Below are 144179 nucleotides of genomic sequence, written 5' to 3' on the forward strand. Positions count from 1 at the left end.
AGAGCTGGCGTGTGCACACTGGGATGACACAAACAAGCACCTGTGCACTCACGCTCTGTAACTCTGATCTCATCTCCTCCATGCGCTGTTTGTCACTCTCTCTGTCTTTGAGAAGTAAAAGGGGATTTTCTTAGAAGGTCCATGTGTCTGTGCTAGTCTTATCGGTGTCATTACCCTTTCCAAACAAGGAATCTAAACCGTCAGCGTGACAGAGAACAAGAGTAGAGGATCCCTTTCCGATTCCCTACTCTTCAACTTGCTGCTAGTGGCCGTTTCAATCCTTCAATTTTAGTTAGATTCTAGAAGCACTCGTGGAGTGTCCGTGATGTATGGGGCCTTGGCCCTGAGAACACAGTTCACTCCACCCGGGCGCTCCCTACGTACCGGGACAGACAAGAGTTTACACTCACATGAAAATGAATCCTGATACCAGGTGGTTTATGATTAAGACCGAAATCTCAGAAACAGATGAGTATTCTGGAATATCAGTGAAAGACAGAAATGGCTTCTGAAAATGTCAGTGGGGAAAGTGGGATTTGATGAGGTATAAACTCAATTTTCTCTTGGCAATGGCAAGACGGTTATCCATTGATTCAACATCTGTTAGTGATTGGTCATGACTTGATGTGAACATGGAAGAACACCATCCCTAAACTGAAGGAAATTTAGAAACTAGCTACACAGAAAAATGAACAAAAATAAATAAATAATAACTACACTAAGGGCTAAAATGTAATTTGCTATGAGGTAGAGATATGTTAGAATACAAAGATTCCAAAGGATACATATCAAACTATTAACTGGAGAAGTTTTACTCTTTATACTACAAACCACAAAATATTTATTTTTCCAATGGGCATACATTCATGTATTAAGTGGGTTATTTTCATAAGACAATATAGGAAATGTTTTTTTTTTTTTTTAATTCTGACTGAGGATTCAGGGAAATTTCTTTAGGCAGAGTTTTGTCCCATGGATGGTTAGAGTTTTAATAACCACATCAGCCAGCACCTTCTATGTTTTATGCTAATCTCTATGAAAAATTATTTATGAATATATAAGCTGCAAGCCAACTTCATTAAGCAATTTTGTCATTATTTCTAGAGCTCGAGAATCTGAGATTTAAGGAGTTCACATGTTGAAGAGCTGAAGTTTAAATTCAGTTTGTGGAGCTCCAGAATCTATGCACGTAACTCCATGTTGAAGAACTTCACATGGAAATGGAGGGCAATATTCTCCAACTGCAGAGAGTAGAATTAACTGAAGGAAGCGGAAGAGCAAGATATTGTGGGGAGTACTGAGCATCCTCGCATAGGAACTGTTTTCCACACTGGAAACTTTTCTGTATATGGTGTTATGGTTTGGATGTGAGGTGTCTCCCAAAAGCTCATGTGTGAAACAATGCAAGAAGGTTTAGAGGTGAGATAATCAGGTTATGAGAGCATTAACCCAATCAGTGAATTAATCCCCTGATGGGATTGACTGAGTGGTAACTGTAGGTAGGTAGGTGTGACTGGAGGAGGTGTGTCACTGGGGCATGGCTTGACCATCATGTGAGCCACTTCCCTCCACCACACTCTTATGCCACGTTGTTCTACCTCACCTTAAGCCCCAAGGAACAGAGCCAGCTCTCTATGGACTGAGACTTCAGAAACCATGAGCCCCCAAATAAACTTTTCCTCCTCCACAATGGTTCAGGTCAGATCTTTTAGTCACAGCAATGAAAAAACTGACGAAAACATATGGAGTATAGTTATTCCAGGAAAAGCTATGAATATTTTAAGGCTCTTGAAAAATTACAATTGTTTTTAACTGTCACCCTGCTTCTAATATTTTACTGTTCTAAAAATATCTTACACACTAATGCCAAATAAATATTCCTACATCAGTTACTCTCCCAGTTAAATAGACCAATTAATCCCTGTAACAGAATCATTTCCAAACTCTTTAGTATGTGGATCCTATTACTGTATTATATAAGCCCAATTGATTTAGTAAGTTCCCAACATCCCTTCCACTACAAATAATAAATTCATGGTTTATTTTTTAAGTCACATTTGTTGAGGGTTGTACTTATTTTCTTGTTGAAGAAGAATAGGAGACCAATATCAGAACTCTATCTTTTACAGAAAAATAAGCAAGCAGTTACCGATTGAGTTTTTCTATGATAAGTGCAAAATTGTGTTTTCAAACCAGAATTGATTAATTTTATTGCCAAAGAGAGAGGTGAGATAAAAATTGCAGACACATTATTCAAAAGTTGCAGTTATCATAAGAAAATGAAGTTCGAAGTCATAATCCTTCCAAAAATTTTGTACAACTACCTACAAAGTTGATGGCAGTTTTTATTTTCAGTGACAAGTTTTCTTAAGTTCCTGTATTAAGTGATATTGCTAGAAAGTTTACAGCCCAGCAATCAGAAAGTTTACAATGTGGACAAGCAATTCTTTCATAAGCTATTTGGTGAAACAAATTATGGATGAACCTAAAATAGTGATACTTGACTGATGTGCAGTACATTTGTAAGCAACAAGTGCTTGATTAATCTTTTATATTTTATCATTAGAAATTATATCATTGAGAAAACATTTGTCTGCTTGGATTTTCCCCATTACCAGTTGTTTGAGGGGAGTTATATGGCATAAATTGTCAAAGGTACACTCGGTCTAACAGTGATTAAACATCCACTGACTGGCAAGAATGGTTTTGCTTCACAAATAAAAGATGTTGCACCTGAACATAAGTCCACACACTCATTTGTTGGAGAGCATTAGTGGTCAGCAATATGTTGACAGAATTTGATGAAAACTGTTAAGTGACTCAAGTTATGATTCAAAACATGAAATGGGCAGGAAGTTCAAGTTTCTTTTTTCCAAGAAGTGTTCTGAAGTGCTCTAGTCCATGAAAGACAGAATGCTTGTAATAATATTTTCAATGAAAAATGAAATGAAAATATTTGTGCTTGACACTGATGTGGAATGATATGTATCAGTGACATGTAGCATCTTAACAGATTAAACACATTTTCACAGTTATTTTTTATTTCTTCTCCCATTTTCACAGTTTTTAATGCTATACATAAAATATCAGAATTTCTGTGACTCAAATGGCTCAATCTGAGTTTGATTCTTTCTAGCATTCAATGATTCTCTTTACCCAGAAAAGAAAAAAAAAATCTATGAGCATTGAGTATATTGAGTATATTTTTCATTGAGTATATTTTTCAAAAATGATATCTAAATTCCACCATGGAACATGGAAAAAATACAGAAACCAATACTACTGAGGAGTGAATTTGGAATCCCTTACTGCCATTTCCCATGCTGAGTCATTCAACATTCAAAGGTCCTACTTTTGAATGTAATGTTCTTATTGGCAACAACATATGATGGAAAATTCAAAGTAGTCTTCAGTGAGAAATTGTTCCATAATTTCTCATCTAAATATCAAGAGTTATCTTTTTGCCATTTCTAAGGAAATGTAATTTTTGCATTAGAATTTTTTAATAAGTAGAAAGGAAAAGGAAAAGATAAGCCACCTGGATGTGGAATCTGTCCTAAAGCTCAAGCAATATGATGTTGACATAAAGCTATTCTTGTCCTCATTAATTTTAAAATGTTCTATTTTTAAAACAAAATGATGAGTTTTAAAATTTGTTCAACATCAGTAATCTATTCCTTAAGTCGTTTTCAGATGAGAAACTTTGAAAGACTGTGCCTTATGGAATCCTTCCTTATGAAGTTGTATTTCTGGGCTTCAAATTATACAATACCTATACTTTCCATCCAGAACTTCAAGATTGCTTTGTAAGTGACTTGCTCAGCATTACCCAGGCTCGAGTGGGAACTCTGCCTTTCCCCGAGTGAATGCTGCCAAGCAATGGTAATAACACTAGAACATTAAAATCAATAATCCTGAAACATTGGGGATTTCCTTTACTTAAAAACCATGTCTTTTCTGGTTATTATATTGTTTCCCTTGGAAACTAGAATCCACTAACAGTTTCTTATCTACAGAAAAACAAAAAAAATAAAGGGACAGGGTACAGTGAGAAAGAGCAGAGGGCCCAATCCCCTGGCAAGGCAGGCCTGTTCTGAGGAACTAGAAATGTGTGCTGACCCAAGGTCACTACCAAAGCAACTGCTCTATCTATGGACACACAGACTCTCAGGCTCCATCTTTGGCTTCCCAAGGACCAATGTTAGTCTTTGGTGGTAGCAAGGTTAGCAGACCAATTAGTAACCCTAAGAAATGAGACTTCATTATATACCAAAACAAGATAAAGAGTCTATATCCTGGCTTATTGGGCATATTGTGGGGGTGTGTGAGGAAATTTCTAGAAGATGCAAAATAACCAGTGCACACTGGTTGCATTTTCCTTCTGAGCCTTCCCACTTCTTTCCCAAGTGAGTAAAATCCTGAGGTAGAAGAACATTAGAGCTACAAGGGACTTGGAGGATCGTCTTCATTCTGTAGATGAGAATACTAAGGCCAAAATAGGGTATGTCACTAGCTTAGAGTCAAACTAGAGCTTCTTTATGGGCTCCAGGAAGGACACAAGCAGACCACTTGTGTTAGACAGATTTTTCACTGGTGTGACTAAAAGACCTGACCAGAACCATTTTAGAGGAGGAAAAGTTTATTAGGGGCTCATGGTTTCAGAGGTCTCAGTCCATAGAAGGCTAGCTCCATTTCTTTGAGCTTCAGATGAGGCAGAACATCACAGTGGAAGAGCATGGGGGAGGGAAGCAGCTCACACAGTGATTAGGCAAAGAGAAAGAGACACCATTATGGATACAAAATATATACCCCAAGACATACCCCAAAAGACCCACCTCCTCCAGCCACAGCCTACCTGCCTGTAGTTACCACTCAGTTAATCCCATCAGGGGATCAATTCACTGATTGGGTTAAGGCTCTCACAACCCAATCATTTCTCTTCTAAACCTTCTTGCATTATCTCATACTTGAGCTTTTGGGAGACACCTCATATCCAAACCATAACACCACTACATTGAGTTCAGTCTTTGCTTCTTTATTAGTTTCCTTATAAGGGTGAGGCCGCTCCCTACCCACCCACTCCTACTCCCAAAACCTCATAACAAACTTCATTAGGGAATTGTCTTACATTAGAGAGATGCAGAATGCATTAGCAAGGAGTTCTTCAGTCTCTCTCCAGAGAGCTTAAAGAAAGAGGAGCTCTCAATTAAGGGAATATTTTAAGTGCAGTCTTTATTGGAGGCAATGGCTTAGAGTAGCCATCTTATCTGTTCCTTTCAAATGCCAAGATTCTTCTCTTCTGCTTTCTTGGAGAAAAATAAGGCACTGAGAGGACTCCTTGCAAGTCGACATCAAAATGAGAATTACATTTTAGATAAGATGCAGAACTAATCTTTGATTTAATCCTTCTAAGCCATGTGCTCAGTTTTTTTAAGTTGGTCTGAGTCCAATGCAGACAGAGGTTAAACAAATTAGAGCACACACTGATGGTGGGAGAGGGTTTTCAGAGTTATTTGAAGATTATGTCTACCTTGCCAGCTCAGGCTTGCAGCAAGTAAGTAAACTTAGATTAACCCTAGATTAATCCAAAGACAAAAGAACCTCCAGCCAAGGGAGTGAGATAGGGCCAAGGGGGAAGGGAAAGAAAAATATGCTATGTCCTAATCACTAGGAAAGAGCAGGCTGTCCAAGCCAAGTCTGTTCAGATCTATAATGAGATCAATTGCATCTGGAGCTCTTTGGGCCCTGGCAGCAGGACAGGGACAGCAGGGCAGCACTGAGGAACGATGACCTCATTGAAGAGCCCAGCCAAGGCTACCAACCTCCCTCTCTGGCCCTCCCTGATTTCCAGAGCCACCACTGGAAATGGCCCAGTGAAGCATAGCTAGTCCACAAGATAAACATTTCTATATATTGCAGCCATAGTCTCTTTTCCAATCAGCCATGAAGTATCCTTGTTCAAATTCCCCTTAAACTTTAATAGAAATTAGCAAGGTGCTTTCAAAAGGTTGGTCTTTTTTTTTTTTTTTTTTTTTTTTTTTGACTCATGACTCTATCTCTATGGATCATAGTTAGGGGAAACTTTCAGTCATCTCTTTTCTTCCCCTTCAACACGGAATCATCTGATAAAGTGGGAATTTGGCTTTTTATTCAACCCTTCCATGGCCACAGAAGACTTAAAAGTTATGGCTAAAGTCTAGGTTACTATGCTCCTCCACAAAAGAAAAGTTAGGGTGCCTATCTTTGCCCCCCACCATTTAACTCTTTTCTTCTACAAGTAGCATAGGAAAACAGATGTCTTTATGAGTCATTTTAATTAATATTCACACCAAAGCAGAATTAGTATGAAATGGGAGTCACAGAGTACACAGATAAGGTCTGAGTCAGATAGGGACTAAGAAAACAGAGCATCCCTATTAGAAGGAAAAAATAATAATAATATTGGGGAAAGAAAGGCTTATGCTGACTTATTTAAAAAAACAAAAATGACATAGACGTCCTGTTGGACTTCTGATATCTCTTACAAAATATTTTGATGGATTAAGTGCAAAAGAGTAAATCAAACATATGGATTAAATTTTCATTAAAATACAGATGGGTTTCTTTTGTTGTTGTTATTATTATTATTAAGTAAAATGTTTGGCAAAGTGGATTTGGTTTTGGCCAATTGCAGGACATTTGACAAATAGTTTTAAGATATTCAGTGAACTGAACACAAAGTCAGGTTTACCCATCCCTAGAGTTTGGAAAAATGAAATTTGGCTCGTCGAGGTCTGATTTAGTGTCAAATATATTTGTGCAGAAGTAAGCTTCTGAAACACCAAAATTGCCTACGTGCCTTGGGAGTGCCGTTGAAATGCTCAGTGGTTATTGAGTAACTCAGCCTTCCCAGCTCCATGAAAGGCAGCAACCCGCTGACCTGAGGAAAGGTGAGCAGCGCCTCTCCTCCCCAACCACGATATTAAGTCCTGAACCAATGCCAGGTCGTTCTGTGTTTGCAGATATGCTGTCCAGCCCAGAACATTAACACAAGGCAGCAAATGAATAGGAAAGGCTTGTTGGAAAGAAAGGTGATCAGCAGTTGGATGGTCAACAAGGGGCTTTTATTATCTGCATGGGCCAGAAGAATTTTAAACAACAAAGGACTGTACGAGTATCAATGAAAAGTGAGGTCAAAATGTTTGGAAATGGTTTCCAGGCATCAAGAACTTAATTTTACTTATTTGAAAAAGAAGACATCTCAAAGGAATACATGGACATTTTTGGCATTCTAATGCCAATCCATTTGAATATCTTTCCATCGACCCATGGGTAATTGGAATTTTTTTTAAAAATCCCTCTATCAGCAACCCATCTGAACATGACTATACACGAAATTTCAAGTTTAGCAATCTTTTGTTCCTGTACATGGCCATTATGAAACTCCATTCTACCCATAGTAAAATGTCAGCTTTCTCTCACTGTTCCAGGGAATGGGGTGATCTGAAGAGTCAACTTGCCTGGATAACTAAATGTTAAGTCATGTTACCAGCATCAAGCCACTAGAGGTTTTTATTTAAACCACTCCAAGTAGAAATATTTTTAAATTTATGATAAACTCCTCTGTATTCTTAAATAAAGGACCATGTTGGATTGCAAGAATACTCTGAAGATGGTTGAAGTGAATAGAATTATTTGCCTCTAGATTACATGATTTCAGCTTGCAATACTTTTTCAACACTTATATTTTCTCTATATAATGGATAAGTCAGAAAAGCAGAACAACTCCAGGCATTTAAAGCAGGAAGGGATTTCATATAGTGGTTTATTTAGCAACTTACCCAATCAGTGCAAAGGTTGGGTGGTACTAAGGTCTGAGTACCGCTGCAAGCACAGGATACTTTAGGAAATCCAGGTTTCATAAGAGGCCACTACCCATGACCTAAACTGAGTGTTACTATTCCACTGATTCCTGGACACCCACTTCCAGTACTCACATCTTTAATTGATATCCTTGCCTTACTTCCATCTATTATCCATCTCATTCGTTTTCCTCCTTTTCCACTATAGCTGTTTTAGTTCATCTTATCACTAATTGTCTGCCCCACTGCAATAATATGATCTGCAGCCTGCATTCACCACACTGCCCTCCCACCTTACCACACCTGTAATCCCAGGTCATATCAACCCTCTACACCGATCTCAGAAAAATCTACAGAATGTGCAAATCTAGTTACATAACTATCCGCTTAATATCTTTTCAAACATCAAACCCTAATTTCAAAACAAAGTTGAAATGCCTCCCTTTAGCACACAAAGCCCTTCACAATCTAGACCAAGTTTTCCTCTCTGACTGAGCTACGTGGGATGCACCTCTGTGCATGAACTTCATGACACCTATTAAAATACTCAAGACCTTTTTTTTTTTTTTTTTAACCTTCTTAGACCAAGGCAGTAGTAAAAGTAATATAACGGTGTTCTTTAAAGTAAGGGATTAGGATTAGTAGATTGATGGTCTAAGGAAAAGAGGAACTGTCTAGAGAGAATAAAAAAGAAAACTACAACAGGTAAGAAAGAAAAAAGTAAAATCTGCAGTTCGTTACATGTGGCTTAAATGATACCGAATGTGTGGGTCAGAACCCAAGCTAAATGTCGGGGAAGGAAGGATCCACTGGGGAGAGTACCTTAACACTATGCTGAGCAGACAAATCTTCTCTATGTAAGGACCAGAAGCCAGCAACCAAAATCTTTGCTGGAAAAGGAACCAAGTTAGTGGGGAGGCGTTACTAACTATGAGAAACTTCACTATACACATGCTTTTACAATCTCCAAATGTTTTCTCCTGGGGTGCGGTTGTTGCAATTATTGTGATGATTATCTAACATTTACATAGCAATTTATATAGTTTTTCAAACTGTATACCTCATTAGAGGGTTAAATTCCAGGCCCTCCAAATCAAAGCACAGTTTTCAGAGTTCCCAGGATACTTTCTTGGCTAAGTAAAATGGTTATCATATACCATGTTTTTATGGAGACTTTGAACTCTACTACTTCTTGGCAAAAATAATACATTTAATAATTTTATTACTTAAAATTAACATGGTGCCATAGAAGAGTCTCAAAAATACTTAAATGAGTGAACAAATATAATCTTTGTGGTGGGAACTTAGATACTCTAAGAAAATCAGCTAGTGGCATATGGAAGGTGAGAGAGAGCAGGGAGTATTAGAAGATGTGAAGGCAGAACTTGACTATTATCTTGCCTATTTGTTCTCTTTCTGTATTAGCATATGGTTTGGATGAGGTATCCCAAAATCTCTTGTGTTCATGCAGGAATATTAAGAGGTGATATGATTAGATTATGAGAACTGTAAACGAATCAGTCCGCCTAGTTTGAATGGACTAACTGGGTGGTAACTGTAGGTAGGTGGGGTGTGGCTGGAGGAGGTGGGTCCCTGGGGACATACCTTGGAAGGGTTCATCTTCCCTGTGGTCTCTTCCCCCCTCTTTCTCTGATTTCTGACTGCCATGAGGTGAACAGCTTTCCTCTGCTGTGCTCTTCTGCATGGTGTTTTTCGTCACCTCATACCCAGAGCAATGGAGCCAGCCAACTATGGATTGAAACCTCTGAAACTGCAAGTACAGAATGAAATTTTTCTTCTCTACGTTGTTCTTGTTGGGTATTTTGGTCACTGTGATGAATAGCTGACTAACACAGACATTGATACCAGAAGTAGGGTCATTTCTGTAACTAAACTGACCATGTGCTTCAGGAGCATTTGGATATGGTTTATGAGAGGATTTTGGAAAAATTTGGAGATGCAGGCTGGAGAAACCTTAGAATGTGTAAGCAGAGACTAAGGGGCAGTTCTGGCGGGAGTTCAAAAGACCAGAATGCCAATAGGAATGCACATCACTAGGACTGTGCTTATGAGGTTTCAGAGGGAAATGAAGACTCTACTGGAAATTTGACTAGAGGCCATTTGTGTTACATTCTGACAAAGAAATCATCTACATTTTACCTATATCCTGAGACTCTGAGTGAGGATAAACTTAAAGGCAATGGACTAATTAATCACATGGAGAAAATATCAAGGAAGCACAGAATCTGAGCAATTACATGGATACTGCTGGCAGCTTTAACCAGGTTTACTGTGAGAATTGGGAGCAGATAGCAGAGCAGAAAGATTTTAAAAACTTGCAGTTTGGCTAGAAAACCACTTGTAAATTTGCAGCCAAGGAAGTTTGTTGTTGAAGAGATTACCACCACTAAAGAGAAATTAAGTACTTTGTACAAAGACAGTAGAAAAGATGCCCCAAGGGAATCACAGTAATCAGCAAGCCCACACCCATTAAAGGATCAAGGGTATAAAAATGAAAAAACGACCACATCAATGTTTATAGCAGCTCAACTCACAAAAGCTAAATTATGGAACCAACCTAGGTGCCTTTCAACAGATGAGTGGATAAAGAAAATGTGATGTATATATATCACATTTATATATATATATATATATATATGTGTGTGTGTGTGTGTGTGTGTGTGTGTGTGTGTGTATGATGGAATATTACTCAGTTTTAAAGAAGAATAAAATTATGGCATTTGCTGATAAATAGATGGAGTTGGAGAATATCGTGCCAAGTGAAATAAGCCAAATCCATAAAACCAAAGGCCCAATGTTTTCTCTGATATGAGAATACTAATTCACAATGAGGGGGGTGCTAGGGAAGAATAGAGTTACTTTAGATTAGGTAGAGGGGAGTTAAAGGAGGGGGAAGGGTATGGGAGTAGGAAGGATAGTAGAGTAAATTAGGCATTATTACCTCATGTACATATATGACTGCATGACCAATGTGATCCTACAACATGTACAATCAGAAAAATGAGAAATTATACTCCATTTATGTATGCTTTATCAAAATGCATAAATGCATTCTACTGTCATGTATAACTAATTAGAACAAATTTAAAAATTTTTAAAAAGACCATTAAAAATTTGAAAAAAAAAAAAAAAAGAAGAAAATTTGGGGCATTCTGCCTGCACAGGGTGCCTAGAAAGTTGTTTCACCATTTTGAGACCACTGTAGCCATGGTTCAAAGAGGGCCATCTACTGCTTGAGTTGATGACAAACCTTGGCGTCATCCACATGGTGCTGGTTCTGCAGGAATACAGGAAGTTGGAGTTAGGGGGTTATGGAGGCTTCCACTGAGATTTCAAAAGAAGGCCTGGAAAGCCAGGCAAGCATAGCAGAGTTAGAATTCCTGTGGAAAATCCATGAAAGGGTAATATGTGAAGCTGTGAACATGAAGCCAAGGCTAAAATGGAGACCCCAGGAATTAAGCAATGCCAAAAACCTGGACTACCTGCTGAAGAAGCTGCTGGCTGTGGAGAGAACCAGGCTAAAAGAGAGGTTATGTGGGCTGCAACTGGCAAGGTCAAAGGGGTGGAGTTTCCAAAGACCTTTGGAGATCACATCTTACCACCACGTGCTCCAAATGCCAGAAGTAGAACTACAGCAAATGTTTGCCCTGCTGGATTTAGGTCTTGCTTTGGTCCCAAACCTTCTTTCTATGCCTCTATTCCTCCCTTTTGGAATGATAATTTTACTTTGTGCCATTATCTACTGAACGTATGTAACTTGCTTTTGATTTTTACAGAGGCTCATATTGAAGAGTTTGTCTTGAGTTCCATATGAGACTTGGATTTGGGAGCAGTGCTGGAACTGTTAAGACTATAGGGACTCCTGGAAATGAACTAAAAGCATTTTGCATTGGGAGATGGACATAAGCTTTTGGGTACCAATGTCAGAATGTTGTAGTTTGAATATGAGATGTCTCCCAAATTCTCCTGTGTTAATGCAACAATATTCAGAGGTGAAATGATTATATTATGAGAACTACAACCTAATCAGCTCATCCTAGTTTAAATGGATGAATGGGTGGTAACTGTAGGCAGGTGGGGCATGGCTGGAGGAGGTGGATCACTGAGGGTGTACCCTGGAAGGGTTTATCTTCCTGCAGTCAACTCCCCTTTCTGATTGCCATGAGGTAAGCAGCTTTCCTTTGCTGTGTTCTTTTGCCATGGTGTTCTGCCTCATCTTGGATTCAATGGAATGGAGCCAGATAACCATGGACTGAAACCTCTGAAAAGCAAAAATGAATTTTTCTCCTCTAAGTTATTGTCATAAACAAACTGTAATTAACATGGACTGAACAAGTTTGTGGCTTTCCACAATGTCAGAACTTATTGAATAACAATAAATTCATAGGCTACACCTCTTTCATGAGTGGCAGTTCAATGAATACTTGTGGGTCACCTGATAGTCATAAGGCAGGCAATCACAAGTTCTTTCATTCCAATCTTAATTTCTAATATTTATAAAACTCAAGTCAAATATCACACTTTACAAATACATACATACACATATATGTTATATATATAATTATACTATGTATATATGTAGGAAAACCAAGAAAGTGTTAAGGCATTCAGGGAGGTTCAGAAAGCTGAACTGAGAACAAGGCAGACAGCAGATAGGAATACAAGGAGTCACTGTAGGTACTCAGATAAGATTAAAACCAAGCAGATGAACTTGTTCAGGACACAAAGATGTCCAAGTGCAGAAACTTATTCTAATCCAAGGTTCAAAGGTACAGCAGTTTCAGAATGTCAATTTGGAGTTCAGCTTTGAGTGGGCCTGGGCAAAACTCATGATAAGTGACCAAGTAACAGGTCAGGGTGCCACCATGTCCAATCTCAGGGTGCTCCTGCTTTTATGGACCTCCAGTGAGGGGGTTGCTTCATTCAGTGGTCTGGTATGTTTGATAAGCTCAGGATCCTGGTTTTTCCAATATGAGTTTTATAAACCCATGCAGCCATGAGCTTCTGATGAATTTCATAAGTCCATAGGTGGTCATTTTTATTATCACAATTTATTTATCAGTTTGTGTCTTATGGTTGTGCTAGATGGATGTTTACTTGTACGAACAATGTATAGAGCCACTCCACCTCAGCACTTAAACTCAAAATGGAGCAACTTATGGCAAGTAACTGCTTTACCAAATGGAATAACAAAGGTTTAGCAATCATTTGAGAACTATTGGTCTACATATCATGGAGTAACTTGGAGTGGAACACAGCCTGCTCCCCAAAATTGTTTTCAGGTATTTTGGTCACAGTGATGAAAAGCTGACTAACATACTCAGACCAGCCTGAATTTGCTCCTGAATTCAGGGGAGAAGGTGGGAAAGAAATGGGAATAGAGGCAGGAAAAGGCCTTTTTATAATTAATGGATTAATTTACCTTTACCTCCTGAACATTTTGCTTGGGGATTTAAAGGTTCACAGTTTAATAATATGATACTACACTAGTGACTGTTCTATGTCAAATATATTAAGAATCACTTTTTTTTCTTTCTTTTTTTTTTTTTTTTTTTACAAATCTTTCTCCTTTTCACTCAAACATCAGGCTTTGTCAATATTAACCTGGAGAAACTGACCTAGAAAAAAATTGTTTTAGTCCCCCAACTGAAACTTGAAAAGATAAAACATTCTAAACATAATACTTTTCAATCACTTTGCAAATTATTATCTCTTCCTTTTTTTCTTGAAGTTATCTTCTGAAATAATTAGACCTTTGTACTCTGAAACTTTTGGCAGGACAGACCGTAGGACAAATGCTTTTAGGGGATAAAGTAAAAGCCAGAAGTGCTTTCATTTGGGACATCTGGTCACCTAGTCTTATGACCTCTTCATAAGAACCATGTACTCCTCAGTTTCTTAATATTCTTTTCAAGAACCATAAAGACCCCTTCCTTTATATCTCACCCTTATAGACAAGGAAGGAACATGGCTTGAGGCTTCCCCATGACAAACTATGACTCTTACAGGGGTCTTAGCAATCTTTCATGCTAATCCAAACTCTCTAATTAGGAAAAGGATAAAAAATAAGATTTGTGACATGTGCCATAGCTGCTTTTCATAGTCTGCCCCCTCCCCACCATAAAGTTGGTGACTGAAAACAATGCACAATTACTCTCTTGTATCTCTAGAGGTTAGGAGTCTGAAATCAGTATCACTGGGTCAAAATCAAGGTATGGGGCCATCTTTCCTCTGGAGGCTCTAGAAGGGAATTTGTTTCCTTGACTTTTTCACCTACTAGACTTATATTTCTTGCATTCCTTGACTTATGGCCCCTGTTTCCATCTTCAAAGCCAGTCATGTGGCATCTTTGTCCAGCAGTCACATTACTTCTTATTCTGTGTCAAACTCCTTCTGTCTCCCTCTTATGAGAACACCTATGATTGTTTGGGGTCTATGCAGATGATCATAATATTGCTATCTCAAGGGAGAATATTGCTATCTTAATTTAATCATGGCCACAAAGATTTCTTTTACCATAGAAGGTAATATCCAGTTTCCAAGGATTAAGAGCTGGATATCTTCTGCAGGCCCATTATTAGCCTTGCTTTTAATTTACAGCTACATCACCACCCTGGGCATTGTTTTCTCTATTCTGCAGATAAAGTTCCTGGGCAAAGACAGATTAAGAAATATATCATTGTTTCAAATAATTAGTGGTGGAGCCAAAGTTCAAACTCAGTTCTGGGTTTATGGACAAAATAAAGAAAAATGAGCTATACAAAAATAATTGATGACATCTTTTCTGCATCTTTTTTCTCATTTCCTTTCCAGCTTCTGCATGACAGGAATCAACTGGTTGTTATTCTGTATATCTGCCTGGTATCAGCAGGAAAATACTTTCCATTTTCAACATGGGGATTGGAAAGAAATGGCCACTAACCATTGGCTGTAACTGAACTCCAAATATTGTATACAAACCTTTTTTTATGACTTTTTCACTTTCTATTTGTGTTACGGGAGCAAATTTATAGTCCTTTCTATAACCAGGCAACGTTCTATGTATTTTACATGTATCCACTCTTCTAACCCTCACTTTATCTCTACGCTATAGGTATATTTTCCATTTTTTCTTTTCACAGATGATAAAACTGAAGCAAGTAGTGTTAAATAATTTTTGTCAATGTTTCTCAGACCAGAATTCAAGCCCAGGTATGTTTAACCACTAAGAATGACATTATGATACTTATATACTACATACCTTTACTTATATTGTCATATATATACATAAATTAAATATTTTACCAGATAAATATATCTTTTATTAAATATACATATATATTTGTCTCTTTCTAGTTTGTAAATTCTATAATAATTTCTGATTCCTCCATTTTTTGCACATCACTGAGTATAGTTTATTATATTTAAGGACTTTAGGTACTGAATAAATGAAAAATACTGATTGTGATTATATTTTTCTTTTTCTCATATATTTACTCTTAAATATATTCTTTAAGAACCTTGTTACTAGAAGCATAATCCTTGAACAAGTAGCACAGGCATATGTGGGTTCCTACGAGAAATGCAGAATCTGAGGCCCCAGGAGACCTGCTGAATCAGAATCTGCTTTTAATAAGTTTCCCATGTGATTCACATGCACATTAAAGTTTGAAAAGCACTCATTAAAGAACATGTTTAGATGTAACAAATTTAATCCACTACATCCACATGGGTCTCACCTATTGAGATAATGAAATTTGTTGCTCTGGCCTCTTCACATCCATTGCAGCTCTGAGGATCTATGATATGGTCGGTTCCACAAAAACTCTTCCTTCTATAAGCACTTGTTTCTATGTGAGAAGAGCAGTGAAATCAAAGGAAGCCTTAGAGGCTACCTACTACCATTTTTTTTTAAAAATTTTATTTCAAAACCCTCAACATCAAACACATAAGAATCCCCTGTCCCAAAACACAGAGAGACCCAGCCTCAGAATGCTGCTCTTTGGGTGAACCAAGAGACAGCAGCCTGGGTGGACAAGGACTTCCAGTCTCTCCCAGGCACAGGGATGAGAGCTGCTCATTACAGTGACATAAAATAAAGTCCCTTAAGTGGCTCATGTGTGTCAACCATCAGGAGGGTTCTCCATAACATATTTCATCACCATTCTCTCATCTCCAGACCCTGTGGTAACTAACTGTGGAAACTCAAAAATAAAGCAGGTCTGGGTAAGAGCTTGTCCAAGGCGATGCCTTCTAAAGAAGACCATGGGTAGTTTGTGATCCCAGGATTTCTTTTTAAAGTAGGAGTTGATAAGACCCTAAGAGTAGTGAAAAGAAAGGAGTCTCTCAGCATGAAGAGACATCAGGTCACTGCAGAACTCCCCTCCTGATGTAGGACATCAGTCTGAGTGGAATAGAAAATTTGAACTATAGAGAAACAAACAACTTTCAGCGACTCTGACCTACCACTCCTTTAAAACTCACCAGACCCAGAACAGGGGCTGACTGTACTAGACTTTCTTTTTAAATTAAGATTTTAACCTCCATCTGTATAAAAGAATTATTGGTGGGGAATTGCTATCATTAACAAGGTACCTTTAATCTATAAATGAAAGATACCAATATCCCACAATGAAGTGGGTGGGCATTTTTGAGCATTTTAAAAATACTTGATTCCTATTGCATTTAACGGAAGAGTTTTGCTTTTGGCAAAGATGGAGTGACAGGACCCACATTCCTCCTCAAACGACCAAACACTAGACAAAATGCATGAAGCAATGGCATTCACACAGAGGGCATGAGACTACAAAGGACAATGATCTCTGAGAGACAACACAAGTGTGCCCTACCATCACCAGCTTACTTCCTGGAAGGAGTTGCCACAGGGTGAGAGTTACCCAGGTACAGCCTGGCAGTCTCCCCAAGTTGAGATGACAGGTCTAGGAGCATTGGGTAGCTAGTCCTCAGAGCAGTGTGCCAAAGCAGAGAGGACTACACAGAGAAAGAACTTTACAGTTCATCAGAAGTCCCTGGCACAGTATCCAGCTGGCTACTGATCAAGCCAGGCACATGATAAAATTACCAGGCTAGGGAAGGAACCACCCCCAAAAATAGAGGGAACAAAACTTAGAGTGTATACAGAATAAGGAATGGATCCTATTCATACTGACTACAAATGAAAAACCTCATAATTTGCAGGATTGGAGGTAGACTACCACATCAGTTTTCCATTTCTGTGTAACAATTTATGACAAATTTAGCAGCTTAAAATAGCATTCATTTATTATTTCACAGTTCTGTATATCAGTAATTCAGGCAAGTTTGCTCAGGGTCTTATAAGATCAAAATGAAGGTATCGACTGGGGTGAGTTCTTATCTGAAGGGTCTAGGAAAGAACCAATTTCCAAGTTCAATCTGATTATTGGTAGAATTTGGTTCCTTATGATAAGACTGAAGTCATCATTTTTTTACTTCAGGGATTGCTGTCAGATCCTGATGGCCACTCTTACAGCCTCTCTATGGAGCCCTTTCCATCTGCAAGCTAACAATGACACATCAAGTTCCCTTGTACTGAGAATATTTGACCTAGTCCTCTGCAAATCATCTAGAAAAAAAAGTAACTGCTTTTTAAATTTTCCTGTAGTTCATATAGTCCCACCAGGAGAATTTCCCTATCTTAAAGTGAATTGTTTCATAACATTAGTTGCATGTGAAAAATATGTTTTTTCCAAGTCTCAGAATAGAATCACAGAGATAAAATCAGGGGACCAAAACCAAAACAAAACAAAAGCAAACAAACAACAACAAAAACAACCCCCAGGACGATCTTAGAATTCTGACAACTAGAATTCAATTTCTAGTTCTGTCAACTAGAAGAACTCCACTAGACCAGATTAACAAAGCTTAAAAGCAAGACCATTTCCATTTTAAAACATCTAACTGTTTCCAAGTAACTACATCCCAAAACAAAACACTAGAATACCTATAGGAAAACAAAAATAGCAACCAAAAAGGCAAAATAAACAATGTCTGGTATGCTAATTCACAATGGGGGGGGAGCTAGGAAAGAATAGAGTTACTTTAGGTAGAGGGGATTGAAGGGAGGGGAGGAGCTCTGAGGATAGGAAGAATAGTAGAATGAATCAGACATTATTACCATATGTACATATATAATTACATGACCAGTGAGATTCTACATCATGTATAATCAGAAGAATGAGGAATTATACTCCATTATATATGATGTTTCAAAGTGCATTCTACTGTCATGTATAACTAATTAAAACAAATTAAAATTTTAAAAAAAATTGTGATGCACAAAAGCAGCAAATCAGCAGGAGCATGCATTGCAAAATTAGAAGATAAATTGATCAATAAAGACTGGGGATATAGCTCAGTTGGTAGAGTGCTTGCCTTGTATGCACAAGGAACTGGGTTCAAACCCCAGCACCACAAAAAAATTTAAAAATAAAAAATAAATTAAAAAGCTAAGAACTGACAACAATGATAGAATTAGTAGACAAAAAACTTAACAGTTATTTTATTTATATTACAGATGGCCAAAAAAAAAACAAAAAACAGAGGAAAGATTGACCATGTCAAATAGAAATATGAAAAATACTTTAAAAGACACACAAAAGTTTTTAGGAATGAAAAAAAATATACTAGATGGGATTGTTGTCATACTAGACAATGTAGAAGAAAAGATTAGTGAAGTGGAAGAGGCAGCAATAGAAACTACTCAAAATGAAGCACACAGAGTAAAAGGAATTAAAATAAATCAGTAATCAGAATTCCTGTGAGATGTTGGCAAATCCAAGTATCTACTGAAGATAAAATTGGAATTTTCAAAAAGGGACAAAAACAATATAAGGAATAATGACTGAAAATTTTCCAAATTTTATGAAAACCTAAGAAATCCCATCAACCCCAGGAACAAGAAATGAAGAAAATTACAAGGTACATCATTATCAAATTTTTCAAAACCAGTGTTAAAATTGTAAAAAGTAGCCAAAGGAAGAATGTATGAAGTACAAAGGCATGAAGATAAGGATAAGGCACTTATCTAAGCAGAAACAGTGCTGAGAAGTCAGTGAAGCAGCATCTTTAAGGTACTGTCAACACAAAATTCTATGTTACAACACCAAAACAGTGTTTTTAAAATGAAGCAGAAATAGTTCTTCAGATACACAGTAGCTGAAAGAATCCATTACTATCAGACCTGTATTATAAGAAATGTTGAGGAATTTTTTTCAGCCACAGGAAGTTGATACAAGATGGAACTATGCATACACAAAGGAATGAAAAACATCAGAAACGGTAACTACACGGGTAAATATTTATGGTTTGTTTTCTACATTTGAAATTCCTTTTTAAAAATAATTGGCCATTTAAAACAGGGATTAGGGAACTTTTTTTTTTCTAGAGGGAAATATTTCAGATAGTAAATATTTGAGGCACTGCAGTCCACACAACTTTTGTGGCAATTATTCAACCCTAAAGTTATATCATAAAGTCATTCATCAAAAGGTATGAAGTGAATTAGTATGGTTGTGTTACAGTAAGACTTTATTTACCCAAATGGTTGGCAGCCTAGTTTGGTCATTGGTCCTTGGTTTTCTAATTTCTGATTTAAAGCAAAAATAATGACAAATATAGTATGGGAATTATAATGTATGTAAAAGGAAAAGGCAAAAATTGCACAAAAACCAGAAGGTGAAAACTAGAGAGAGACTCTCAAATTTCTTATGCTATGTATGAAGCAGGACAATGTTGCTCAAAGGTAAACGGTGCATGTTATATTAACTATGATTTAACTGTCCTGTGTTAACTATTTAAGCACACTACAAATTCCAAAGCAACTGCAAACAGCAGAGAATGACAGACAATACAAAATAAATAAAGCAAAGTAGAATCATAAAAAATTCAAAAGAAGGCAATAAAAAGGGAAAGGCAACAAAGAACCAGTTGGACAGACACAAAATAAATAGTAAAGAAACACAATCCATAGATTAAAAGTCAATGGCAATAATGGAAGAGGGAACAACACTCAAGGTTAGAGGCAAATTTTGGTGGAGTTAAAAAAAGTAAAAAGTGATCAAGTAGAAATGCTAGAAATAAAAACACAATCAGAATGCCTCCCATATACGCATGAGTAGACTTGACAAAACAGACAAAAAGCAGAAAGAAAACTTGAAGATAAGTCAATGGAGATAATTCCAACAAAAAAAAAGAAGGAAAGAAAGAAAGAAAAAAGTGATGAAGAAATACAGAATATTCTTAGAGTCTAATAAAATTAATGACAGACTCCAAATTACAGATCCAAAAAGCTTAGCAAACATTAAGCAGGATATTAAAGTATTGAAAAGCAACAACAAATGAAAAGATCTCAAAGGCAGTTGAGGGGGTAAAAAAGCCTCATTAAGCATAGAGAAACAGAGATAAGAATTAGAGTAGACTTTTCATCAGAAACCATGCATGCCCAAAAGACAACACAGTAATATCTTGAGAGTGTTGAGAGAAAAAAACAATGTCAATGCATAATTCCAAACCTAGGGAAAAGTGAAGAGAAGAAGGAGGAAATAAAGGTGTTTCTAATACAAAACCCAGTCAATTCTTTGCTATTCAATCTTACTAAAGGAAATGTTCAAGGGAGTTTTTCATATAGATGTATAATAACAGAAATTTGGAACTGAACAAAGATATAAAAAACACTGGAATTGGAATAATGGAAGCAATGATAAAGTTTATTTTTTCTTATTTTTAAATTGCTTTAAAAGACAACTACAAAGAGCAAAAAAAAAGTAGCAATATTTTGTGTGTTTTAAAGTATATGCATAAAAGTGAAATGTATGACAATAATGATATGAAGATGGGGCAGAGGAATTTGGAATATACTTCTATAAGATCCTTATACTTTGGGTAAAATTTATTATAGTATTTGAACTCTAATTATATATATTTTAAATCCTTGAGCAACAACTAAAAAGGATGGGGTCAGGGCACTAGGAAAGAATAGTTACTTTAGATAGGGGGAGTAAAGGGAGGGGAAGGGGCATGGTGTAGGAATGATAGTGGAGTGAAACAGACGTTATTACCTCATGTACATCTATGACTGCATGACTGATGTGATCCTACCACATGTACAATCAGAAAAATGAGAAATTATACTACATTTTTGCATGATTTATACATAAATGCATTCTATTGTCATGCCTAACTAATTAGAACAAATTAAAAATAAATAAATAAAAATCATATTAGAGATGATATTTAGTCATAAAAACAATCAACCAAAATAATGAATGACGCAAATAGAAAATATATAGTAACATACTAGATTTAAAATTATTGTCTCAATAACTACATTAAGTATAAACCATCTAAACACTAATTAAAAGTCAAGAGATTTTCCAACTAGATAAAAATCAAGGCAAGACCCAACTCTTTGCTATAATAGATTAACAAATAGGTTAAAAGTAAAAGAAAGTAAATAGATAAGACATGCTAACTTAAATAGAAGAAAGCTGAAGAAGCTAGACTGATGTCAGAAAAAGTAGGCTTACCAGTGAGGAATACTAAAGGGGGTAGAATACCTAATAAAACATGAATCAATTCTCCACAAAGACGTAACAATTCTAAATGCATAGCTACCTATGCATTTAAATTACCTAAAGAATAAACAGACAAGTCCACAATTGTATCTGAGGTCCTCAACATCCCTCTTTTAGTAAATGATAGAAAAGGTAGACTGAAAATACGAAAGCCTATAGAAGAAATGAGCAAAACAATCAACCAAATTGACTGACCTGACATTTATAAGTCACTTCACAACAAACATAGAACACCATTCTTCTTAAGTGCCCATGAAGCATTCATCAAGATAGACCATATTCTGTACTATAAAACAAACTTTAAAACATTTAAAAGAATAGAAATTATTTAACGTATGTTCTCTGAATATAGTTAAGCTAGATATCAAAATGTTCAGAATGATATTCAGAGAATTCTCAAATATTTGAAACAACTCTAAATAACTTATTAAGTCAAAGAAGTGTTAAGAGAAAGTGTAAGATATTCTGAACTCAATGTAAAGAAAAATATAATGTATGGAAATTTAAAAAGTAAACAAACACAGATGATATGACCCAGCCATTCCACTCAGGTATTTACCCACAAAGAAAAAAAAATAATAACCTGGGCACTGTGGCACATGCCCGTAATTCCAGTGACTTGGGAGGCTGAGGCAGGAGGATCACAGTTTCAGCAACTTAGTGAGGCCCTGTCTCAAAATTAAATAAAAAAAAAATTTAAAAAGCTGGAAATGTAGCTCAAAGCAAAATGTTCCTGGATTCAATCCCCAGTACCTGCCCTCTAACAAAGAAAAAAAAAGAAAGAAAAAGGGTAAAAGAAAAGTATGCCATACAATGACTTATACAAGAGTGTCCCTGGGATCCTTGTTTATTATCGCCCCAAACTGAAAACAATCCAAATGTTTATGAACAGGTGAATAAACAAATGTTGGTATGTCCGTGCAGTGGAGCACTACCTACAAAAACACAAGGTAAACAAATTCCATCTTCCTACAGTGCAACACTAGTGCAATAGAAAGGAATATACAAAATAATATGGGTAAATTTGAAAATGATTATGCTGAGGGAAATAAACTAGGCAAAGGGGAATGCATATCATTCCATTTATATAAAATTCTAGAAAATGAAAACTAATCTGTATTGACAGGTCTGTGATTGCCTAGGGATGGAGGGCAAGGTGGGGAGGTGAGACAGAGAGGAATTACAAAAGCCTCCAGACTTTTTAGGGTGATGGCTATGTTCCCTATCTTGATTATGGTGAGAGTCTCATGGGTGTATGAAGGTGTCAGAATCTATCAAAATTGCACACTTTTAAATATGTGCAGTTATTGTATGTCAGCCTCAATAAATTCTAAAAGGCAAAAATGAACCAGGAAAATCCATGTGCATGTATACAATTTGAGTTGGCTTCAAGTAGCTACCTTGCTGAACTTGGGATCTGAGCATAAGGGGCTTCCCACCTGTAACCCACTTCTAACACACAAGTGAATATGGGTGGTTTTTTGTTTGTTTTTTAATCAGAGCTGAACTTCTTATAAAGTTTTAACTGAAGGTCTAGAACTTCAACTGATATTATAAACTTTAAAAAAAAAAAAGACACCTCCCAACAGGAACAAACTTCAAGATAAATATAATCTGAAAGAGAAACTATCATCCTTAACCTACATATTTGGCATCTTTTAGCCTATTTACTTACTTCTCTCTCTGGACCATAATCACCAGCAACAATGTCAAGTTCTCCCTTTTCCATTATGACATAGGGTCTTTTGAAAAAGTTATCTGGATCCACTATTAAAACTCAGTGTTACCTCAAGATTAAGTAGTTTTCTCTTTACACTCACAACATAAAGCTCAGATTGGGCCTTTTTATCACAGCTTATCCTATATCTAGGGGGACATCATTCCACACTTGGCAGCAAAAACAACTAGCAACCCATTTTAACACTGCAGCAGGCCTTGCCTGCTGGTGGGCTCACCCCTGATCCTCAGATGCATGCAGCCCATGCAGTGCCATGACTCATTCAAATAAAGCAATGAGCCAGACCTGGGGAACTCAGAGGAAAACGTATAATTCTGCAGCCTATCTGCATCTGTTCAATTAGGTTAGCATTCACGACCAATATATTAAATTGAACATCCTAATGATATTTGCCATTCCTGGCTTTGAGTTGATTTCCTTAAAGAATTAGCATTTTGTTTTTCTAATTTCAGAGAATATTAAGACCTGTTCTCTACTTAACTACATCCAGCATTTTGAATGCTTCCTCCTAATAAAGCAGCCTCTGATGTCCCTCCACCCATTTGATAATTCGTTTTTTTTTTTTTTAAATAAATGCTTTCATTTCCATGATGGGACTGAGGCCTCATGAGCATTATTAGAGCATCGCGACCCCACCTTTCACACAGGAAGAAGTTCAGTGCCCTCGTGAGCTCCAGCTCTTGGAGGTTTGTGGCTAACAATCACACAATAATCTGTGGCAAGAGATCATTGCCGCCTAGAACCCCTAGGCTCAAAGACATATTTTCTGTCTCCTGTTTCTTGTTACTGCTGGAGCTTCATGCTGTGGTCAGTTGTGGTTATTATTCTTTTAAAGCAACAGGAAGTTTCCATTGTCTGTCTGGTGTGGAGCTTCTTTAGCTTGTTCTTTCTGTTGCCTTGTTACTAAAGGCAGCAAGGAAAACACTGCTTTTATTTATCCCCTTCTCAATGTCAACTTTCCCTGGACCCCAGCTGCTCCGGTAAGTGGGATTTTCCAGTACACACGTCCCCCAATCTTCTCAACCTTGATTTGGCAGCTAATTAACTGTCATTCTTCATACTCCACATAGGTTATTTACTTGTCTGAAACATTTTTGAAAAGTAAAATAACAAAGCCAAAATCTACATTTTTTAAGTTATAATTTTTTCTTCCTTTTCCCTTTACCAGAAAGGCAGTATTGAAGTGATTTGATGACAAACTGGATTTCCACTCTTCTTGGAGGAAGAATCCCTTTTGCTGGTTTAGCCATAGAAACTCAAGTGTCTCTTCACAGTTCTCCCTTAGGTTCTCCTATATGGTTTTTTTAGTGGTATTAATAGAATCAACTGCAGATTCCTTGCTTGACATCTTAGTAGGTAATAGTGCAATTCCAATTTGAAGTTTTTTTGATGGTATTTTTGGCCAATAACTTAAGGACCATCAGAATAGGACCTCCATGACTGTCTTGTAGAAACTCAGTGATTACATGTAGGGCAGAGTCAATCACTGACCCACAAAGGCTTCAGATACACACCGAATCAATAACCTCTCTGTTCATCTGTGCCTCTGAAACACAGAAGAAATGTGACTAGCCATCTCTGAGAACAGGCCAAACACATTGGCTAAGCGAGGGCTGTTCTGGGTGACGTTCTCAGAGATGAGGACAACATATCCCAAACTTCCCTTCCCTTCCAAAGCACAATCATGTCAGGTGACTTACATTAATTTATCTAAACTTTTACTGACCCTACTTATAATTTCAGCCTGCAAGAACTCCTGTGGTATGGATCTAAGAACTATTGTGTAAGAGGATTGATTGTGTTGCCTGTAGGAAAACAGAAATGGAGTGAGATGACTCACTCGGGCAGAATCATCATGCTACAAGCCAGAGCCTAAGGCTCCCAAGCCCACCCATGTATCTCCCCGTGCTCCTCCCTCCCACTGTTACAGAGCATCTGGTCATGCCCAGCCTCAGTGGGATGAAGAAAACATGTAGCTCTCACCCTGCCAGCTGTGCTTTCTATCTTAATTTAAAATTCACACTGAAGCTAGAGCTAATATGCTGGGCTATCCTTAGCCATTCTTTTGGTAGAAGAGCTATTTTTCTTGAAAATGTTTTTTTTACTTTGTGCTACATAGTGTTCAGGGTGAATAAAACAGGTGTGCTTCTTAAGCCTTGGGTAACCCCACGCATAAAAGCAGCAAAAGCAAGCAAATAGAGGTTTACAATAGACACAAGAGGTAGAGTAATTTGCAGAGACGTTAGTAAATTAAGAAGAAAGGATTGAATATTTACAATACATACCAAAGCCACCTTGTCTTGTTAAGTACCATAGTTCTACGGGTGAGTGGGTGGATGGATGGATGCATGGATAGATGGATGAAAGGGTGGGTGGATGGATGAATGATAGAGGAAGGGAGAGGGAGGGGGAAGGAGAGGAAAGAGAGATGGAAAGAAATTCCACATAGTCTCAGGAACTGGGAAGAAATTTTTTAAAAGTCTATGATTTACTTCTGAATATAATAACATGAAGGAAGGTATGAAGAGTGTGCAGTATCTTTGCTACAAAAGGAAAATTTATATTGAACACCACATTTTAAAGAGGGTTCAATATGTAGAAGTAGGAAAAATCAAATAAAAGTAGCTTCAGTAGAAATAGAGATGGAGAGGACTGGGTTTGGGATGGTATCTGTGTGGATGAGGATAAGACAGAGAAGAAGGATCCCAGGGAACAGAGATTCCTGCTATGGATCTTGGGAACAGGGGTATAATCTGGGCACTGGGACTTCTCAAAGCCCTCCAGGTAATTCCAATGTGCAGACAAATTTGGGAGTCACTGATCTTCACCACACTTAAATGGCCACCAGAACAAGCTTTCAACTATTTTCATTTTATTGTTTTCTCTACTTAAAGATCTCACACTGTTCTTTGTCAATTATTGGGTAGGTATCATCTCGTCTTTCATTTATTCTTTTTTAAAAATGGGCTATAATCTTCATAAATAATTTCTGCTTTGAAACCTAGGCTTTGACCTGCACATTGAAAATAATAATAACTACTGGTAGTTTTTCTTTAAAAATCAAATAATGCAATATTTTTAAAACATTTAGCACAGGACTTGGCACATAGCAAACAGAAATAACAGAATTATTGTTAATCACTCGTATCACTCTCAGCCTCTGAAAGATGACCTTGCTACAATCTCAACCACCCACCCCAACATCCATCTCTCTGTTCCAGATGCTCTTTCCTCTGAGGACAGATCCTGCTCCTCTCGTTCTAAGCCCTGCCTATCTGAAGTTGCACCTCCTCAAAATTTTTTCCCATAATCCCTCATATATCTCATCCTAAACAAGCACTCCTTCTTTTAGCATTCCTAGTGACATATTTGTCCTCAGTTTTTGTCAGTTTTGAATTGTTTCCTCATTTCATGGTGTATGTTAAGCAGTGTCCCCATGGTGATGAGGTAAATTCCTTGAGATCGGGTTTTTGGGGATGTCATCCAGGTGTGGGCATGTGGAGCCCCTTTATGATGTTGAAATGAACAGCCTTTCAGGTGGAAGGGACACTCAACAGACCACTCCACCAGGACAGAGGATCCACCCAAATCTCTGCAGAACCTAGACTAGCACCTAATACATAATAGGTCCTTATATTACTTTGCTAGGGCTTCTATATCAAAGTACTGCATACTGGGTAACTCAAACAACGGGAATTTACTTCCACACAGTTCTGGAGGCTGCAAGTTTGAGATCCCAGGTATCAGCAGAGTTGGTTTCTCCTATCTCCTGAGCTGTTAAATGGTCTTCCCTCCTTGTAATGGTGTCTTAAACTCCTCTTTTTTATTTCTTTGTTTTTAAACTCCTTTTTTTAAAAAACTCAAATCACATTGGATTAGGGTCCACCCTAGTGTCAAATTTTAACCTAATTGCCTTTTTAAACACCTATCTTTGAAGACAGTTACTTTTTTTTTTCTTTTAAAGCATAATTCTAAAATTCTGAGCAATGTGCTAGCCATATGTTTAGGCCTCTCTTTCAATAACAGAAACTGACTTTCCTTCATATTTACCAAATTCACTATAAAAAAATGTAAATTTGAAGTTACTATTTACTATCTACACAATTAAAGAGGTCTCAAACTCACAAGATGGGAGAGTCTATTTTCTTTTTTTGTTTTTTTCTTTTTTTTTATTGTAAACAAATGGGATACATGTTGTTTCTGTTTGTACATGGCGTAAAGGCATACCATTTGTGTAATCATAAATTTACATAGGGTAATGTTGTTTGATTCATTCTGTTATGTTTTTCCCTTCCCCCCATCCCTCCCACCCCTCTTTTCCCTCTATATAGTTCTTCCTTCCTCCATTCTTACCACCCTCCTAATCCCAAACCTTAAACCTAACCCTAACCCTAACACTAACCCGTCCCACCCCCCATTATATGTCCTCATACACTTATCAGCGAGATCACTCATTCTTCAGTTTTTCGAGATTGGCTTATCTCACTTAACATGATATTCTCCAATTTCATCCATTTACCTGCAAATGCCATAATTTTATCATTCTTTATGGCAGAGTAATATTCCATTGTATATATATGCCACAGTTTGTTTATCCATTCATCAGTTGAAGGACATCTAGGTTGGTTCCACAATCTGGCTATGGTGAATTGAGCAGCAATGAACATTGATGTGGCTGTATCTCTGTAGTATGCTGATTTTAAGTCCTTTGGGTATAGGCCAAAGAGTGGGATAGCTGGGTCAAATGGTGGTTCCATTCCAAGCTTTCTGAGGAATATCCACACTGCTTTCCAGAGTGGCTGCACTAATTTGCAACCCCACCAGCAATGTATGAGTGTACCTTTCTCCCCACATCCTCGCCAACACCTATTGTTGCTTGTGTTCTTGATAATCGCCATTCTAATTGGCGTGAGATGGAATCTTAGGGTAGTTTTGATTTGCATTTCTCTTATTACTAGAGATGTTGAACATTTTTTCATATATCTGTTGATTGCTTGTACATCTTCGTCTGTGAAGTGTCTGTTCATTTCCTTAGCCCATTTGTTGATTGGATTATTTGTATTCTTGGTGTAGAGTTTTTTGAGTTCTTTATAGATTCTGGAAATTAGCACTCTATCTGAAATATAGTTGGCAAAGATATTCTCCCACTCTGTAGGCTCTCTCTTCACATCACTGATAGTTTCCTTTGCTGAGAGAAAGCTTTTTAGTTTGAATCTATCCCAGGTGTTGATTCTTGCTTTTATTTCTTGTGCTATGGGAGTCCTGTTAAGGAAGTCTGGTCCTAAGCCAACAAGTTGAAGATTTGGACCTACTTTTTCTTCTATAAGATGCAGGGTCTCTGGTCTGATTCTGAGGTCCTTGATCCATTTTGAGTTGAGTTTTGTGTAGGGTGAGAGATAGGGGTTTAATTTCATTCTGTTGCATATTTTTTTCCAGTTTTCCCAGCACCATTTTTTGAAGAGGCTATCTTTTCTCTGTTGCATATTTTTGGAACCTTTGTCTAGTATGAGAAAATTGTATTTATTTGGGTTTGTGTCCATGTCCTCTATTCTGTACCATTGATCTACCTGTCTATTTTGGTACCAATACCATGCCGTTTTTGTTACTATTGCTTTGTAGTAGAGTTGAAGATCTGGTACTGTGATACCCCCTGCTTCACTCTTTCTACTGAGGATTGCTTTAGCTATTCTGGGTTTTTTATTCTTCCAGATGAATTTCATACTTGCTTGCTCTATTTCTGTATGGTATATCATTGGGATTTTAATTGGAATTGCATTGAATCTGTATAGTACTTTAGGTGGTATGGCCATTTTGACAATATTAATTCTGCCTATCCAAGAACATGGGAGATCTTTCCATCTTCTAAGGTTTTCTTTAGTTTCTTTCTTTAGTGTTCTGTAGTTCTCATTGTAGAGGTCTTTCACCTCTTTTGTGAGATTGATTCCCAAGTATTATATTTTTTTTGATGCTATTGTGAATGGGGTAGTTTTCCTAATTTCTCTTTCTGAAGATTCATCACTTATGTATAAAAATGCATTGGATTTATGTGCATTGATCTTGTAACCTGCTACTTTACTGAATTCACTTATTAGTTCTAAAAGTTTTCTGGTGGAATTTCCAGGTTCCTCTAAATATATAATCATGTCATCAGTGAACAGGGATAGTTTGAGTTCTTCTTTTCCAATTCATATGCCTTTAATTTCTTTGGTTTGTCTAATTGCTCTGGCTAGAGTTTCAAGGACGATGTTGAATAGAAGTGGTGAAACAGGGCATCCCTGCCTTGTTCCAGTTTTTAGGGGAATGTTTTTAGTTTTTCACCATTTAGAATGATATTGGCCATGGGCTTAGCGTAGATGGCCTTTACAATGTTAAGGAATGTTCCCACTATCCCTATTTTTTCTAGTGTTTTGAGCATGAAAGGGTGCTGTATTTTATCGAATGCTTTTTCTGCATCTATTGAAATAATCATGTGATTCTTAACTTTAATTCTGTTGATATGGTGAATGACATTTATTGATTTCTGGATGTTGAACCAGCCTTGCATCCCTGGGATAAAACCCACTTGATCATGGTGCACTATCATTTTAATATATTTTTGTATGCGATTTGCTAAAATTTTGTTGAGAATTTTTGTGTCGATGTTCATGAAGGATATTGGTCTGAAATTTTCTTTCCTCAATGTGTCTCTGTCTGGTTTAGGTATCAGGGTGATATTGGCTTCATAGAACGAGTTTGGGAGGGTTCCCTCCTCTTCTATTTCATGGAATACTTTGAGGAGTATTGGAATGAGCTCTTCTTTAAAGGTTTTGTAGAACTCGGCTGAGAACCCATCTGGTCCCGAACTTTTCTTTGTTGGTAGGCTTTTGATGACCTCTTGTATTTCATTGCTTGAAATTGATTTATTTAAGTTGTGTATGTCCTCCTCGTTCAGTTTAGGTAATTCATATATCTCTAGAAACTTGTTGATGTTTTCGAGATTTTTCTATTTTGTTGGATTATAGATTTTCAAAATAGCTTCTAATTATGTTTTGTATTTCACTCGTGTCCTTTGTGATATTTCCTTATTCATTCCGAATTTTAGTAATTTGAGTTTTCTCCCTCTTTCTCTTTGTTAGTGTGGCTAAGGGTTTATCAATTTTGTTTATTTTTTCAAAGAACCAACTATTTATTTTGTTAATTTTTCCAATTGTTCTTTTGTTTCAATTTCGTTGATTTCGGCTCTGATTTTAACTATTTCCTGTCTTCTACTACTTTTGGTGTTGGTCTGCTCTTCTTTTTCTAGGGCTTTGAGCTGTAGTGTTAGGTCGTTTATTTGTTGATTTCTAATTCTTTTGTTGAATGCGCCCCATGAAATAAATCTTCCTCTAAGTACCGTTTTCATAGTGTCCCAGAGATTTTGATATGATGTGTCTTTGTTCTCGTTTACTTCTAAGAATTTTTTTATTTCCTTCCTGATGTCTTCTGTTATCCCTTCATCATATAATAGTGTATTATTTAATCTCCAGGTATTGGAGAAGTTTCTGTTTTTTATTCTGTCATTTATTTCTAATTTCAATCCATTATGATCTGATAGAGTACAAGGTAGTATCTCTATCTTCTTGTATTTGCTGACAGTAGCTTTGTGGCATAATATATGGTCTATTTTAGAGAAGGATCCATGTGCTGCTGAGAAGAAAGTGTATTCGTTCTTTGTTGGATGGTATATTCTATATATATCTGTTAAGTCTAAATTGCTGATTGTGTTATTGAGATCTATGTTTTCTTTATTCAATTTTTGTTTGGAAGATCTATCCAGTGGTGAGAGAGGTGTGTTAAAATCGCCTAGTATTATTATTGTGTTGTGGTCTATTTGATTTCTGGAATTGAGAAGGATTTGTTTGACATACTTGGATGAGCCAATGTTCGGGGCATAGATGTTTATGATTGTATGTCTTGCTGATTATTCTTCCCTTAAGCAGCATGTAATGTCCTTCTTTATCCCTTCTGACTAGTTTTGGCTTGAAGTCCACATTATCTGAAATGAGGATGGATACTCCAGCTTTTTTGCTGTGTCCATGTGCATGGTATGTTTTTTCCCATCCTTTCACCTTTAGTCTATGGGTATCTCTTTCTATGAGATGAGCTTCTTGCAGGCAGCATATTGTTGGATTTTTCTTTTTAATCCAATCTGCCAGTCTATGTCTTTTGATTGATGAGTTCAGGCCCTTAACATTCAGGGTTATTATTGTGATATGATTTGTATTCCCAGTCATTTGACTCATTTTTGTTTTTTGACATGATTTGGTTTCTCCTATATTTGGCTATTCCTTTAGGCTCGTTCCTCTTGTTGCTCATTTGCATCATTGTTTTTCATCTCTTTCTCATGGAATATTTTGCTGAGAATATTCTGTAATGCCGGCTTTCTTTTTGTAAATTCCTTTAGCTTTTGTTTATCATGAAAAGGCCAAATTTAAGAATTATTGGGATTGAGGAAGGCTTAGAGAAACAAACCAAAGGAATGAACAATCTATTCAATGAAATAATCTTATTATTTAATAAAATCTTAATTTTCTTATTTCATTGTCAAATCTGAAAGTAAGTTTTGCTGGGTATCAGATTCTTGGTTGGCATCTGTCTTCTTTCAGGGCTTGGTAAATGTTGTTCCAGGCCCTTCTAGCTTTTAGGGTCTGGATTGAAAAATCTGCTGATATTCTTATTGGTTTCCCCCTGAATGTAATTTGATTCTTTTCTCTTGCGGCCTTTAAAAGTCTGTCTTTATTTTGTATGTTCGGTATTTTCATAATAATGTGCCTTGGTGTGGGTCTGTTGTAATTTTGTATATTTGGAGTCCTATAAGCCTCTTGTACGTGGTTTTCCATTTTGTTCTTCAGATTTGGGAAATTTTCTGATATTATTTCATTGAATAGATTGTTCATTCCTTTGGTTTGTTTCTCTAAGCCTTCCTCAATCCCAATAATTCTTAAATTTGGCCTTTTCATGATATCCCATAATTCTTGTAGATTCTGTTCATGATTTCTTACCATCTTCTCTGTTTGGCCAACTTTGTTTTCAAGATTAAATAATTTGTCTTCAATGTCTGAGTTTCTGTCTTCCAGGTGTTCTGTCCTATTGGTTATGCTTTCTATGGAGTTTTTAACTTGGTTTATTGTTTCCTTCATTTCAAGGATTTCTGTTTGTTTGTTTTTCAGCATCTCTGACTCTTTATTGAAATGATCTTTTGCTTCCCATATTTGCTCTTTTAACTGTTGATTGGTGTCATCATTTAATGCCTGCATTTGCTCTTTCATCTCCTTCTTCAATGCCTGCATTTGCTCTTTCATCTCCTCGTTTGCTTCCCTGATCCTTTTAATTACGTACATTCTGAACTCCCTTTCTGACATTTCTTCTGCTGTGCTGTCATTGGGTTTTATTGATATAGTATCTAGGTTTGTTTGGGACATTTTCTTCCCTTGTTTTCTCATATTGGTCAGATGTCAGTGGGACTCTGAGATATTGCAGATTTCCTCTATTGGCTTATAGTGTCCCTGTAGATTTCCAGTGTATCACCTCCAGCCTTCAGTAGCCTGAAGTCTTGGAGGAACTTGATAATGCAGTGCTTCTGAAGAAAGCTGCTCCTAGCCCACTACTGGTTCCAGGGCTTGGAGTTGGCTCAGTGCAGAAAGGCTCTCACTGGGCGGTCTGCTCCGAGAAGCTAGTCTTGAAAGGCACCTCCTGCCAGAGGGAACCGGGCTGCTTGGGGAAGTCCCTGGCTGCCCTGTCCTGGTCCCTGAAGCTGCCTGTGGGTCAGTGCTCGCCGCTGGCGGGACTTGGAGCTGGTTCTGTGCAGAAAGGCTCTCAGTGGGTGGTCTGCTCTGAGAAGCTGGCCGTGTGGGAGGAGCCGACCGCTGGAGTGAGCCGGCCTACCTGGGGAAGACTCTAGCTGCCCTGCCCTGCTCTGATAAGCCGCCCCTATCCGGGCCTGCCGCCCAGACCAAGCTTCACCTGGTGGGGGAGACTCACCCTGTGGCTCTATTTTAGCCTGAGTCTCTCAATGCCTCCCCTTCTTGAATCCTGGGTTCTGGAGCGACTGGAGATGCAGTCACCCTCTAGTCCGCCATCTTGGATCGCCCCGTGGAAAGAACCTTGACAGTTACTTCTGAAGTACTGGGAGTTAGGACTTCAACATATGAATTGGGCAGTTGGAGAATACACAGGTCAGCCCATGACAGTGCTTAATAACTATTTTTTGAGTGAATGAATGAATGGCATTGTGCTCATCATGACTTCACTCCTAACCCTGCACCACTGTTTAGTGCACAGTGACATCTATTATGTTACTTTCTTAGGTGGTTGTGGTAGGAAGATGAGTAAGCTCTGGTTTCTGCCTGAAGGAACTTAACATTTTAATGGAAAAAACCACTGCACACAATTTCAATGAACGAAAATAAGCTAAGTTAAAAGTATGTACTGGGGATATGAAAGACAGAAGAGGGTCATCTAGTCCTGCAGGGGGTCCAGGAAAGGCTTCCTTGAGTAGATCATTTCTGAAGTGAGTTTTAAAAGATGAATGAGAATTTTATAGGGAAGAAAGACAAGAGGGAACTGAGTTTAGTATTAAGGAATCACTGACTTGGTTTTGTCTACAGAGTGGGAGAAGGATTTAAGACAGTTTTAGAGGCATGGAAAAACACAAAGACACAATTACAATACTTCAGGTGGGAGATGAAGGAATTTTGCCAATGGTACAAAGAAGTCAGGTATGAGAAACATTCACAGGGCCAAATTTGTAGGCCTTATTTATTGACTAAAGGTGGGAGTGATGGAAAAGCCAAGTATAGGGTAGCTTGAAGGAAAGAAATAATGAAATATGTGACCATGTTTTAAAATCACCACAAATAGCAGCACACAGGAACCTGTGGGAAATACAGTTTCTCAAGGTGACTGTAGGCCCACTGAGTCTGAATATCTAGGGGTGGGGCCAGCCATCTGTGGGTTTTTTTTTTTTAATTTTTAAAAATTTATTTTTTATTGGTGCATTATCATGATACACAAAATTTGGATTCATATTCATACATGCACACTACATGCTGTTTTCCTTTTTTAAATTTTATTTTATTTATTCTTTTTCAATACACGACAGTATCAACTTGTGTTTTAACAAGCCCCTAGGTGATTCTGATATTACTAAAAGGCCCAACTCTAAAGATGATAAATTTTCTTTTTGTATGAATTTTTTTTCTCATTTTAGTTTCTAACAATTCTCAATAAATTATTCATGCCCCAGTCCTTGTGAATACCTCAAAACCAATTAGTTGAGGGGAGGGAGATATTATGAGGGTGTTTGAATTGAGTGTGTGCATGTGTGTTGGGAAAAAGGATGGGAAAGGGCCCAAATATGAATGCTGTATGCACCGAAATATTTTCTGAAGTCTAACTTTCATCATTTATCTATTCAAATTTAATATATGACCAAGCATTGGGTTAATATTTCCTAATAAGTTTGCAATTCAAAGTAAATGGAAGTCCATCATAGAAAAAAGTTCCTGCTTTGGGAGTAGGATATGGAAAGCACAATTTTTAATTTTTTTTGCCTTGTCACCCAATGTGATAATGCCTCCTAAAAAGAGGATGCACCAAAATAACTAACTTGTCAATATCCCAGTCGATGTTTTAATAGAACCCCATGGTAGAATCAATAATGGCAACTCCATGTAATGACCTTTGGAGCTCAGAACTCTTCTGCCTCACAGGATATTTCCAATCGACTTAATAGAAAATGTTCAGGTGCGAAACCAAATGGTTCAATTCCTGGAAAAGCATTAGTAGTTAAGTAATTAAACAATCACTCACTTATTAACTTTTTGGTACTTTGGTCATGCTTGACAACACCTGGATTGCCTGGTAATTATATAAATTATTCCTATTCCCCATTAAGTAGTTGCTCAAAAGACATATTTCCATAAAGAATAGATAACAGACAGGGACATAACCTTCAAGGTGGGAACAGGCTGATATAGTCTCTCAAGGAAAACTGCTAATTCAGAATACATGTTGGGAGCCAGCGGCAGGGAGTAGTACAAAGAACAATGGTTTGCTACATGTATTGTTTGACATTATAATAATAAGCATGAGAATTTCATAGTTAGAAATAACAAGTGTCAAAATAGAATGTCCTGTTTCAATCATAATTCTGCAATCTAATAACTGTGTGACCTTGGGCACACTAATTAACCACTCTGGGTTTCAGTGCCATCATCTTTAAAATAGAAATGCTAACCTCAAATGGTTGATGTTATGTTTTAAAAGCTAACATATGTAAAGTACTCAGCATGAAACCTATCAAAGACAGTACTCGAAAATAGTAGCTTTTAGCTGCTACTGCTAACTTTAGAATCATATCAGATCAGAGTTCAAATCCAAGTTATACTTAAAGTTATATGTCTTTGGGTCAATCAATTCACCTCAGAAAGACTTGTCCGTTACTTAATTTTTAAAATATGTAATATGTGACAAGATTTTTTCATCAATCAAAATTTCAGAGGACACAGAGTAGACACTTAAGGAATGATAATTGCGTTAACTTTTCATCACTGTGAACAAAATACCTAAAAAAAAAAAAAAAAAAAACAGCTTAGAGGAGGAAAAGTTTATTTGGAATTCATGGTTTCAGAATCCCTTATCGACCGACTCCATTGCCGTGGGCCTGGGGTGAGGCAGAAAGGTGTGATGAGAAAAAGCTGCTCAATTCATGACTGCCAGAAGGGAGAGAGAAGAAAGAGGAAGAGGAGAGCTGGGGACAAGATAGAGTCCAAGGTCACACCCTATGACCTAATTTCTCCAGCCACAGTCAGCCAGCCTACAGTTACCATCCAGCAGTCCATTCAAATTGTGAATCCAACAATAGATTAATCCACTGATGAGATTACAGATCACAATCCAGCATTTTCACCTCTCAATATTCCTTCATTGCTAACACATGAGCTTTTCCAAGGATATCTCATATCCAAAGCATACTAATGACTATCATACTTAGTTCTTCAGAATATATTTATCTTCTGGGTCAATTTGCCTGAGTCCTGGCTATTACTTAGACTCAGTTGCATCCTTAGTACTGCCCTGTCCCCACTGAGACACTCTTTTAAAGAAGATATGTCTTCCTTCATTTTGTAAAAATGCCCTCTTACATATGCCTGCCCTCAAAATGTACTGGAACACGAGGACCCACAAACCATGAGGAAAGACAAAAGTCAAGACTTCTGATACGAGAATGAGTGGACAAAGATAATAGCAAACACTTTTTAAAAAAAAAGTTTTCTCATTTTTCCCAACATTGTCCCTTTCTTATTAGAATATATTCTTAGCTACCTAGTTTCACATCAAATCCAAAAATTCATTCAGTCAGAAGCAATGAGATAATATGACCAGTACTAGATGAAAAGAATGACATATAATACAAAACCATAAAAGAAAGAGTGATTAGATGCGGCTAACATTAATTTTTTGTTTTTTTTTTAACATCTATATGGCAAAAAGACGACACAAAAAATATAATGTCAAATGATACATGGAAAATATTTGCAAAATGTATGATAGCCAAGGTGTTAAAGCACTTGCAAATCATTAATATGAAAAAGGCTAGTAGCCTCATAGGAAAAAACTAGAGAAAGGACATGAACAGAACATTCATAAAAGACATAAGATTATGCATTAACAGATAAGAAGGATCAACCTAACATAGTAAGCATAACATACTAAATTCAAGTAAACCTAAAATAGTAAATGGTCAGAGATTTGATAAATTGAGGATTTGTGGTTTGGGTGAGGGCATGGGAAAATGGTACTTCATATGCTGTTGATAGAATCTTTCAGAAAGGCAACACACATTACAAAATAATTTTGCATATTATTTGATCCAGTAATTTTTTTTTAAATTATTGTATACAAATGGGATACATGTTGTTTCTCTATTTGTACATAGAGTCAAGGCATACCATTTGTGTAATCATACGTTTACATAGGGCAATGATGTTTGATTATTTTTTTTCCTTCCCCCCACCCCTCCCACCCCTCTTTCCCCTCTATACAGTCCTTCTTTCCTTCATTCTTACCGCTCTCCTTATCCCTAACCCTAAACCTAACCCTAAACCTAATGCTAACCCCTCCCACCCCCCATTATATGTCCTCATCCGCTTATCAGCAAGATCATTCATCCTTTAGTTTTTTGAGATTGGCTTATCTCACTTAGCATGACATTCTCCAATTTCATCCATTTGCCTGTAAATGCCATAATTTTATCATTCTTCATTGTGGAGTAATATTCCATTGTATATATATGCCACAGTTTCTTTATCCATTCATCAACTGAAGGGCATCTAGGTTGGTTCCACAATCTGGCTATGGTGAATTGAGCAGCAATGAACATTGATGTGGCTGTATCTCTGTAGTATGCTGATTTTAAGTCCTTTGGGTATAGGCCAAGGAGTGGGATAGCTGGGTCAAATAGTGTTTCCATTCCAAGCTTTCTGAGGAATATCCACACTGCTTTCCAGAGTGGCTGCACTAATTTGCAACCCCACCAGCAATGTATGAGTGTTCCTTTTTCACCACATCCTCGCCAACACCTATTGTTGCTTGTGTTCTTGATAATCGCCATTCTAATTGGGGTGAGATGAAATCTTAGGGTAGTTTTGATTTGCATTTCCCTTATTACTAGGGATGTTGAACATTTTTTCATATATCTGTTGATTGCTTGTACATCTTCGTCTGTGAAGTGTCTGTTCATTTCCTTAGCCCATTTGTTGATTGGATTATTTGTATTCTTGGTGTAGAGTTTTTTGAGTTCTTTATAGATTCTGGAAATTAGCGCTCTATCTGAAGTATAGTTGGCAAAGATATTCTCCCACTCTGTAGGCTCTCTCTTCACATTACTGATAGTTTCCTTTGCTGAGAGAAAGCTTTTTAGTTTGAATCTATCCCAGTTGTTGATTCTTGCTTTTATTTCTTGTGCTATGGGAGTCCTGTTAAGGAAGTCTGATCCTAAGCCAATAAGTTGAAGATTTGGACCTACTTTTCCTTCTATAAGATGCAGGGTCTCTGGTCTGATTCCGAGGTCCTTGATCCATTTTGAGTTGAGTTTTGTGTAGGGTGAGAGATAGGGGTTTAATTTCATTCTGTTGCATATGGTTTTCCAGTTTTCCCAGCACCATTTGTTGAAGAGGCTATCTTTTCTCCATTGCATATTTTTGGCCCCTTTGTCTAGTATGAGAAAATTGTATTTATTTGGGTTTGTGTCCATGTCCTCTATTCTGTACCATTGATCTACCTGTCTATTTTGGTACCAATACCATGCTGTTTTTGTTACTATTGCTTTGTAGTAGAGTTGAAGATCTGGTATTGCAATACCCCCTTCTTCGCTCTTGCTACTGAGGATTGCTTTAGCTATTCTAGGTTTTTTATTCTTCCAGATGAATTTCATAATTGCTTGCTCTATTTCTGTAAGGTACATCATTGGGATTTTAATTGGAATTGCATTGAATCTGTATAGCACTTTAGGTAGTATAGCCGTTTTGTCAATATTAATTCTGCCTATCCAGGAACATGGGAGATCTTTCCATCTTCTAAGGTTTTCTTTAGTTTCTTTCTTTAGTGTTCTGTAGTTCTCATTGTAGAGGTCTTTCACCTCTTTTGTGAGATTGATTCCCAAGTATTTTATTTTTTTTGATGCTATTGTGAATGGGGTAGTTTTCCTAATTTCTCTTTCTGAAGATTCATCACTTATGTATAAAAATGCATTGGATTTATGAGCATTGATCTTGTAACCTGCTACTTTACTGAATTCACTTATGAGTTCTAAAAGTTTTCTGGTGGAATTTCCAGGTTCCTCTAAATATATAATCATGTCATCAGTGAACAGGGATAGTTTGAGTTCTTCTTTTCCTATTCGTATCCCTTTAATTTCTTTGGTTTGTCTAATTGCTCTGGCTAGAGTTTCAAGGACGATGTTGAATAGAAGTGGTGAAACAGGGCATCCCTGCCTTGTTCCAGTTTTTAGGGGGAACGCTTTCAGTTTTTCACCATTTAGAATGATATTAGCCATGGGCTTAGCGTAGATGGCCTTTATAATGTTGAGGAATGTTCCCACTACCCCAATTTTTTCTAGTGTTTTGAGCATGAAGGGATGCTGTATTTTATCGAATGCTTTTTCTGCATCTATTGAAATAATTATGTGATTCTTAACTTTAATTCTGTTGATATGGTGAATGACATTTATTGATTTCTGGATGTTGAACCAACCTTGCATCCCTGGGATAAAACCCACTTGATCGTGGTGCACTATCTTTTTAATATATATTTGTATGCGATTTGCTAAAATTTTGTTGAGAATTTTTGCGTCAATGTTCATTAAGGATATTGGTCTGAAATTTTCTTTCCTCAATGTGTCTCTGTCTGGTTTAGGTATCAGGGTGATATTGGCTTCATAGAACGAGTTTGGTAGGGTTCCCTCCTCTTCTATTTCATGGAATACTTTGAGGAGTATTGGAATGAGCTCTTCTTTAAAGGTTTTGTAGAACTTGGCTGAGAATCCATCTGGTCCTGGACTTTTCTTTGTTGGTAGGCTTTTGATGACCTCTTCTATTTCATTGCTTGAAATTGGTTTATTTAAGTTGTGTATGTCCTCCTTGTTCAGTTTAGGTAATTCATATGTCTCTAGAAATTTGTTGATGTCTTCGAGGTTTTCTGCTTTGTTGGAGTATAGATTTTCGAAATAGCTTCTGATTATGTTTTGTATTTCACTCGTGTCTGTTGTGATGTTTCCTTGTTCATTCCGAATTTTAGTAATTTGAGTTTTCTCCCTCTTTCTCTTTGTTAGTGTGGCTAAGGGTTTATCAATTTTGTTTATTTTTTCGAAGAACCAACTATTTATTTTGTTAATTTTTCCAATTGTTTCTTTTGTTTTGATTTCATTGATTTCAGCTCTGATTTTAACTATTTCCTGTCTTCTACTTCTTTTGGTATTGGTCTGCTCTTCTTTTTCTATGGCTTTGAGCTGTAGTGTTAAGTCGTTTATTTTTTGATTTCTACTTCTTTTTTTGAATGCGCCCCATGAAATAAATCTTCCTCTAAGTACCGTTTTCATAGTGTCCCAGAGATTTTGATATGATGTGTCTTTGTTCTCGTTTACTTCTAAGAATTTTTTTATTTCCCTCCTGATGTCTTCTGTTATCCCTTCATCATATAATAGTGTATTATTTAATCTCCAGGTATTGGAGAAGTTTCTGTTTTTTATTCTGTCTTTTATTTCTAATTTCAATCCATTATGATCTGATAGAGTACAAGGTAGTATCTCTATCTTCTTGTATTTGCTGACAGTAGCTTTGTGGCATAATATATGGTCTATTTTAGAGAAGGATCCATGTGCTGCTGAGAAGAAAGTGTATTCGTTCTTTGTTGGATGGTATATTCTATATATGTCTGTTAAGTCTAAATTGTTGATTGTACTGTTGAGATCTATAGTTTCTTTATTCATTTTTTGTTTGGACGATCTATCCAGTGGTGAGAGAGGTGTGTTAAAATCGCCCAGTATTATTGTGTTGTGGTTTATTTGATTTCTGGAATTGAGAAGGACTTGTTTGACGTACGTGGATGAGCCAATATTCGGGGCATAGATATTTATGATTGTTATGTCTTGCTGATTTATGCTTCCCTTAAGCAGCATGTAATGTCCTTCTTTATCCCTTCTGACTAGTTTTGGTTTGAAGTCCACATTATCTGAAATGAGGATGGATACTCCAGCTTTTTTGCTGTGTCCGTGTGCATGGTATGTTTTTCCCCATCCTTTCACCTTTAGTCTATGGGTGTCTCTTTCTATGAGTCTCTTGCAGGCAGCATATTGTTGGATTTTTCTTTTTAATCCAATCTGCCAGTCTATGTCTTTTGATTGATGAGTTCAGGCCCTTAACATTCAGGGTTATTATTGTGATATGATTTGTATTCCCAGTCAATTGACTCATATTTGTTTTTGACATGATTTGGTTTCTCCTTTATTTGGCTATTCCTTTAGGCTAGCGCCTCCTGTTGCTGATTTGCACCGTTGTTTTTCATCTCTTCCTCATGGAATATTTTGCTGAGAATGTTCTGTAATGCTGACTTTCTTTTTGTAAATTCCTTATCTTTTGTTTATCATGGAAGGATCTTATTTCATCGTCAAATTTGAAGGTAAGTTTTGCTGAGTATAAGATTCTTGGTTGGCATCCGTTTTCTTTCAGGGCTTGGTATATGTTGTTCCAGGCCTTTCTAGCTTTTAGGGTCTGGATTGAAAAATCTGCTGATATTCTTATTGGTTTCCCTCTGAATGTAATTTGATTCTTTTCTCTCGCGGCCTTTAAAAGTCTGTCTTTATTTTGTATGTTAGGTATTTTCATAATAATGTGCCTTGGTGTGGGTCTGTTGTAATTTTGTATGTTTGGAGTTCTATAAGCCTCTTGTATTTGGTTTTCCATTTCATTCTTCAGATTTGGGAAATTTTCTGATATTATTTCATTGAATAGACTGTTCATTCCTTTGGTTTGTTTCTCTAAGCCTTCCTCAATCCCAATAATTCTTAAATTTGGCCTTTTCATGATATCCCATAATTCTCGTGGATTCTGTTCATGATTTCTTACCATCTTCTCTGTTTGGCCAACTTTGTTTTCAAGATTAAATAATTTGTCTTCAATGTCTGAGGTTCTGTCTTCCAGGTGTTCTATCCTATTGGTTATGCTTTCTATGGAGTTTTTAACTTGGTTTATTGTTTCCTTCATTTCAAGTATTTCAGTTTGCTTTTTTTCAGTATCTCTCTTTATTGAAATGATCTCTTGCTTCCCGTGTTTGGTCTTTTAACTGTTGATTGGTGCGATCATTTAATGCCTGCATTTGCTCTTTCATCTCCTCATTTGCTTCCCTGATCGTTTTAATTACGTACATTCTGAACTCCCTTTCTGACATTTCTTCTGCTATGCTGTCATTGGGTTTTATTGATGTAGTATCTAGGTTTGTTTGGGACATTTTCTTCCCTTGTTTTCTCATATTGGTCAGCTGTCAGTGGGACCCTGAGATATTGCAGATTTCTGCTATTGGCTTATAGTGTCCCAGTAGATTTCCAGTGTATCACCTCCCAGCCTTCAGTAGCCTGATGTCTTAGAGGAATTTGATAATGCAGTGCATCCGAAGAAAGCTGCCCCTAGCCAGCTGTTCATGATTTCTTACCATCTTCTCTGTTTGGCCAACTTTGTTTTCAAGATTAAATAATTTGGAGGTTCCAGGGTTTGGAGCTGGCTCTGTGCGGAAATGCTCTCACTGTGGACCTGCACCATGCAGCTGGCTGTGTGGAAGGAGCCCACTGCCAGAGTGTGGAAGGCTACCTGGGGAAGACTCTAGCTGCCCTGCCCTGCTCTGATAAGCCACCCCTATCTGTGCCTGCCTCCCGGGCCGAGTTTTACCCAGTGGGCAGACTCACCCGTGGTTCTATTTCAGTCCGAGTCTCTCAATGCCTCCCCTTCTTAACTCCTGGGTTCTGGAGCGACTGATGCAGTCACCCTCTAGGCCGCCATCTTGAATCACCCCGTGGAAAGAGCCTGCGGCCAGAGTGGGCAGAGCCGCCTGAAGAGGTCTCTGGCTGCCCTGCCCTGATCCCAGAGGCTGCTTGTGGATCGAAGCTCTCCGTTGGTTCGGGGACTTTTGGCTGGTTCTATGTAGAAAGCCTCTCACTGGGCGGTCTGGTCCGAGAAGCTAGCCTTGAAAGGCACCTCCCACCGCAGGGGTCCAGGCTACTTGAGGAAGTCTCTGGCTGCCCTATCCTGGTCCCTGAAGCTGCTTGTGTGCCGGAGTACGCTGCGCTGCTCTGGCTCCGGGACTTGGAGCTTGTTCTGGTCAGAAAGGCTCTCACTAGGGGGCCTGCGCCGAGAACCTGGAGAAGCTGGCTGTGTGGGCAGGGCCCACCGCCGGAGTGTGCAGGGCTGCCTGGGGAAGACTCTAGCTGCCCTGCCTGGCTCCGATAAGCCACCTCTATCTGGGCCTGCCACCCAGGCTGAGCTTTACCCAGTGGGCAGACTCACCCGTGGTTCTATTTCAGTCCGAGTCTCTCAATGCCTCCCCTTCTTAACTCCTGGGTTCTGGAGCGACTGGGGGTGCAGTCACCCTCTAGGCCACCATCTTGGATCCTTGATCCAGTAATTCTGCTTTCAGGAATTCATCTAAGACAAATAGTTAAAATATACATAAAAGAATATTTGCTACAGATTATTTATAACAGAAAAAATTAAGACAAGCTGAAAATGATTCAAGTAACTAAAAATTATTGACTAAAAATAATATGATAATTTTAGCAATTATCATTGGCTAAAAATAATAATAAAGCAATGTCTTATTCATATAGTAGAAATATTAAATATATATACTGTAGAACTTTACCTATTGACATGGAAATCTGTCCCTTGTATGGGTGAGTGGGTCATTATACAGGTGCTTGTGATTTCACCTATGATTTTGCATCACTTTCCCTTTGTGGCAGTCTGTCCTAGAAACTGCTCTGGGCTGGGACCCTAACCCTCTTGGTCACTGTTTTACGCTGAATGCCTGGCCTGTGCACCACAGATTCTTGACTGGTTGAAAGGGCAGCTGGTATGGTCCAGGGATCAGCAAAACTGTTTGCCCAGCTTTCATAGAGAAACCCCCCCCAAGTCCAGCATTGCACCTATAGTCAGTGGAGGTCATGTTCCTCCCTTCATTCAATCACCTTAACATTCAGCCTCTAACACCAACTCAACCTCATCTCTCTAGAAGCTTCTTCAATCCTGGTAATTCTTTGTGTCCCCATACCTCTCTCTCTATTCTTCTTGTGTCACCATGTCTCTCTTGGGTCCTAAATGATCTTGTGATCTCTTCATGATATGAGCTCCTTGAAAGCAGGAAGCCTGTTCTTTCTGCTATTTCTAAGCCCAGCCTATCATCTGACACACAGCAGAAGCTCAATCAGTTTGTGAAGGAAGGAACAGACACCAGCAGCTTTATCCCAGGTTTGGCCATTCAGCTATTACTATGCCCAAGAAAACTTCCCAAACTCCTAGTTCTCCTGCAGTTGACCGGGCCTTGCTCTATAGCAGCACTTTTCTGATACCTAGTTCACCTGACTGCATCCAGGTGTAAGGGGTGAGGATGGTTTACCTTCCAAAGTTCAGAGGGTAATGGGGGCCACGCTTAGGTATCATCTGACAGCCTCAAACTCTGTTTAAACAAAAACAAGATGCAAAGCCAGTTTAAAGTAATATCAAAGCTGAGACTTGTCAGGTGTCCAAACACCAAAGCTTTCTGACAGAAAAGGTAGTATATCTCAAATCCACATTTACCAGTGGTGGAGAACACACCCTGACCCTCACCACCAAACAGAACTTCCTCACATGTGAAAGGACCCCAGGCAGCCTCATAATCATGTCTTCTTACTTTGAACCCCTGGGCTGATGGACTATCAGGTGGGTTTATGCCAAGAAAACCCTGGGCATCCTAGATGTATAAATGTTGCCTGAAAAAGGAAGAAGAATAAAAATGAGGAAGTTATGTGTTCTAAAATATTATGACATTTTTATCTGACTCTGTGAGTTCTTCTCAGAGGTTCATCAGGAAAGCAAGCACTAAGCTGTGCCACCCAAGCTTTTAAAACACCACTGCTTTGGAGTCAGAGCAGAAGGAAATAATAATGTTTCCATTAACATCAAGAAACAGTGAGGAAACTGCCTTTCTAGCACTTCAAAGAGGGACAGTGTCCAGGGGTAAGAAGCAATGGGTAACATTCAGCTTCCAGTTCATTCTCTCCCTGACCCTCTCTGAGGTTAGCATAACTTCACTTCTGGAAATATGTTTTATGAAAATAATAAAAATATGGAGAGGCCTTGTACTGTTTATGTTTAGAAGGAGGAAGGGAAGGGAGGGAAAGAAAAGAAGGATCCATCTAAAAGCCTACCTACCTTTGAGAGACATTTCAGTAACTGGTGTAATTTGAACATATTATTGTGACTCCATTAAAATGGTTTTGAAGAGTATGCAACAATAAGGAAAATGTTTACTCTGTGACTTCAGGAGAAAAATCCAAAATACTAGAATATTGTAACCAAACAACTTTGGGAAAGATAGAAAATTATAAAGACAAAAAGAAAACAAAAATTAATAATCCAAACAGGGAACTACTATTAATATGAATTTTTTTCCAGTCATATTTTGGATCTTATATGTACATATATACACAAAGATGTATTTTAGTAAAATAAAATTATGGTATGATGCTATATATTTTATATCCTGTCTTTTTAGCATAACATTTTATTCATGAGCATTATATATTTTTAAAAATATGATTTTTAATACCCACATAGAAGTACGTCATGTAAACATTCCACAATTTATTAGGTTGAACTATATAAAAATTCAGTTTACTAGGTCAGTGTTTGTTTGGTTCAACTTAATATTTATCTAATTCCCACTTGGGAGCACTTGGGTTATGTTAATTACTCACAATGAGATTATTATAAATAAATATTTAGTGCCTCTTACTTTATCTGTATAAATTTCTAGAAGGATAATTTATAAATGAGCACATGTTTAAGGTCCCTTAAATATTTTCCCATGTTGCCCTTCAGAAAATTTATACCAATCTTCATTCTCATAGCAGCACTTGTTATATTGCCTGTATTGCTCTCTAAATGCAAGAAATTCTTTATTTTCTACTTAATATTTAATATTCTGGAAAAAGTTGTCATTTTTCCTTTCTTGCCATTTAAGATAATCTTCCAAGGAGAGTTGGGAACACTTTATCTCATCAAATCTTGTTAGTGTTTAGAGACTAGACTTCCTTTGGAAACCTTCTATTTGAACAAATCAAAATTGAGAATCTGTTCTGAGCTGGGGGTGGTGGCACATGCCTGTAATCTCAGTGGCTTGGCAGGAGGAACACAAGTTCCAAGCCAACCTCCACAACAGTGAGGCACTAAGCAGCTCGGTGAGACCCTGTCTCTAAATGAAATACAAAATAGGGCTGGGGATGTGGCTCAGTGGTTGAGTGCCCCTGAGTTCAATCCCCAGTACCACCAGCCCCACCCCAAAAAAAGGAAGAGAGAATCTATTCTGAATCTGGAGTAAAAAACGGGATAGATCTGAGGCAAAGTAAATCAACAGTGCAAATAAACAGGGATTTGAAGTTCCAGACATAAGATCAGAATCCCCAAGCTTAGAATCTACAGAGGTGAAGTCCACCAGTTCTAACAGAAACAGGATGCAGCCCAAGAATATCACTACCATTAAAGGAGAATTCTCAGAAGCCTTTGGTGTTTGGCTGTAGCCAGTGATCTCTCTCTTTGTGCCAGAGTAACTAGTGCATGCAAGGGAGTAACCACTTCCCTTCAGGGACCTGACAGCTAGCTGTCATGACATGAGATGGTGTTGGGTAGTAGGAAAAGTATCTGAAGGATCAGAAATTATGAAAAGATGGGAAGCAAATAATTTAGCAGTTGTTCTCTGAGAGAATTAAATAGAAAATTATTATTAATAATAATTAATATTAATTATTATTGGTATTATTAAGTTAATAATAGCAAATCACCAACTGGTTCAGATATCCTCACAAGGGCAATAAGTACATCCTTGGCCATTCTGACCATCTTCACACTGAAGAGAATGGAAGAGTGGAGAGTCCTGGGAGAGCTACAGAGGCCCCAAAGGCCCAAAACAGCTGAGGGACTGACAAGACTGCTGCAAAGGGAACTGAGAGAATGACCTTGTTCTCCAGAAAACAACCTAAAGAAAAGACAAACTCTCTAGACAAAGTGACCCCAAGCCAACTAAAACATTAAGCTGAATAAAAATATGGAGGCCTTTCAAGGGGAAGCTCCATGATGAGCAGTTGCAAAGGCTTCTTTGAACCATTAAAAGTCCCTGGTTCCCAATTAAACTTCAGACCCTCCAAGTTGGCTTGGCTGGAGACTCCTCTTGGAGCACAGGGCAGAGCACAGAGCCTTCCAGGGGCCTTTCCAAGACCTTTTCATAGATTGCCACATCTCCACCAGCAGCAGGTACACCATAGCAGAGGTATGTAAGCCAGTAAACCAGTTTGGTCCAGCTCATGAATGCACCCAGATCTGATTTTCCTTTTCCCAGTTTATTGGCTGTAAGGACATTCGAGCTGCAATCATTTAGTTTCACATGTCACCAGCATGTTCCATACTTACCAAAGATAAAATGAATTGCATTTGAGCCTCAAGCCAGGGTGTAGAACTGACCCACATTCCTGTGCCATTTTCCTTCCTTTCAGCCTCTCAGATTCCCATCCTACCATGGGACAAGAAGACGTAAAAACAGACAGGAGGCAGAAAATGGGCTCCCAGGTTTCTATGTTTCAGAAACAAGTCAAGAAAATCAGCTTTTGTTGCTCTTAAAAAACAGTCCTCTTCCTACTGATTCAGAAAGCATGCACTACTAACCACACACAAAACTTCATTCTATATGATACTTTTTTCTTTTTCAGTTTCTCTTCATATGGAAGTTTACACCAGTGGTTCTTGTATTCTTTCAATAGGTAATTCATTGGACATTGGGCATATCTCCAAAGATAACCATGTCCCTCTGCCATCACAGAGTTATTGTGCATGACTATCACTCTCTCCCTTTCAACTCTATAGCCAGTATTAGAAAACTTCACCTGAAATTAACTGTAGGGGTTTAGAGTTTCTGGAAGACCCACTTAAATCCTTAAGGAACATCTCAGGAGCTAGTAATTATTTTCAAGAATCTTGGGAAAAGTCTTCTATCCCCAATTCTTAGATGTTACATCACAGATTTCTGACTAGGTCCTGAAAACATTGCTAATGAGTTTGAAGCAGAATTGTGTCCAATTTTTTTAATAGTTTATATTTAGATATCTAACCTGTTTACATAGTTTGTAGTGAATTATACAAATGAAACTTATAGAGCTTAATAGAGTTTCTGTCTTTTTCCAAATATACCCTTATCCCCAAATTATTGAACTCCCAAGAGAAATGGTCAGATCACACTAGTCCCATTTCAGAAGAGCAGAAACTGGTTTTATTTCAAACTATTTTTTCACTTCCAGTATAATCAGGAAAGCTCCTACTGGATCCTATCCTCCAACAGATAACTACAAAGCATGAATAATTTATACAAACAGAAATCAAATATCCAAAGGTACTAGATAATGAACTCAAGCAGGAAAATCCTGGAAGGAAGTTGATATTTGATAGGAAAGGTTGGTTCAGGTGAATTAATTTTTATGCCTTCTGCCTAAAGGTAGGTCAAAGTCAGTACCACACAGGGTAACTAAAAATCTAATAGAAATACCAAATCTTTATAATCAAAAGAGCTAAAAGACAGAATTTGGAGCAAACACCGCTCCTGGAAAGTGAGAAGGAAATTTTTAAAAAAGAGTGAGCCAAAGAAGGGAGCTGGAAAATTTGTACATACACATATCCCAAGCATCTGGATGATCTCTGCATCATGAATATATTTGGTAGTTTTTAAAAAAAAAACTCAAAAAGGAAACAACAATAACTGAGAATTGAGCTGCTGTACAAGAGACAGTTTGCAGTTTGACTCACCCATGTAATTCCCAATTGAAACAAAACATCCATTCTTCAGGGAATTAAACATGATTAAGAACATTTACAACCAATCATTTATAATCTTCAAGGTATAATCTGAAATTTCTTACTATATGAAGAAACTATCCTTAATGAAGTTAAGGAAAATATTCTTACAGTTAACTTAAAGAAAGGAATCTCTGCTGAAAAATAAAATTACAGATAAACAACTAAACAAATTTTACAACTGAAAAATAACATTTAAAGTTAAAAATTTACTTTATATGGTTAATCGCAAGATGGGAAATACAGAAGAGTCAGCAATTTGAGGACAGATAAACAGAAATGACCCAATGTGAAAGACAGTGAAAAAAGAGTAGGGAAAATGGAACAGATCCTCATGAACCCACACATCTATGAAATAGTAATAAAAGATTTAGCATATGTATTACTGGAATCTTGGAAGCAGAGGAGAGTTGAGAGTGAGCTTTAAAAAAATCCTTATAGGTATAATGACTGAAAGATTTCCAAATTTGGTAAAAATTTTAAATTCGCAGATTCAAAATTCTTAGTGAACTCTAAGAAGAAGGAAAACTATGCATAATTTCAACATAATTAAACTGCTCAAAACCAAAGATAAAGAGAAATTTTTGAAAGTAGTCAGGTAAAGCAACACATGACACATAGGAGGACAATGATTCACATTATCCTGACTTATCATTCAAAATTATAGAAGCCATAAGACAATGGAACATCTTTTAGAAACACTAACAAAGGAAAACCTATTAACTCTGTATTCGATACCCAGTGAAAATATCTCTCAAGGATGAAATACATTTATGAATTTTTTATATATTCATAAAAAAATTAGATGACTATGTATTCATATGATTTATCTTCAGTTTTTATCATTTTTATTATATCCATTTGCTATTTAGGTTTTTTTCCATTTTTCTTTTTTTACTTTGGAGGGGTAGGGGGGTTTGTGGTTTTGTTTTGGTTTGTTTTTTTTTATTTTTTCTTAACTTTGTTATTATTCCCCTTATTACTTCTTCTTCCTTTTATTCCCCCTCTAATAGCCAAATTATCTTGGTACGTCTTTCTTTCCCTTTATTCATTTCATTACTTTTCATTATTTTTAACTCCTTCTTCTTTATAGCAATCACCTGCTACCCCTCTCCTACTTCCCTTCTGTTTACTTTTTAAATATTTCATATTTCTTTTGCCTTCCTACCTCATTTTCTTTTCACTTAAAAAACTGGAATTTTACTATGGTTTATAACCATTTAGCTTATATAATTCCTGCCTCCCAACATTCATATTTTTGTGAGTATTAATCTGGTGAGCAGCATCTGTCATCTGTTTAATGCAAGCTCTAGTTCAGGGTTGTTTATTATTGTTGCTGATGTTAAATGCTGATATCACCACTCCTCTTTGTGTGGCAATTAGTGTCATAGATATCATAGCATCACTAGACATTTATTTTAAGGTTGTATATTGATCACTACTCTTATTACTATTGCTTGCACTAAGATTAGGACACTACAAGTTCACGGTGTAGACCTGCTGCTGCTGAGCTACACCCATAACTCAATGAACCTTGACATGAACTTTGGCCCACACACTAACTAGCCCCCACTCAAGTTCCAACAGTACTTTAACACACACAATAGGGGAGAGAAAACCCAAACCAATTACAAGGACCCAAGTAGGAACAGTTTGGGGGACCTCAGGTTATCACTCCTGGATATCTACCCATACAGAAAAACAGAGAGATTTCCCAAAATGATATAGATCAGAGGAATTCATGGTATTGTAGAAGCTCTCCAGGAGTGAATTAAATCAAAATTCTATAGCAGCAAACTGAGTGGCATTAAAGGTTGAAATTAATGTTCAGATAATGATAAGCCTGGGTGTTGAAGCTAAAAGATACCAATAACACAGTACTTACTACAGAAAGAAAAATACACACCAAAGGACACACACATAAAAGAATAAGAGAAATTCAACTCAACAGAGGCATAAGTTCAAGGCCTCCAAAATATGCAGAAAGACAAATGAATCTTCTCCCAAAATTTATAATCCCCCAACAAAGAAACCCACAGATAAGGAAGTGAATGAAATTCCAGAGAAATACTCTAAAAATTGATAATTAGAATGTTCAATGAGCTAAAAGATAATCTAATGAATGAATTAAGAGAACAAATAGAGAGTGTGGAAGACCATTTCAATAAAGAAATAAAGATACTGCAAAGAAATTAATCAGAATGCCTAGAAATGCAAAATATAATGAATGAAATAAGAAGTTCACTTCAAAGAATTACCAACCAATTAGCTTACAAAAAAATAGAATTTCTGACTTTGAATACGTAGTATATAAACTTGAGCACTCAGTATGCAAAAACTGGAAAAATAAAAGGCTATAATCATAATATACAAGAACTCTGGGAAAATATCAATGACAAAACTTAACAGTCACTGTGATAAAAGAGAAGATGGACATAGAGGCATTAAGAATCTTTTCAATGAAATAATAGCAGAAAAATTTCCCAAGTCATAGAAGTGAGATGGACATCAACATACAAGAGTCATATAGAACCCCAAGTAGACAAGATCAAAAAAGAATTTCTCCAAGACACATCACAATCAAAATGCCTATCATAGAGAATTAGGAAAAAAAATATTAAAAACTCCAAGATGAAAATGTCAGGTCACATTTATTTTAGAAGCAAAACAATAAGACTTTCTTCTCACTTCTCAACCCAGACTCTAAAATCAAGAAAGATTTGCAATGAGATATTCCAAACTCTGAAAGAAAACAATTGCCAGTCAAAATTACTATGTCCAGCAAAACTATCTTTCAGAATTGAAGAATAGTTAAAAAGTTAAGGATAAACTGAAAGGATTTATGAACACTAAGAAGCCAACACTCAAAAGATAAAAAAAGATATACGACATGCAGAAGAACTCAAAAACAAACCCCAGGGCTCCAAGTGTATAAAACTGTCTATAAAAGAAATTAACTAAATGAAAATTAAGATGGAAGTAGAGGAAACAAACCAAAATGGAAGAAAACAATAATTATCTATCCATCAAAACACTGAATATAAAGAGCCTCAAATTTCCAATTAAAAGATACAGATCAGCATAATTATTTTAAAAATAAGATCCAACTATAGGCTGTTTGCAAAAGGTTTATCTCATTGGCATCCAAGACTTAGCCCAAAGACATTCAAAGCCTGAAAGTAAAAGAATGTAAATAGAGTCCAAGTACAATCAGAAGTAGGTATTCTTATATCTGACAAAGCTGATTTCAAGAAAAAAAATCAAAAGAAACAAAGAAGGTCACTTCATACTAGTAAAGGGATTAATCCAACAAGAAGATATAATGATACTAAATATTTATGCACCAAAAATCAATGTATCTAGTTAGATAAAACTTCTTGACATTAAATCCCAGAGAAACCCCAATACAACTACACTGGGTGATTTCAACACATTCCTCTCACCAACATAAAATCAATAAAGATACTTCCAGCCTAAATAATACTATAAATAAAATCAGGTAACATGCTTCTATAGAATATTTCATTCAGAAACAGCTGAATTTACTTCTTAGCAGCTCATGGAACCTTTTCCAAAATAGACCATGTTCTAGTTCAAAATGTACATCTTAGCAAATAAAAAAATTTGATAAAATCCCATGTATCTTATCAGGTCATGATAGAAGGAAATTAGAAATCAACAGTAAGAAAAATTATATAAACCATACAAACACATGGGAATTGAACAATACTCTTTTAAATAAGGAATGGATAATAGAAGAAATGAGAGGAGACATTTAAAAATTCCTAGACTCAAATGAGAATAATGATACAGCATTCCAAAATCTCTGGGACACTATGAAAGACTGTCCTAAGAGGGAAGTTCATAGCATTAAGTGACTAGTAGAATGAATCAGACATTATACCCTCATTTACATATATAACTATATGACCAGAGGTATTCTACATCATGTATAATCAAAAGAATGAGAAATTAGACTCCATTGCATGATGTATCAAAGTGCATTCTACTGTCATATATAACTAGTTAAAATAAATTTAAAAATTAAACAATTAAAACAGAAAGATTCCAAACAATCTAATGTTACACATCAGGGTCCTAGAAAAGTAGGAACAAACTAATTCCAAAACCAGTAGAAGATAGGAAATAATTTTTAAAAGTTAGTGAAATTTAGAATTTAAAAAAAATCATCTCAACATAGAGTTGATTCTTTGTAAAGATTAACAAGATTGATAAACCCTTAGCCAAACTAACTGAAAGAAAAGACCCAAATCAACAAAGTTAAAGATGAAAAAGGAGATATCACCATAGACCATTCCTGAAATTCATAAGGTAAGGTACTATTTTTAAAACTTATATTCCAATAAATTGGAAAATCTATAAGATATACACAAATTTCCAGACACTTATGACCTGACCACATTGAACCAAGAGAATGTAAAAAACCTAAACAGATCAATATCAAGCAACGAGATTGACACAGTAAGAAAAAGTCTTCCAATAAAAATTGCAGAACCAGCTGTATTCTCATCTGGGTTTTCAGACCCTTCAAAGAGGACACCAGACCTTCAAAGAAGAATTGATGCTAATCCTTTTCACATTATTCCATGAAACAGGAGAGAACACTCACACTCAGTCTATGAAGGCAGTATAACCCTGATGCCAAAAACAAATAAAGACATATTAAGGAAAGAAAACTACAGACCAAGAACTTATATACAAAAATTCTAAATAAAATATTAGCAAACTGCATCCAAAAACACATTAAGATGGTGCTGGGAAAACTGGAAAACCATATGCAACAGAATGAAATTAAACCCCTATCTCTCACCCTGCACAAAACTCAACTCAAAATGGATCAAGGACCTCGGAATCAGACCAGAGACCCTGCATCTTATAGAAGAAAAAGTAGGTCCAAATCTTCAACTTGTTGGCTTAGGATCAGACTTCCTTAACAGGACTCCCATAGCACAAGAAATAAAAGCAAGAATCAACACCTGGGATAGATTCAAACTAAAAAGCTTTCTCTCAGCAAAGGAAACTATCAATAATGTGAAGAGAGAGTCTACAGAGTGGGAGAATATCTTTGCCACTCATACTTCAGATAGAGCGCTAATTTCCAGAATCTATAAAGAACTCAAAAAACTCTACACCAAGAATACAAATAATCCAATCAACAAATGGGCTAAGGAAATGAACAGACACTTCACAGACGAAGATGTACAAGCAATCAACAGATATATGAAAAAATGTTCAACATCCCTAGTAATAAGAGAAATGCAAATCAAAACCACCCTGAGATTCCACCTCACCCCAATTAGAATGGCGATTATCAAGAACACAAGCAACAATAGGTGTTGGCGAGGATGTGGGGAAAAAGGTACACTCATACATTGCGGGTGGGGTTGCAAATTAGTGCAGCCACTTTGGAAAGCAGTGTGGATATTCCTCAGAAAGCTTGGAATGGAAACACTATTTGACTCAGCTATCCCACTCCTTGGCCTATACCCAAAGGACTTAAAATCAGCATATTACAGAGATACAGCCACATCAATGTTCATAGCTGCTCAGTTCACAATAGCCAGATTGTGGAACTAACCTAGATGTCCTTCAATTGATGAATGGATAAAGAAACCGTGGCATATATATACAATGGAATATTACTCTGCCATAAAGAATGATAGAATTATGGCATTTGCAGGCAAATGGCTGAAATTGGAGAATATCATGCTAAGTGAGATAAGCCAATCTCAAAAAACTAAAGGACGAATGATCTCACTGATAAGCGTATGAGGACATATAATGGAGGTGGGAGGGGTTAGAGTTAGGGTTAGGGTTAGGTTTAGGATTAGGGTTAAGGAGGGTGGTAAGAATGGAGGAAGGAAGGACTGTATAGAGGGAAAAGAGGGGTGGGAGGGGTGGAGGGGAAGAAAAAAAATAACAGAATGAATCAAACAACTTTACCCTATGTAAATTTATGATTACACAAATGGTATGCCTTGAGTCCATGTACAAATAGAGAAAAAACATGTATCCCATTTGTTTACAATAAAAAAAAGGAAAAAAGAAAAAAAATAAAAATAAAAAATAAATTAAAAAAAAGATTATACACTGTAATCAATTGGGTTTCATCTGCAAGCAAGGTTTATTCAATATATGTAAATCAACAAATGTACTACATCACATAAATAGGATCAAGAACAAAAATCACATGATCCTCTCAATAGATGCAGAAAAAGTCTTTGACAAAATCTAGCACCCATTTATGCTGAAAACACTGAAGAAACTAGGTGTAAAAGAAATGAAACTTAATACCATAAAGGTTATCTATGACAAACCCACAGCAATATCATTCTCAGTGGAGAGAAACTGAAAGCATTTCTTCTAAAATCAGGAACAAAATGAGGATGTCCAATCTCACCACTCCTATTCAATATAGTTCTTGAAACTCTAGCCAGAGTAATAAGGCAGGAGAAGAAAATTTAAAGGGATAAAAATAGGAAAAGAAAAAGTCAAACAGTTTATTGATGACATGCTCCTATACTTAAAAGATCCAAATAAAACAATCCAGAAGACTCCTACAGCTCATGAGCAAATTTAGCAAAGTTGCAGAATGTAAGATCAATACAAGGAAATCAACAGCTTTCCTATTCTCTAATAATGAATCTTCTGAGAAAGAAAACCATTCCATTCACAATACCCTATAAAAAATAGCAATAAATATAACCAAGTAGGTGAAAGATCTCTACAATAAAAACTGTAAAACACTCAAGAAAAAAATTGAATAAGATTTAGAAGATGGAAAAACCTATGATCATGTATAGGTAGAATTAATATCATCAAAATTATCAGAATCACCATATTACCAAAAGCAATATACTGAGTCAATAAAAATTCCCACCAAAATACCAATGACATGCTTAACAAAACTAGAAAAATAGTTCTAAAATTCATTTGGAAGAATAAGAGACCCAGAATAGTCAAAGCAATCCTGAGTAACAAGAGTAAAGCTAGAGGCATTATAATATCTGCTCTTAAATTATAGTATAGAGCTATAGTCACAAAAAATAGTGTGGTATTGGCATAACACACATGAAGACTAATGGAATAGGCTAAAAAACATAGAGACAAATCCACATAGATACAGTCATTTGATACTAGACAAAGGTGCCAAAAGCACAGGTTGGAGAAAAGATAACCTCTTTAACAAATGGTACTGGGGAAACTGAATAGCCATATGTAGATGAATGAAACTAGATTCCTACCTTTCACCCTGCACAAAAACCAATTTGAGCTGTAGTGTTAGGTCGTTTAATTTGTTGAGTTTTACTTCTTTTATTAAATGCACTCCATGAAATAAATTTTCCTCTAAGTACTGCTTTCATTGTGTCCCAGAGATTTTGATATGATGTTTCTTTGTTCTCATTTACCTCTAAGAATTTTTTAATTTCCTTCCTAATATCTTCTGTTATCCATTCATCATATAATAGCATATTGTTTAATCTCCAGGTGTTGGAGTAGTTTCTGTTTTTTAGTCTTTCATTTATTTCTAACTTCAATCCATTATGATCTGATAGAATACAAGGTAGTGTCTCTATCTTCTTGCATTTGCTAACATTAGCTTTGTGGCATAATATATGGTCTATTTTAGAGAAGGATCCATGTGCTGCTGAGAAGAAAGTGTATTCGCTCTTGGTTGGATGGTATATTCTATAAATGCTTAGTTCACAATAGCCAGATTGTGGAACCAACCTAGATGTCCTTCAATTGATGAATGGATAAAGAAACTGTGGTATATATATATACAATGGAATATTACTCAGCCATAAAGAATGATAAAATTATGGCATTTACAGGCAAATGGCTGAAATTGGAGAATATCATGCTAAGTGAGATAAGTCAATCTCAAAAAACCAAAGGACGAATGATATCACTAATAAGTGGATTATGACACATAATGGGGGGTGGGAGGGGTTAGTGTTAGGGTTAGAATTAGGGTTAGGGAGGGGGGCAAGAATGGAGGAAGGAAGGACTGTATAGAGGGAAAAGAGGGGTGGGAGGGGTGGGGGGGAAGGGAAAAAATAACAGAATGAATCAAACAACATTACCCTATGTAAATTTATGATTACACAAATGGTATGCCTTTACGCCACGTACAAACAGAGAAACAACATGTATCCCATTTGTTTACAATAAAAAAAAATTTAAAAAAAAAAAACAATTTGAAGTGGGTCAAGACCTGAATTAGACCAAAAACAATGAAACTTCTAGAAGAAAACACAGGAGTCACACTCTCTAACACATTGGCATAGGCACTGACTCCATTAGTAGGACTCCTAAAACTCAAGATAAAACCAAGAATCAATAAGTATGATAGTATTAAATTAAAAGCCTTCACACAGAAAAGAAAACAAGTAAGAGCATGAAGGGAGAACAGAATGGAAGTCTTTGACAGCTACTCTTCCAACAGAGGATTAATAACCAAAATATATAAAGAACTCAAAAAGCATAACACTAAAAAGCTAATAGCTCACTCAATTAATGGGCAAAAATCTGAAAAGATATTTCTCAAAAGAAATATAAATGGCAAAAAAAAAAGTTATCCAGAACCTCCTCCCCCCACCATTTATACTATTTAAATTTTGATAAATGTCCTTTATTCTTTGTGTATGGATATTTAGAAATGATATCTGGTTTTATAAAAATATATTACACATCAAAAAATATAAATAGCAAAAATTTTGCAAAAATGTTCAACATCCTTAGCTACCAGGCAAGTGCAAATCAAAACTACACTGAGATTTCATCTTATCCAAGTCAGAATGGCAATCCTTAATAACACAAATAATGATAATTATTGGCAAAGATGTGGGGAGAAAGGTACAATTATACACCTTTAGTTGGACTGAAAATCAGTACAACCACTTTGGAAATTTCCAGGGTGAAAATTCCTCAGAAGACTGTGAAGGGAACCACCAAATGACTCAGCTACTCCACTTCTTGATATTTATCCAAAAGATCTAAAAGCAGGATATTATAGTGATACATGCATACCAATGTTTATAGCAACATAATCCACAATAGCCAAATTATAGAATCAGTCTAGGTGCCCATTAATAAATGGATAAAGAAAATGTACATATACACCATGGAGATTTACTCAGCCATAAAGAAGAATAAAATTATTTCCCTGACTGATAAAAATGAATGGACCTCATGTACCTATATGACTGCATGATTGTTGTGATCCTACAATATGTATAATCAGGAAAGTGAGAAATTACTCTCCATTTATGTATGATATATCAAAATGTGTAAATGCATTCTAGGGTCATGTACAACTAATTAGAACAAATTGTTTAAGTTTTTTTAAAAATGAATTGGACCTAGGGAACATCATGCTAAGTGAAATAAGCCAGACTCAAAAAGTCAAGGTTTGAATGTTTTCTCTCATATGTGGAAACTAGAGAGAAAAAAAGCAATAAAATGGGGACTCTCATGAAAATTGAAGGAAGACAAGTAGAGTAGAAGCAGGGAGCCAAGGATGAGGTAGGAGGGGAGACAAAAGGGAAGAACTAGGGAATAATGTTGACCAAATTTTGCCATATGTATATAACTATATCACAGAGCATTCCACTTTTATAAATAACTATAATGCACCAATTAATAAATAAATAGCAAATGGATGGAGTTAGAGAATATCATGCTAAGTGAAATAAACCAAACCCAAAAAGCCAAAGGTCAAATGTTTTCTCTGATATGTGGAAGCTAATTCACAACACGGTGGGGAGGGGATAGAGAAGAATAGAGTTACTTTGGATTAGGTAGAGGGAGATGAAGGGAGGGGAAGGGGTATGGGGGTAGGAAGGATAGTGGAGTGAAACAGACATTATTACCTCATGTACATGAATGATTGCATGACCCATGTGATCCTACAATATGTACAATCAGAAAAATGAGAAATTGCACTCCATTTATGTATGATCTATCATAATGTGTAAATGCATTCTACTGTCATGTATAATTAATTGGAACAAAAAATTAAAATTTAAATAAATAGAATAAAATAAAATAAGTAGAAGGGAAACCAATAGTGGAAAGGAAGGGGATCAGGGAAGGGAAGAGGATAGTACTGGGAATTGAAATGGAGAAAATTGCTATATGCACTTATGAAAATGTCAAAATGAACCCCACTATTATGTGTAACAACATACTAAAAATAAAAATAACAAAGATCTTATGAACTTTGCGTATTCAATATTCAGTAAAGATCTCTCTCAAGGATGAGGCAGGATAAAGACATTTTGATATAAAATAAAAATAAGGCCATTTTACGTTATAATTTTAAACTAAATACACTTTAAACTTAATTTTAAATTATTTCAAATTTCAAATTTTATATTTATATTATAATCCCCTAGAATAACCACTAAAAATAAATTACTGAAGTGTATGTGAAAATACAATAGACATTTTTAAAAATAGTTCAAATACCCAAAAGAGGAGGGAAAACTGAAGAACAAGAAGCAAAAAGAAGTAATTAAAAAAAAAGGTAGATCTAAATTCAACCACATCAATAATTTCAAAAATTGTTTATAGAAATTGTCCAAATGGATTTAAAATAAAAAAGATACAGTTATAAAAGAGATCTTTAAAATCTACAAGGAAATCAGGAACCGAGAAAATCAGTTCAAACAATAAAACAAAACAATGAGACAGACATCATTACTCTATGTACATGTATGATCACGTGAATGGTACGAATCTACATCATGTACAACCACAGAAATGAAATGATGTACCCCATTTGTGTACAATGAATCAAAATGTAGTCTGTAAAAAATTTAAAAATAAATAAAAAATCAAGTAGTTTTTGAAGAAAACTTGGCTAATCTCCACAAATGTTTGTTTTTAAGAAAATAGTCTCTGTGAACTTTTCAGTCACTCTATGCTTCAAAACTGAGAACCCAATTCACTGATTTTAGTCAGATACCAAGATAATTTTCTACATTCCCCTTTACCTCCATTAACATGTAAAAAAAAAAAAACAAACTAGTTCATATAAGAGGCACGGCATGTGTCTCACCCCTTCATCCCAACTCCTTTCCATCAAGCCTAATCCCATAATTTTTCCTTTATAAGCTCAATCACCAGACAAGGTGCATGTACTACTGTTTTCTTATACACATTCTCCAAACTTTTTGACTCAGGCACAAACTCTTTATTTAAGCATTATAATCTTAGTTGCATTTTGAGAGAGAATAAGAAAGGTGGGTTTTGATTGACTTCTTTTTCTGACTAAATTTTATCAAATGACTTAGTTTGTATGATCTTTTTTACTCTTCTCTAGATGGCTGGAAGTTTAACATCCTCTAACTGACAAAATCATTTTTTCTTTGCCCACATAATTGAAAGTGATTCTCACAGAGAAGTTGTCCTCCTCTGAACCAATCAATGACGTTGAGTGATGCCAGCAGAGCCCGAAAGCTTTTCTGTTACTGCATTGAAATGAGAGTGGCAACCCAAGTGCAAAGTTTATTTTTTTTAAAAAAGGTGACTAGAAGCAGATCATAAGTATTTTTGTTCTGTTCTACTTTTTACCAGAATAGCAAAAGGCATTCTTGAAATTCGGTGGGTATGATTTGGAGAATTTAGCCCCATGACTAATGGCATGACATAAGATGCCAAAGCATTAGAATACAAGATGCAGGGTAGAAGGTTCATTATCTGGTAGTAAAAAACATTGAATTCAGCAAATGTCATATATACCTTATGTATTCATAGTTGTTCTTAGGCACAATGGCTAAATGAAATGTATTCCCTTTTGTTTTAGAAAAATGAGTTGAGAGTGTTGAAGGATGAGAGTAGTTGATAAAAGTCAAACACAATTTAAAAATCAAATAGTAAAGAATATAAAATGAAAATATTAAATTCCTCTCTCTCTCTCTCTCTCTCTCTCTCTCTCTCTCTCTCACACACACACACACACACACACACACACACACACACACACACAGTACCCTTTCCTCTACCCAAATCTCAAGTGTAAACAGATCAACAATTTCTTGACTAGTTTTCCAGAAATTTCCAGTCTCTTATGATTCTCCTTCTTGGCCTTCTTCATTTTTTAAAATAAATTCAGATTTACAGAAAACTTACAGGAAATATACTCTTCAGTCAGGTTCTTCTCCTTCTTCTCCTTCTCCTTCTCCGTCTTCCTCTTCTCTCCTCCTTCCTCCTCCTCCTCCTCCTTCCTCCTCCTTTTCTTCCTTTCTCCTTCTCCTTTTCCTTCTTCTTCCTTCTCCTTCTTCTCCTTTTTTCCCCACTGCATAGAAAGTTTTGAAGAGTATATGGACAGGTACTTTGTAGAATATCCCTTAATTTAGATTCCTCTGGGGCTTATCTCATGATTACTTTGGAGTTATGCCTTCATGGAAAGAATATTGAAGAGGAGAATTTCCTTTTTCATTATATCACGTCAGGAAATGCATATTATCAATATGGTTTACCAGTGGTGATATGAATTTTGACACTTTGGTTAAGGTAACGTCTCACAGGGTTATCCATTGTGAAGTTGGTATTTTCTCTTTCCATACTCTATTCTTTGGAAGCAGGTCATAATACCAGCACACACTCAAGGTAAAGGGAATTAAGTTCCACATCCTGGAAAGGAGAGCATCTACAGAGATAGTTTTAAATTCTTCTAAAGGGAAAAATATTTCTCTATCTTTTAAAACTATTTTTTAATTTAATGATTTATATTATTATGAGCTCATATATTTTGTATTTTGGATTATGGTGTAATACCATGCCTTTCCTTCTTAACATAAATGAAATTATTTTCTGTGCACAGAATGTTTTTTAAATAGAATTTACTTTTTGAGCAAGTCCCCAGCAGAACTGAGAAGTTACAGCTTTTCTCTTATATACCTATCCCCACACATATTTAGCCTCCCCATTATCAATATCCCCCATCATGGCACATTTGTTAGTCAAGGAACCAATGACACTTCATTGACACCCAGAGACCATAGTTTATGTTAAGGTTCACTCTCAATGTTCTACATTCTGTGGGTTTGAACAAATGTTTAGTGCTGTGTACCCGCCATCATAGTAGCACCAGAATAGTCCGATAGTCCAAAAACTCCTCTGTGCTTCACATATTCATCCCTCTCTCCTCTCTAACCCCTGTCTGTTTGATTTTGCTTTAAGGAGTTAAGCTTAGAAGAATGCTTCAAACAGCATGACTTTTTAGACAGCTAGTAATTTATTATTAGACATTCTGAAATGGTTTCTCTAAAAGAAATAAACATACAATAAAATTATCCAAAAAGAAAAAAAATCACCAAAATAAAAAATAATAATAATTCTATGTGAAAGATACTGTCAAGAGACTGGGAAAGTAAGCCACAGACCTGGAGAAAATATTTGCATTTATCTTTTTTTACAGCCACCATAGTGTTGTTGCCTTTTCCATAATGTCATATAGTTGAAATCATACAGGATACAACCTTTCCACATTGACTTCTTTCACTTAGTAATTTAAGTTTTCCCCATGTCACTTCATGACTTGATAGCTCATGCATTTGTTCTCATTAGTTGTACATGACACTAGGATGCATTTATATATTTTGATATATTATACATAAATGGAGTGTAATCTCCCATTTTTCTGATTATACATATTGTAGGATTACATTAGTCATGAAGTCATAATATGAGGTAATAATATCTCACTCTACTATCATTCCTACTCACATACTCCTTCCTCTCCCTTCACTCCCCTCTACATAATCTAAAGTAAATCTATTCTTCCCAGTTCCCCCTACCCTTGTTGTGAATTAGCATCTGTATATCAAAGAAAACATTCGACCTTTGGTTTTTCAGGTTTGGCTTATTTTGCTTAGCATGATTTTCTCCAACTCCATCCATTTACTAGCAAATGCTAGAATGTCTTTCTTCTTTAAAGCTGAGTAATATTCCCATTATATATATATAATATATAATATATGTGAGATATATATATATTTCTCACATAGCTCATTTATTTTTAACATTTTATAACGTTCCATTGTCTGGATTCCCCATAGGTCATGTATCTATTTGCCTGCCAAAATACATTTTGGTTCCTTCCAAGTTTTAACAATAATGAATGAAATTGCAATAAACATTGGTGTACAGGTTTTTGTGTGAATATAAGTTTTCAACTTCTTTGAGTAAATACAATAAGTACAATTGGCATGTTGTATGGTAAGAGTAGTTTTATAGTAAACTGTCAAACTGTCTTCCAAAGTAGCCATACATTTTGCATTCCCATCTGTGAGTAAGGAGAGTTTCTGCTGCTCCACATCCTCTCCAGCATTTGGTATTGCCATTATTCTGGGTTTGACCATTCTAATAGATATGTAGTGGTATCTCATTGCCATATGAACTTTTTTTTCTGATGACATATGATTTGGAAAATTTTTTCATATGCTTATTTGCCAAATGTATATGTTTCTTGGTGAGGTATCTGTCTTTGGCCCACTTTTTATATTAGGTTGTTTGTTTTCTTACAATTGAGTTTTAAGGATTCTTTGTTTATTTTGGCTAATAGCTCTTTATTAGATAAAGCCTTTTGCAATTTTCTCCCAGTCTATGGCTTACCTTCCCAGTCCCTTGATAGTATCTTTCACAGAGTTTTTTTTTTTTTTTTTTTTTTAGTGAATTTCAGCATTTTAATTCTTCCTTTCATGGAGTGTGCCTTTGGTTTTGCAAATAAAAAGTCATTGCCAAAGCCAAGTTTGTTCATATTTTCTCCAGGGCTATCTTCTAAGGGAATTATAGTTTGCATTTAGGTCTATCACCCATCTTGAATTAGTTCTTGTGAAAGGTATAAGGTCTGTGTCTATATTTATTATTATTATTTTTTTTTTCAAAATGATGCCTAGTTATTCCAGCAACATTTGTTGTTGAAAAGACTATCATTTCTCCATTTTTATGTCTCTTCTCCTTGGTCAAAGATCCATTGACTTTATGTATGTGGATCTATTTCTGTGTTCTCTATTCTGTTCCATTGATCTATTTGTCTATTCTTTTGCTAACATCACAATCTTTATAGATTGTCTTCAAGTCAGATAATGACTATCTACCAACTTTGTACTTCTCCTTCAATAAAGTGTTGTTTTTTGTTGAGTCTTTTGCCTTTCTCTGTAAACATAATTAGTTCCAGAGATCCATAAATAACTTGCTGGAATTTTCGATAGGGTTGCATTTAATCTATAGATCAAGTTGTGAGTAATTACTATTTTGACAATATTGAGTCTTCCTGTTCATGAATGTGGAGTACATCTCCACTTATTTAATTCTTCTTTGATTCATTTCATCAGAGTTTTATAGCTTTATTCTGTTAGTCAGCTTTTCCTCACTGTGACCAGATACCTGAGGAGATCAACCTAGAGGAGGAAAAGTTAATTTTGGGCTCTCAGTCTCAGAGATTCAGTCCATGGTTGGCTGGTTCCATTCTATGGGCTTGAGATTAGGCAGAATATTAGGGCAGAAGGGTATGATGGAAGAAAGCGTCTGTCATCCAGGAAACAGAGAGGAAGGAGCCATAGACAGACGTAAATCCAGGCCATGCTGCCAGTGACCTCATTCCTCCAGTTATGCCCCACGTGCCTACAGCTACCACCCAGTAGTCCATTCAAATGATTAATCTGTCAAATGGATTAATCCACTGATGAGGTTTTAGTTCTCATAATCTAATCATTTCACCTCTAAACATTACTGCATTGCCTAGCACATGAGCTTTTTAGGAGAAATTAGGGAAAGATCCAAATAATAACATTATCAAATAGATCTTGTACCTCCTTTGTTATATTTATATCTAAGTATTAAATTTTAGGGATTCTAATGTAAATGGTGTTATGATCTTAATTTCAAATTCCACTTATTAATTGCTATTATATAGAAGAGTAATTGACTTTTGTCTACTAGAACTGTATCCTACAATCCTACTTTAATAATTTATTACTACAGGAGTTTTGGGGTTCTTTCTTTACTTCTTGACCATTCTTTTGAAATTTCTACAATCATATTATCTTAGAACAAATACAATTTTATTTCTTACTTCCCAATCTGTATCCCTTTTATTGACCTTTCTTATTCTATTGTATTAGCCAAGACTTCCAGTATATCGTTTAAAAGCAATGGTGAGAAGAGACTTATATTGTTCTTGATTTGGAGGAGAATCTTCAACTTTCCCATTAGTAAGTGTGCTACAACTGTTAAGTTTTTGTTTTGATTTTTGTTTTTTTGGTAGACATTCTTTATCAAGTTGAGGGAGATTCTCTATTCCTTGTATACTGAAAATTTTTATCATGAATATGTATTGGAATTTGTCAAATGCTTTTCTGTTGATATGATCATATGACTTTTCTTTAACCTATGATGTGATGAATTACTTTGATTTTTCAAGTGTTGAACCAGTTTCACATACCTGGAATAAACCCTGATTGATTATTGTCTACAATTCTTTTAAATAATTTATTGTTGGATTCAAAGTGCCAATAATTTTTGAGGATTTTTTTTTGCATCTATGATCATGAGACAGATTGTCTGTAGTTTTCTTATAATTTCTATATGGACTCTTCTAGCCTTATAATGGTTTTGACATTAGGGTAATACTGTTCTCATAGTTATAGGGAACAGGTAGACATGAGTAGTAGGAACATGGACATTGAGGGGTTAATTCTACAGACAATCCTGTGTGCTAACTCTCAATATGTTTTTAAAGAAACAACTCATAAGTCATCTTGGCCCTTCTCTGACTTAAGATAATAGCCCATAACAAACAGCATATTATTCACAGGGCTAAAGAGTGTTTGCTCAAGACTCCTCCTTTGATAAGAGAAAGAGAATTGCATTGACTGGAGACTGGAAAGCTCAATGACTTCAAGGTCTGTGAAATCAAGTTCTAGATAAAAATCAGCTGGCACAGACCAAGATGATTACAGTTCCCTTTAGGTCCCTGGCATATAATTTAACCTTATTATAAAAATAAATTTTCACCCCTTGGGTTTCACTTAGACACTCATGAGTAAGACATATACTAGGGATTTGGAAATCTGATACAATTCCACTGTCAATCAAGAGCTAGAAGGTGGCACTCAGGTGGGATCCTCTGGAAACCACTCCTTTATCTCAATAAGAGCTGGGACACAAAGAAGGGAGTCATTGATCTCCTCCTTGAAACAGTCTACTCTCTCCCTTGAGAGTGTTTTCTCCCTTCTTTTTCTTCTAGTAAACTTTGCTGTTTTTAATACACCTCATGTATTGTTTGAAATCTTCTCTTGCAAATCTACAAGAGCTGAGAACACAATGCAACTTTTCAGTAACAATAGAAAGAATTAGGAAATATTCTCTCTACTTCTATCTGCTTCTGTATTTGGAAAGGAATTATCAAGAATTGGTATAATATCTTCCTTAAATATTAGGTGAACTCATTAAGGCCTGGTGATTTTTATTTTGGAAGAATATTAGTTATTAATTCAATTTCTTTAATAGATATAGACCTAGTATCTGTTTCTTCTTGTGTGACTTTTAGAAGATAGTATCTTTTAAGGAAATAAATTTCATAGGGATTATTAAATTTGTGAACATAGAATTGTATGAAGTATTCCTTCATTATCCTTTTAATGTTCATGTGATCCGTAGTGATGTCCCTCTTTCATTTCTGATACTAATAATTTACATTTTCTCTTTTCTCATTAGCAGGCTAAAAGCTTATTGATTTTCTTGATCTTTTCAAAGAACCAGGTATTAGTCTCACATATTTTCTCTATTGATTTCCACTTTCAATTATATTGATTTCCTCTCTAATTATTATTCCCTTCCTTCTGCTTACTTTGGAATTAATTTGCTCTTTTTTTTTTTTTCTTCTTTACTAAGATGGAAAGCTTAGGTGGTTAATTTTAGATAGTTCTTTTTCTAATACATACATTCAATGCTTTAGAGTTCCTTCTAAGCACTGCTTTGGCTGCATCCCACAAATTTTGGTAAGTTGTTTTTTCATTTATATTCTGAAACTTTTTTTATTTTTTCTAATTACTTGCACATGACAGTAGAATGCATTTACACATTTTGATAACTCATACATAAATGGAGTGTTATTTCTTATTTTTCTGATCATACATATTGCAGGATCATATCAGTCATGCAGTCTTACACATACATGAGGTAATAATGTCTGTTTCAGTCTACTATCATTCCTACCCCCATACCCCTTCCCCTTCCTTCTCTCCCTTCTACCTAATATGAAACTTTCTGATTCTCATATTCCACATTACATGCTTCCAAATCAGCCTAAGTGTATTTATTTCATTTGAACTCTTATATAAAACTACAATGTGTAGATTCATATTTACTTGATGATTACTATTTGACATATGTTGTCTTAACTTTGATTCTATTAAAATAACACTTGGTGAAATGCTTGTGTATATATTTGTGTTTACCTTGGAAATATAGGCTTATATCATAAAGATAAATTCCTAACAATGGAATTATTGAGTCAAAAGATATACGAATTTTCAGGTTGTCTAATTGTGTTCAAAAAAATGTCATACCAATTGGTATATGATGAACTTTCAACAGGTCATTGCCTCTTTCTTTGCAGTCACCTTTCCTAATTACATCAGGATGTGATGTTTTGCTATAGTCAGATGTGAAATATGAGACCTAATGTTAGGGTGTTGATGTGTTCTGTTGTAAGAAAATGACAGACAGAAGTCAAGGAAATAATGATAGAAATAACTCGAGTTTTCCTGCAACACAAGGGAAGGAAAAAATAAAATATTAGCAGTGCGAAGATAAATTTAGAAAGAATGGTGGAGGGTGGCAGTAAAAACTTCGAAGAGATGAGGTTGAGGTAATTAACACCAGGACCTGACATAATGGGGAAACTGACCAAGGTGTTTTTTTAAAAATTTTTTTATTTGTTCTAATTAGTTGTACATGACAGTAGAATGCATTTATACATTTTGATATTTCATTCTTCTTTAAAGTTGAGTAATTCTTAATATCTATTCAAAGATGTCTACAACTCTTGCAACTGTTTAATTTCTCAGGGATTAGTGATTAAAAGAGGGGAGATAGAAGGGTGAAATTAAAATCAAAGCCTGACTTGTTCTATGCAAAAAAAAATACTGAATTCTAGAATTTTTGCATTTTGTTTTTTAATGGTCCTAGTCTTAGGATTTCCTTCACCATGAACACTTTTGCAGAAAAGATCCCTATCTGCTATGGCAGATGATTCCCTTAAAAGGGGATTGGTTATATGGGGGTAGGAAGGATAGTAGAGTGAAACACATTATTACCTCATGTGTGTATATGGCTGCATGACCAATGTGATCCTACAACATGTACAATCAGAAAAATGAGAGATTACACTCCATTTCAGTATGATTTATCAAAATGCATTAATGCATTCTACTGTCATGTACAACTAATTAGAACAAGTAAAAGAATTAATTTTAAAAAAAGAGGAGATTGGGGGAACTACAATGTCATGCATGAGAGGAAGGACCCTTCCTTTTGTTCCTTGGGGAATGCTGAAGAGTTCAGATTGTAGTATCCACTAAAGCCTCTGCCTAGAGTTGTTTCTGTCATTTTTGCTGCAAGCTGGGTCCCTGCACTCACCCATTTCTACCCACATCATAGTACAATAAGCACTAATATATTCACCACAGAAGAGCTGCCTCTTTCCCAATCACAGCTCTATTAACTTGTTTGGGGTTGGTTTGGGTTGAATCACCAAGAAACATATTAGATTAGGGCACTAATCTTTTTAATAATAATGCAGAATCTTCAAGTAGGCATTGAGTTTGGGGGCCATTCATTTTCATTACCTCTCCCCATGGGAAAAACTAAGAACACAGCTTCCTCTTTTTAAACAACAATGAGCTGAATCATGGTTGGTATTTAACATCTTATCTATTATAAAATATTCATTCTTTCTCATTGTGCCCAAAGGTAATGCTGCAAAGGAAATGATTTTTAAAAATAGAATAAATAGATTTAATAATACCAACTTGCAAACAAATTTTAAAATCAGAACAATCCCTATTGGACATCTCGCCTCTCCCTAAGAGAGCAGTAGGTGAATGACATCTTATCTTTTGATTTACACAGCATGAGTCATGAATCAAGTGGGGGGGGCAATATCTTTGCATTAAATAGCTTCTTGTTTCCAGTTTGCACCTAATATATGATGAGTTTAGGATGCATGGGTTTTGCAGGCTATTTCTTTATGACTTAAGGAGCCCCAATGACACTATCAAAAATTATATCAATTCTTTGTTGATATAAGAATTACATCAATTCTTTGTCATTGTTTTGTTTTTGTTTTTGAGACGGTTCTCACTATGTTGCCAAGGCTAATGTCAAACTTGTGAGGTCAAACGATCCTCTCATCTCAGCCCCTCAAGTAGCTAGAACTATAGGTGCATACCACATTGTCAGCTACACTCATTTCTTTTTTAAAACAAAAGAGGGAGGGGCTGCTGAGAGTGGATGTTAGGAACTGAGCTATTTCCATTACCTTCTTTTAGGCAAAGCGCTAGCTACAAGGCACAGGTACCAGCTTCTACGAACCCTAACTTCAAAAACTCATTTGCAATGAGCTTTTCATACCTATTTAGATGGGAAAGGTACTATCACTTTTCAGTGAGTCTATCTAAGCAACACACTTTAAAAATTCTCAAGGGACACATAATCATTCTTTCAAAATAGCAATTTGACTGTAGCAGCCTTCTTTCCATGTAGCTAAGCAAGACTGTGAATGGTAATGGACATAGCTAATGCCTTTTGGTTTTTCTGTGGGCAGGGGAATCTTACCACCATTTGTAATTAGAAAAAAAAAAAAAGCAGAAAAAGACAATTGCTATAGAAGCTAAACAACAGCAACAACAACAACAACAACAAAACACTTAAAAATAGTCTAAGGTACATGCCTTGAGTCCCTTTAGGGGTGGATTGTCAACATAGTAAATGAGCAGGACTTTATAAGACATCTCGCCTCTCCCTAAGAGAGCAGTAGGTGAATGACATCTTATCTTTTGATTTACACAGCATATAAGGAGAAGAGACAATCCCACAAGAAAATGCCAGATGTTCTTTGATATCCAAGATCTTTCGGTTATTACCAGCTTTCTTCTCAGTTAATATATTTGATGTCTCCACTTTCTCCAACAACAATAGTAACAAAAAGGTTCTCGGTATCAGTCGTTGGATCACCCACAGTGGAAGGGAGGTCCTTCTGTGGCTCCCGCCTGCTAAACATGGCAGAAGTGGTCACGAGAAGGTTTCAAAAGACCATGACACAGCTCTTCTGTGGAGGTGTGGATGGGAGAAAGCAGAGCAGTGCCTGAGAAAGCCATCTGAGAGAGGAGATGGGTGGCCTTCCTCCCTCACAGAATCCTCCCCTGACATTCTCCAAAAAGCTCGATCTCACTGCCACCCCGGCCCTTTGCTCTTCCATTCATCAGGCACTGCCCAGGGACCTTCCTCTAACCCATTCCTAATCTCCCTTTACTCAGTTCCAAGGACCCGCCTCTTCCCAGTTGATAGGCTTTCTCTCACTCCAATCCCCCTTCGCTCTCCTTTCTTGTAGCACATATCATCTGTCTCATGATAATGTTATTCATTTACTTACTGAACTCTCACTATACACCAGTCCTGTGACAGGCAGTTTACATCGTACCTTATTACTCTTCAGTTCTCCCAACCTATTTTACGTTCAAGGAAACCGTGAGTACCCATCTATTAAGTGGCAGGGATGCAGCCGGAGCCCAGATCTGCCGTTGGGAAAGTCTGTGATCTTTCCCATGTTTCAAGTTCTGTTCCGCAGGCTTCTTTACAATATCCCAGCCTACTGTCATTTTATATAGTTTCACATGTCATTGTATGTGTCTGTACCTCCTTGCACAAAGGAACTCACTCCTGGTAAATGGGAATGCCTCATTTTATGTGTGTGTACTGCCCCTGTTGTCTAGCATGGGTCAAGGCACTTTGTGCCTAATATTTTAAATGAGTATAGGATGGATAGATATGAATCTTTCTTCAAAGATATCAAAGGACATTATGAGAACGATCCCTTTGATCAGTAGTACATAAAGAGGGGATGGCAGAGTGGTGGTGGTAGTGTGTAGAAAATACCTCAAACAGAAGGAATATTCTTGCTTAGGTTCTCTATACCCCTCAGGAATGAGCAAGGCTCCATGAATCCTGCGGGACACACGGCATCAGAAAAATCCCCTGGAGATGTAGTGTCCCTGCCGCAAAGGCAGTATGGCTATGGTAATCACTGTCCTCTGAGGAGCCGAGATCACATCAGCCAACCAGCTCCAAGATGGAGCTTGAGTGGTTTCCTGGGCTCCTGCGCGAAGCTTTAAATAGCTTCATTAGACCACTGATGGCTGACCCACTGTCAGGGGCCGCTGCATTATAAACCTTCGAAGCTTTCGCCATACAATAACCTCAAAGGCAGTGTCAAGAGAAGAGTTCTAACGGGTAATAAATAAAATTTAGAAGATGCATAAAAATTAAAGGTTGGGTCAACTAGTTCGAATGGCACACAATTTTATGTTAATGTCATCATCTAATGAAGAAAGAAAAAAAAAATGGCATCTCAGGACCCTATGGATTCCAGCACTACCCTTCATATAGACCTTCCCCGTGTGACTTTCACCTTGCCATGTCTCTGCCTCCCTAACTGTATGATGGAGACTGAAAACTGCCTGATTCTCAAATGATCTTCTGGGTACCATCTGAGATTTATCTGATAGCCTGAGTTCCTTTCCTGAGCCTCGAGTAAACATATGACATATGTTTCTAAAAACCTCTCTGTTTTAAAGCCTCTATCACACAAGTATATCATTCAGAAGTTTCTGTCAAGGACACCAGTCCAATTTGAAAGAAAAAAGAATGGGAAGAAAGAATTATTTTCAAAGTCAGAGGTAAAAACAAAGTACAGAAACAGGTTTCAGAAAAGAAAACTGCAGCTTATTGGTTGATCGTGTTACTTTCCTTTAAAGAGGTTAAACCAGGCACGGTGGTGCACATCTGTAATCCTAGCAGCTTGGAAGACTGAGGCAGAAGGACTACAAGTTCAGGGCCAGCCTCAGCTACTTAGCAAGGCCCTCAGAAACTTAGTGAGACCCTGTCTCAAAATAAAAAATAAAAAGGGCTGGGGATTTGACTTAGTGGTTGAGTGGTGTCCCTGGATTCAAACCCAGGAAGGAGGGAGGGAGGGAGGGAAGGAAGGAAGGAAGGAAGGAAGGAAGGAAGGAAGGAAGGAAGGAAGGAAGGAAGGAAGGAAGGAAGGAAGGAAGGAGATTAATACCTACCTCTGCTCTCATCAAGAACACCACCTGTGTAATGATTTATCTTGTGATTTGAGAAAATCCTTTCTGATCACAAAGTAATATAATTTTAATGTCAATTTGAAATTAGGAAAATACTTGACTCTTTTTGATTGGACAAAATGCCAGAGAGCAGAATCCAAGATTCATTGCAGAGGGAAATATCCACGGTTCTCCCCAAATATTCACCCCAGCCCACTTGGCCAAAGCACCCTCACTTTTTAAATTCTGGTATCTCTCTACTTCTCCTGGATCTTTTCCTCCTCTTTCCTGATTGGCACTGTCTGCTCCTGTCTCTCCTGGCCACCTCTAGAACCAACTCCTTCATCTTTTCCCCTTCTTTGCTTGCTGTGTCTAACATTCTGGGAGCTGGAACACAAGAAACCCAAGCCTATTAAAATAAGAAATAAAGTTATAGGACTTGAGGAAACCTGAAATTCCCTGAGTAAAGTACACAAGCTTGTGATATCTTGTGTTAGTTAGCTTTGTGTTGCTGTGACAGAATACCTGAGAAAAACAGCCTGTGAAGGAAATGGTTTTTTTGGCTCATGGTTTCAGAGATTTCAGTCCATGGTCCACTGGCTGCATTGCTTTGGGCCTGAGGTAAGGTAGGACATTATGGATGAAGAGTGTGGCAGAGGCAAGCTGCTCAATTCTCAGCTTATGGCAGCCAGGAAGTAGAGACGGACAGTCAGTCAGACAGACAGACAAAAGGGCCAGGGCAAGACATAGTCCCTAAGGGTACACCCCCAAGGACTCATTCCTTCAGTTAGGTCCTGCTTCCTATAGCTCCCAATAATGCCTTCAAATTATTAACCCACAGACGAGGTCAGAGTCCTCATGATCCAATACTTTCCACAAACCCCAGTTCTAAATATTTCAGCTTTGGGGACCAAGCCTTCCACACAAGAGCCTCTGGGGGACATTTCAGATCCAAACTGTAACCCACCTCTAGTTGCTAAATTTCTCAGCTGAGTCACAGATAGTGAATTTGTCAGAATCTGTCAGAGTAAAGAAGTTTTGTTTGATTTTGAGGATAATATCCCTTGACTTGGGACAAGGAACCCTTCTGATACAACACACCAGTTGAATCTTATTTCATGGAGATTGTAACTCTGGCAGAGTTAAAGTGGTGTTTGGAACAGGTCATAAGTAGGCCCTTTCCTGAGTGGCATCTCCAGTGAGATCTTTCATTGTATCTGTCTTTTGTGACCCAGCCAAACAACAGTGACCAGGTGAATCCTATATATAGAAATAATAAGATGTGGGGACCAGAATCTAAGCTTGGCAAAGTTGTAATCTAATCTTTTGGGCTTTGATCATAAGTGGGATAAAGCTCTGTAGAGACCACATTGCGTGTTAGAAAATAAAATGGCAACTTCCTCAAAGAAACAGCTAGAAAGGAATGATCCCAGGCTGTATCCTAGAAGGCCAGGTCCTTTGGAATTAAATTATAGTCATCAGAAGTTATATCTTAGAGATGAATTGTCCACAGTAATTACTGAATCAGGGCTTTCCTTAGTATCGGCTCTTTCACCTCGCCCCATATACTACCCTTTCAGGAAGCCTTCTATAAACTCCCCACCCTTGGTTAGAGGTCTCTCCTCTACCCCACAACACCCTATCACAGGATTGACTGAGTCTCTCATACACTGTATTGTAATGGTGTGCTCCTCTTTACCTTCAGGCTCCAGGTCCATGAGGACAAGGCTACATCATCTGGCTCATAACTTTAGCACCAAGAACTGTGCCTCTTTCCTGGCATACGTTCACTCTGTGTTTGAATGAATGAATGGTTTATGGATCTTTGTGTCTTCTGTAATATAATTTGTCCTCCCACCAAAGGCTGATACTGGTTGTTTTCCATAATGCTGCAGGAGGTAAGGAATTGTGAACTCACTTGAAGACAACACAAAAGCACAAGAAGAGGTTGTGCCGAATAGTCAAAAGGGCAGTCCTCAACAGGAAGTTATAGGGCTTCCCCTTCTCTTGGGAATGAATAAAGTAGCCCATAGCTGTGTTTCCCAGCTGCCAGCTGGGCCAGGCTGATCCTGGGATAGGTGAATGATACATGATCTTGGAAGCAATTCTTCCATTGTGATTGGGGCCTAACTGAAATAGGAATGGGCCATGTGGCAGGTCTGGCCTCCAAAGCCTAGAAGGATAAGATTGGTGCTCCATGCTGTTATCCAAAGGACTGTGTGAGTTGCTCTTGAGCATGTGTTGAAATGTCAGCTCCCTAGAGACCCACAGAGGAATTCAGGCTTTGCACTATGAAGCTATCTTATACCTTTCCTGAGCTCTTAATTCAATTTTCAATAGAAAAAAAAGGAACAGCTGGCATTTTCCATTTATGGCTCTGAATAAAATTGGAAATACTTTGTGCTTCTGGGATTGGGACTGGGGGTGGGGTAAGATGAGCTACTGAGCCGTAATGGGTCCTTAAACAAACAAGCCATGCAGCCGCAGAAAAGCCATCTAGGAAGCTGTATTTTTATTAGTCCTTCTTTTAAAGACCTATAAGATGTTTAAAGAACCACATGAATTCTGTTTTTAACTTGCATAAAAGTCTGCAGTTAATTTTTATGAGCAGATTTCAAATCCCTGAAAAACAGGTTTGGTAAAATCTCTGACAGGACTTGAACTGTAAAGTTTAGGGAGACCTCAGGAAAAACTGACATTTTTATTCCCTTTGTATGTTTTCCTTGAAATGCTTGGTGGGTCACATGTTAGTAAATAATATTTCAAGAACAGCAGATCTTATTTAACAATCCTGCCATGGAAAAAGCCATCCATGAGTGACTTTCTACCAGCTTTTAATGATGAAGTGCAAACCATCAAAGTCAAGGCTAATGAATTTCAGCTGAAGAGTTTCCTAAGTTTCTGATAAGTGATGTTGAAATGCATCGTAAAACACACCACCAACTTCTACCCCCTTCTACCTTGGATAATGCCTTATCCAACTGTGAATTCCTGATAATATTTCTGGAATTGGTAGAAAGCATGAAATGTCAGCCTGGACACCCCCATCCACCTGCTGAACCCCAACCTGACCTGTGTCTATACATGTAAATCAATTAAAGCAAACACATTTAAATCATGTTTTTCAATTCTGCCATATAACTGACTAGTATCCTTAAAGTCAATTAGTTGTTTAATTCTAATCCCCCCAATAATCTACAGTGTGTTGAAATTATTGGGGTGGATCAAATGATCCTCCTGATAGTTACTGTCTATTTAAACACAACATAAAGTTACTAGTCCTAGGAGCTGAAGGCAGGTGATTTTTTTTTCTCTCCCATTTTTTCTTTATCCTGAACCCCCTAAAAGTAGGTCAAAATGTGGCAGTGTCCTGACTAATTTGAAGAGCCACCCCAGCATATACAATATTTACCCATGCCCTCCACACTCCCAAAATAAACAGCGAGTCAGGAGGCCAAGCCCAGCAGAGAGCCGTCTTCAAGAAGAGTGAGAGCTCAGAGCCAGGGCACTGTGTCCATGTCAGAGCATTAGGCACGGTAGCAGCCCATCAGGAAACATTCTGGCCTTGGTTCCCACCAAATGTGAGATTCCAGTTCTCTTCTATCACCTCTAAATCCTTCTATCCACCTCTTCCTACCCTAGCCCACCACCTCCACCCTGGAAGCCAAGCCTCAAAATAGACTATATCTGGAAACTGCTTACCTTGTGGTCAGGATGTGAAATATTTTAAACATCTTAACCCTCCACCAACAGTGATCAGTGGTTTTACTTTCTAACCTGAAGAGCTAGGACCAAATGTAAACAACTTTTTAATCACAACATTATTCCCAGAATGGCTGGGGAATTTATTTTGGGATTTGGAAAGAAGGCATTATTGTTAAGTGTCTCTGAAGATTCAAGGTTGGGAGTAGGAAGTAAAGACTGATCCAAATTAAAGATTGTGCTGGCACATGCAAGATCAACCACCTATACTGCAGATAAGGGCATGTGGGTGAGTGGACAGCTTCCTCTATAGCAGAGTCAGGAAGGACAGCTTAAAAACAGAATTCATCCAGCATGGAATGTGTAGGACCATTCTGCACACCACACATGTACACAAGTTCCATTTCAAATATTATAAAATCCTTATACATTTTCCAAGCTTGTCTCTTTCAATAACTAACTGCATTAGAATCCTGAAACCCTAAAATATCTGATGTAATATACTCCAACTTTTTCATCTGACAGATGAAAAACCCAAGGTCCAGAGAGATGAAGCAACTCCTCCCAAATTATTAGAGTTTTCTGTTCCTCTAAGGGTGTCATAGGACACAAAGCAGTAACCTACGTGACTTGGAACAGGGAAGCCAGTGTAAATCTCTGTGTTTGGATCTTGATCAACTGTGTGATCTTGAGCAATTTCATTTATTTCCCTGAGCCTCAGTTTTCTCATTTCTAACAACTGGGATAACAAACATATCTTTTCAGGGTGTTTTATGAGAATTAAATGAGAGAATATATTTAAAGCATTGAATACAGTGCCTGGCACCTAGTATGTATCAACAAAAGTCCATAATAGTTGTTGTTACTTCTGCTATTAGAATAATGGTCTATAGAATTATAAAGTCAGGATAAAAATGACAATAATGATAATAATTACTATTGTAATAAAAATGTGACTAGCTTTCTTGAGTTTGTACCCAAATACATTACTAATTTATGTGAGTCTCACTCAAGTCTTTCAATGCTATAGATAAGGAAATTCTGCCTTAGCGAAGCCTAAAAATTTGCTTCTCAGTGAATAAAAGATGTTCCTAGAATATGATACTAAGTCTCACAGAGTCCAGAAGTCTTGTTGATATGCTGAATAAAGACTATCTATAGATTAGGGGGAAATAAAGGAAACAAAATATTTCATTTTATGAGTGAGGTCTTTGAGTCTTTTCCTAAGTAAAAATTATGAAAGGCTGCATTTTAAAGGAGGGTATCAATCACTTCACTTAAGCAAGTCAGACTTTTATAATAAATGTTATGGCTGAATGTGAGGTCACTCAATGTCAGTTCAATACCCCTTTAACAGGGAGCTATAAGTCAATCCTGCCATCTTAAGATTTATCTCTGTTGTACACTAAAATTGGTTGGTTTTCTATTGATTGAGCATTCGAGATACAAAAGTCTGAGAATTGGCTTCTTTTATTTGATATGTCCCTGTATCCATCAAAGTTGCAGGAGTGTTATCTGCTGTTTTAATGTGGCTCGAAGCTTCCCAAATCTGGCTTCCATAATTGCTTGGGAAATGTCATGTGTTTGAGAAATGTTAAATAGCCTCTTTTCCTACTTGCAGATATTCTGAGATTTTGTTTATGCAAGCTGATAAACAGGTTAACTTTATCCAGGGATGAGGTAGGAGTTGGAGGGCAGATGAGGCATACTACCTAAGGTGTTTAAATCTCCCTCAAAAAGCTGCATCTTCAGTCAGAAGACCCACAAGTTGCAAAACGTTGGGAGGAGGGTGCCTTAAATTGTGAAATCTGTGAGGGATCTCATTTTTCTGGAACTCCCTGACATCTGAGCCCTCGTGTTGCTGGAAGGATTCCAAGAGCACCATAAAATTAGGGCTGGTCCTGTCTGAACTGAGTCCAGATCATTTCAAAGTGACTCAAGGCAGGGAAATAAATATTGAACCTAGTTAAATGTTGCTTGAGATTATGCTTGGCACTGAGTGTCCAGTCACCGATTTACTCTTGGGTTACATGGGTTATTTTGAGCTCAAATGGATATGCTAGGGTGGATTCCTTCAATGGCAGCAATTATTTGCAAGCACAGTTGCATTTCTGACACATTTAATGGAATGTAATGTAAAGATTTATAGGATGGTATTGGGTGGGTGGAGAAGACATTAAAGTCCTTGGTTTCATGCTCCTTTACTCAAGCCTGGATCATATTTAGCTTTCCCCATTCCTTTTCCCCCTTTCCTTTCCTAGAATAAACAAACCTCCTTTCTTTCATTCTCTTTCCATTTTGTTTCTTCCCTCTTTCCATTTAAGACAATAATTCATAGTTATGAATGAGAGTAGGAAGTCAGAATCTCAGACATCAAAAGGAAGAGTCCTGATGATTTGTAGTTCACCCAACCCCCACTTTAAAATGAAAAAAAAAAAAGAATTGGGTGTAGTTATTTGGAAAATAAATATTTTAAATGGCCAATTGCACATTTAGTGCACAGATTTTGGACAAGCCTCCCATAGCACACATGCACTCTGTACAACCATCCGATCCAAGCCTTGCTGAATCAGCCTGTGCCTTTTTCAGTTTGGAATTGGTGTTGGGTCTGGCACATCAGCACCAGGAGATGGAAGTCACATGTTGCCCCAGTCTTCAGCCTGTCTTCCTTCCAGAAAGAGGAGGCTGCTTCCCAGGACCAAGTTTGATGCCGCTGTTTGTGGCTGCTCTGTCAGTCCCAGCTCAGTCAGATGCTCGGCAGCATTCTGGGCTAACACAAGTCTTTGGAGTTAGACAGACCCACACAGGACTCCTGATCTGTGCTGTATCAACTGCTGACTTTGGGCAATTAATTGACTTAAAGCTCTGTAAGTTCTAGTTTCCCTATCTGTGAACTAGCTTCTACCTCACAGGATTGTCTTGAAGATTTAATGGGGTAAAGCACATAAAGTGCTTAGGTCAGCACCTGGAATTCAGTAAACACTTAAAAGGGGTAGAAATTATAATAATTCCCCAAACCATCTCTCTGAGAGGCCTGCAGACTCAGCACAGCTGTGACCATAGCCCCAACCCTCTGCAGACAGGGGTACAGAGATGGAGATGGCTCCAAGGCCTGACAGGCATGGAACACTCAGCCTACCAGGCAATCAGGCAGGAACTGCCTTAGCAGCACATACCCCTGTTTCTTGGATTTCAGTGGTGAGTGCTCAGGCTCTGAGCTGTTTCCACATGGTATAGCATGGGGAGAGGCCCTGTTCAACATTAAAGCACAGGTCTTTCAATGGCCCATATCTTGAAAAATTAGACACAAGGCAAAAGAGTACAGATGAAATCCCATTAGGCAGGAAAATCAATAAGGAATATCTTTTTAACAAAGCTCCAGACTTAGACTGTCTTGTTTCAGGAACTATTTGATCCAACTTAAGTCCAGGAGCTACGATGTACATGTGTATAAGATTTTATAGTTCCCAGCGCACTTCCCCATAGTTTATCTCATTTGAACCTTCCCAGAGGCACATTATAAGTACCTACCTTCCTATCAAGGTAGGTTTTAACTCGAGTCCAAGGTCACTCAGTTGATGCCTGGCTATTTCTTGAGCCTCTGTGACCCCAGCATCTGTTGCCCTACACATTACACTGTTTGCCTCTTTTCACCCACTAAGACTTGATCACCACAACCCCACCACACTCACCACCCAGCACTCTCCAATCCCATCTGACTCTGACCAGAAGCCTCCAAATGCATAGGCTCTGAAGAAGGTGAAAGGTAAGTGAGGCATGAAAAAGTTTCAGTTTGAAAAGCTAGTCATGAATATGCACCATGTACAAGAGAACTTAACAGAAAGCAACTAAGTCCAAGAACTTCCGGGGGTGGTTCTTCACTCTTCCGGCTTTGAGACACAAAGTGGACCTGAAAGGTGATTTCCTTTGTGTGAGACAGTGAACATAAATACAACGGTGATTTTTATGATAACATATCCCATCGATCTCAGGCATAAAACAATATTCTCACCAAAGGTACAAATGAATGGGGGTTTTATAAACTGAGACAGATAGACTTTTCTACACAAACTCCATGCTCACAGCCACAAACAATTATTTTTGTCTCTTCCAGCACACTTTCATAGAGTCCCCCCTGACCCTGGTCTTTGTTGCATGGTGAGAAAATACCTGGTCTGGTCAAAAGAGCAATGCCCATGAGGACAGGCAAGACAGATTCAGCAATGCTTGTTTTGCCCTTCCTTTGTCCCACAACCTGGAAAAACAAAGACTGATAACAATTAGTGACTGGGTGATCATGTATGAATTATTCGTCATGATTTAAAGCATAGCTATGAAATTATTATTTCAGAATATCCCAAATGGCCCTCCCCAATCAAACATGAAGCTGTAGGAGCTAAAGGAGACACTCAGAGTAAGCCAGGGACACCACCCCGAGCATCCGGAGGAGCCCAGTCCTCAGAGGCAGTGTCTTGATTAAATGTCAACTACACTGGGGCACAGGAGAGGCAGCCCGTATTTTAAAACATGTTCCAAAATGGTTTTCTTTCTTCATTTTTGGCCCAGATGAAGAAGGGCGTTTCCTTTGTAGGAAGCACAACCTTCCCTCACCCTGGTGAGAGAACACAACCCAGTGTTCTCACTGAATTAACTGAACTGCTGGATTGCTCCATGAGCCGCCACTGGACTACAACTGAGGTCACTTGGAGCATGCCAGTGATGTCTGTAGATCCCAAGATGTGATTTCATTCATCTCTGTGAATTTATCCGCTGGGTATTTGCCATTTTAAAATGCCACAGAGAGGCTGGGGTTGTGGTTCAGTGGTAGAGCTCTCGCCGAGCATGTGTGAGGCCCTGGGTTCAGTCCTCAATACCACATAAAAATAAAATAAAGGTACTTTGTCCACCTACAACTAAAACATTTTTTAAGGGTTGTCATTACTTTATTGCCCGACTATGATTTGGACTTTTTTTGTTTTGTTTTTGTTTTTTTATTTTTACAGACTGAATTTTTTTGATTCACTGTACACAAATGAGGTACAACTTTTCATTCCTATGGTTATACATGATGTAGAATCACACCATTCGTGTAATCATGCATGTACATAGGGTAATAAGGTCTGTCTCATTCACCATCTTTCATATTCCTGTCCCCTCCCCGCTCTCATTTCCCTCTACATAATCCACAGTTCCTCCATTCTTCTCTTACAACCCCCCACCCCACCCCCATTATGTATCATCATCCACTTATCAGGGAAAACATTCGGCCTTTGTTTTCTGCGATTGACTTATTTCACTTAGCATGATATTCTCCAATTCCTTCCATTTACCTGCAAATGCCATAATTTTATTCTTCGTTATGGCTGAATAATATTTCATTGTGTATATATACCACAGTTTCTTTTACCCATTCATCTATTGAAGGGCATCTAGGTTGGTTCCACAATCTAGTTATTGTGAATTGAGCTGCTATAAACATTAATGGGGCTGCGTTACTGACCCAGTTATCCCACTCCTCAGTTTAAAACAAAATATTTTTTTAAAAAGCCCTGGCAGATGGAATTAGGAAGCTACTGGCACTGCACATTCAAAGGAGACCCGGGAAGTGTTCTTGGCTTCAGCAAAGGGCAAGATCCTGTAGCTGCTCTAGAGTCAATTTCATCTGAACAGTGAGAGCTCTGCTGGCAAGGCCATGGGTCTCTGTAGACCACTATGACACCACTGTGACACATCACTAATTAAACCAGAGGCAAATGAAGTACCTTGGGCTGGAGGCAGGGCTGAGGTGTTTGCAATACAAACCTGCTTCCAGAGGTGACCACCTTCTCCTGTAGAAGCTCCTCCTCTCTGGTGGAGTGTGATGGTGAGGGACAGGTGTTGAAAGTCGGACTAAATTACAAGGTCTGAACCCCAGCTCTGCTCTCCAACCATCTGACCACGAGCAAGTCACTTAACCTCCCTGAGCCTCGGGTTCCTCTGTCGTGGAAGTCCCATATGCTCATCGTGAGGATTAACTGACAGGATAGGTTTGAAGACAACAGTGCCTGACTCCAAGTCAGCATGAAGTCAGGCTACAGCTTACATTTCCTTTAGAGTCCCCATCTCACCCCTGCCCCGAGGCTCAGTCCTCCTCATTATGGGGGTAGTGCGTTGGGTTCTGGGATGCCCTTCCCTTCACTCTTTTGAATCCTGTTTTCAGCTGACATAAAAAGAGCCTGGATCACAACCACACAAGGCTTGATGTGCTGCCTTGGGGAGCATGTGTATTGAGTAGATGGTTGGCATCCTTGAGGGAATTGTCAGTAGTCAAGGTGTACCATCTGGTCGCAGCTTATTTGAACCATGCAGATGAGTACTGGACATTAGGGGTGGAAGTAGGCCAGGTTCTCATAACCCGGGTTGACTTCAGGGTAAGTGCATGTATGAGAAGTTCTAAAGGCAGAGTTGAGAAAACATTTTTTTTTTCCAGAAAAATAAGACTGAAGAGGACCCAGTATCACCAGATGGAAGCCAAGATAAGATCACACTTAGAGCACATGCTCACCCAGGGCCATTTTGTCCACGGGCTGAACCTGCAGCCTGGTAGTCCCTGAGAAAGGATGGCCGGTGCTTTCCAGCCAGGGGTAAAGGCAATCTGGAGGTGCCTTGATAAATCTGTCCTCTGCCACTCAAACACAGCCACACCAATTATCTTCTTTCCTTCCTCATCTCCTTGCACCTCCTCAAACAAATTCACACATGCCATCCCTTGTTCTATGTTCGAGAAAAGGAGAATAGACAAAACACAAACTAAGGTCCACATGTGAACAGGTGGAGATGGCCACGTGCACTAGTGTTCTCAGATGGCGGGATTCATCACCAAAGTCTCCACCTCCTCTACTCTCAAAAAATAATCAACCTTCTTGCAGACAGATGATGACAGTCCCACTTCTTTTCATCTCCTACTAAGGCCACCATGTGCCTGTGGCTAGTCCTACAGCCATGCAAAGCACAAATGACCAGAGGGGGCTGAGTGAGAAAAGGCAGGCACTCTGGAGCTGTAGCACTGTCCTCTGTCCTCTGGTGATCTGATGACTTCCCTGCAGTGGAGGGACGCCCTTCACCTCCCCATCAAACAGGCAGCCCAGGAGGGCTCAAGTTCCCAGAGGGAGGGCCTTGGCCTGCTACAACTAACTTCATGTGGCTAGAAGCCCAGCCCATTTCTGTGTAGCTCTGAGCATTTAACAACTGCTTTTAATGATGATGATGCAACACTTTGAGCTTAGATCTGTCAGGGCCCCTGCGGCATGCAGTGGTCCCCTGAGAAACATATATTATCTGAAGCTTTCCCTTTTGCTTAATTACATTGTACTAATGCTCTTTTTCCACTGGATTTCTCCTCTACCAACTCCCCCACCCAAACCAGACTTCTCTGTGGGTTGGATTTACATAAAAGACCAGCACATTATAATTGTGATGATTGATCACCAAAGTTTCCTTGGGTTCAGATTGTTTCCTAATGTGGGTCATTTTTCATCATAAAGAGTCGGCTGATAATGATGTCATTTCCATTGCTTGAATTTCAAGGCAGTGGCCACATATCACAGAGTTTAAATGACTGTCTATAGGGCAGCGAAATCCTGTCGTTATCAGTTTAAAGCAGTTGCCGCTTTACTCCTGGGGACAAAACAAGAGCTGGAGCCTCCTAAAGCTCATCAAACAAGAGCAGATGCCAGGAATACAAATCTGCATCTGGGCTGGGGGAGGGAGGGGGCAGCAGGGCAGGTGGTGAGGCAAACCTGTTCCTGTGTGAAACTGGGTGGTGAGCGTCAGATAAAAACAACAAAGTCATACTCAACAGAAAACAGGCCCCACTGCCGGTCCCTGGATACTTTAGATATGTTCTCCCACAGTCATTGAACTGCAATTCCACTGCACAATTGACAAGGAAGCATTGAAATCACTTGTGAAGAGCTTTGAACTAAACCCATCTTGCCAGGTGTTACTGTTTGGATACAAGGTGTCCCCCAAAAGCTCTTGGATTAATGCAGAGGGTTAAATGATTCGATTATGAGAAGTGTTACCTAATCAGTGGATTAATCCATTTGATGGGTTAATAATTTGAATGGACTAACTGGGTGGTAACTGTAGGCAGGTAGGGTGTGGCTGGAGGAAGCAGGTCACTGGGCAGTAACTTCGGGGAGCTCCGTCCCTCTCCTCTGATTCCTGGTTGCCATGAGCTGAGCAGCTTCCCTCACCACACCCTTCCACCATGATGTTCTACCTCATCTTGGTCAGGGAGCAATGGAGTCACCTAACCCTTGACTGAACTTCTGAAACCATGAGCCAAAATAAACTTTTCCTCTGCTAAGTTCTTCTTGTCAGGTATTTTGGTCACAGCAAAGGAAAGCTAACACACCAGATGAGCCAATAAATGTGTCTTTCATTGAATGAGTGAATTTGTGATGGGCCTGGAAGCTGGCCTTATGTGTGTGAAGTATGGATATGAAATGAAATGAAATGATGTCATATATGTGTTTAAAACAAATAGCTGCATCATTGCAGTTTCAGGACTTGCAGGTCCTAAAGCACAGTGAGCCAGCCGTGCCCCATTTTCTGCCATTTGCCTCTGGGCACCTTCCCATGCAGTACTTCCCTCTGGGACCTTCTAGCATGTCCTCCAGATGTTAAAAATCTGTAGCTCAGCCTGGGCCCTGCTGTTCGCTGTTTCTCGTTCAGCCCAAATGTCTCTCTTCTCCCCAACTTCTTATTTTGAACTTAGAAAAAAATTGTAAGAACAGCCCAATACACATAACCTGCTCCCCAACATACACGAAGTATTCATACTATCCCCAAATTGCTCTACTTCTCTATATTCTCATATACACATCTTTCATCATTTGAGAATAAGTTGCTTTACTTGCATATTTCATGACACTTACATACTCCTTCATAGTAAGGTAGTATCACAAAAGAACAGAAAGATTCTCATTTCCATAATACAATGATTGCGCTCAGGAAATCTAACATTGGTATAAGTGATATGATTTTTTAAATTCTCCAATGTTTGTCCTTATACAGTCTTATGTAGCTGTTGTATATGTGTGTATGTGTGTATGTGTGTGTGTGTGTGAGTGTGCGTGTGGTTTAAGCAAAGATCTCACTTTGCATTTAGTTGACACATTGCTTTGGTTTCCTTTTTAATTTAGTTTTGTTTTGTAGTATTAAGTTGATCTTAGTTTTAGTATAAACTCCCTCTTTCCAAAACTTTATTTCTTATTAAAGTAAAGACACATCAAAAGGACACAGATCCAGCTTGAAGGGATCCCCACTGGGAAAACTGGAATAATTTGAATATCAAAATGACAAATGACAGAAACAGTTATGACACATTGGGGGAAAAATAATATAATTTGATTTTAAAATAAAAATGGGAAGGAGAAGAGAAAGCTCTTATTTGCCCAATACCAACTGATGAATGAGCAAGAAATTTAGAAATAGAAAACTACCATTTTGCAGCCATGATAGTGGTAACTAATTCAGGCAAGAATCATCACCTTTCAATCCACACCAACATCTCCTTCTTCCACAGTGAGAATGCACATTCCCAAAACCCCTGGTATTTTTACTCATGCACTCAGTTCTATAATCCATAATATCAACAACTTATTAAGTAAAATTTAAGAATTCTTTAAACTTTTATTCTTAAAAAAATCACATTGGAGTTGTATTCATAATACTTTATTCAAAAGTGACTTGAGTAATAATTTTTCTAATGTGATTTTTATCCATTTGATAAAAAGTTAAGTTCTCGGTGAGGGAGTTTTTTGTTTGAAATCAATCTTCATATTTTTTCTGTCCCTGTTGATTCAATTTTAGTTTTTGGAAATGTGAACCATTAACATTTTAAAACTCAAAACCAAATAAAAAGTTATATTCTCAAAAGTCACCTCTTCTTCCCTACCTCTTGTACCTTGTTCCCACTGACTCCCATAGATAACCAGTTTTACTAGTCTCCAGCTTATTTTTAATGTGTTTCTTTTTGCAAAATGAGCAAATTCACTGACATTTCCTCTGCCATTAACATTTTTATCTCTTTTATACTTACCACTTTTGGAATTTAGAAGAATATATAGAAAAACTCCAAAAGGTGAATTCACCCCAATACCATTTCCTGCTTGAGTTGGTTGCTGGGGTGGGGAGGCGGGGGCGGCGCGGAAATCCTGTTTCCCTTATAAGGATCAGACAAGGTAAGCGGTACAGAATGAGGATGCTGGAGCTAAACCTAGTCATGCGACTCAGAGGGCTAAGACCCATGAAATTCCTCAAAATGTCTATTTTTAGTCTCAACAACAAACAAGAAAGTAGTTAACTTGCTCTCCTTCTAATTCTCTTGTCACCGTGGTCAAGGTAATCAGCCTAGCCATAGTACCTTTTTAGACTTGATGCAAATCTGATACTGCCCTCTATCCATGGCTCCCTGTTGCCCTCGGTCAGGATAAATTCCAAACTTCCCAAAGGCTTGAATTTCTTCTCAGCGTGTGCCATGTGCTTTGCTCACACTGACATACTTCTACCACCATGGGTTAGGAAGTCACCTGGGTGGGTTTCACCTCAATCAATCCCATGAAGCAAGTCTGTTTGCTGAGCACCCTGGGAACGTCTGTTACAATGCAGCAGTGCCCACACCTGAAACCTAGGTGTTGGGTTTGCAACAGGACTGCCTGCTACTGTAACTACCTGGAAAGCCACAATAGGACTTGTGAGTTCAGCTGTTATGGCTTAGATATGAGGGGTTCCCCAAAAGTTCATGTATGAGACAAGGAGGTTCAGAGGTTAAATGATTAGATGATGAGAGTTGTAACCCAATCAAAAGATTAATCCACTGATAGGAATTAACTGGGTGGTAACTGAAGGCAGGTGGGGAGTGTGACTGGAGGAGGTAGGTCATGGGGTGGGGTGGGGCTAGGGGAAGCATGCCTTTGAAGTTTAAATTTTGTCTCTGGTGAGTGGAGGTCTTTCTCCCCACCACCTCTTTCTCTCTCTCCCCTTCCTGATTTGCCTTGTGCTGAGCTTCTTCTTATCACCCTTCACCCTTCCACCATGATGTCCTGCCTCATCTCAGACCCAGAGTAAAGGAGTCACCTGTGTTTGGACTGAGACCTCTGAAACTGTGAGCCCCAAATAAACTTTTTCTTTTATTCTTTTTTTCTTTTCTTATTCTTTTTTTTTTTTTTTTTTTTTTTTTTTTTTTTTTTCTGTTCCAGGGATTGAACTCGAGGGCACTCAACCGCCGAGCCACATCCCCAGCCCTATTTTGTATTTTATTTAGAGACAGGGTCTCACTGAGTCACTTAGTGCCTTGCTGTTGATGAGGCTGGCTTTGGGAACTCACCATCCTCCTGTCTCAGCCTTCTGAGCTGCTGGGATTACAGGCATGAGCCACTGAGCCCAGTCCAAATAAACATTTCCTCCTCTAAAACTCTAAACTTGTTCTCATCAGGTCTTTTGGTCACAGCAGTGAAAAACTGACTAAAACACTGAACTTTCAGCCAAGGACAGGTGGAGGAAGCTTGCTGCTGTTACAGTACAGACCATAAGTCCCAGCCTGTGGGTCCTGCACTGTGGCACTCTCTGGGCACCCTGGATGTTGGGGACTATTGTCCCTACCCAGGGCCTTTCTTGCCTTAGGCTCTCAAGTTCCTGCCATCTAATGACTTATCTGCCTCCCATTTGCTTCCATTTTTCATACTTCTAACCAGACTAATAATTCAAGTCTCCAACACATTCTCTCCATTCAAGTGCTCTTCCTGCATGCTGGTTTCCTGGATCCTACATCAGAGCCTGTAGGATACTAATAATTCCATCCATCCTGGCACTTAACCTTGGTCTGGTTTCTTCCAGTATCTTCCACTTCATCCTTCCACTTGAAGAGAAGCTGGAAGAGTGGCAATTTTTCAGGCTTTACTGTGAAAGAGTTTCCCAGGGATTTCTGACTCAGTGCATTGAGGGTGGAACATGAGAATCTGCACTTCTTACATGTACTTCAGGTAGTCCCAGGAGGACACCTTAGGAAACACACTGGGTAAGTAATCTGGGTGCTTTCCATCACCCTTCACCCTAACTGGGCCCTCTGAGTGCTATAGATACTCTTTGTCCTACTTACCCAAAAGACCAGGAACCCAATATCTCCAGTGCAATGAAATCACTCTCACCAGAACAGCTGCCCTCAGCTGGCCCAGACAGGAACTTCAGCTCTGAGACACCTCTGCTCTTCACCCCAACTGCATCACTACACTTTAATGATCTTAGAACTGTGAGTAACAGTATCTTATCATCCACTCAAATGATGGACTTTATTTTTCTGTCTACTCTGTTTATTCACATCAATGTAATTTTTATTAGAATAAAATAAGAGTGCTTCTATTATTATTATTATTATTATCCATAAAGGTATTTAAATCATATACACACTTAGAATTCTCTAACACCCAACTTGTAGAAAACAACCCCACTAATGACGAGCTAATCACATAATATTTTCCTCATAAACATAATAAAATCATAATAAAAAAATCATAATAAAATCAAAGTGGGTTCTATACCTTAGAGCTAGTGCAAATTCATGTGAATTACTGCCACCCAACAGAGGAGTGGCATTAGGGACAGTGAAGGTGCTGGTGTCATGACCACTTAAAATCAGAGCCTGGAGCAGGAGGCCACGCCGAGTTCAACGGGGGCACATGATGCCTGGGTTGGGGCTGCAGGACTGTCCCCCTTGACTTTGGGACAGGGGTATGCTTGCCTTTTCTTCTGAGGATGTCAGGAGCTACTTTGGCCAAAAATGTGTGTAGTCTTACTTGAAAGATTTTTTTTTTTTAAATAAACCAGAAGAGATTCTAAGAGGTATCTTAGGAATCCCAGACCACACTGAAGGTCTGGGAAATGGAAGTAGAGGGGACTGCACAAAGGAGAGTTTAAAACCTTTGTAGCCACTTCCCTGACCTACCCCATCTCACGGCACAATATCAAGGGTCATGGTAATGTGCAGGTTCTGAGGACTTTATGCTGAAATTCTACCCCTGTTCTGCCACTGACCAGATGTGATTTGGGCCAACTTGGTCCTGTAAACTTTTCACATCCACTCGAGGAATATTTTAACTCCTACAATGCTGGTGACAATGACTGAGCTAATGACATCAGGTATTTGACACAAAGTAGATATTTAATCAACATGACTAATTTTTCTTTCTGGGGTAACACATATAACAAAACTGACTGTTCTGGTCATTTTTAAGGTATAGTTTCTGTGACATAAGCACATTCACATTATTAAGCAACCATCTTTAGAACTTTCTCCTCATCCCAAACTGAAACTCTATCATTTTTTATATGTATATTTTTTAGTTGTTGATGGACCTTTGTTTATTTATATGCAGGACTGAGAATTGAATCCAGTGCCTCACACTTGCTAGGCAAGTGCTCTACCACCGAGCCATAACCCCAGCCCTCTATCATCTTTTTAATCCTTTAGATGATTTCTTTCCTATTTATAAGTGTCTTAGCATTGTTCCTAACACGTAGTAACTGTAGGGATAACATCAGGGGACACAAGACCTTGTTTTAGCTTTTGAATTTCATTTTTGAGTTCTATTTGTAGAGATTGATATTTTGTTGCTTTTACTCTTCCTTAGATGTCTACCAAAGAGCAAAGAGAAAAATTACTTTAAAAAAAATAGAATGAGACAAACTCATTCTGTCTTGCAATTTTACATACCTAAGATGTATGATAAGATCTTAGTGATTTTATTTTTCCTATATCTAGAAACAATTTGCTATTCATCATCCTGGGCATGATTTGGTCATTACTCACCAATTATTCCCAGCTATACTTAAAGACACTAAAATAATATGCAATGGAAAAATGATGGAATTTTCTAAAATGTTTATGCACTAATGAAATAAGTCATCACTGTTATGTCACCCTATAGTCTCTTGTTATCCTGCCCTGAGTATTGTAGCATCATTCTGGAAGGTTTAAGAGAAGACTGAAGACAACATCTTCATAACGTAACTCTTTTTCACCTTTTAGTGGACATAGTTGTGCACTCATGATTTTTGTTTTGTATCCACAATGACAAATAAAAGGAAATTTATAGAAGATGTTTCACAATTATTAGACAAATGGTAAGACTAGCATAAGGAGATTTCATATAAGCAAAATCAGGCTATGAATTTTTCAGATGATGATATCCCATATGAATTTTCTCCAAGTTTGGATTCAATTATTTGCCACTATATTGGTAAAAACAAAAACATAAAATATGCTATTCTCAACAAATCAGTCACTCACAGGAAGAACTTCATCACACAATCTTCTGTGATCATAACCTGGATCATCCTGTTTTGCTAAATCAACATGTGACAACATTCTTTTGTCTCACATAATTATTGTATAATAAAATTTGCTTGATATGATCCTAAGTGGATACAGCAGGTGTAGAAAAAAGGTGAATGCAAAAAAATAGATAAATGGAATTTAAAAATCAATTTAATTAATGATTCTAATGATATTCATAAATCTAGACATGAAAATGTTTTGCAATTATGAAACGAAGATGTGTGCCCTCTCAGACTAATTATGAGCCATCAAAGTCTTCAAAAGTATGATGTAACTAAAAGAAGATAAAATCAGAACTAATGACTGGATAAACCTTATAGAAATGTATTTGCAATTTGGAACCAGTATTACAAGAATGTGTGTGTGTGTGTGTGTGTGTGTGTGTCAGCTGATGACCAGTTAATGCATTCAAAGAACATTACATATTTTAGATATATATACATATATCATTCAAAATATGAAAATATGGAATAAAAAATGGTTTGCCATGCTTAAATTGCTATTTTCTAATGTTTGTTTCTCACAATATTTCTGATTTTATGTCTGTAAATTATTCATAAACTCACTCAAAAATACAAAAACACAGGGCTGGGGAGATAGCTAAGTTGGTAAAGTGCTTGCCTTGCAAGCACAGGGCCCTGGGTTCAATCCCCAGCACCACAAAAAAAAAAAAAAAAAAAAAAAAAAAAAACACAAAAGGGGTTCATTGGATACAAACGGTAGTTTGTAAGAACAATTGCAAGTATTCTAAGGATAAATGACTCAAATGTTATTATTACTATTATCACTGACACCATCATCAGAGTTCATTTCCTCAGGTTTTATTCTGAAAAAGAAACCATATCCTATGTTCCTTGAAATAATAAGAAGGGCTTCCAGGTACAGGTAGCTTTGAGGTATCCTGTTACTGCACTCAGTACAGAAGGAGACCAGAATGCGTCCAATGATGGCATGCACAAAGCGGATGTGTGGGTCTGCTGTGGCCAGTGACAATTTGAGCCTGCTTCCTGGAGCATACATTGGACACAGGGCACAGCCTGCCATGATGCATAACTGACCACTCTCACTGACCACCACCCACTTCCGCTGAGTCACACAAGACTGCACAACCATTGAAAGGCTTAGTAATATACCTCCCATGCTTTTGAAGAACTCAACCTTTAGAAAAGAAGAAAATCTATTGTCCAAGTGGTACCTATATCTCCTCTGATTAATGGCTGATACTGAAAGATGAAGGAGACTATGGGAAATCACCACCTGGTCAGAGCAGGGAATACACACACACACACACACACACACACACTCAAAATCATACAACTGAATACAAAAAGGACAATTAGTAGGTCAAGAAGAGAGAAAAAAGAAAAAAAAATCGTAAGGGAGGAATTTTTCTACTTAATCCAAAGAGAAAAATCTAGGAGAGTAGAAAGAAAACTCAGGATTTCATACTTCATATATATGTAATTTTTTTAGTGAGTAAATGTTATATCCCAGGTTTGTCCAATCTAAAGAAGAACTTTCCAGTCACAAAAGTGAACTCCCAATGGAGAGTAAAATGAATGCATGACTGCAGTTATTCCCCACATAGACAGATACATCAGTGGTGGCCGAAGGACCACCCAACAAGCGTGCTGCAGAAGCCTCCCTGTGCTGGGAAGGAGTAAAATTGAACTCTCTCAAGGTCTCTTTCATCTCAACAAGGATGACATCATGGGTAAGACAGCGAGTCCTGCAGTCAGTAGGTCTGGGTTTGAATCTCAGCTCCACATTTCCTGAGCCACTGTTTAGCTTGACCAAAGCTAATTCTATCACGCCTAAAAACAGCGAGCAAGTGCAGGGTAAAGGTGACAGCAGCACACACCTGTGCAGGAGATGGCTCCCTTGTGCTCTAGCCGTCTTTGTTCCCCAGGAGACAGACCGGAGGAGATGCCTCAGCAGGCTCCCAGGTTTCCAACAGTCACTTCTGGTTGAGTCCAACAGGCTCCTTTCCAGCAGGAGACTGGAGGAAGGGCAGGGCAAGTGTAGGGTATTTATGACCTTAGCTAGCTTCCTATAGGTCCTGTCTGACCATCTGGATCCCTCAACTGAAGGTCACTGTGGCTCTCAGGGTGACTCCATATCCATAACTCTTTCCTTTTTGATTCTGGAAACTCTGCTTTTTCCTCAACCCTCCATGCCTAGAGGTGGTCAGCTTCTTTGTTACTTGCTCAAGGACACTGAATTATTTTTTATGGATGCCTACAACTGCTCTCATATTACCAACAGTCCACTTATTTACCTTCTTTCAACTACCTAAATTTGAATATGGGTCTGTGCTTTGCTGGGACCCTGATCCTACCTCAGGCTTGCTGAGAGGATCAATGTGAGAATGTAGATAAAGTACCTGACAGTTATAAGCCTGGTATTTTCCCTGTCTCTTCCCTATTTTCCATGTGTGGTTAACATTTCTCTCAGATCTTTATCTGATTCTTTAATGTAGAAGTTAGCAAACTTTTTCTGCAAAGGACCAGAGAGTAAATACTCTAGGCTTTGTGGGCCGCATAGTCTGTTGGACCTATTCAACTCTGCCCTCGTTGAATGAAAGCAGCCATTGCAGCCATGCATACATGAATGGGTATATCTATGTGCCAACAACATTTTATTTATGAACACTGAAATTTGAATTTCATGTAATTTTTATGGATCATGAAATATTATTCTCCTTTTGATTGTTTTTTCAGGCACTTGAAAACATAAAAACCATTCTTAGCTCACAAGTCATAAAAAAAGGCAGTGGGCAGGATTTGGCCTACAAGTCACAGTTCACGAGCCCCTGCTTTAACAGAGTTTTAAGACTTAGCATTTCTGTAGCACCAGAGAGCTTTGATGACCTGAATTATTATTCTATATTTTTTCCATTTTCCTTTTTTTTTTTTTTTGACTCTACAAATTCATTCTTTGAAGCCAAAGTTTGCTGACTCTTTCCCATAATCTTTGCCAAGTGATTTTCAAAATTTTCTGCCATAACATATTCAAACCACTCCCCTCTGTAGCACCTTCCAAGGGCAATGTCCTTGAAGCTGTTCCCACACTAGAAGCCCAATCCAGCACTTTTCATCTAGGAAGAGGTACATCCAGGACTAGCCCTGTGTTATTCACGCCATGGAAATAAGAAGAACTCCAGTGTATTTAGACAAAGACTTCCCTGAGCAAAGCTGGGAAGAAGAGATTTGCCTCTGTAGGACTCCAGCTGATCATATCACCACCACCACCCCCTGGCCTGTGCACATTTATTAGACTTATGATTATTCCCTCTTCCCTCCCTTCCTCTGAAGGACAACCTGTTCAATCTGCACAAAAGTACTGGTAGATGTTACTGTGCTTCACCTACTCCAAGAGACACACAATGACTTCCATAGCCAAAGATATTCATGAATTTTAACAAGTCTTTTCAAAATAACTACTTACCCAAAGCAGTGGTTTTCAATCTTGGATACATGTTAGCATCACCTGGGAAGCATTTTAAAGATGCTGATGAATAGGACCCGGTCTACAATGATTAACATTTTATCTGCAGGTTTCAAAAGTAACTCTGGTAACTCTGGTGATTCAAATGACCAAGGAAGGGATTTTTAGATAGTTGCAAGAGGTCAGGATGCACCCATTCAAACCATGACCCCTTTTCATTTTTCTTACTCCCCACCCCATGGAAAACTTCAAAAAAGAAAGCAGTTTGGAGGTTGGGATGGACATAAACACTACTGCATACCTAATGTGTCTATGAATTTTATCAATTATTTCATTCATTTATTCATTCATCCAACATCAGTTATTAAGTTTGTACTTTGCGTCAGGTAGTTTACTAAATACTGCAGATACAAAGATGAGGAAGAGAGGCATAGTCTCTACCCTCACAGAGCTCACATACTTGTGGGTGGAGGAAGAATTGAATGACTAATTACACAATTATGATGGACAAGAATTATGGGCAGACTCAGAAGTTCAAGGTGCACCTCCTGGAGAATCTCACTTCATTGGAGGAGATCAGGGCAAATTCCCTTGAGCAAGTGATGCTCTAGCTGAGCTCTAAAGCACGAATAAGAATTACCCAAACGAAGAATGGCGATGACACGGGGAAATGTACAAAGGCCCTGTGGGCAACTCATAGGAGCTCAGAGCTCTAGAAAAACTGAAAAAAGGCCAAGTGGGCGAAACTCAGAGAGCAAGGAGAGAGCAGTGAGGTGAATGAGGGTGGGGCCAGGCAAGGCTTTGGAGGCCTGATTATAACTCAATGTATTATCGCATCTGTTCTTCACTAGCATCTTCATTATACAGAGTCGACACTGGTAACACGTTCAAGGTTCCCACACTGGGAAGAAGTATGGACAGACTCAAACCCACTTCCACCCAACTCCAGAGTCCACATCCCTTCTGTGGTACTGTCTTCTTTTGCAGTTTCTTTTGCTTTCAGGGTGAGATGTTTCACAAGATACAGAAATGATAAATCAAGACAGGGATTCTATTCAGAATCTCTTCACACAGAAGTATGCTTGTAAATAGATAGGGAGGAGCAAAAGGAACAAATTGGAAATGATCAAAAATATTAATTTTAGGGAAACTGACCTTCTGTTATGAAGAAAAAAATTACCCTATACCTCCAAATCAGTCCTTTGCAGAATTCGAAAGGGCTCCTATTGCTGGACCCTAACATATGCCCATCAGATAGTCATTAATTGATTCATTGATCTGGCATTTATTGAACAATTATGGTCAAGTGCTAAAGACACAGATAAAAATACAAGATATGTATGCCTGAGGGACTTAGTCTTTTCTAGGAGGGAGTAGAGGAGCAATGTACTTATCCAAATTCAAAATCAGAAATGCCTCAAAATTAATTGATTAGAAAAGAGAGCAGTAATATTATATACCTAATATTATATCTATCAAGATTAATTTCTTCCTGCTCCGCCCTGTCATCCCAATATTTTTCAAAGATAACTACCCCAAAAAATCAAGATCAATAAAAATCACTAGATTTCTGTAGCTAGGAAATACCATATTGTGAATAAAATTTAAGCAATAGGCTAGGACATTCTGGAACATGATCAATGAAGGAAAATTGTATAAATCTTCAAAAAAAATCCTGACCCTGTTCCAAAATCAACAATGTACATGAGATTGATCCAATCCTCTTCCAGATGGTTTGAGGAAATCTGAGCTGAGTCCTTGAAGTAATGGTTAGTGTAAAAGATATAAAATGAACAAATAAAAAACTTCATTAAAATCCTAAAATAAAACTCTGAAAAATCTGCAGCAGATGGTATGGATAATAGATAGTTAAATGTCTGAAAAAGGCAGTAATGATTATTTTTTTATCAGCAAAAGGGATTTGGGAGGGAGACAAGGAGATTGAATTATAGGAAATACAGTATTGATTTTTGAAAATGGAAAAAAGATTGATTCTGGCCAGTACCTCAGGTAAAGTTGGATTCCCATTAAAATATTCTGTTGGATTCTAATAATCAAGGAGGTACCACAGCAGATTCCTCTGAGACCCAGCAGAGTGGGCGGGGAAAGAAGCAGCATCCATCTTCCCATCCTTCCCCAGGAATCTCTTGGGGGTGGTGAACAGTGCTCAGTGCCCTCTGCCCCATAACCCTGAAGGACCAGCAGTGCTGCCTCCCACCCCCATGGCCAGGGAAATTTATAAATTTACTCCAACACGTGGTTAGAGGACGAGGCTGAGTGGGGAACCCTCGCTAAGCTCCATTCCCTTTTGTGGGGGGCCAAGTCGGCAGTGAATGATACATAGTCAGCTATACTCCTTCCTGTCTTAGGAATGATTTCTTTGCCTTTCATTCCAGCAGAAGAGAACAAGAAACTTGAACCATCACAGCACATCAAATGCATCTTTCAATATATTCCCCAAGTCAACATCCAGAAAACCTGCCTTGTCCTCTGTAGAGACCACCATCAAGTCAGAACAGAGCCGAAGAACAGCCTTCTCTGCCTCCCTTCCAAGGACAACTCAGGGGCCATCAGTCCTTGCATTTCTGCAGTCACCCTTCCCTCGAATAAAATGTTAAAATTCAAGACACTCTAAGAACTTCACTTTAAAGGAAAATATATCTTGACCATACAAAGTTTAGTGCCAGCCCTGCCTGCACCTAGATTTGAGTATGTTGTAACTGTTGGTTTCTCATGTCCACTGTGATGAAGGTGGTTGGTGGGTTTTCAGTTACCTTCAATGTGCAACCCTGTGTTCTAGGCTCACACAGCATCAGCAACGCTTAGGAACTTGGTAGAAAAAATAAGAACTCCAGACCCCGCTCCAGAAATGCTGCATCAAAATCTGTGTTCTACAGCATTCCCCAGCTCATTCAGGAGAGTTCCCTCTAAAATGCAAGGTGCTGATCACATCCTTGAAAACGCTGGGCAATAAGTCATTCAAAGTTAACTACGTCACTCGCATGGGATTTTATAAAGAGAGAGAAAATATAAGAGAGTATTGTTATTCCTATTACAATGTAACAGAATTTATTCCCCTTATATGAAGTGTTTAACAATGCAATGACACAGAAATGGTGTAAATTCCACAGAAGCTCAAGGAAACAAAAGCATGATGTGGGATTTCCAGGTAGAGGAGTATCAAGCAGAAAGCAAAAATTAAGTTGAGTATAAGTAAGTGGAATCTTCCTAAAATATGACTACAGGGAAATTTTGCATCACTTACCAACCATGTGACCCTTAATAAGTCACTTATTTTCTCTGAGCACTAATAAAGCCAGGAGGGTGACATGGCAGTCACAGTGGAAATAAGGTTTAGTGTCAGATGGACCTGGTTCCAACTCCAGTCAGACTTTGTCACCTTGGTATAGTTACTTCCTCTTGCCAAGCCTCATTATCCTACCAAAAAATGAGAATAATACCTGAGAATTACATGGTAAGAGAAACTATACCAAATTCCCAGTATAGACTCTATTCATAATAGATGGTCATCTAATACTGGTTTACCTTTTCTCCCACCTTCCCTCTGGTAAAGAGTTGCACCAAGAAAATGTTTAACTAAATCTAGATCTGAGCAGGCTAGGGACTACAGATAAGGAAAGTTCTGGAGGCTTGATGGGAAGAAAATAGGGGTCACTGAGCAAAAGGAAAAATAGAATTTTCAGAAGACCAGACTAGAGGCAGTGTACAGAGTTGATGGAGAGACAGGTGACAGCTAGTGGTGAATCCACAAGTTCACTGGACAGATTGTGTAAAGGACTTTGTTCCAGACTCTGTGGTACACCCACCACATCTGGGTTGATCTCTTGGCCCTTTGCTCTCAGTTCCACTCTCTGTGTCTCCCCTGCTCTAATCTGTATATTTGGGAATTGGATTTCTGGTCAGGTGGCTTCCATGTAGGATCAGTCAATAGGAGGCTAGAAGCTCGACAGTGGGAGAAGAGAAGTTGAGAATTTTATCCTTTCCTCTCCCAGCCCTGGGGCATCTTGGACAGTGCTATTTCTCCTGGAGATTCCAGCTCCAACAGACATCCCATTTTTTTGTGCTCCCAGCCCCCAACTCTGTCCAGGTGTACCAACTCTGGGTTCTCAGGTCACCTTCTCCTCCTGAGGTGCACCAGTCTTAGGGCTGAAGCAACTTCCAGGCATTGCCAACCTGGGAGCACTCACCATCTCTTCTTTGGCTTCTCAGTTTTAGCTGGGTAACTAGGTGCTTGTGTTATGTTTCCTTTATTGGAAGACTAGAACTGTTTGTATTTCCTGACTAGCCCTTAACTGAAATAGCACCTAAATCAAAACGTATCTCAGATTACTTTTGTGTGATTTCATATGATTCTAAATCTTAGAAAATACACAATTGCAAGCTGCATAGTGATTGCTCTCCTAGTAAAGAGGGGAGAAATGTGGATCAGAATTCTCCAACCAAAAAAAAAAATCATATTGTCAACTCTTAATGCAGGATAATTATGAATCTGTGAGCATAACATGTCACATTTAATTCAGCATTTGCCTGGGTGATCTGGAAAGACGAATAACAAATGCAGAAATTTATTCCAAAGATATACTCTGGGAGGTATTGCAAATACCCCAAAGAATAAGGAAATAATAATAATTTTTAAAACCCTGGCAGTTAGAGTATGGAGTATGGACAGGATATAGTGATGAGATTCATAAAAATACACAGTTGGATCAAAATAGCAAAATGAAATGCTGCCTGAAAAAAATGTACAGTTAGTTGCATAGGTAAGAAGAAGTAATCAGAAGCACAGATACTTCATGGGTAGGAAAGACAATAAGAAACGAATAAAGTGAAGATGATTGAGGAGTGGCAGCGCACACTGAACGAAATTGAGAAATATGATGTAAGAAAAGAGCCTGGTTACTTGGACCTTTAAGTTTAGATATTCAATCTTGTTGTTTTAAATCGTGTTTTCCCTCTCTCTCCAACATCTCATCATTCCCTCCAATTTATACAGTATTGATTATTCCAAAATCAGCAATACCTTATCCAATTTTGCATACCTCAACAACAAAAATAAGAAAAATACTAAGAATTGGAAGAATTTGAGGAAATTGAACCTGAAGGATAAGAAGCTGGAGGACACTATGGTAAAGGAAGGAGAAGAGCCAGCACGGCTGAGCAGCCATGTTTCTAGCACAGACCCAAAGAAAATCAGGCACATTGTGCAGGGCAAACAAATTCCAAGTAGATACTAGCTCTCAGTGTTGACCTAGCTATCAAGTGTCCAGATCTCATTTTGATGGGAACAATCCAGGCAAGTAAAAGAAATTTCTGGAGACGAAACTGCTCTTTTGAATAAGCAAAATTACTTCCTTTTTCTCCATGAAGCCTCAGATAGTCAGAAAACAAAACCCCAGTGTGTGATTTGTTTGTTTGTTTGTTTGTTTGTTTGGCTCCAACCTTAAATATTACTACTATCAGGATAATACTAACTTCTAGAGGTTCTGTGTGTTTCCATGTGGTCAGGAAGGGTTTTCTTTTGGGAAAACAGGAGTTCAAAAGAAGGACAAGAACACTTAGCTCTGAAAGGATAAAGTAAAATAATTTGGTCCCAAGTAAATTATTAGTTGAAAGAAGAGAAGGATTAAAGCTAAACACTCAGCACTCCTTGTTAAACGGGGCTGTTATAATCTAAGTATTCATGAGAAACCATTTTCAAATTTAAGAGGGGGAGGGAGAGAAGCGACTATAGTCAACTGTAATATAGCAAGGATCTGTCACATGATCTAATTACAGAAATGAAAGCAACCCAGGAATTATGTGGTCTATTCAAGCCTGCAAGGAGTATGAACAAAGAATATAATTATACATCAAGCCTGTTGATTAAACAATTACTATTTAAAGCAGATATAGATTTAAAATTAATTTGCTTCTGCATTCTGAGGATTTGGGGACTGAGATAAACAGTGTTTGAAGTTTAATTATCTGTGTGTAAGATGAAGGGGCTCATTTCAATTTGGTTAGCTCTGTGGAGCATTTTGGATGGTGTGAAAGGAAGAATCCAACTCCACCGCAAGTCTCAGCATTGCTAAAATGTGTGATTAAAATGAGCGGGAAGGCTCGCTCAACATAATCCCCACAGGACAGGTAATACCACAGGAGGGATTGTGCAATTGCAAATTAATATTTAAATGAACACTAGTGTGAAGTTTACCTGGAGGGGGAAAACACTCTATCTCCAGAAGAATAGAAGAAAGCCAACCACACAGCTCCAGCTCCACGGAAGGGAGGCTTGGGGATTGGACACCTTCACGCAGGACTGAGCAAATAGAACACCTACCTGCCAGCTACTCTGAATGGAGTGATTCTTATCAGAGGCCACGTGTGCAGTGTCCCAGGGCAGAATTTCAGGGTCGAAGGGTGGGCAGGGTGAAAGGGTAAATTGGAGTCAGAGTAAAAGAAAAACAGTCTAGAAAATTCCAGAGTTACAGAATGATTGTTGAGGTGCATGGAAATAAAATCCAATTATTATTCACATACTGAGATCCAAATACCCTGGGCAGAATTACCAGACCTTAAACCCAACTCAACAGCTACCATGAAGGGGAGGTGTGCTCAGTGACCTGGCTGTGCTCGAATACCTCACCTGGCTCCCAGCCCCAGGAGGAAGGTGCTGGCATTGGGATTAAGAGAATGAGCTTTGGAAAGGGAAAACCTTGAGTTGAAGTCTCAGCTCCACCACTTTCCAGTTTGGAAGTAAAGCATTTAGCTTCCTCAGTCCTCCATATCATGGAAGCAATAGGGTCCACTCATTCTTCATTGGATAGTTTAAATATAAATATGAGAATGAGGGCAACCCTAAGAGTATTCTTCTCCTACTTAAAACCCTCAGTGGGCCATATTGCTTTTGGGGTAAAGGTGAATCTCTTTAATGTAGCCTGCAAAGCCTCACAACAGTGTGACAATGCCCTCCTCACCCAACTTCTCTTACACCCTCCTTTTTAACACTTTCTCCCTCCAGATACACAAGCTTTTTATCAGTCCTCTATTCTCTCTCTCCTGTTTAAAAATCCAGGTCACATGAAGCACTGGAAAGTACTCGAAGATCTCCCACTGTAGTTTGGATCCAGAATGTACTCCAAAGACCAATATGTTAGAGACTCAACCCCAGCTTGGTGCTATCAGGGGGTAGTGAAATCTTTAAGAGATGGGACTTCATGGGAGATCTTAGGTCACTGGAGCCACACACTCTAAGGGGACCTGGAACTCTGGCCCCTTACTATCTTTTTCATTCTGTATCAGGAAATGAATGGCTTTGCTCCACCAAGTGTTCCCTACCATGATGATCTGACTTGCCACAGGCCCAAAAGCAACAGGGTCAGTTGACTATGAACTGAAACCTCTGAACTGTTATTCCAAAATAAACCTTTTCTCTTTTAAGTTGATCATTTCAGGTATTTGTTACAGTGATGGAGAACTGACTAACACACATCCTTTCCATACCACTTTTCACACTTGTAATTTTATGTTTGTGCAATTCTTTTTAACACATCTATTTGTCCATTGGAATGAAAGCTTCATGGGGTGCAAGGTTGCCAGTGTTTGACCCACATTATAAATCTAGTTCCCATAGAATAGACACTCAAATATTTGCTAAGGAATCAATGAATGAAAATGCCAGTATCTGGCACATAGTGGTGCCTCAGTAAACATTGGTTCAAGAATAACAACCCACTAGTAATGCTAATTGGAAAATAAAAGAAAAATCTGATTATTATTGACTTTCCACAGTGGTTCTCAAATGATTTTTGTTCCCTAGGCAATGTCTGTGCTGCTGGCATCTAGTAGGTAGCCGAGAGGCTGCTAAACACCCTACAATGCACAGCACAGCCTTCCCACTATGCCAATAATGCCATGGTTGAGAGACCTTGAATTTTGTCGTCTGTCATTTTTCTCTCGTACTGTAATTCACACTTAAGTTATAATAGGCAAATTCCATCTGCCATGGGCAGTTATTCTTGCCTTCTACCCTGCACATTTCTGAGAACACAAGGTCATTCTTGCCTCTCTCTTCTTCCCTACACTCTATTGACCTATCTGGGCATCCATCACTGTTCCAGCTCTGAGACTGAATTGTGGGAATATGGGCAAGACTGAAGAAAATTACATTTTTACTCTTCTCTGTCATACAAGTGTTCCTATTTTGCAGTATAAGTTTCAATGAAAGCAAAATGTGAACACCAATATTTGGCTTTCTGGACAGAGCTGCTTCAAATATAAGGCTTCAAGACAATTCATGTAACAAAAAAAAAAGACAGGGGCTGACACGTACTATCTGTCATGCCCCAATAAAGAGATTGCTCCAAGACAAAAGAGGACTCACTCTAATGTAATTGCTATGATCAAAATTATCAAAATGTAAAGTGCTAGAAATTAATTACAGGATCTGAAAAACTGGAAAAATGAAGCAAATTATTCTAAAGTGGGAACTCAGATAGTGTTCAACACGCCAGATTACAAAAATGTAAAACTTCATATTTAATTGATTACATGAAACACTGTGTACACAATGATTAAAATTATGTCAGATAGAAATTACAAGTATTGGCAAGAAACTGGAAGCCCAAACAGACTGAAACAGCAGCATGGGATGGTACTGTCTTTAAGACTCAAAAACATCATCCTGATTCACATATTCAGAGCCCGGGTTTTGAATATTCACTCTTTGTCTTAAACCCTTTTTTTTAAAAAATCTTCTTTTTAAATTTGTTCTAACTAGTTATACATGACAGAAGAATGTATTTCAACTCATTATGCACAAGTGGAGCACAACTTTTCATTTCTCTGGTTGTACATAGTGCAGAGTCACACCATTTGTGCAATCACACATGTACAAAGGACAATAATATCCATCTCATTCCACTATCTTTCCCACTCCACACTCACTCCCTTCCCCTCACTCCCCCTGCCCAATCTAAAGTTCCTCCATTCTTCCCTTGCTCCCCTCCATTATGGATCAGCAGCCACATATCAGAGAAAACATTTGGCCTTTGGTTTTTTGGATTGGCTTATTTTGCTTAGCATAATGTTCTCCAACTCCATCCATTTACATGCAAATGCCATAATTTCATTCTTCTTTAAGGCTGAGAAATATTCCATTGTGTATTCACACCCCAGTTTCTTTATGCATTCATCTATTGAAGGGTATCTAGGTTGGTTCCACAGTTCAGTTATTGTGAATTGAACTGCTAATAAATATTGATGTAACTGTGTCACTGTAGTATACTGATTTTAAGTCCTTTGGGTATAGACCAAGGAGTGGGATAGCTAGGTCAAATGGTGGTTCCATTCTAAGATTTCTAAGAAATCTCCATACTGTTTTCCAGAGTGGTTGTACCAATTTACAGTCCCACCAGCAATGTATGAGTGTACCTTTTCCCCCACACACTCGCCAACACTTATTGTTGCTTATATTCTTCATAATTGCCATTCTGACTGAAGTGAGATGAAATCTTAAACTCTTATGGCCTCTTTCTCAACTGAATTTTGTCACCAAACTTCATCACTGGAGGGCAATATGATTCAGTCACTTTAGAAATCATTTTGGTGGTTCGTCAAAGAGTTAAACATATGATTACCATATAATCCTGCAATTCAACTCCTAGGTATATATTCAAACAATGTGAAAACATAATAAAACAAGAGCCTATACATATATATTCACAGAAACAATACTCACAATATCCAAACTGTGGAAACTGCCCAAATGTCCATCAACAGATGAACTATTAAACTCAATGTGGTATATCCATACAATGAAATTTCTAGGGAAATTTTTGATGATTTATTTTTAAAGTTCTAATCTGATTTTATTTTTTAAGTGACATATTTATTATAAACATTGTACAGAACACATGAAAGCAGTAAAAATAATATAGAAATCATTATTGATATGTCTTGCTTTTCAAAATATTCTTTAGCGTTGATGCTAAGTTACCTTTGCAATTACAACAAGAAAACCAAGACACTGTGCATTAAGTAAGATATATCCACACAGTTGAACTTGTATTTCTGCCAAGACTTTGGCTATGAGCTTGTTTCTCTCCATGGCAAAAGTAAGACTGGGAGACTGAGGACTATGGGAGGAAACAGACTAGCTTTGACTCTGGGGCTAAGGCCTCTTTCTTCCATCCTTCTGTCCACCCCACACCAGCATGTCTGGGTCTCATCAGACTGACCGAGCCTGGTCTTTGCAGGAGAGCTGGGAAGTCATCATCCCCCCAGTGAAAGAGATGGCAATTTCCAATCCTCTTACCTGCATAGCCTTTTCTGGCACAGCAAGAACTCGTCACTGATAATTAAACCATTGCTCTCTAGGAACAAGATGGGGGTTTAGGATGCTTGACTTCACTTAAAAAAAAAAAAGCCAATATTTCCAAAAGATTTTCAAATTATGATATAACTGTATGTTTCACTTCCCATTCTTCTAAACTTTTTTGAGTATGGATGTGAATAAAGTGATAAGAAAAAAAAAAAAGAGGATCTGAAGTGTGGGACGTTGCTTGGTACAGAAGAGATATATTACCACGGATTCCACAACTACCTACCAAGAGCCCATTCTGTACCTGGCACAGATTGCACTGTATGTTTACACCTCCCAGAATTCATACAAGATGATTTTGGGAGGAGGGGACTTTAGGAGGTATTAGGTCATGAGGGTGGCACCTTCATGAATAGGATTAGTGCCTATATGGAAGAGACCCCAAAAGTCCCTTACGTCTTCCCCCTTGTGAGGACAAAATGAGAAAACAGTCATCCATCAACCAGGAAATAGACTCTTGCCAAGCACTGAACCTGCAGCATCATGATCTCAGACTTCTCAGCAACCAGAACTGTGAGAAGATTCTGTTTTTAGATTTTGTTGTACCAGCACAAAGGGGCTGACACCAGTACTATCTTTAAGATTCCAAGACACCATTCTGATTCACGGATCCAGAGCTTTGGGTTTTGAATATTTATTCTTTACCTTCACCTATCAATGGCCTCTTTCTCAATTCAATTTTGTCACCAAAACTTCAGTTCCAACTTCCTTTTTTCTTTTAGTTATTGACTCTTCTCTTCTTGCAGCACAACCACCCTGAGTGAGGCACATTTTCCTTTATTAAAAATAAGAAAATAAAAAGAAGAAGAACAGAAGATGTTAAGGATGTGAAAATACCCTAAAGTAATTCCCTCCCTAAAGAAACTGGTAAAATCAAAAGAGAACCAAAAAATAAAAAAAAGGTAAAGGAAATAAAAATAGGTAACTCTCAGAACCAACACTGTCAGGAACAAAGTCTAGCAGAATTTCTAAACATAGAGTTTCCTATAGTCAAGCTCTCTAGCATAGTAAGGCTCTCTCCCATGGCTGATGGAAAGTCCTGATCCCTCTCCATTTTTCTAGGGAACTTAGCATTAATCTTCTTCCTGAGTGCATTCCTTGAAGAATCATGGCCACAAGCAATTACATGGAAGCTGCCTTGCCTCCTTTTCTTGCAGTGAACGATATGTAGACACACAAAACACCACATCAGGGCCCAACAGAGAAGCACAATCAACAGGAAGTAAAGAAGAGGAAAGACAAACATTTAGTTAAATGCATAGTGTTCTCTCATTTCCTCTTGTCAAGAACATATAGACATGAGATATAAATAAAAACCTAAAATGAAGTGAATATTGCTCATCTTAGACCAAGCAAAACACCTCAGGTTCTGTGTTTCTACAGATTTTAGGGTTTCTGTCTGTTATGGTTTGGATATTAGGTGTTTCCCAAAAGCTCATGTGTGAAACAATGCAAGAAGGCTTAAAGGTGAAATGATTGGGTTATGAGAGCCTTAATCCAACCAGTGAATTTATCCCATAATAGGGATTAACTGAGTGGTAACTATAGGCTGGTAGGATGTGACTGGAGGAGGGAAATCATTTGGGAACATGTCTTTGGGGCATATACTTGGTGATCTGAACTTAGTCTCTCCTTCTCTGCTTCCTGGTGTGATGTCTTGGGATGCTTTCCTCCACCACACCACACCTTTCTATCATGATGTTCAGCCTCACCTTGAGCCTTGAGGAATGGAACCAGCTATTTATGGGCTGAGACCTCTGAAACCTTGAGTGCCAGATAAACTTTTCTTTCTCTAAATATTCTTGTCAGATCTTTTGGTCACAGCAGGGGGAAGCTGACTAAAATGCTGTCTCAACCCAAACCCTAAAACTATCCTGGTCAAGGTTTTGTAACCCCATTGCCTAAAATTGGGCTGATTTTTCTCTGAGATGACCTGAACTGGTTGTGATGTGTGGGTGACAACTCTGGAAACTCAGGTCTTCAAAAGGTACATTTGCAAATCAGCATACTACAGAGATACAGCCACATCAATGTTCATTGCTGCTCAATTCACCATAGCCAGATTGTGGAACCAACCTAGATGCCCTTCAGTTGATGAATGGATAAAGAAACTGTGGCATATATATATACAATGGAATATTACTCCACAATGAAGAATGATAAAATTATGGCATTTGCAGGCAAATGGATGAAATTGGAGAATATCATGCTAAGTGAGATAAACCAATCTCAAAAAACTAAAGGACAAATGATCTCGCTGATAAGCGGATGAGGACATATAATGGGGGGTGGGAGGGGTTAGCTTTAGGGTTAGGGTTAGGTTTAGGGTTAGGGATAAGGAGGGTGGTAAGAATGGAGGAAAGAAGGACTGTATAGAGGGAAAAGAGGGGTGGGAGGGGTGGGGGGAAGGGAAAAAAAATGAATCAAACAACATTGCCTATGTAAATTTATGATTACACAAATGGTATGCCTTGACTCCATGTACAAATAGAGAAACAACATGTATCCCATTTGTATACAATAATAAAAAAAAAAAGGTACATTTGCATAGAAACCAAAGTAAGTGGTCACCAAAGGTGAAGAGCTCACACCCTAAGCTCTGAGAAAACAGAAAAGTGAAGATGCCCTCATGACAAATTTGGTGTCATTGAGCCAGGATACTGTCCTGCCTGTCACTATTACCAAATCCAATTCTAGGTGACTTCTGGAACCAGAGTTATTCATATTGACATCTAGAAGCTTGCGTGTTCCACACAGCAACTGTACGAAAGAGGGAGGTCAAATCCTGGGATTGCTTTCCAATCCCCTCCTCTACCAGTCTAAAAATCTTCATAGAACAAGACAGCTCTGCAATGCCTTAAGAGAGCATCACAAAATTGGACAATGGTTGGTAGCAACCATCTTTCAAACTTGACAGACTTGGTTTTGTGTTGTTGTTTTTAGGGAATAAAGCATCTAATGGTCATGATTAGATGCATTTAGCTTTTTTTCCTTTTTTTTTTTTTTTTTTTTTTCCCAAATGCATTGCAACAAATCCACTCTTCAGCCCCAGACTCTGCCAAATATCCCATCTCAATATCCCATCCAGCTTTGGGAGAAATTTCATCCAAATCTTTTATTAAGTCTTTCTCAACACTCTGTGTTTACAGAGTGCCTCAATAATCTAGTAGCCAAGAGTTGGGTAGCAATCCAAGTCAGCACCTAAATAAGAGTCTGCTCTCTCACTGTTAGCACTCACTTTGCAGAGAAATGTCCTCAGGGCTCTATAGAGATTTACAACTAGTTGCCCAGATCTTCTTGGAGTCAGAAATGAAGTGCATGTCTAGACTTCGAAGCTTCCACCCCAGGGCTTGTCCCACGCAGACAATGAGGGGCAGCTGAGTAGGTGGTAAGGTGGGTAGTGACAGAAATGTCTTCCTTTATGGTCTGTGATAGTTGAGTTTTCCATGAGGGCTACTCCCTGGGAGTCTTTCAGATATAGACAAACAGTATGCTGAAGTGTTTTAAGGTGTTACTTAGCAGAAGTAATAGTGAGTTAACATAGCAACACATTTCCCTTTATCTATACAACCTGGTATCACCCACAAAGAAAACAGGCCCTGAAACAAGGAGACACAAGACAGGCAAGTGTGGATATGTCGGCTGACAAGGAAGGAGAGGATGATCCAAAGAATGGGGTTGGTCAGGACCAGAATCTATGAGACAGTAAAGTGGGTAACAGTGGGTAAAAGGAAATTAAAGAGAGTCCTAAACACAGTTGACTTTGAAATGGGAAAAAAGAACAGAGGAAATGAAAACCAGATTTGGTTGAATTTACAAATCTTCCCAGGGCCAGTACTGCTTCCCAGGAGAGGAGAAACCAGTGAATGGGGGTGTGACTGGTTTTAGGATAATGTCATCCATCCCTGACTTCACAGGTGCCATTCTAAGAGAATGATAAACTCTCAAAGAACTATGAGGTTGAGGGTTTCAGGAGTAGAGCGGGAACAAGGGACAGATACGGGGAAGGGGCTGTTTTCTGGGTCTGGAGGAGCAGAGGGGGCATATGCCTTGGGATTTCCCCTGGGGGCCATGTCCAGGTCCCTCTCCTAGGGAGGCAGGTGTGGACTGAGACTCTGCTTGTACTCTCCGAGTCCACTATGGTTCTCTGATCTCCTAGGGGTGTGTGTGAGGAAGAGCTGGTGACATGGGGGCCCTGTGTGGATTCTGGCATGAGAACATGTCACCCACCTCAGCACACCCTTGCCATTTCTTATATTCTCTCCCAATGTCTCCTTCTTGCTCCCTCTAGAATTGCCATACCAAAACCATTAAGTGGTATGGTTTACTTTTCTAATCAAATCTAATTATTTAGTGATAAAAGTTTATTTTACTTAAATTTTTTTTTATTAGAAAAGCAATGTTGGCAACAGATTCTTCTCTACATCCAAACACTCCTCACTTTTTTAACTTCACAGCTTCCCATGGTCTCACCTTACTTCCTAGGATGCCCAAACCTTCAAGCTGATCTCTGACTGCTTTCAGTCCCATCAGGATCCATCCCCAGAAAACAGGAATGAATATTCCCGCCCTTCCTGGCAACTTTTTATCACCAAAAGTTATCTCTTCTATGGTCCATTCCCTGGGAGCTTTGCCTAGCATTGTCTGTTCTGGTAAACTAACCTATGCTAAGAGGGAAGAGTTGCTTAGAGTTTGCAGAGTGAATCAAATGAGAGAAATAAATATGCACATATGTATATAGGTGAAGTGTGAATATTAGTTTCATCAGTACATTAGTCCTCACAGGTAACAAAGTGACATTTTAGTGGGGACCCTATGAACATCAATCCAAATGAGCAACTCCTTTCTGAGGAACTTCAACTATCAGGGAAGGTTGGTGTGGAAAAGAGGAGGGGGTGAGCCTGCTGCTCTTGGTTCTTGCTGCCCACTCCTCTTGGTGTGGTACTGACCATCTCCAGCCAAACCACATTCTGCTTCATTCAGTTGAATCTATGAAAAAAAGGGCGGGGGGCGGGAAGCCTAGTTTGATCTATGGTTAATAAAATAAACTGTTTGAAAGATACAAGAACAGTAATGAACAGTTAGTTCCCAATTATGGAAAACAGCATTCCTCGGGGCCAAATATCTTACAAAAATCTTCTGCAGTCGGCAAAGAAACATTATTTAGGGACTCACAGAAAGGAGAAAAATCGCTTGCATTTCCAGGAGTCGGCTCTGTCACTCTCCAGCTCTGTGTTATGGGACAAGTTGTTTAGCTTCCTGGAGCCTCGTGTGCTTTATATAATGGGGATAAACTTACCTCTGTCACCAGGTGGTCAAGATTCAGTCAAATTGTGACCTACAAGCCATATAACTCAAGGTTAGCTAAATAGTAAACAAATGAAAATAGCACAGCCACAGCAGTTATTCCCAGACATTTTGAGAGTAGAAATGTTTGGCCTGCAAAAGATACTCAAAGGTAACTGTGGTATACATATTATTAAAGTGACTTGGACACAGTTTGCATTTGAGAATTGCACATTGTCCTTTGAGACAGCTGGCAAAACCCTGAAATGTCTCAACCTCAGGGACAGGAATTTCTGCCCTCGAGGTAGACAGTACCTGTCTCTGGCAGCTGCTAAAGACAGAATGAGGGCCCGGCCACCCCTGAGGCAGGCACCCAATCCCTCTCCTCTCCCTCACCTCACTCTCTTCACCCACCCACTCGCCCCCCTCCCGGCTGTGGGAGCCTGTAAGAGTCTGTCTAATCTGAACTTGGAAAGTGCTCTTTTGCCTTTAAAATGCTTGCCCAGCTTAATCAGTAACCAGCAGCCTTTCACTGCCAGTTACTCTCCTGCCCTGACATGAGTCCCCTCTCCTGCCAGCCTGCAGATGTGACTTTTTTAGGAAGAGTCAATTCCCAGCTTTCACCCTTTCTGCCAATGACAGCCTCCCTCTTTGAAGGTTACCTGTCGCTGGAATTCTTGCACATGAATGCAAAGTAAAGTGGGTGCTTATCCTGACCTTGAGAAGCACATCAGTCTGCATATAAGTTCTAAAACAGAGCACTTGACATTTGCTGTCTTATTTGGGTCAGAACTGAGAAGAGGAAGCCTCAGGTGGAGGGATACTCTCTTAGGTCTGGGAATGTGGCTTGTGAATGGCACTTGTCAACTAAACCTTGCAGTGATATTCAGCAGGCATGATGGGGAGGAAATGTTAATGAAATCCTGCCTAACTGCCGGAACACATTTGAATAGAATCAAAGTCATATGTGGATTTTTTTTCTCATATACTAAGGCTTCTCAGCATATATTAACCTTTTGCCAGCTTCAAAAAATAAAAAGGCACAAAACTAGAATGATTCACTCATTCAATCATTCTTCAAACATTTATGGAATACCCATTATGTACCAGACCCTGTACCCAGAACTAAGGACAAAAAAGTTGAATGAGGCAGATATTTTTTTAGAAATACAATCTATTATTCAACATCTTATGGTGAGAACCAAATTCTCAGCTTATTAAAACAAAACCAAAGAATGACAAGCATTTCTAGACCCTTTGCTTCATTTGGTAAGAGGCAAAGGGAAAAATGGAACCTTTCAAAAGAGCAAAGAGTGTTAAATTAGCTAGGACATACTTGGAACTTGTAACAATTTGTACGTACAGGAAAAAAGCATGCTGGGTTATGGGAAAGAGACTTCCAAGCGACCAGAATGGAAGGAGCGATCTTGGGAAGATGTTAGGAGGGTGCTCAGACTTCCCATTGTTTGTGAAATAGTCTTTCAAGCAAGAAAAGCCTGCAATGCAATCACCAAGCTCAGCTGACCCTCCCTTGTCCAGTCTCTGACCTGCCACCTGACACCACTGATAGCAAATCTCAGCTGAGCATTGTTCTGCTGATCAGTGGTGCAAGGCACTCCATTTAGTAGCAGCTTCCTGATGCAGAGCTTTTAGGGAATTCAAGGACTTGCTCTGTCATCATCATCGGAAGTACATATTTTCATTGCTGAGTCAGAAGAATGAAATTGGAGCTGGACCAGAAACAAATGGGTGAGTCAAATGAAAGACTATAGCTGCAGAACAAACCCCATTGCAGCTAAGACTGCTGGGGTGTGGGGCACAGTGTGGAGTACCACAGCAAATGCCCGTGGCCCATTCATTCATGCCATAAATGGTTATGGCACACTTTCTGTGTTTCAAGAACTGTTCTAGGTGCTGGGTGGGGACAAAACAGTGAACCAGACAGACAGGGCTATGCCCTCACAAAGCTTATCTTGCAATGGAGAGAAATAATTTAGAAGATGATGGAGATGAAGGAAACATTAAGAGATGAACTAAAGGGTGACTTGTGAAAATCTCTTACATTAGACCAGAGTTTATTGCAGGCAACAGAATCCACTCTATCTCATTTCCAAAGAAAGAAATTCTATGTGGTCGGCCCTCTGAATCCACAGTTTCTGTGTCTGTGAATTCAAAATCATTTGGAAAAAAAAAAATTACCTGAACCAAATATATCCAGACTTTTTTCTTTGTTATTACTCCCAAATAAAACAACTATTTACATAGCATTTACATTGCATTAGATGTTATTAGTAATTTAGACAGGATTTAAAGTACACAGGAGGATACACATGGGTTATATGCAAATAGCATGCTATTTTATATAAGGGACTTGAACATCCATAGATTTAAACCTGAGGTCCTGGAACTATCTTCCAGGGATACCAAGGGATAACAAATAGGGAGCTCAGTGACAAAGTGATTACTAAACGGCTCCAGTCTGGCCTCTCTAGAACAGTCTCCAGCCTGTGCACATTTGGTTGAGAAGCTGTTGTATTGAGGAAGATGCCACACCTCTGCTGACTGCAGAACCCGTTCCAGCCCCCAGGGCGATCACAATAGCTGTTGGTACTGTTGCAGAAGTCACCAAATCAGGAAGCTGCCTCTTCCTGTTACAAGTTCTAGCCACAGCTACAACAACTTGCTCTCAAATCATACCATTTCTGCCAGAATCCATGCCAGCACAATGAAGCTCAGTCCCATCCAAACGAAACCCTGTGAACCACAAAATGGATGCCTTACATTTTATTGGTAGAAACTGAATCATTTCTAGGATCCAGGCTCCAACAGAATCTGGGAAATGTGGGTTTTAGCTTTGCATTCTTGGCATAGGAAAAGGGAGTTTGAATGGATGCTAAGCTAGTCAGTCCATGGTAGCTACCACACCACTTTAAGAAGGATAATCAGGGAAGGCCTCTAAGGCAGGTGACATTTAAGCTAAGATCACAAGAAGGACTGAGGGAGAAACTTTCCAGGCATAGACAAAAACAAGTCTAGGCATAGTGATTGGGAGACGAAAGAGAATTTAGAAAAGTGAGCAGAAGCTAAATCGAGCAAGGCTTAGAAGATCATAGTGAGGAATTTGCATCTTATTCAGAGTACTTGGAAACCAAAGAAAGTTTTATGAAGGGGATTGAAAAAAAATTTGATTCATATTTTTAAAAGAAAATTTTGGCTGCAAGGTGGAGAACGGATTATCGAGGGGCAAAGATATGAGACAAAACAAAAATTTTTGAGAATTAGATATGATGGTGCCTTGGGCTAGGATGTTGGCTAGACAGAAATGAAATTGGCATTTTCTCTGTGTGTGTTGTAGGGAGTACCACAGGGCTTCAGGATGAATTAGATGTGAGGAGTTACAGAAAGGGAAGCATTAAGAATTGCTTCTATATTTCTAACATAAACAAAGGGTAGATGGTATCCTATTTACTGGGTTGAGAGAAAACATATCTACAATTGGCCAAAACATGTACTTCTTGATATTTAAAAAAATAATCTGTCACATAGGTTGGAAGTTGTCTCAACCACAGAGTCTCATGGTTTGCTCTTCCAACTGGCCATAATCTCATTTTTTAGAAAATCATTGAGGTTCTGAAGAAAAGGGTCTCAATCTTTATGCACGTAAGATTCTGGCCCAGGTGTGCTTACATGGTAAAATACATGTGGGGCAGTGTACAATAGTCTGGGGAGCGGTGTCTAATCTTCACAAGAAATGAAAGTAATAAAGAGATTTGAAGGTGAAAAATCACACTCTGAAGTCACATGAGTTGAGGACCATGGAAAATCAAGCCCTGTACCTTTTTGGTACAGCAAAATAACCCGGTACAGTCAGTACAGGTTACTGACTCCTGTGTCCTTCCCCTGCCCACCTCTCTTTACTCACTTAACCATCAAAACACTTTATAGAATAAGCAGAATAGGATGTTTACTAACAATGAAGAATAATTAAATGATTAAATGATGTCAAAAACAAAAAATGTAGATTATTGTTTCTTTATAAACATGCATATCATAAACAATCAGCCTGGGAGCCCCACTGAAGAACAAACAGAAGAAAACCACAACTCTATAAACTCTGCTACAATCTCCTCAACAAATAAAGACACCAATAAGAATTAAAAGTCTTGGCAAGAGACAGAATGGGAGGCCATACCTGTGCCCTGGCTCTCTTAAGCAATCAGAGCTCTTAGAATAACTCTGTTGCTGGGGCAGAAGCAAATAATCTCTTACTCTCCCTGAGCATTAAATCTTCCACATGTCTTTAGCACTCTCCATAAGCAGAAAAAGATTTAATTTCATGTTGCTAGGTTTTCACTCTTCTGCAGTTAATAAAGAGGCAGGTGCCGTCAGCTGGGCTGTTAAAAAAGAAAAAGGAGAGGGTTAAAATTGTTTATTTGACCCACTTCAAATCTTGCTAAATCACAGAATAAGATAATTTATAACTTGTTCCCAGCTCCCATACCTCAGCCACTTGCAAGGGAAATGCATCTGAAGGTATTTCACACTTACAAATGAAAATTATTTTGCCAATACACAGCACTCTAAGCCTTGCATGTAAGAATTTTTAAGCCCTTTTCCTACCCCTCCGTGTATAAAAATGTGTGTGTATATGATCTAGTAAGCTCAGGAGGAAAGTTACTGTCAACCTGATGATCTGTGGGTAATGTGGACGAACACTCAGTGCTCTCAGGAGGTAAAGGTCAAGTGAATGTCATCTATCACCTGAAAAGTGAAGTTGGTCTATGGAAAAGGAAAGGTTTTTTTTTTTTTTTTTTTTTTTTAAGGTGTTTAATAAAATAATCGGTCAACTGCTTGGGAACTATCAATTTGGGCTCAGTTTCCATCTTTAGCCCTTTCTCTGGTTATGCTAGGGTTTTTGTTAAGTGCTCACGCCAGAGTGGGGAGGAAAGGCAGAGGGACAGGAGCCACAATTTGTTATTTTTGTCACCTAATGGAAAAATGGATTCATGTGTAACTTTTCTTTAGAGTCTCTTGGTTCTGAGCAGATGGCAGATATTTAATACACAGCTCTTGAATGTGTCAATGAATCATGGTACCCATCTGGTACAGGCAAATTCTACACTGGGCATTGTGGTTGCTTCTGTAAAATATATTGCACTTCTCCATTTCTGAGAAAAAGCAATGGTGTCTGAGGGAACAGCCTCAGTTAAAGAGATGGGCTTGGCTGACTACTGGTAATAGCAACTTCTTTTCCAGAGACTGTCAAAGAAATGGTCATTTGAACCTTGATTCTGACCCAGGAGACTGGAAGAAAGATTCCCAGGAATCTTCTTCTCAGTTCTTAAGAGAGAGTTACAGCAGCTTGGGAGACTGAGGCAGGAAGATCCCATGTTGGAAACTAGCCTCAGCAACTTAGCAAGGCCCTAAGCAACTTAGTGAGATCTGTCTCAAAATAAAGAATATAAAGGGCTGGGAATGTGGCTTAGTGGCTAAATACCCCTGAGTTCAATCCCCAGTATATAAAAGAAAAATAGTGATAGGAAGCTGGGGCTTTCTTTTCCCCACTGTACGTGAATAAGGAGGTTTATAGCCCAGGTGCAGGTACCAGCCATTCTGTAAACATGAGGAAACCATCTTGAAAGTGAAGCTCAAGTTGAAGACAGCAGAAGGAAGAGACTAAGAGAGCCTCACCCTTGGGCTACCGTGTAGCTCAGTGGTACAGCGCTTGCCTAGCACATGCAAGGCACTGGGTTTAATCCTCAGCACCACATAAAGATAAATAAATAAATATTAAATAGAATAAAGGTATTGTGTTCATCTACAACTAAAACAAAAGTTTTTTTTTAAGGAGAAACTTGCCCTTCGATGATATTTTCATCAAGAAATCAAACATAAAGTTTATTCTCCTTCAGAATTGTCTAAGACCTAATAAATATCTTTTGTTGTTTAAACCAGTTTGAATTCAATATTTTGTTTCTTAAAAATGATTTCAAGTAATAGAGAGATGACATCATTTTTTAAAAACAGACTTTGTAAAGATATCTATTACTTCAAATATCAAGTTTATCTTTTAATCACATAATCAGTAATTACCTTCAGATAACTAAAATATTCTTAACAGTTCCTTCTCTCTATAAGACTGATTTTAAGAATTAAAAGTCTACAAAGGCAATAGGAAATGAAAGATGATAGCACGGAACTCCCACAGAAATCATATTCTCATTTATGTGTTTGAAAGCAAAGTTGACACTTTAAGTGCAGTTTTTGGTTTTGTCATTGGGCTATATTTAGATGAGTCTTTTTCTTTTATATTTTATTTATCCCTGGGAATCTCTAATCAAAATCTATACTGAAGCAACTTAAACCAGGTTGTAAAATGATTGTCATCAATTACTCCTTCTTCCATCCACACAATAAAATACCCATTTTCTCATTGGGTAGAGGTTGGTAGGAGACAGTCCATTGTAGGAGAGGACAACTGATGAGCACATGGGCTCAAGTCTTGATTCTGTCATTTAGCAGCTGTGTGCCTTTGGGCCCTGTAATACTAACCTCTATAAACTTCCATTTACCTTTTTGTAAATGAAATACTGTAGTAGTGGTATCTACCTCCTACCATTACGTGGTGGCTCACATAAGATAATGCATGTGAAGCACTTAGCATTGTGCCAGCCGTGTACAGAGTGCTCAAGAGATGCTATTAATATTCACTTTGTGGTGAAAGTGATCAATGGGTTTTACCTGAAGGGAAGATGTTGGCATTTTAAAAGTGCAGCTTGACAAACCAAATTATTATCTAAATGAGCGAGGTTTTCGAGAGAGCTCTCTGGGGCCCAGCCAGCACAGTAGGTTGGTGCCCTCCCTCTCCCTTCTAACCTGGATCTCCTGCCTCCTTCACATAGAATTAGTCTGCATCCCTCCACCATCATCACAGCACATGTAGCTCAGTGAAAGAAAAAGTTGTAACGCAGCATAATGATGATTTCATACCTTGCTACAGAGACACTCAGAATTCTCTTTCTTAAAATCTAGAATAAAGAATGGATAAATAAATGGAGGAAGAGAAAATTTTAATATTAAATTTAATAGTCTGCCTGTGTCGGCTCAATTCTAAGAAGTTCAAGAGAGGGCTTAAAGTGTGTGGTGGAAGGGCCTGGCAGGCCGGAGGGCTTGTACTTCTGCCAGTGGAGTGTGACCCGGAGGAGGCACCGCAGCCCTCTGGACGTAATATCCTCACCGCTCAGATGAAGGGTTCAGAGGAGAACAAGTGCCAAGAGCGTAAAGGAGAGGGGAGGCATGGGAGGAGGAACAGGGACTCAAAGGACCCATCTTTGGGGAACCCTCATTTCCTTTAACTAGAGCAGTTTCATGCTCTCACCTGATTAATGTATTTTTCAATCAAAAGTTTAGACAGACACATGAGAAAGCTTAACTTGAGGGTCTCCAAGGCCCCTTCCTACTACAATTTTCTGAGATTCTCCTCAAATGACTGGTTCTCCAAACCTGTCAGTCCAGCCCAAGGTTTTCTTTCCACTGAATACACAGGGAGCGTTGTCAACTGTGCTGCCTGGCACCGCCTGTACCAGGATGACCTGGAAGACCACGACTCACAGCCCCCTGACGGGGACATCTGGAGCAGCATGATAATGAGCCCCATAGAGACGCCCAGATGGCGAGGACGGAGGAACCCTCTATTTATCCATTCCTGTGACACTACTCTATTCGCTTTTTTTTCCTTCTTTCTTCTTTGTGGTGCTGGGGATTGAACCAGGGCCTCAGGCACGCCCGGCTAGCACTCTACCACTGAGCCATGTCCTTAGACCAGCCTTCCTAGGCCTGCCTTTCCAATTCTGAGAGCAGAAACAGGAGTTTGGTCTAGGTGCTGCACAAAACGTTGAATCTTTTTTGAGGATCTTGAACTGAGCTTTTTTCTGAACCTACTGTTTTTTCTCCATCCCACTTCTAAGGTCCTCAGAGAAAAAAGACTAAAGAGATCATACTGATTGCTCTTAGCACATTTGCTTTCCTTGTGGTCACTACACTGTCCTCTTTTAGAATTTGAGACGGAGTTTATCAGGCAAAATGCCATGGTCCATGTAAAATTGGGTTTTGTTGCTCAGAAACAAGGATTTTCAACTTTAATTTTCATCAAACACAATGATAGATTATTCTTTAGACAGTCCATTTATACAAATCCCTTACATTTTTTCTTTTATTAAATTCTGAAGTAGTCCAAGTATACCAAAAACAAATGTAGAAAGTAAGAACATTCTTGCACTCACCATTCAGCTTTGTTAAATCTTAATTTGCCTTAAAGCTTTAGAGCTTCCAGAGATTTTTAAGGAGAAAAATATATATATACAGCTATGATAAAAGCCCCCTGTGTTTTAACCCTCATTCCCATTTTTCTGCTTCCTATGTTTTCCTTTAAGAAAAAATATTATCTTCAATTTGTTGTTTTTCACTTACATTTATGTTTTCATATTCCCCCCAAGTTTACATATACTCAGAAGCAAAATTTAACATTAGTCTTCAAGATTTGGGATTCAAGATTTGGCTCTTAAGGTGCATTCACATTAAGTCATGGAGTCTAGATTCCACTACTTCAGTATAAGATGCCCTTGTACGAAGATACTTCAACTTCTATCTCCAGGGAATGGATATTAATGCCGTTTCCAGTCTCTCTCCACTACAAGCAGTGCTGTATGGAATGCTCTTATCCACATGTGAAAGCATTTCTCTAGACTAGTAGAGAACTACAGGAGTGAAAATTAAGCTTGTTTTAAATTTTACTTGAGACTATCCCATAGCTTTCTAAGGTGGTTATTCCCATTTGAGCTCCCACCAGCAAAGTGTGACTGTCCTCCGGCCCCAAACCTTCACCAATACTTAGAACTGGCAGACTTATCCATTTTTGAAAACCAGGTAGATGTAAAAAAAAAAAAAAAAAAAAAAAATCATTGTGACTTTAATTAACTTTTTACTCATAACTGGAGAGGTTTCACAACTTTTCAAGAGCTTATTAGCCATTCATGTTTCATTTGTGAATTGCCTGTTCTTATCTTTGCCTATTCTTATGTTGACTTATTTTTTCTGTTGCTAGTAATACTACAAATTGCATAAGTTTTAAAGTAAAGAGGATTATATTGGCTCATGGTTCTGGTCCAAGGTGGTAAAGCTCCGTATGATGACCAGAGTCACAGGATGATGCAGGTCATATCCTAGTGATCCACAGGTAGGGCACATAAGTGTCTGTAGCCTTTGGTCTCTCTCTCTCTTCTCATAAAGTGGCCAGGATTCAGTTATGAAGCTCCCCACAAATGGCCTCATTAACTTCATCACTTTTCAAAGGCCCCATTTTTAAACACCATAGCTGGATCGGGTCTTCATCCTCTTCAGTTCAGGAGATTAGACTTCAACACAAGTTGCAGAGAAAACAAATCCTGTTCAAACCAAAGCACTTATCTTTTTCTTATTGCTTTCTGGGAGTTCTTCAGATATCCCAGGTATTATTCTTCTGCCAGTTACATATATTACAAACAACTTCTCTCATACTCTGACTTGCCATTAGACTTTAAAAATTGTCTTTGTCATACAAAACTTTGAATGAAGTCAAGTTTGTCAATGTATTCCTGTAAGGTATGTGGTTGTCAGGCATAAAGAAAGCTTTTCCTATCTCAGTATCTTGAAGATACACACACACACATACACACACACACACACACACACATACATATGTAAAAATCTTAAAGTTTTACAATTTATATTCAATTTACATGAAACTAAACATTTGTACTGAGACTGAATCAACTGTCTATAAACCATGAACCATTTATTTTTAAAAATCTATCATTTCCTGCTAATTTATAATACTACTATTAGAATTATTTACTAAAACAAAGTGTCAAAACCTGGAATCTTTCTTTGATTGAACCAGTCTATTTATTCATTCCTATGACACTACTCTATTTGCTTTTATTTCCTTTTTTCTTCTTTGTGGTGCTGGGGATTGAACCAGGGCCTCATGCATGCCAGGCAAGCACTCTACCACTGAGCCATATTCCTGGGCCTACCTTCCTACATTGATTATTTTAACTTTTAATACATTTTTATATCCAGGAGGCAAGTCCTCCTACCTTGTTCTACTTAAAATTGTTTTGGCTATTCTTGGCTCTTTGTTTTTCTAAATACATTTTAGAATACCATTGCTTTTAAAAAGTTATTGGGATTTTTTATTTTGATATTACTTTATAGAGCCCTGACATCTTTAAAATAAGTTAACTTACCATCCATAAGCATTCCATATCTATTTATTTAGGTCTACTTTTATGCTTTTCAATAGTTTAATTTTTTTTTCTTAAAATATCTGGACCATTTGTTAGATTTATTCCAAGGCATCTTAGAAGTTTTGTTACTTTTGTTAAAAGGCATGATTATTTAAAGGATATTTTTCTAACTTGAAGGATTTTCTAACTTTGTGGCCAGTGAATAGGGGTGTTAATAGTGAATGTTGTACTGTACTACCCAGGTATCCCCAGATGTGGGATATGCTACCAGTAGACAGCCCCCAGTTGTTCATCCTTACCTAAGGTCACATGCCTTTCCTGAGAAGCCTCACATGCGAAGACTGATTGACAGGAATAAGACTCGGTCAGCTCACACCAACTTGGGACCACTCTGAAGAGTCATCCCAGATCTAGAGTGCCACATCTTCATTGAAATCACATCTCAATTGATCTTCTCCTTTATTCAGTACTACCCTTTCTGGTCCCATTCATAAATATCAACCTCAAGAACACTCTCTAATAAACTTCCCATACATTAACCTCCATCTTGAAGTTTGTTACTTAGAGAACCCAGTCTGAGAGTGTCAGTTCAGGAAAGCAGATGCTAAGATAAAATTTTGGAGTTGAGGTATTCTTAGCCTCACTGGCAATGAGAATTCATTACTGGCACACATTACTGTTGGTGGTGATACTGTTAAAAATTCCACCAGTGGTAAAACTGAGAGGGTGAGAGCAATGCACAAGAAATATATCATGCATTTGAGAAATATGGGACAAATGATAACTAGACAAACAGTGGAACTGGGTGGTAACAACTTGGATTTATTAATCTTTTGAAAAATATCAAAAGGCTACTAGAAATTATCAATTAACAACTACATTAAAAACCAAAGGATCTCCACAGCATCATACAAAGTCTCTCTCACATTTTGTAACCTAAGAGTAGTAAAGGAATGTTGTCGCTCAGGCCAAGGACATAGCTCTAGGAGTAGCAGAACTCCAAGGAAGATTAACCTTTCAACTAATATAGGTCACCTATACAAGTGCATAGGCCTTGTTGGTAAAAAATGAACCTGTCATAGGGATCAGACATCTAAGTGGATGTACCCGAAACTTGTATGTCCCTCACATTACCCTGAACCCTCTGAGCTTCCAGATGTGACCTTCTCCTCCCTGTTAAGATATAGTTCTTTCCCTCTTACTTGAAAATATTGAAGAACCTCCCCCACCCCCAGGACAACATTCATCCCCCTGAGAATCTACCTCTAGCTCCCCTCCTTGCAACTAAGACAGTAACCAAGGTCAAGTCACAAAATCATTCTGCTAGTGACATACTGAGTCTAATAAAGAAGGAGAATCTCCATACTGCTTTCCATAGTGGCTGCACCATTTTGCATTCCCACCAGCAATGTATGAATGTACCTTTTTCCCCACATCCTCACCAACATTTACAGTTGCTTGTTTTCTTGATAATTTCCATTCTGATTGGAGTGAGATGAAATCTTAGTTTTGATTTGCATTTCTCTAAGATGTTGAACATTTTTTCATATATTTGTTGATTGATTGTATATCTTATTCTGGAAAGTGTCTGTTTAGTATGGAGATTTCTCAGAAAACTTGAAATGGAACCACCATTTGACCCAGCTATCCCACTCCTCGGTTTATATTCAAAGTACTTAAAATCAGCATACTACAGTGACACAGCCACATCAATGTTTATAGCAGCTCAACTTGCTAAATTATGGAACCAACCTAGGTGTCCTCAATAGTTGAACAGATTAAGAAAATGTCATATATATATATATATATATATACATATATATATATATATATATAAAATCTATCATATATATGATAGAATACTACTCAGTTTTAAAGAAAAATGAAATTATGGAATTTGCTGTTAAATGGATGGAGTTGGAGAATATCATACTAAGTGAAATAAGGCAAACCCAAAAAAACAAAAGTCAAATGGTTTCTCTGATATGTGGATGCTAGTTCACAATAGGCTGGGCGGGGGGGCACTAGGGAAGAATAGAGTTACTTTAGATGAGGTAGAAGGAAATGAAGGGAGGGGAAGTGGTATGGGGGTAGGCAGGTAGTAGAATGAAACAGACATTATTACCTCCTGTACATGTATAACTGCATGATCAGTGTGATCCTACAATATATACAATCAGAATAATGAGAAATTATACTCCATTTATGTATGATTTATCAAAATGCATAAATGCATTCTACTGTTATGAATAATTAGAAGAAATAAAACTTAAATTAAAAAAGGAAAGAGAAATGCAGAAAAAAAGAAGCTGCAAGGCCTAGAAAACATTTCCCAGAAGATCCAGGAAAGCATACATTGGACTGGGTCCTGAACATGCTGGCTCAAGGGAAGCAGAACATAAAATTGAAGAAGGAAGAGTTTATTGATTTATGGGTACTCTGACAGGACATGGGATTTAATGCAAGTCCTGGTAAAGACCCTGGGAGATTGTACAAACACCCTGCTAGGATGGTTCTCAAAGCATTAAAAAGCAACAGCCCAGGGGGTCACAAACTACAGCCTACTGACCAAATTTGGCCTGCAGCTTATTTTTATCCCACAAGCTAAGAGTGTTTTAAATTTTTTAAAGGGGTGTAAAACCTAAACAAAAAGATAAGCAAACAAGGCTGTTTGTGATCCAGAAAGTCTAAAATATTTACTATCTGGCTCTTTACAGAAAAAGCTTTCTTGACCCCAAACCACATATGCAAAGGTAGAGGTACTTGAATTGCCAAGGCAGAAAGTAAGAGAAATGATTACGATTCAGAGAAGTGAGTATACAAGTGTAGACATACCATGTAAGATTGAAAAATTTACAGGTGACTACGCTTCACTGGATGACTCAGAATAATAAAGAATGTGCTAGTGAAAGGGAACCAACCTCCTTAAGTCCAGTCATTCTGCATATTCTGCAGGCCAGGGATGACAGCAACAGAGGCTATAACAGAACTGGGTTCTTTGATAGCAGTGGGGATACCAGGACCCTGAAGTAATAGATGGTGCACTTAACTGTTAGCAACCAGGGGACATGCAATTATCTCAATGAGTAGCAAGTTTGGAGTAGTAGGCTTATTGACACTGCTTATCAAGAAAAGGTAGGACTGCTATTATACAATGTAGGCAGGGGAGAACATATTTGGCATCCTACTGATGTATTTGTGTGTGTCTTGGTGATTTCTTTCCCAGTTTTGATGGTAAATATGTATAGATTTTGCAACCCTGACCTGTGACTAGTCTCAGGTCACTCAGGAATGAGGATCTGGGTCACCCACCAGAGATAATCATAAGTGCTAGCTAAGGGTGAGCAGGATCTAAAATGCATAGTAGAGCAGGGATTAGTGAGAATTTCTTACAGCCTTAAGGACAACTATACCAGTGAGTACTATGGTCCATTCTACTAATCTTGATATTTTGTTTCTCCCAAGACTCTTGCATTAGTCAGTTTCATGTTACTAAAATGAATTACCTGAGGCAACTAACTTATAAAGAGAAAAGATTTATTTTACTCATTATTCTGGAGGTTTTGGTCCCAGATAGAGTAGCCCCATTGTTTAAGACTCTGGTGAAGGGCCAGATGGCAATGGCAAGAATCATGTGTCAGGGCAAACCACTCACATCATGAGCCAGGAAGCAGGGAAAGAGAGGGAATGATAAAGGTCACATTGATCCCTTCGTGGACATGCCTTCAGTGACCTAAGAGACTCCCACTGGGCTCTATGTCCTAAAGGTTTACAGCACCCTGGGAACTAAGCCTTTCAAATATGGGTCACTGAGGGACAGTCAAGGTCCAAACTGTAGTGACTCTCACTGGAATCCTGAAGGAATGGCTCTCAGAACAAGTAGACCTCAGTACCTTCTAGATTGCCCTTCAGGACTGAAGAATTTTTTCCCCCAGAACTAGTGCCAATAGTTAGGCCTCCTCTGTTGGCCCTCTTAAAGAATTATCTTGGCAGAAAAGGGCTGCCAATCCCAAAGTCACATGCCTCCACAGGTCATCCCACATCCAATGACTGCTCAACATGGGCATAGAAAGGCCTGGCCTCCTTACCCTGACATGGGACATTTCCACAGGGACTTTCCAGTTTCAGATGTTCCTGTGGGATTTTCCAGGGTCTTCCTAGGGTCACATCACAGTTTAACATCTCCCTCTCCCCACACTGCTTCCCTCCTTTTCTTTTTATAACTGTTGATATCGAGTACTTTCTTACAAACTGTCTACACACTTATCTGCCCCAGGGTCTTTGGTCTCAAGGAACCTACAACAATCTTTTATCCAGCAACCTTATTATTAGAGTTATTTGATAGTTTCTCCTGGATATAAAAATAGGTTGTCTGAAAAACAATAAAATGGTTTCTTCTCTTCCAATCCCTACATCTTTCATTTCTTTGTCTTTCCAACACCACTGTCTAGTGTTTCTAGTGCAATAATGAATAGATGCCATGATGACAGGCGTTCTTGCCTCTGTCCTCTTTGATGGTAACACCATAGAGTATAACGTGTGCTCTTAAATTTTGTTAGATATATCTTATAAAATATTCCCCTCTTTTCTGCTTTGCTAAAAATTTTATTATGAAAAATGTTGACTGTTTCAAATGATGACTGTTTTTTTTCCTGCCTTTTTTGAGATGATTATATATTTCTTCTTTAACAAATATGCTAAATGACATTACAGAAGTTCTACTGATTAGCCATCTTACTTATTAAGCCCTGATAAGTTTACATAACATACACACACATAGAGATGCATATATAAAAGTTCTAAAGATAGAACTAGATTTTAACTTGCCAATATTTTATTATAATTTTTGGTCCCAAGTTTATTAATGATTATTGGTCTGCAAGTTTTCTTTTTCATTGTGACATTTTCTGCTTCTAGCCTCAAGTTTATCTGATATTTTATCAGTTACACTAGTGTATATGGATACTTAACAAAATCTAAAGTTAGTCAGTGTCATGGTTTGGATATGAGGTGTTGCCCAAAATCTCCTGTGTTAACGCAGGAATATTTGGAGGTAAAGTGATTGGATTGTGAGAGCTGTAACCTAATCATTACTTGGTTTGTGCCCTGGAAGGGTGCATCACGTCTGTGCTCCCTTACTCCACGCCCTCTTTCTGCTACCTGACCTCTGTCATGGACTGAGCAGCTTTTCTCCACTGGGCCCTCCCCCCATTATTCAGCCTCACCTCCTCTAAGTTGTTCTTCTCAGGTATTTTGGTCACAGTAACACAGAAGCTGACTAAAACAGTCAATATGTCAATCTTTCTCCAAATTAATGCAGGAACTTAGAACACTTTAAACTGAATCAGTGCCTTCTTGTTTTACATATTACTTTTGTACAACTTTAAATTTTTCCTTGTCTTTTTCCTCTACATCACGCCATTGTTGACAGTGTTATATAGTCAATCCTAATGAAGATTTATCTCATGCTTTCTAATTTATGTGTTCATTATTCCTCTTGCATCTTACTCCTAATTTCTGGATATAATAAATCAATGAAATATTCTATGCTCAGTCAAAGAATGGGGTGTTAAAAATAAAAATTTATCTTAGCACATTGACCATATTCTACTTGGGATTTGTAGTAATTCCCAAATAGAAGAACTTAGGTCTACCCTCAATTTTTGAAAATTCTTTATCTCATCAAGTCTTGCCTTTCTCCTACCCCCTTTATCTTGCCTTTAGGAATTATGATTAATATACACATATAAGCCTTTTAATTCTATTCTATAGAATCTTCACCTGTTTATGTATTTCCTGTCATTTTATCACTCATTACTATTTTCTGGATAAATTTTTTAGATCTACTTCCAGTTTACTAATTCTCACTTCAACTGAATCCCACTGTAAAAGTTCTAGAATGTTTTACTCAGTTTTTTTCAAGTATGCTTTTTCTTGTATTATTTCTTGTAACAGCTTATCCCCTTCTTATATTTTAAAATCCCTATTTTATTTTCTAATCATTTTTTAAATTATTGAACAAAATGGCTCTACTATCTTAAAATTGGGAACTAATTTCAACGTGTCTTTTTTTTTCCATGTGTGCTAATTCACATTCACAGTGAATTGTTTTCTTTTGTATTTTGCAGCTGTGCATCATGAGTTCATGTTCAGCAGGCACCTATCTGTGGGGATCCTATGAAACTTAGGTTAAAGCTTCATCCATTCACCATGTGAGTTTATGTTTTCTTCTGCCAAGCACCCAAGGAATAGCCCTTTTTAAAATTTATTTATTTTGATTCATTGTACACAAATGGGGTACAACTGTTGTTTCTCTGGTTATACACAAAGTAAAGTTGCACTGTTTGTGTAATCATGCATGAACATAGGGTAATGATGTTTGTCTCATTCTGTTATTTTTCCTTCCCTCCACCCTCTCCCCACCCCTCTTTGTCCTCTATACAATCCAACCTTCCTCCATTCTTGTCTCCCTCCCACCCCACATTATGTACATCATCCACTTATCAGAGAGATCATTCGGCCTTCGGTTTTATGGGATTGGCTTATCTAACTTAGCATATTCTCCAACTGCATCCATTTACCTGAAAATGCCATAATTTTATTCTTCTTTATGGCTGAGTAATATTTCATTGTGTATATATACCAAAGTTTCTTTATCCATTCATCTATTGAAGGGTATCTAGGTTGGTTCCACAATCTGAATATTGTGAATTGAGCAGCTATGAACATTGACATGACTGCATCACTGTAGAGTGCTGATTTTAAGTCCTTTGGGTATAAACCAAGGAGTGGGATAGCTGGGTCAAATGGTGGTTCCATTCCAAGGAATAGGCCTTTTTATAAAATCTTCTCATCTTGAGAATTTCCCAAATTATATAGGCAGGATAAAATCAAATATTAAAGGAGCACAGTTCCATGGCAGATCTTTTTTCTGGTCTTTCAAGTAGTATCTTTCTAATACTTAGCACACCATTTTTACCCATGGTGGATAAACTGGTTTTTTTTTTCCCCCTTCCAATCTGTATGTGCACCCAAAATGATTCCCTAAATAATGGGGCTTCTCCCCCTCCATAATCCTTAGAATGTTTTCCTCCAAAGGAACTAATTGGCAAAGCAGAGTTTCCCAATACAGCAGACCCCTGGCTGAGTTTAGGAGCAGGATTTTTATCAGCTTCAGTGTAGACACCTACTAGCATATTAATGAGGAAAATCATCCAGGAAGGAAAAGATAGAGGATAAATAGGGACAGGAGGGAATTGATATTTTTTGGACACTAACAGTACATCTAACCTCAAAAACACTTTTTGTGGCAGATGCTCCCCACAATTTGCAGATGAGGCCCAAGACCACACAGCCAGGACAGGATCTAATCCTCAGAAGGATAGTCCCTCAAGTAAAGGAAAGTTTAAGTCAGGTAAAAGTACATTTCTAAGTGGGCCATGGGAACTGCTCTTCTTGTAGACTCTGCTTTAGCCAATCATTTCCTTCTAAACTGCCCCATTTCAGTTCTTCATTTCTTATTCTTTCCAACCTATCCCCAGGTTTCAACAACAATCCCACTGATTCACTAGGGTGGAAGGTTGGAAATGGGAAGGCAGGAACTCCTTTTGTTCACATTTGTTATTGGTGCATTATAGTTATATATAATGGTGGGAATTTCTGTTACATATAAGTACATGCACACAATGTAGCAGTGTAATTTGACCAGTATCAATCCCGCAGTTACCCCTGGAATAGAACAACTGTTGAGGCTTTTTCAGGCCTCCCACCCCACCCGTGTCAAAACATCTGTAGCATTCCCCTCTAAGAGATGGCCCTACTCTCTTGAAGACCAGATAGATCAGTGACATAAGATTGCAAAGTAATTTGATTCCGGAACTCAGAATTTCCAGTGCTCCAGGACATTCTTTAAAATCATACAGTCATCAGAAAGCCTCAGTACCAGCTGTATGGAAAGTGACTCTGCAGCTCTCACTTAATTTTGGTTGCATTACCTCATTCTATACATCATTCATGACAAGCAAGGAACCACAGGGCTCCCTTGGCTAAATCCCCTTGTCCTTGACCCAGCTCTGACTGATTTGGCCACTTACTTCATGAATGTGATAAATCCTACAGCTGAAAGAGCTTGTGCAGAAGTGTCAGTGCAGTGGGCTCCCTCTAGGTTGTCACAACAAGCAAAAGAAGCCAAGGCAAACAGGAATCCTGACCCACTGCCGTTTTCCTGTCCTTCCCATGTGATCCACATTACCATCACTCTGGCACCTAAGACGGAAAGAGTTAGAGAGAGGAGATTTTTTTTAAATTGCCTTTGTATGGGCTATTTATGTCTTCCAACCTGGTACTTTTCCTTGAACTCAAAGAGAACACTGAGACAGACTGCAGCGTGACTCTTGCACCCCACAAACATGAATACATTTGCACTTCAGCAGCTGCTTGTGCTGGGAAGGAACCAGGAGTCCCCATGGGCCTTGGGGGCCTATCCATCTTTCCTGCGTGTCAGGGCAGCGACTCAGGAGCATGTGACCTGGGACCTGGAAGTGAGGCAGCACTCAGCCATGCCCCAGAGGAACAGTTCTTGGAGGATTTTGTCCCGTCTGTACACATAGCTCTTCTACCTCTCTTCATTACCAGGGGTTTGAAACTCTCTGAGGAGGAAGTAAAATGGAAGCAAAAGGATTCGTTTTGGAACTGCTAGAAGAGTAGCAGCATTTGGGGTTGGAGGCAGTAGATATTTAGAACTGAACCAGGACACTCTGTCCTGGATTCAAACACAATTAGGTAAAGGAGTCTTCTCAGCTTAAACCTATTCCAATTATCTGTACCCTCAACCCTCAATAAAGCACTGGAAGGATGGAGGAGCTGCAAGAGCTAAATCATCAGAGAAAGATTAGATGATGTCGTGTACTGTGCATGGGCTTGAAAGCAAAGGTATACATTTTAGAAAGACTTTCAACATCGAGGGTCAAGCAACAGGGGTTTCATATTTAACTAGAAGTGAAGCAAAATTTCTATTTCTCCAGAATTCCAATAAGAAAGGTTTTTATTTCTGAAGTGTTTGGGAACAGAGCAGTCTTTGCTTGACACTTGCCACAGTGGAATAATAAGCAAGGCACAGAAGTGTCACAATTGACTGGTATTTTCCCCAAACTATGCAATATACTTTAAAAACCGAAGGAAGAGCCTAGTCAAAAAAATAAAATACTTATTACTCTGTTTTCAAAAGGACTGTTTTTATAATTGCTTATGTGAAAGGAGCCAGAACTCAACTAGATCATCTCTTGAGCCCTGCTCTTACAGAGGCCAGCTAATCTGTAATTCAGAATCACTCTCCATGTACCCATGGGTCCTTCTGAGTCCTTTAATTCTTGTATTATGTAGACCTTAAAACCAATCACTGGAAGAAAGTCTCAAAGTCAGCTTAAGGTTAATTTCCCTCAAGAAAGTCCTAGCTTCTCTTCTCTTGGAGCCTCTCTGTCCCTACTTTTTAACTGTTTGTCTTCCTCCAACCTAACCCCAACTAGATCTTTCCTCCCAAGTTTCGCCCAGGGACTGGTAGAACTGACAGAAAAGCTCTTTAAGAATATAGGGTTTGCTATTAATAGCAGTGACACAGGCCATTGAGAGTCAAGGCAGCCAAGCAAGGAGATCTGTCAGCCTGGATTAGCTTTCCAGCACCTGGGAGGTAGGAGTTATTTATACAGAAAAATGTCTGCCCTCATAGGCCCTTGGTGTTTGGAAAGGTTCACATGGATCCACATCCAGAGGTTTCTCCCAACTATCCTCCAAGCCCAGCAGCAAACTTTATTTTGAATCTGGAATTAATGAAAGGAAAGCTTCTTTCAGATGGAACCAAAATCCACGATTGCGTGAGTATGTATCTTCTCCTATGGATTTCCCATCATTTAACCGAATCCCCAGGAACCTATATCAGGAGCCACATGTGTCACAGCATCCTCTTGGAGACACCTGTCAAAGTTATCAGTGATTCCTTTACTAGAGAGTGGTCCTGGCCTTCTACTGTACTCTCTGGGCCTCCAGGAACCCACCATGCTTCCTCTATGTTGAAGACGGAATCTCACTTCTCGGCCCTGGTAGGATTCCTTTTCTCATCACATCACAAACCACAAGACTCAAATCAAAATCTTCTCAAATAACTGCATTCTAAAGGAACTGATTTGCTAAGTCCCTGGGTCATAGAAGCCAGAATTGAAGATGCCTATAGATACTTGTTGCCAAATTTAGAGGTTAGGTGACCACAGATGTAATTCACTTTGCTCAAGCAATGAAATTATAAAATATTCACATAGGCCCTATTTTGGGGCCTCTTTGGATTAGGTCAACCTGTGCTGCAATGGTTTCTGATCCAGAGAAGCTTACAGTACCATAGTACTGAAAATCTTCTTTCCAGTATCTCATGTGATGAGGTACACACTCACACACCCTGGATGTCTTTGGGAAGTGGTAGCCCTGTTGTGGGAACCCGTACAATAGCCGGAGCATTTTCCTGCACTGTCTAGGCTTCCAGCTCCCAGTTCTGATCTTCTAATTATTCCACCACCTATTAGAAATAATTCCTGCCTTATAGGGTGTCAGGAACTAGGAGACAATTACCATCTCCCCATCCCTATTTAGGTCCTTTCATCTTTCCTCTGACCCAATTTCCTGAGTCCTCACCTCCAACTACTCCTTCTCCTTGTCCTTCTCCAAATTCCCTAAAATCCTATACCCCTAAAATGAGCTTTACAATCAAAGTGATACTCCAGATGCTTTCTCACTGAGAAGCCAAGAAGCCAGCTGTCACCTCTGGTCTCTGTTACTCCATGATTTCCGGGTATGTGTCCCAAAATAGGTCTGGCCTTTTGTGTTGCCTCCTCTCATTGCAGTCCAGCTCCTCAGTCACTGTCTACTATCCCGGCTCCCCTTTGTCATTGGTACTTTCCAGGTTTCTCTTCTTTTTGAAGAAAAGCCAGGACTTTCTTGAGGGAAATTAATGTTCCACATTATTTTCTTTCAAACTTGAATAGGCTACTGGTAAGCACTCCCAGAAAGAATGTGCCTTCTTGTCACCCTGGTTTGCAAAGAGCTCCCATCTCCGTGAATACTTCTACCAATAGAATTCTTATGATACCTTAAACTCTGGAAGGAGAAAGCAAGAAAAAAAATATTTGTCATTTTAGACTCTGTTAGTACATCTAACAATTTTCTAGAGAAAGCAACTTAGCAAGCCAGGCAGGATCCACCTCAGAAAGGATTTGATGGGCTAAGGAAGGGTGCCTGCCAGTGCTCCACCTTGGAACTGTGGAGAGAACGTTTCCCCCACTAAAATAAATTCTCCTGGGTTACATGACCCTGCCCTGGGCTTCTTCCTAAGGCTTTGTTGCTCGGGAACTCTGCTTTCTTCTCTCCTCCTCCCCCAGGATCTGTCTTAATATCCTTTCTGGGAGCTCAACTATGGCAGGTGTCAGGAAGCAAGTCTGTGGGGACAGAACAGCCCCACCCTCCTCCAGAAAAGGACAGGGACCCACGCTTTGCTCTGGGGGAGTCCAAGAGGCATTCATTTCAGGAGCTCCCAGACCCACAACACGCATCCCCACAACTTTGGGGGAAGAACATTCCTATTTTAACAGGTTCTGAGTGACAGCGCTGTCCCCTTTACACTGTGTGAAAGAAATCTATTTCCCAACCATTAGCTTCACTTATTTTATTTTGTTCAGCCTCAATAATCAACTGGTTTACTACAAAATGTAAAGTGAAGGAGTGAAGGAATGGTAGCCAAGGAAGCCCTGGTGTCTGGAGTTGCATTAATAGGCAGAGGCACAGCTAAGAGGTATATGAGAGCTAAAAATAAGTCACTAACCTACACTGTTTATTCTCATGTACATATACAGGTACCTAAGAGAGAAATCCATCCATGGTTCCAAAGAATCAGTAAAGTGCACTGGAATTAACCACAGCCCACCATCACCCAAGAAACAGCATCCCTGCCCCTTTAACAATCTTTTAAACAACAAGAATATTTCATTGTCAGGTAATCTGTCATTCATATTTGAGTCTACAGAACCACCAGAGGTCTCCTTATCAGCCATCACAGTGAGTAAAAAAGAATAGAACATCACAGCCATGGCAATTGGTGCTCATGGTGAGTGTGCGTCCTTCCAGAATTTACCTACAGAAACATATGCACTTCTCCCTTAGCAACAACTGACTGTTTAAAAAATTTAATGTTTTAACATTAACATTAATAATAATAGCTAATAATAATTGTGCATTTTAACCTATCATTTATTCATTTAATCCTTCCACTTCATTTAAACCATGTGAAGCACCTCCTTTTTAAAATGAGCAGACAGAGGCTCAGAGACAAAACCCCTTGACAAAACCACAGCATTCATGAGTGCTTGAGTTTAGACTCGAACTCAGATCTCCTGGCTACTCACTTCAAGAATTTAACCATATTTCTATAATGTTGATTATAATCCAAATGTTGAATGCTAAGGGTTTCAATCTTTATTTTTTTATAATATTCTAAACTCTATTAAAATACGGCAAGTATCTTCATTAAAGATTGACATAAAAATGTGGTTTCTACTAATGTTTTGTTTTTTGCTTTTTGTTCTAATTAGTTATACATGACAGTAGAGTACATTTTCACATGTCATACATAAATGGAGTACAATTTCTCATTTTTCTGGTTGTACATAATGTAAAATCACACCAGTCGTGTAATCATATATGTACATAGGGTAATAATGTCCAATTCATTCTAACCTCCTTCCTACCCCCATTCCTCCTCCCCTCTCTTCACTCCCCTCTGCCTAGTCCAAAGTACCTCTATTTTTCCCTAGCTACCACCCACTTACTGTGAATTAGTATCCGCATATCAGAGAAAACATTTGGTCTTTGATTTTGGGGGGTAGGCTTATTCAAACTTCATTTTAATGACAAAATTCTCTTTCCTTCAGCTACTCAAGATGATTTTTCACACATTTAAATACTTCCGTTAAAACCCAGTTTGTGCACATTTTCTCAGACTTCTGGATTTAATAGCACATTCTGGGTGTGGCTCACAACGAACAAAACTGGTTCAGGGAATAAACCAAATTCCACTTCACTCTATTTCCTTTAAGAAAAATAGCGGTTCAATCTAAATGGAATGGCCCCAACCCCAAGTTGCAAGCTCCCAAAAGCTTCTCTGGGACTACCTTGGTGGTGGTGGTAGTTTGCTAAGACTGCCATTAAAAAAGTCCCAGGACCTAGCAACTTAAATAGCGGAAATTTACTCTCTCACTCTGGAGGCCAGAACTCTGAGATCAAGGTGTTGGCAGAGTTGGTTTCTGAGTCCCCTCTTCTGGGCTTGGAGACAGATGTCATCTCCCTGTGTCTTCACTTGGTTTTCCTTCTGTGTCTGCCTTGTCATAATTTCCTCTTCTTATAAAAACAATAGTCACATTGGATTAGGGCCCACCATATGACCTCATCTTACCTTAATGAGCTCTCAAAGATCCACCTCCAAGTACAGTCCCATTCTGAGATTTGGTGACTAGAACTTCAGCATATGAATTTGGAGAAGACAAAATTCAGCGCATAATTGTATCCTAACAACATCCTTTTATAAGGTGATCTGTGTTGTATGATATAAGTGCTCCTGACCCAGATAACTAGGAATTTAAACCTCTATTTTTTTCTAAATGCTTTTGTGTTGTCCATCTGTGACAAAACAGACAAGTTATTTTGTGACTAACAGTTTTTATTCAAACAAAACACTTAATGACAATTATATTACAGTTTCCACCTTAGGAGACATCATTGATGTCAGTTGTTTAAAAAAAATGTACAAATGTTTTCACCAATTACAAATTGCCAATTAGTTAAAAAAAAAATAGGTTCCTAAAAATAACTTCTTATTGTTGTATATCTGGTATTCAAAACTGCCCAACATCTAATGAAGAGAGTGCCCAGAGGAATCTACCCTACACATGTCTCTATGCCTGGTAATTCCATATGAAGTTTCAAAATGTCCTAATAAGAGGTGATTCAGATGTGTGTGTTAGTTACATCAATCTCAAGCTACCATTTATGTGGTACCTACTAATTTCACATATTATGCTAGAGATATGAACATTAAATCTTTTTTCCCCTCAAAATTCTTGCAAGAGAGACATCATAGTCTCTGCTTTACCAGGAGGTAGATAGAATGTTAGAGATATTAATGAATTGGTCAAAATCACACGGTTGTTCAAGACAGGTCTTAGATGTAAACCTAGTTCTCTATGGCTCCAATTTTTTTTTTCCACTACTTCTTTGACTTCTGAAGATATGTAGCAGTATACTCTAAGTGACACAATAACTCAGAACTTTTCCTGGGCCATAAAAATATCCAATCTAGTTCCATCAACTGTTAGTTCAAGTAAATAAAATAACAAGAGCATCTTTGTTTCCATGCTTTAGCTACAAAATCAATCAAGGGGTATTTACCACTGGAAATAAAATCTAATCTGTCTTTGGGTGATGATGAATATTGAGGTAGATATATTTACTTTTCCAGTCAACCCAAATAGTAATCACAAGGTACTGTGTGCTATCTCTGGACCATGGTCTTGCAAAAACTTATTTCATTGTTTAATTTTGCCCATTTTGTGCCTGAGCTTCCCAGTCAACACGTACAGAAGGCAGGAGGCTTTCCTTGTCCATCTTCATTTTTTATTGCAGTTCTGAGGGCTATGACTTGAACAGGGCAAGTGCTCAACAAGTTTCACGACTAGCTTTGGTCTTTATAAGATGACCCAGAGAAGTTCATGGAGGACTTGGTCACAAACCTCACCATTATACAACAAGGTATCCAGGAAATCCCCAAAACCACTCCCCAGACCTGGTCTCTGAGGAATGGCTGGTTGGTGCTGATGAAGAGTGCTTCGTGACAATGGTGCAGTTTGATTATATAAGCAGCAGGTGTAAGAAATCTTAACCAGTCCTAACTGGGGAACTTACTCCTAAGTAAAGCAAAATTCTGTTTGGGGCCCCATCAATCTGCCCAAGAGAGTTGACAGCAGCACTGTCAGTCAAGTCCACCCGTGAGCTGGAAAGGCCTTCCTTCCACATGCTGAGGCTGCTGTCTTCTTTCTTCCATAGCAAGACTTAATCCTCATGGTCAAAGAGCAGATTTCTTGAAATTACAACAACAGGCAAAATCAGGGTAATATGTCTAGAATTTTATTCTAAGTACATAACTAGGTACATTATATCCCTTTACCTAGAAGTAGAAGTGCAAAAGAACATATAAAGACATTCAATTCTTAAGACTAAGTCATAGAGCCCCCTGGTAAATATAAAGGACACCCTGATGCCAGAGATCAATTCTTTCTTCAAAAGAAAGAATTGCCTTCTATGCTAACTCACAATAAGTGGAGTGGGATAGGGAAGAATAGAGTTACTTTAGATTAAGTAGAGGGGAGTGAAGGGAGGAGAAGGAATATAGTGGTAGAAAGGATAGTAGAGTGAAACAGACATTGTTACCTCAGGTACGCATATGACTACATGACTGATGTGATCCTGCAATATGGACAGAGAAGTGAGAAATTATACTCCATTTATGTAATATCTATCAAAATGTATAAATGCATTCTACTATCATGTACAATGAATTAAAACAAATAAAAATTTTTTTAAAGAATGAATGAATTGCCTTCAATACACGAAACCAGCAATGAGAACATAATTGGATGGATATTGGTAGACCTGGTCCCTGAGGAAAAATGTAATCTTCAAGAAGCCTGCTAGAAGACACAAATGCTTCTTTAATCTGGCATCTCCTTTCAGTTCGGCATCTGTCTGCAGGTCTGCCGAGCCCTTCTATTTGTCCTAGAATGACTCTGCATACCGTTTCACACCTCAGAGCACTAAGAAAACTACAAAATTCCTTAGCCTATTGTGAACAGGCTTTTAAAAATAATAATAGATTGAGGTAAGTTCATGGACTTACTGATCCTTTAAGGAGGCAGAGATACTTTGAGTTAGAGGAGGTTTGAAAACCAAACAGACTCTAGGGATTTAGAGCACTTGGGCCATCTCAAGACTGGTGTGAAGCTCTCTCTTTTCTGAGAGCTTTAGCTACATCACAGCTTCAGGTAGGTTAGAAAGACATTGGCATCTAGACATAGAAGCAAAGTTAGGGGCAGGGAGCTACTAACCCCCAAGGAATAAGTTTCTGCTAAATCTCTGAATCTGAATTTTCTTTCAGCAGAAGACACAGCTTTGCAGAAAACATCAATTTAGATTCAGGAAGGAGGCCATAAGTTTGTAAAAACAAGATAAGAATAAAGTAAGAACAAGAAGAAGAAATCCAAGGTGCAAAGTATGGTAGAATACAGAACCTGGACTATTCAAGCCGCCACCAGTAATGCTTATAAACATGCATTGGTGTACAGCCTCCCGAAGAGCAATTCTAGAAAGTGAAAGGGGACACTAGGGTTCACAAAAGTGAGTCACACCAAAGTCATCACTGCACAGCTACCCACCCCTTTCATCAAGGCAGAAATGACTCCATATTAGCCACAGCTTCCATGATCTCATTAGCAAAGATATTAAGAATCCACTGTTGCTCTCAGAGTGAAGATTGAAACTGTGCCACAAATTATTTCACCCAGAACATTTCAATTTGATTGGGTGGATGGGCATGGGGAAAAATAATGTCCATCTCCCCGTGGTAGTTTTCCTTAATCTGCTTTGGAAGATATTTGTGCGATTGAAATGTGTCCTGATGTATGCTAGCTCAGAGAAAGGCCTAAATGAGACCTTGTGAAGATTTGGAGAATGGTTAAGACACTTTCATTACAAGTAAGCAGACTGACCAAAAGGCAGCTATGGTCTTATACAAACTAAAATTTCAGGGGTGGATGTGGCTTAGTGCATAGATGAATTCAGGACTCAAATAATATTAGGATTTGACTCTCCCCTCACCCCCACCCGACACACTTCAATTAGCTCTGCCTTCCCCAGTCTCAAGTCTCACGTGTCTCTATGATGACAAAAGCACTAGGGACCTCTCAGCCCATAAGAGTCCTATTCCAGGTACAAGTCTTAGTGCATCTGATGGGGTCACAAGTTTACCTTCAAACCCAGATTGCATTGGAGTCAGAGGGAACTGGGCCATGTGGACTATTAGAAAATGGGAAATCAGGCATTGGTTATCAAAAGAAAGGGCGAACACTGACGGTCAGGAACTATGTGTGCCCACTCCAATGAGGGAGTGGTCTTGAAGCTGAGGTTGGAAGAAACAGTTGACCTTAGTTTAGATTTCTCTCCAGAAAACAGAACCCAGGATAAAGGTTTGCATGCAAGCCATCTCTTTACAGAAATGTATTAGGAAATGATTGGGAGCTGGAAAGGATAAAACAGGAAAGAAGAAAAATCAATGCAAGGAAGACTGCAGGTGTTTATAGAAGGAGGGACCCAGGAGGGAGCACTTGCTGACCAGTCCCACCTTCCCATTGGTCAAGGATTATCTATAGATGTTAGTTCTCATTTCCAGATACATGTAAGCATGAGAATGGCCTAGTGGTTCCTGAAAATATTCCACACTGTAAAGTCAGAAAATCCTGAAAGCAGAAAGAGGGAGATAGATAGTATAGCTGGTTTCTATGGCAACAGTCAGGGTCAAAAGTAGGGCAAGAGGATGTGAAGTAGGACACAAGAATTCTTGGATGTATCTTTCCTCCTGATACTTAAACTGTTTTGCTTTGTTTTGTGTATCGTTTCTGGTTAATTTTTAACCAAGAATAACTGTAAAGAGAAAACACCATGGGGCTGGGCATGTAATTATAGGAGGAAGAGCAGAGAAAAACCTGGGCTTCAATCTTTACTCAGCCATCAACAGTTTAATTTAGTCTTTTAGTCAATTAATCCATCATCGGTAAAACATAAATGTCAATTATGCCAACCTTATGTGATTGTTGGGAACATTATTAGTATGTAAACCCACACTGTCACCTTCTTAAAATTGTTATTTCATTTCCACTTTTTTTTTTTTTTTTTTTTTTTGGTACCAGGGATTGAACTCAGGGGTGCTTAACTACTGTGCTACATCCCTAGCCCTTTGTTATATTTTATTTAGGGACAGGGTCTTGCTGAATTGCTCACAGCCTCACTAAGTTGCTGAGGCTGGTTGTGAATTCATGATCCTTCTACCTCAGCCTCCCAAGCTCATTTCCACTATTCCTAACAACAAAGAAGGCTTCATAAATTTTAAATTGTGTGTGAAAAGTAAAGGACTTTTATTAGTGGCCTAACTACTTCCACCTCCCTTCAGTTTATGCAGTTCGCAATTCATGATATTTAAAAGAGCGCCCGAGCTGAAGATGCAGCTCAGTAGCAGAGCACCTGCTTAGCATGTGTGAGGTCCTGAGATTGATCTTCAACATCATACACATACAAAAAACTTCCAGCTCATTGCAGAACCAAATTGTATATCACAGCAACAGAAAATAGAAAAGCTTCAAAATGTCATCGATATTGCTGCAGGATTCACTATCAAGATTTCTCCCAAATATTCTTTCTTTCTTTCTTTCTTTTTTTTTTTTTTTCCTTTGTACCAGGGATTAAACACCCAGGGGTGCTTAACTACAGAACCACATCCCCAGCCCTTTTTTATTGTTTAAGACAGGATCTCACTGAGTTGCTTAGGGCCTCACTAAATTGCTGAGGCTGGCTTTGAATTCACAATCCTCCTGCCTCAGCCTCCCAAACTGCTGGGATTACAAGTATGCACCACTGTGCCCAGCTCCCCCAAATTCTAATCTCCTGAAAACTATCAGCCATCACTTTTTTTAAAACCCACTCAATCTAAAACAAGGGAAGAGTTATTTTCTATCCAGCAATGTGGTAATGCAGTTTCCAGGAATTTAGAAAAAAAATATACAATACATTTGTTATCACTGACAGCAGTTCAAATGCCTAACCATTTGCTTTCCACAGTTTCTGAAGAGTATGCTGGTGGGGTGGGAGGGCGGATATGCTAAACCCAAACATGATCCCAAATCCTAGCTATGCAGTTCTCCCCTCGGCCCCTGAGACAGGGACTGCATGCTTCTTCAGAAGCTTCTCTAATGGCTCACAGAAGCCCAGGTGCTGAGCACCATCAAATTATCAGTCTCACTATCCTCTCACTGTGAAAGATCCTGGCTTCTAAGGGACCAAATGCAGAAAACCATCTCTTCTCTCCTTTATTTTTCTTCTCCAAACTGAACTTAATCCTGAAGTGATTTAAATGTTTTCAGCAGAATGTCAAAACAAACCTGAGTAAGGGTGAACAGAGATGGCTCATACCGACTCATGTAAGAGAAATTCTTAAATGCTCAAGTCTCCTTTAGTTCCCCAAATACTCTAACCTCTACATGGAATTACATCACTCAATGCAGCTAGAGGCAGTTTTCCAAAAGCAACTTGACTGCAAATCAGTATCCACAGGTGTTTAGGAAAAGATCTAATGGATCTCTTTAAGCTATCCTCAAAATCCATCCAAAAGATGAACTTCATGGATGTTACATAACCTACATTTTAAGTCAGACCAGCCAAATGTATTCTCCAAATGTGACAAAATTCTACCCAGCTTTTCCTCCATCATGGACTAGTAAGCAAACAGACAAACTTCCTTACAGATGGGAAAGAGACCAACAATTAAGCCTGACCTGTAAGGATTTCTCAGCTCAAGTTTTAGGAAAGGAGAAATAGAAGGAATGATAGGAATTTGAACAAAACCATAATTGAGATGAAGTTTTAAGATAAGGAAAAAACTCTAGTGAATGGGGGGAGGAGGAAGGAGGTGACCTCAGACAAGTCATATACATGAAGGTAGGTGGGAACTGGGCTAGACCGGACAACACACATCTTTCTAATGAGAGCAGCAGCTACTCAGTTCCTGTTGCTGTGGTCACATACATACTCTGGCCAAGTATTGCCAGGTTTGCCTCTACCATCTCCAGTGTGGTTAATTAGTTTGGCAGCTCAAATTCTCAAGACAGATGATATCATTGATCAGCTCGGCCTAGGTTCTGGTTCTCCTGGGAGAAGGTGTCTACTTTTAGTCCAATAAGCTGTGACAAAGGGCCTGAAGAGGGTCAGGACACATGATCTATTATCTATACCAGAAGAATTTGGGGAAGGAAGAACTGATTTATCAGAAGAGGGATATGGGAGGGATGCTGCAGCAAAACCTGTCTCACAAACCTAAAAGGCAAATTGTAGACTCATGACAGTCATGCAATTATTTCCACCCTGCAAGAGACTCTTCACGATTCCCCTGCATGCAGATAGGTACTGTATTGACTTCTGCAATCTTGCATTGTTTGTTTCAGCCAAGATGAGGATGCAAAGTAAATAATAAGGCATCACCACCTCCTGCTTCTCCGCACTGTTATTAAGGCTGAACATGTTTGGCCAAAGAGAAAGCTGCCTGAGAAGTACATCTGCAGATGGCTCCAAAATATCCCATGGTACCCAAACACTATTGCTACATTCAGAATATAAAGTTTGCAGTAGAGGTAAACTATTTATTTCAACCATGGCTGCATAATCCAAGATTGTCTTTCTAAAAAGAGAAAAAGAACAATGTCCCCAAGAAAATAATGAGGCTATGGACATCTAACCTGCTGCAGTATTATTTTTAGATTCTTAACTTGGGAAACTGAGGGCAAGACTCAGGGGTCAGCAAAATTTGATCCAGAGAAAGATGGAGAAGTCTTTGCTGGTATGCCTCCAAGAGACAGAACAATGAGTACCTCACTTTACAGAGATGAAGAATCTGAAACTCAGAAGGGTTTAGAGTTTAATGTTTCCTAATAGAATTTAGGTCTTCTTCCACTCCAGGGCTCTTTAAGTGTCTGCAGCAGGTTCTTGGTTTGAGGTGGAAGAACCAGAAAGCATATGACATTTAACTCTAAAAGCTACTTCTTTCTAAAGACCAACTAAAGACATCTGTCACTTATCAAAAGTAGCCCGTGCCTTGAAATGCAATGATTGAAGAACAAATGTTTCTTGACTTGACAGAGCCTGTTTATAATTACAAAATTAGAATAGACACTCTTTAATTTAAAAACCAAGAAAATGACTTTACTGTGCTATGAAACCTATATTAAAATCCTCTCAGACAAGTTAGTTTCTGGTTAAGCTCTTGTTTTCAGATAGCTTTGCTCTAAAATTTCTTAGACTTATTCTTTGACCACCGATGACTTTTTGGCAATCTCCAAAAAAGGAAAAGCCCAAACTACATCCCTCAAACCTGAGCAGATAATATCATTCTACCCCTAGTACAGATGTAGTTGAGGGCAGAGTGGCCAAGTCCCATAACTTGAGTTCCTGTTCATCTTGCAAGAAACTGGGGAGGGCGCACTACCAGTGGTCCTAAAGGCTATCTGGCCTAGCCCTGAAGGAACTAAGGCTTAAAGCAGACAAGTGACAGTCTGGGCCCTTAACCCAGTGGTAGGAGAGCTAGGGCATGGTTCAGAAAGCCCAACTACTCAGTCAACTGAAAGATAATTTTGAAATTTCAAATACCACCACCTACTACTTCCCAGACTGTGTTCCTGAAAACATCAGTCCTCTAAGTAATTGATTTAATAAATGGGAAAGTATAAGAAGGAAGAAAGGGAGGGAGGGAGAGAGGGGATGGAAGGGAGAGAAAAAGAAAGTCCATCCAGGGCCCATAAGCACCGGAAAGGCAACATGCCCTTCTTGAAGATTCACATCACACACTAGAGAATCAGAGAAAGAAGCCCAGCAGTAAAGAAGTCTGTTGAACGCAAAACTCTTTTTCTAAGTCCCATCTATTAACATCCTACAGACCTGGTGTTCTAGGAAACATACATTGGGACATGCTGACTTAGTGAGAAGAGAAATGAGTTTCAAAATAATTGGGCTGGAAAGTAAAGAAATGGAAACAGCCTGGCTCATGTCAAGCAGGAGTTCAGAAATGGCACCATGTCATCTTCGTTTTCTTCCCCTGGCTCTTTTATCCTGGGACTTGGGAAGAATTGGAGAGTAAGGGTGTCCTTGAAGAGCAAGGACAAGGAAAATAAAATTTTCTTCTTGAGTTTACCATTAAAGGTTTGTGTAAAAGAGTAAAACACAGATCTGCCTCTGCCACTTTTCTCCATGAGTATTTAAATCCCTACCAGAAATATAAAGCTTAGAATAGTATTCCTACATATTTATAACCGCTTTACAATGAGCTACCAGGATTTTTCCCTCTTAAAGCTGATAAAATTACATTCCTACCTCAGAAACTGTGAGAGAATCAAATTTGGCCTTTAAATAAACTAATTTAAAGGTTTAAAAAATATTAAAGACTTTTTTAAAAAAGGAATAGGGGACTCAAATATCCCAAACTGTGAAAATGTCACATTTTTATACTCAAATGATTCAAAATAGATGAACAGAATGCTTCCAAACTTTCTAAAAATATGCATCTTCAGGCAATAAAAAAAATCAATCTAAAGGGTCATTTATTTCAAGCACCTAAAAGCCCAATTTAGCACACCAGTGAGCCCACACAGCTGACTGGATCTGGGAGACCAGGGCTGAAGAAAGGTCATTCACACTCCTCCCTAGCTCCTTAATGATATGTTTAGCCAGGCTAATTTTAAACCTGTCGGAAGCTTTTGATTCAGTTAGCCATAAGGTGTTGGTGACAAGTCTGTGGTCAATGGCAGGCGTGGGCTGAGCTCCTTTTGAAGTCAATTGGTGAGTTCATTCCTGGAAGGAGAGTGTCAATAGGTAGTCACAGGAACTGCTCACACCATCCACATCTCCTGGGTGGTCTTCTCTCCCCAGCCTATTTACCTAATGTGGGCAGGAGACTGTGGGAGCCATCAGGGGAAGAAACATATACCCATCCCATTGCCACCTTTTCAACTGACCATTCAAAATTATCTTGTGCTTTCACTTGGTTCATAACTATTTCAGTTCAGGCCGGAAGGAGCTGGGTTCAGGTCGACCTGAATAGGCGGAGGTTGTGATCTTAGGTCAGAGGAAATGCTTTAAAGATGTCAGAGGTGGGCCTGCCTCATAGTTATTTGAGGATGGAGGCTCTCTGACAAGTCTTTTAACAGGTGCTTGAACATAGACAAGAAAAGTCTTCTTCTTTCTTAGATTCAGAAAGACATGTGCCCACACCAACTTCCAGAAAAGGTTGTTCCTCTAGTGCACATTTCACCTAGCAATAGCTGCCCTTTTCTCTACTTTGTCAAATATGATGAGGGGGATTTCATTACCCAAATTTCTTTAGTCTCATAAGCTTTTTTACCAATCAGCCCAGAGTGTACCACGAGTAGGTTCTATTTTGTATCATGTACAATTCTGTACAATATATGCTCAGTAAAGGTATCTGTAGCAAATAAAACATTGATGTTCCACTCAAAAGCTCACCAGCCAGAGCAGGGGAGAATGCCTTTAGTACTGTCATTCCCTAGATTTCAACAAATTCTGATGTTCTAATGGAAACTTGGACTAATCCGTTACCACCCTTCTGTTTTATAGAATGAAACTTAAATTTCCTTAGTAATTTAGCAGAACCAGGAAATGTCCATGGAGCAAGGAATCTAATACTATCTAAACTTTATTATTCATTCATGTTCCTCACCCTGGGTCAAATGGTGTGGAGAACAGCAGAAAGAAACGGCGGTGAGGAGAGGCAAGGAAAGATGAAAAAATTAAATGAGAAAACAAAAGTCAATTAATAAGTAATCACAATAATAATTACACTTTTCTCCCCAACTATTTTCTGTGTTCTTGTTGACCTCCCAACATAAATCAGATACCAGCTTAGTCTCAGTGGATACCCTTGGTTACCACACCCAAGGGACAAAATGGCAGAAACTTCTACATGAGCTCCATTTTCCAGCTTTGAGACTCTAGCAGTTTTAGTGTTTCCTATTGTAACTGTGGATTTTAAAGTGCTGATCTCATTGACATCTCTGCTGAACATCTGCCACGTGCTAAGAACTCTGCTGCATACTCTAAGGAACGTGGCTGTGAAGGCGGCTTAGCCTTGCCTCTAGAAATTCAGTTTAATAAGAGAGAAGGAAAACATTCCTCCTGGTTACGAATTCTAAAGCTGTGACATTGCATAGCACTGATGGTAACACTGGAGGATTCAGGTGCCTTCAGAATGGTTCAACCTGCGTGTCTCAGGGGGTCAAAGAAGGCATATGTAAGTTCTAGTTGGAAAGAAACTTTTATCAAAGAGGTGACTTCTTGACCTCAGCAACTTAGCAAGGCCCTAAACAACTCATTGAGACCTTGTCTTTAAATAAAATACAAAAAAGGACTGTGGATGTGGTTCAGTAGTTAAGTGCCCCTAAGTTCAATCCCCAGTACCACAAAAAAAAGGGGGGGGTGGGCTTCTTGAGCTAGGCATCAAAGTATAGAAAAGGATACTGATGCGTGAAATCTCTAGGAAAAGGAAATGACA

The sequence above is a fragment of the Sciurus carolinensis genome, chromosome 6 (assembly GCF_902686445.1).
Source record: "Sciurus carolinensis chromosome 6, mSciCar1.2, whole genome shotgun sequence".
NCBI lineage: Eukaryota > Metazoa > Chordata > Mammalia > Rodentia > Sciuridae > Sciurus > Sciurus carolinensis.